Below are 138,187 nucleotides of genomic sequence, written 5' to 3'. Positions count from 1 at the left end.
CTTGCTGGGCAGGAATGACCTTTAGATGGCAGGTGATGTATACCTGCAAGTGACAGCAGCTATGACAAGACAGTTCTGGGGGCTCTGAGTGGGTGGGCAACTGTTATAGCTCAGCAAGTTAAACTGCTACCTGGGATGCCGGCTTCCCATAGTCAAGGTGGCTGGGTTCAGTCCCCGTGATGCTGTTTAGCATCCAGCTTCGTGTTAATGCATACTCTGGCAGGCAGTGCCACTCACACAGAAGACCTGGAAGAAGTTACTGGTCCCTGGCCTAAGCTTGGCCCAGCCCTGGTTGGTGCATGCATTTGTGGAAGTGAGCCAGCAGATGGATGATCTCTTGCTACGCATTTTCAAATTTAAGATTTGAAAAAACTCATCTCTACTGGCTCATTCCTCAAGCAATCACCATAGCCCCTAGTTGGGGAGAGCAAAGCCAAGAGAACCAGACAAGCAATGAGGCATGCCCATGCGAGGTGGCGGGAAGCCAGTTACTTGAGCCATCACTGCTGTCTCACAGGGTCAGCATTAGCAGCAAGCTGGAATCAGAAACCGAGCTAAAGATCAAACCCAAGCATTTGGATGTGGGGACCCTGAAGTCTAAACCGTTAGGCCAAAAGTTCATCCCTGCCAGGCCTTCAGCCAGGCCATGCTCATTCATGGACCCTTTACAAGCTGCAGAAATGTGGGAAAGCTCTATTAGAAGGTGGGGAGGGAGGGGAAGAGGGTGACAGGTGTTGTGGTACAGTGGTTAAGTTGGCTCTTGGGATGCTCCCATCCCATATTGCCATGCCTGGTTCAACTCCTAGCCTCTCAGCTTTCCAGTCTAGCTTCCTGGTAACACGTACCCAGAGAAGGCAGTCCAAGAACCTGGAGGCCTGCCAACCACGTGGGATACCTGCGTGGAATCTGCAGCCAGGTCGATGTCCCAGCTATTACCACTGGCATTTGGGGAGTGGGCCAGGGAGATGGAAGATTTCTGGCAGCTAATGCTAAAGTAGGAAGATTTCAGAGTATAATTCACCCAAAATGACTAAAAGTAACCAGTCTGATTCTATGCCCGTTTGTTATTTCCACCCTGAATTCATAAAGCTAGAGGGACTACACACTGCCAAGTCCCCTTACATGCACCCCCCCCCGGTACCTAAATAGGGTCAAGGCCAGTTTGCCACAAGCAGCTTCCACTGGGCTGTGATGGCTGCTACCTGCCTCCTTGACAAGTTTCTCCCTGGAGGACATAGCCACAGGCTGTCCATGGTTTTCAGCTAACAGAGGGGGAGGACCTAGGACTCTTGGACACCCAGAGGCCTTTGGAGTTCGACTCCTCGGGAGCTTCCATTTCAGCCAGGGGCTTCACCTTGCTGGCGGTTTCCACCAGCAAGGTTCCCTGTGCTCTGTTTCTCATGGGCACAGGTCCCCATCTGGCCTATCTCCAGCGTCATCTGTCTACAACAAGCCCTGGCTGGTGCCTTGGCTTGGACCTCGCCCCAGCCTCCGGGTTAGCCTCCTCATGGAACACTGTTAGGTTAGGTATTACTACAGGAGCTCCACCAGGGGGTGGATTTAATTGCTCTGCAAACCTGCCCAAGCCAAGGGCGAGGACCTCCATCCAGGTCTCCTGAACGAGTGACAATCTGATTTCCCCAGGCACGTTAGCCAAGAGCTGATCATATCTAGGTCTTGATTCAGCTCTCATATGGGATGCTGGTATTACAGGCAGTGGATGAACTTGCTGTTTTACAATGCTGGCTCCACCTCTCAATTGAGACAGTCACCTGGAAGTTCAGAAGGCGTCTGATGCCTTCCTAAGATGTACTAGGATGGTGTAAGATTGTGATCTAGTGAAATGCTAACAGAACTCAAGGGAGGTGTTCCTGAAAGCTTTCACAGCACGTGTTTGGAGAGCTTTGTATAAGTGTGGGCAACAGGAGAATCCAGGACCCACTCAGCACGGCAAACACTGTAGCACATCACCTTCCCAGGTGACTGGCCAGCGCTGAAAACCCTTCAATACTCACTTCCTATCTGTTCTGCTAAACTTCACAGGCCCCACTCCCATCAAGACAGCTTGTTCATAAATGCCACCCGATTTTCTCCACACTTGGAGTTGTCAGCGTGACCTTCTGTGCCTCTCATCCCTTCCCTGCTCAGGCCCGGAGCACTCCTTCTATCCCTCCTGGTTCTGTAGCTTGGCAATAATCGAGCATTAAGTAATCTGGCAGCTTGGACAAGGTCCAAACTTCCCCTAAACCCCTGTGGGTCAAGCCCAGCGGCAACTTCCATCTGCAGGTGAAGCTGGCTTCTGGGATCAACCGACTACATTGCCCACACCTGCCAGAGCTGTCAACTCCATTCAACCCAGTATCCTTTGGGGTTCAGACCCTGCTGGCCTTGGCAGAGACTAGGTCACCAGACTTAGTCATTACACCTGCATCTTGAGCCATCACCTCAATTTCCTGTACTCAGGTTCTCCCGGGTTTCCCGATTTCTAGGATCCCTTCCTCCCCTTTTCCTATACAGGTCTTCTACCTGCCTCCTCTGAGAAAAGGCAGGTGCAATACAGAATCTGAAGACCTTGTAGCAAGTACTGATCTGCTTGGCAAGTTCATCAAGTGGCTGCGACAGTGACAGCCGTTGACAACATGCTTCTGGTGAGAGCTATGAATGCCAGCAGGTTACTAAGCCCGACCCAAAGTCCAGCCTGCGCCCAAGCTATCAAAGCAAAGATTTACCGTGTGTCTGGAGTCGTTGGCAAAGTGGAACACGGCCACTGTGAACTGCAGGGTGTCCGGCTTGGATCTGGGGGCCTTGAACTTGGAAGAGCCATCATAGAGCCCGTCCACCAGACAGCTTGGTAAGAGAACAAGGTTGAGGAGGCTGTTAGAAAGCATGGGAAGAAGGCAGGGACAGGGAATGCCAGCCCCAAGAAGCAGCCCCGCTGCCCTCACCCATGGAAGTCCACGATGGTGTGAGATGGGGAAGCGCTGTGGTCAGGCGTGGGTGTGGCCACACAGTGGTCCACCAAGAGCAGCAGGGCCGGGTGGCCACCGGTGTGCACATCGGCCTGCAGGTGGGCCACATCTCCCAGGTGGAAGGTGGGAGAAGTCTTCTCTGCCCTCCAGTTGTCTGAGAGGCAAGGCCCAGGATGAGAGGAATAGCTCAATGGCATCCCCATCCCCACCCCCAGGGAAAGCCCCACCCGCATCCAACTCCAGCTCACCCTCCATGAGGCGCAGAGAGAAGACCAGCCTCTCTTCCGAGAGCACGGTGGTCCGGAAGGGCACCCAGGTGGGCTGGATGGCCCGGCTACTCACGTTACCTTGCCTGGGTGAGGAGAGGAATATAGCTGCCCCAGAGCCTGCCCATCCAGGCCCATGTGCTGATTCTCAGTCTCCCAACTGGCAGCCCCACAGACACCCCACCCAGGCCTGAGCTAGCCCCTCAACTTCCGCACCTGAGCAACCCATGGCTATGACATTGGCAGATGGAGGCCTCCAAGACTGGAAACCTCCCTTCTTAATGCCAACCTCTGACCCTTCAACTTGAGCCCAGTTGGTAAGTCCAGAGCAGCAAGGCCCTGCCTGGACTGCAACCCCCTCCCCCTCAACCTCTCGGAATTCTCTAGTCGGGGGCAGGGGTCAAGGCTAAGGAAGTCCGTTGGAGAGAACACAGAGGGGCTGCTCATCTTGGAAAGCCAGTGAGAGAACTTGAGCCTGTCCCAGAGATGGGGGAGTCCCTGGCCCATGGAAGTGGGTCCAGATGGCTGCAGCTGTCCAAACCCCTGACCCAAGGTCAGCGGGCAGGGGGCTGCTTCTCCTGGTGATGCACTCAATAAGGTACTGATAAGTTTCGAGAGGCCTCGCCTGGGCCAGGGCCAGGACTTCAGGCAGAGCTACACTGGAGCATGGGGGTGGGGAAAGGGTGTCAGGAGGGACTGCTTCAGTACCAGGAGGGCTTTGCCCCCTGACCAGTGTGGGCTGGCTGAACTTCCCCTCTTGAGTCCCCAGTCCTGTGTGGTCAGACCCCTAATTCTTCCAGCTCCTGCTAGCCAACCTCCTAGATCCCTGCTGCCTCCACTTGCCCCTCTGTCTCCCATATTAGCTCCCAGATGAGCGACCCCTTGGAGGAAAGTGCTATTCTCACCTGTCCTATGGCTTCTTCAGGGCAGGGTAACCAATGAGGTCTGACCTCAAATACTTATTCATCTCAGCTAGGCCCCTGGAGCCTGCCTGCCCCACTTGCTTGACTGCCCCAGACGGCCCCGGATGTGTAGCCCACATAACTGTCAGGTAGCTGTGTGTGGGATTTCAGCCCCTCCCAGGAGCCACCATCATCATCTAACACTCCCCCACCAGTCATGCAGAGTCCACAGGCATATACTTCACACTGGTCAGGGACAGGGTAAAGCAAGGCCTTACATCAAGAACAGCTTACAGGCCCAAGTTGGATTAGGTGGTGGAAGTTGCCAGAGCACAGCTGGGCTCCAAGGAGGGACACCTGTGCCCCAGATGCATTTCCACAACTAATAGATTCAGTAGCATTCTCCCGTTCCCCTATCCACCTGGAGCAGAGGCCAAGAGCCCCAGCCGCAAGCCCTTCCGTTCTATCTGCTCACAGCCCTGATGCAAGCGGCCATGTCAAGGCCTCAGCACCAGGGTTGGGGCTGGCTGGCTGCCAGTCTGGCCAGCCTTCACTAACCTGGGGTAGCGGCACTCGATGGGGACCTCAGCACGGTTGGTCCTTAGGATGGACAGATTTCCCATGGGCCGGGGGTTGTGGAGCAGGAACGTGCTGTACACTAGGGCGTCATCAGTCATCTGAAGGGAAAGGGAGGAACAAGGCATCCTGGGGTGTCATGCAACACTGGAGGGGGCCTTAAGGACAGTCAGGTGTGTTGGGTAAGGTGGAAAGTTCAGAGACAGGTGTGGTCTTTGCAACATAAAGGTACTTGCCTGAGGTCTGGATCCTCCCCACGCCACCGGAACACACCCCCGTCCCCTGGGCAGCAGCCACAGTATCACGAACTTGAATTTCCTGCTCCGCTGTCCCTATTCATCGCCTCTTGCCTTATTGGCACACTGACATCACAGGAAGGGACGCGGGAGACAGGTGTTGCTGTGGCAGTGGGCATCTTCCAGGTGGTCTATGCCAGACGGGGAGCAGCACCTGGGGTCCCTACCCTCAGCCTGCAGCCCTCAGCCTGCCTCGGGGAGCCTCTGGCAGAAGGGGAAGGGTTTCAGGTTAAGGTTTGAAAAGCATTAGGTCCTACAAGGGCCATGATTTGGTGTCTTCATCGTCTGGTCAAGAGGCACAGCCCAGGGAGTAAGTGGTTGCTGGGCTCAGCTCTGTTTTGATGTCACCTGGAGCTGCAGGAGAGCCCTACCCGCCACCCTGACCCCAGGCCTGGCTTCCGCACTCATTTGGTTTCGGTAACCAGGTGCGGCCTGGGCATTACAATCTCCCCAAGCCTCCTTCCCCTCCACACTGGCTACGAGTTTTTACATTCCTCCAACAGATGGGAGTCTTAAGTTTCCAGGAGCTGAGGAGGAAGACATGTCTGGACTTCACCTGACCTACATGAATCCACAACCGCAGTCTGGCAACTGACTGCTGCCACTTTCCCAGTGTACCACCTGTCCACCCAAACCAGGGACACTCCCAACCCTCAAGCCTCACCTGCACGCTATTGCCACATTCATGCAGCCCAACCTCAAACTTGACCACAGCATCCATGCCCGCAGAGGCCAGGGGCTCACAGCCCGCAGGGCCCAGGCTGAGGTCAGATGCTTGGATGAGCTTCCTGGTGCCAAATAGGTCCTTGCTGACGGTGACCACGAGCTGGGCCTCCCGACACTCTACCACCACAGGGGACTCCAAGGATGAGGGTGGGTGGGTTGTACCATGCAGGAACCACAGCGGCTGTGGGTAGCACAGCTTCACACATCCCCAGAGCAGGAAGCAGAGGACAAGCCTATAGCTCAGCCCCATGGTGTTGTAGGAGTGGTGGGCAGGGCGGCCGAGGTCAAACCTTCTTATACCTCTGGGGGAGGGCGCGCACCTGTCTCCCTTCCCCAGCAACCTGGGGATGGGCTGGGGGAAGGGGGTACTTCTTGCAGACTGATTGGTCCCAAGCAGGGGGCATTGGAGACACCTGGGAGCTCTCAGCATCTTGCCACAAACCCATGGAGTGGGAATGACCCAAGTGATTCACATGCACAACCCACCACTGCTCCCCCCCACTCATCCAGCCCCAAGCTAGGCTGGTCTGTGGAGAATTATGGGAGATTGGATTCAAGTGGGAGGTGAGGAGAATGACCAGGCTCAATTGGACGCATTTTCCCCTCTGGTTCAAATTTCTTGTGGTCATTCCTTAAGGGTCATATTCAAAACTTTTTTTTACCTGTCCCCCTTGCGATTAGTAGACTTTTAAAAAACATTAATTTGTTTTCATTGGAAAGGCAAATCAGATTTATGAAGAACAGCCAGAGAGAAAGATTTTCTGTCTACTGGTTCACTCCCCAAGTAACCACAACAGGAGCCTCTTCTGGGTCTCCCACAGGGTCTAGGGTCCCAAGGCTCTGGGCCGTCCTCTACTGCTCTTCCAGAGCATAAGCAGGGAGTTTGAAGAGAAGTGGAGTAGCTGCGATACTAACTGATACCTATATGGGATCCCGGCACATACAAGGCAAGGATTTAGCCATTGAGCCATGATGCTGGGCCCCTATTATTCTTTTTTAAATTTGGTCAGGTGGAAATCCCTAGCTCTTTCCATCCACTGGTTTCCTATCCAAAGACCCACAGTGTTCAAGGCTGGGCCCGGCTGAAGCTGGGAGAACAGAATGCCATGAGATCTGCCCTGTCCCAGCGGCAGGGACCCATGTGCTCCCACTGCCACCTGCTTTCCAGGGTGGACTTTAGCAGGAGGAAGAACTGGAAACCAAGCCAGAGCTTGATCCCAGATGATCTGTCAAAGGCTGTAGGAGATCCACACAGAGGCCTGAACTGCTGCCTGATGATGCCCAGCCGTAGCTTATCTTCCACTCCATTTTCCATAAACTTTTTTTTTTTCAGTTTTTTTATCTTTTAAGATTTTTATTTATTTTTATTGCAAAGTCAAATATACAGAGAGGAGGAGAGATAGAGAGGAAGATGAGTCCGATGAGTCACTCCCCAAGTGGCCACAATGGCCAGAGCCGTGCTGATCCGAAGCTAGGAGCCTGGAGCTTCATCTGGGTCTCCCACGTGGGGGTGTAGAGTCCCAAGGCTTTGGGCCGTCCTTGACTGCTTTCCCAGACTGCAAGTAGGGAGCTGGATGGGAAGTGGGGCTGCAGGATTAGAACCGATGTCCATATGGGACCCCAGGGCATACAAGGCAAGGACTTTAGACACTAGGCCATTGTGCCGGACACTTCCACAATTTTTTGAGTCACCTTCCTACTTAGGCAAATCCTCATGACACCCTTGATTTAAACTGATGCCTTCCATTCCCGTTTGGCTACCCATGGTCATGTTAACATGAACACTGACTTTAGCTTTTTTTCTTTAAGGTTTATTTATTTTTATTAGAAAATCAGATTTACAGAGTGAAGGAGATACACAGAAAGGTCTGCCATTCACTGGTTCACTCCCCAAGTGGCTGCAATGGCCTGAGCTGAGCCGATCTGAAGCCAGGAGCTTCTTTTGGGTCTCCAACACAGGTGCAGGGTTCCAAGGCTTTGGGCTGTCCTTGACTGCTCTCCCAGGCCACAAGCAGGGAGCTGGATGGGAAGTGGAGTAGCCGGGATTAGAACTGGCACCTATGTGGGATCACGATGGATGCAGGGTGAGGATTTAGTCACTAGGTTATTTCACAGGGCTGAACTTTAGCTTTTAGCACACAGGTTTCCATTTAAGGACTCTTGGCAGTAACTTTCATTGAGCCCATCTGAAGCTCGAATTGCTCAATGTATAGGCTTCAACAGATGTCAGAGTGGGGGCCAATCCATTCAAGTGGAGGCAGCTGCTGTGATAAAGGAGCCTTTTAAAGGGTCTACTTGGGGGAATCAGGTTCAACTGGTTAATCCTCCACCTGCAATCACAGGCAACCTGTATGGGTGCCAGTTCATGTCCCGACTACTCTACATCCCAGTTGGCTATCTGTTTATAGCCTGGGAAAGCAGCAGAGGATGGTCCAAAGCCTTGGGACTCTGTACCACCATGGGAGACCCAGAAGAAGCTCCTGGCTTCAAATTAGCCCAGCACTGGACACTGTGGCTGCTTGTGGAGTGAACCAACAGATGGAAGATCCCTCTTGCTCTCTCTCCACTTCATAAAAAAAATCTGCCTTTTCTTTTTTTTTTAAGATTTATTTTGATTGGAAAGGCAGATATACAGAGAAGAGAGACAGAGAGGAAGGTCTTCCGTCCGATAATTCACTCCCCAAGTGAGCGCAACGGCCGATACTATGCCGATCCAAAGCCAGGAGCCTCTTCCGGGTCTCCCATGTGGGTGCAGGGTCCCAAAGCCTTGGGCCGTCCTCGACTGCTTTCCCGGGCCACAGGCAGGGAGCTGGATGGGAAGCGGGGCTGCCAGGATTAGAACCGGCGCCCATATGGGATCCCGGGCGTGCAAGGCGAGGACCTTAACCACTGCGCCATCGCGCCGGGCCCAAAAAATCTGCCTTTTCTATAAAAATAACTAAATAATAATAATAAAAAAAGTTACTGGCTGAGTCTGGGGAGCACCCCTAGAGCACCTAGCTGCAGAAACGCCAAGGCCCCTGGCAACATGCAATAGTGCAGGTGGCTAGAGCAGGAGGGCAGAGAGAGGTCAGGATCCTAAAGGTGCCAGGCAACCAGGTGGGACAGAGCAGGCTGTAGCAGGGTATGAAGTAGGTGCGTGATCCAGCCAGTTCTGGTTGGGAAGGTGGGTCTGAGATGAGAGGCGGGAGTATACTGCAGGAGTCCTATCAACAGGAAAGGGATTAGACAAGTGTTGCCTCCTTCAGCCCTGGGCAGGTGGGTGGGGGGAAAATACACAGACCAGTGCTGTTCGATGCCTAGGAGCTGGAGCGTGCATTCACTGGCAAGTATTTGCTTCTGGAGCAATGGAACCATGCATTGCAAGCTACTCAATATTCCCCTAGAATTTGCTGTGAATACTCTGGTTCATTTTGTGCCAAACAAATAAAGGGAAGGGAAAGACGGATATCAGGCTGGTGGAACAGGGGCAAGGGCAGACAGCAGAGAACCTGGTGAGAGCCCAGATTCAGAGCCCGCTGGAGGAGGTCAGAGTTGCCCTCCCTCAGAGACTTTGGAAGAAAAAACAGGAAGACGTCAGTGAGCATGGGTGTGAGAATCTGGGAGTCTGTGCGCATGCATCTGCGGTGGGGAGTGTGCATCCCCCTCTGTGTGAGAGAATACTAACAACTTCCACCAGGGAGAGCACAGATCTAGCACCTGCCCAGTCTAAATTCCAGTGGTTGGGCCCAGCAGCGTGGCCTAGTGGCTAAAGTCCTCGCTTTGAACACGAGCCAGGATCCCATATGGTCATCAGTTCTAATCCCGGCAGCTCCACTTCCCGTGCAGCTCCCTGCTTGTGGTCTGGGAAAGCAGTTGAGGAAGGTCCAATGCTTTGGGATCCTGCACCCTAATGGGAGACCTGGAGGAAGTTCCTGGCTCCTGGGTTTGAATCGGCACAGCACTGGCCGTTGCAGTCACTTGAGGAGTGAATCATCGGACGGATTTTCCTCTCTATATCTCCTGCTCTCTGTATATGACTTTGTAATCAAAAATAAATAAATGTTTCAAAAATAAATAAATTTGGGCCCAGCGCAGTGGCACAGTGGTTAAGGTCCTTGCCTTGCACGCCCGGGATCTCATATGGGCACCGGTTCTAATCCCGGCAGCCCCGCTTCCCTTCCAGCTCCCTGCCTGTGGCCCGGGAAAGCAGTCGAGGACGGCCCAAGGCTTTGGGACCCTGCACCCACGTGGGAGACCCGGAAGAGGCTCCTGGCTTTGGATCGGCATAGTATCGGCCATTGTGCTCACTTGGGGAGTGAATCATTGGATGGAAGATCTTCCTCTCTATCTCTCTTCTCTGTATATCCGCCTTTCCAATAAAAAATAATAAAAATAAATCTTAAAAAAAATAATAAATAAATAAATTAATTCCAGGTGTTGCATTTTCCTAAGATGTGCTGTTGCCCCCTGGTGGCCTTAAGGCACCATGCATGCTGAAATCAGCATTTCCCTTACAATTTCCTAAAACACAAATCTCTTTTTGTCTTCTTCCTTCCTTTTTCTTCCTTCTGCACTTCCTTCTTTCCTTCTTTCCTCCCCCCTATTTTTTAATTTTCCTCTTTAAGATTTATTTATTTATTTATTTATGGCCTGGCATGATGGCTAAAGGGCTAAGTCCTGACTTCGCAAGTGCCAGGATTCCCATATGGGCACCAGTTCATGTCCTGGCTGCTCCACTTCCCATCCAGCTCCCTGCTTGTGGCCTGGGAAAGCAGTCAAGCATGGCCCAAAGCCTTGGGACCCTGCACCCTGCATGGGAGACCCTGAAGAGTCTCCTGGCTTTGGATCAGCTCATCTCCATTTCTCTATCTCTCATTCTTTCTGTAAATCTGCCTTTCTCAAAAAAAAAAAATATTTTTTTTAAAAAAAGGATTTACTTATTTATTTGAAAGAGTTGACGAGAGTGAGATCTTCCCCAAGTGGCCACAAATGGCCAGGACTGGACCAAGCTGAATCCAGGAGGTAGGAACTCCATCCTAGTCACCCACATAAGTACAGGAGCCTAAGGACCTGAGCCATCCTCTGCTACTTTCCCAGGCCATTGGCAGAAAGCTAGACCGGAACTGGAGCAGGCCAGAACTTAACTTGGCGCTGCAAGTAGAGGCTTTGCCTGCTACACCGTTTTATATTTTTTATTTTCAATTATTTTTTTTTAAAGATTTATTTAAAAGGCAGCGAGCAGAGACAGAGATCCGTTCAGATCTCCCTCATGGGTGGCAGGGACTCTTGTGCCTGGACCATCTCCCACTGTGCTCTCCTAGGTGCATTAGCAGCGAACTGAATTGGAAGTGGAGGAGCTGGGATGTAAAGCAGTTTTTCCCATACGGACTGCTGGCAAAGCAAACACCAGGTTCACCTATGGACGGTACTGCTTCCCCCAATGGGTGGCCTCAGAAATGCTGTGTCAACTACTGGCTCACGATACCACTGTAGTCACGGCTTCAAAGCTGACGTCAGCACAAGTGGGGTAACCTCAGGATGCCTCCCCGTGTGAAAGGGTGGGGAGAACTCCAAGCCACTTTTAAGGGATCCCGGTCAAAGCTTATATCCTGATTCTGATGGTGTTGGGACCTCAGTCAAGCAATGTGAAAAGGGGTGTCATGTTAAATGCCTGAAATGAAGACTAGAGCTCAACTCCACTTGGATCCTGATGTGGCTCCTGCGCCCCGGGGTTCCACCCAGGACAGCCCACGCTCCCCACCTGGGATCTGGGATGGGAGCCACAGGCTGGGCCAGGTGGTAACGTTGTATCAATGTTTCCGTTTCTGAATTTGAAAATGGCACTGAGGCTTGTTGTGGGCTCCTTGCGCTCCCACAGCGTGTACCGAGGACGAGTGGCATGACATCCATGGTCTCGAAGGAGACATGTCTATTCTCATGGGATCTCCCTTAGGAGCCATGGGCCCCCGCCCATCCTGGAGGGCCACATCTGTGGATTCAACTGACGAAGGATGGAAAATCTTTTTGTTTTAAATGTTTGCATTTGTGGGTTCGACATTACGGTACCATTGGGTTAAAGACAGCTGAGGGTGGGAGAGGAGAAAACTGAATTAGGAGGAAGACTGGGGGACAGTAGGAAAGCAGGCCCCAATGGCATCTAAGGCACAGGGCAGAGCCTCTACTCTACCTCCCACTCTGAGAGTTTGAGCTTCCTTGCAAAGCACACACACCCGCTTGAATGCAGCCACAAGCCACAGAAAAAAAAACCACCTGAAGCTCACTTGTTGTCACTCCCGATTTCGAAAGCCCCCACGGGAGGACAATGTCAGCAGTTCCCCCACTGAATGGGGTGGTGAAAGCCCACCCACGTGGGGAGACCATCCCAGACACTTTACCTCCTGCTCTCCACATTCCCAAACATCTCCCACCTCCCTTAGCTGAAATATGGCTTAGGACACCAGGGGCTGAATAAGGGCCAGCAAAACTCTGGGAGGCAAAGAAGGGGTGGAGCCCTGTTCAGGTCATCCGGAAACCTGAGTCCCTGGAGAAGGCAGAGGAGGCGAAGGCGCTGCCTGGCCCTGCCCGTCCCGCCTCCCTCTCCCCTGTCCCGCCCCCTCCCACACCACCCTCTTCCCCCTCTTCCAGCTCGTACTCTTGCTCTGGGGCGCCCCCCATCACTGGGACTGGTTCAGGCCGTGCAGGCCACCTCCACTCTCCCCTCACCTCCCTCTGCCCCAGGGGTCGGGCGGGGACAGGCTGGGGCCAGCAGCCAGCTCCATGGACAAGGTCTCTGATTTTGTTTACTCCACAGCAACCTCGGAGAGAAAAGAAGCCGAACCGGTGCTGATTCGCCTTTGGAGGACCCTTCTGTGGTCTAAGTTTCCGAGGACAGAAAAGGGGACTCAACTGTGCCCCAAGTGCGGGAGGAGGGCCAGGCCAAGTCCGGAACATTCCCCCAGGTAGGATTCCTTCGCTCTGGCGGACGCATGCGTGGGTGCATTGCGTGTGCATGTGTGTGTGTGTGCACTGTGTCTGCATGTGTACATGTGGCACAAATTTCTTATCCATCAGACGGGGGTCCCTGCTGCTTGATGCCTTCTGTGATTCTGCAGCCTGAAATATCCAGCAGACACTGCCTAGGTCCACACTCGGCGCCAGGGGCTATCACAGAACAACCTCTGGCTGCTACCCTGCGGGGAGGGAGGAGGAGTCCATCCCCATCATCATGGCTTCCACCACTTTAGCCTAGCAACAACAAGACCTAAGCAGATCCCACAGCCGTTCCTACAGATGAAAACAGTGAGCGTGGTTGAGGCAAGGTTGTGAGGCTGGTCCGGTGCTGGTGGTAGTGGGCGTTGATGCTGCATTACACTGTCTGCCTGCCCCTGGGTGACAGGTGCATTTACAAAGAGCAGAGAGGGATCCCCCCCCCCCCACAACAGCCTTGAGGAGCCCCAGTCACTGAGGACTGGGAGGGAAAGAGCCACATCCTGCCCCTGGTACTCAAGGTGGGAAGCAGGAGCAGGTGAGGGGGAAGGGGGCTGAGGGTGCCCCCACATCCCTGCTTCATGTGGTCTCTGAAAACTTGGGGTCAGCAGGTGACAGGGTTAAGAGGTCCTTCTTTCATGCTCCTGGGTTGGGTGGCAGGGATTGAGTTGGAGTAGGGGGCGGGGCGCTCCCCCAGCATCCCTGGAAACACACAGGGTGGTGGCTGATGTCGCTGGGGTGGGAGACAGCGGCCCAGCCAAGATAAGAGGTGATTGGCCCCAAGGAGGCCAAGAGGCAGGGGACAGCCCAGGTAACTATAGCTCTCCCCACCCCCTGCCCCTGGCCCAGCCAAGATGGCGTTGTGGCACTCCCCTCCCTGCAGGCTTCAAACCCCATTTCCCAGATGTCTCCCCAGCCCAGGACAAAAGCTGATTATTCCTCTGGGGGCTGAACTGGGTCCCACATGAATGGGTGTTGAAAACCCCGTGTCCACAAGCAGATAGGTTTTCATGTTCTTCCCAAGCGGACTGAATGCCAGGGCAGAGGGAGAGTCAGGGCAAGCCAGGGGGTGAGAGGCAAGGGGGAGATCCTTCTGAAAAGGGTACCGCATTCCAGGCACCTTGTACTCCAATGTACCCCCACGTGGAACCACCGTGTCCACCGCCAGCCTCCATCTGGGTGGCCACCAGGGGTCAGGTGCCTCTCCCTCTCTCCCCCAAAAGCGCATGGCACCTGGGTTCTGCCAGTGCAGCTGCTCAGATAGTTTTCGTGTTTGTCCTTCTTTATCCCCCTCTTTACCTGGACTCATCTGCCCCCGCAGCCTCCCAGCCAACCTGCCCATCATCCACCCAACTCGGTGTCACCGGCCACATGCCTGCATGGAGTAAGCGAGCAGTGGAGCTCCTAGGTGTTGACTCCACGATGGGAAGAATTTATTCCTTTATTTGGGGAATTAGAATCACAGAGAGAGAAGGAAATCTTCCACCTACTGGTTCACTCCCCCAGATGATCACATCGGCCAGAGTTGAACCAGGTCGAAAGTAGGAACTTCATCCGGGTCTTCCATGTAGGTACAAGAGCCCAAGGTCTTGAGCCATCCTACACTGCTTTTTTTCCCCTGGCCATTAGCAGGGAGCTGGATTGGAAGTGGAGCAATCGGGACTTGAACCAAAGCCCATATGGGATGCTGGTGTCACAGTGCCAGCCCTGATTTCTTTTCAGTGAACTGATTTCGTGTCTTCTGACTTAAGTTCATTTGAAAGAAAATGTTTCTGTGGAAGAGGGGAGAATTTCAAAAATTCCATGACAATGAGTGTTGGGGAAAAAAAAGGCTATGTGTGAATTTCAAACATTTACGGTACCCAAATAAAGACCTTTTGGAAGGACAACGCTGCCCCTGTCTGTCTGTCTATCAATCTTCTCATCTATCTATTTATTAAAAGGTATCTATATTATCTATTTATTAAAAGGTAAAAGTAGAAAGACTGATATCCTACCCACTGCTTCATTCTTCAGAGACTCTAGGTCCAGGAACCAGGACCTCCATCTGGGTTTTCCATGGGAGTGGGAGGAGTCCAGTGACTTAAACCCTGTCCACGGCCTCCCAGGATCTGCAATCCGCAGGAAGCTGAAGTCAGGAGCCAGAGCCAGAAAGGAGACCCAGGACATGTGGTTGTCTCAGCTCACATCTTAGCTACTAGGCTACATGCCGGCTTCTAAATAAATGTGACTTTAGATTTTATCTTTCCAAGAAATTTTGAAGTCCCCTCATATTGCACTGGAAATCTGAGGCAGACATGGTGGCAGAGCAGGTCAAACTGCCACTGGTAATACAGGAGTCCGTGTCAGAGCAACAACTGGAGTCCTGGCTGCTCTGCTTCTGACCTGGCTCCCTGCTAATGTAACTCAGAGAGAGTCATGGAAGACTCGAGTGCTTGGGGATCAGGATGGAATTCCTAGTTCCTGGCTTTGGCCCGGCCCACCTTACTGGCCACTGTGCCTGCTTGGAGAATGAACCAGTGGATATAAAATGGTTCTTTCCTCTCTCTCTCTGGCCCTCTTCTTCCCCCTCCTTCTCGCCTTCCCACCTCTCTCTCTCACCCTTGCCTTTCAAATCAATCAATAGATAAATCACCAGGTAAACAGAAGCCAGTGGTACAAAAGGTCAAGCTGCTATCTGAGGTACAAACATCTAATATGGACCCTGGTTCGAGTCCCAGCTGCTCTACTTCCAATCTAGCTCTGTGCTAATGTACATGGGCAAAGCAGCAGATGATGGTCCAAGCATTTGTGTCCCTGCTACCCTCATGGTAAACCTGGAAGAACCTCCTGGCTTCAGGCTCTCGCCTGGCGCAACCCTGGCTGTTACAACCACCTAGGAAGTAAATCAGCAGATGGAAGATCTGTTTCTATATATAACTCTGTCTTTCAAATTAACAACAACCAAAGATCCATGACAAACAAAATGAAAGATAAATTGATTTAGGTGCAAGCACATTTACTAAAACAAGAGTCTCAGGGCCCGGCGCAAGTCCTTGCCGTGAACAAGCTGGGATCCTATGTGGGTGCCAGTTCTAATCCTGGTGGCCCTGCTTCCCATCCAGGTTCTTGCCTAAGGCCTGGGAAAGCAATTGAGCACAGCCCAAGCCTTGAGACCCTGCACCTGCATGGGAGACCTGGAGGAAGTTCCAGGCTCCTGGCTTCGGATTGGCTCAGCTTCAGCTGTTGTGGTCACTTGGGGAGTGAATCATTGAATGAAAGATCTTCCTCTTTGTCTCTCCTCTCTATATAGCTGACTTTGCAATACAAATAATCTTATAAAAATGAAAAGCAAAAAGTGTCAAAAATAACCTTAATTTAAAAGAAAGAAGGAAGGAAGGGAGGGAGGGAGGAAAGAAGGAAGAAAGAAAGATAACAGCTACCTAGAGCTCCTTAAAAACTACTCAGGCCTCCTTGACACCAACACTCCTGGCCCTATACCTTCAAATAGTCCTAACTCCCTTGGGCATCTGAATGCCAAACCCAAGTGGCGTTGTACCTGCGGCCCGCTCCCCTGAGGCAGACAGTAGCAGCAGAACCCACTGTATATTCCAGATGTCCTGGCTGTGACCTCTCCCCGTGCCCCTGATGGGATCATCTGAAAGGCCTCTGGGACGCCGGGTGCACAGACACACACAGACGCGGATGGGACCCCAGCCAAACCAGCCAAGCCCACTGAGCTTGCCACCGGTGCGGAGGCCGGGTGATGGGGCCACCGTTCCTTCATCCTTTCCCCCGGCTCTGTCCTTCCTTCTGCTTCTGCCCCTGGGTGAGTGCTCGCCTTACTTCTACTCCCTGCTACTTGGTTATAACATTATGGTGGGAGGTGGGATGTCAAGGCACTGGCCTTCAGTCTTCGTTCTTTCCAGCTCCTGATAGCACGGACACAAGCAAAGAGTTGGGGCAACAAAGGGCTTGGAACCAGAAATGAGAGCTGAAATGGACCCTAAGAGTGGGCAGTTAGGGCATACTGGAAATAGGCAAGCAGGGCCAGGTGCTGGTCAGCAGCTGTGGGAAAAGCTGTCTGTAGAAAAGACAGACCAGACAACCTGGGGACTGCTCTAGACCAGGAGTTGCCAACCCTAACCCCAACCTGCAGTCCTGGGTGGTAGTCCCAGTCAAGGATTGGAACCCATCACCTGCTGCCTCCCAGGGTGCACATGAACAGGAAGCTGGAATGGAGAACGAAGCAGCACTGTCACCCAGGCATGGGCAGACACGGAAATCCCAAATGATGTCAGCCACCGCACCTCCCCCCCCCCACACACACACACATACCAGGCGGATAATGGAAAAGATTCGGGGCAGGAGGGAGGACACAGGAGGCCAGTGAGGCCGACGGGGACCAGAACTGATGGTGCTTTGGCAAAGAAGGAAGGGGGTGTTGCTGAGGACCATGGGGATGGCTGTGTTGCCGGGACCAAGGTAGAGGGGAGCTTACATTCTTTCTGGCTCTGTTTCAGCCGCTGCCCTGCAGCCCACACCACTGACCTTCCCAGGTAAGTGCCTCCCCCTAGATACACAGACAAGACCTTGGGGGGTAGTGGGTGCAAGGCAGCCCCTCTGGCGATCTCAGATGCCTCCCCCGCTGCTGGGGGTGGGGGAGCTTGCCAGAGTTGTGCCCTCCCCACTCCCCCCTTCCCCCTGTGCCACAGAAGGGTCCCACGGACTTTAACAATCACAAGCACAACCCTCTTGGCAGAGCTGAGGCTGGTGGGCGGCCCCAGCCGGTGCCAGGGTCGCCTGGAGGTCCTACATGGCGGCTCCTGGGGCAGCGTGTGCGACGATGACTGGGATGTGGTGGACGCCAACGTGGTGTGTCGTCAGCTGGGCTGCGGCTTGGCCCTGCCGGTGCCGGGGCCGCTGGCCTTTGGCCAGGGCCAGGGCCCCATCCTGCTAGACAACGTGGACTGCCGCGGCCAGGAGGCGGCACTGAGCGAGTGCGGCAGCCGGGGCTGGGGCATCCACAACTGCTTCCACTATGAGGATGTGGCGGTCCTGTGTGATGGTGAGCCGCTGATGCAGGGGTGTTGGGGGAGGTAGGCAGGGCTGTGAGCTAGATCAGGGGAGGGACTGTCCAGGAGCCAGGCTGCATTTCCCAATAGTCCCCAAGGGGGTGAACAAAGAGAGCGAACATGTGAGGGTGGAGGACGGACACATCCCCACCTCCACCCCGTGTTTTCTCTTACATCCTTATTTCCTTCCCAGAATTCTTGCCTTCCCGTTCCACCATAATGAGGAAAATGTTAACCAGCCCAGCGCCACCCATCACTTCGCAGAACTGGAGAGGTAAGTAGGGGTGCAGCCGGGAGGAGGTGGGGACCAGGACCAAGCAAGGTCCTAGTAGAGGTGAATGGCACAGCCTTCTCTAGTGGGGAGTAGGGTTGGAGATGCAGGCAGGCACTAGAATGAGGGGATGGCCTGAGGAGGCAGGGGTGGGAGGAGTAGGGGATGGAGTCAGCAGGGATCCTATCAGATCCACCAGAAAAGGCTTCCTGAGGAAGGGTCCTGCAAGGTTTCCATGAGTTAGTTGGGAGATGGCTTTAAGCCAGCCCCCCCCCCCACCTCGCCTCTCCCTCCCGGGACCCTAAGCCTGCCCAGGGCCTCCTGGGCGGAGGAATTAGAGAACCTGCAGGTGCACCTTGATAATGCATGTGAAAGGGCTCAGCCCCGCCTATCCCGCTCCCCAGGTGAGGGCAGCCTGCGCCTGGTGGGTGGCTCGAGGTCGTGCGAGGGCCGCGTGGAAATACTGCACGCCGGCTTGTGGGGCACTGTGTGCGACGACGACTGGGGGCTATCGGACGCCACCGTGGTCTGCCGCCAGCTGGGCTGCGGGGAGGCCTTGGCCGCCACCACCAACGCCTTCTTCGGCTACGGCACGGGGCACATCCTCCTGGACAACGTGCACTGCGAAGGCAGCGAGACCCGCCTGGCAACCTGTTCCAGCCTCGGCTGGGGAGTGCACAACTGCGGCCATCACGAGGACGCGGGAGTGTTCTGCGCAGGTGCTGTCTCCAGGGACCAGGAGAGGCGGGCCACCGGGGGCGTGGTCAGAGGAGGGCGGGGCTGGATCGGCGGGGCGGGGCCTGGACGTGGGTGTGGCCATGGTGTTGGGGCGTGGTCATGGATGGGGCGTGGTCTTGCGAGGGCAAGGCCTAGGTGGGCGTGGCCCTGTCCTGATTCTAAGGGAGCCCTAGTGAGGTAGACCGGTCTGTTTGTTCCCCTGGAAGCTCTCCTGGGACAGAAAGATGTTACTGTTAATATCACAGTAGTGCTCCCTGGGGTACACGTCATAGCTATCCAGCAATATTGCCATATGGTCCCACCAATACTCCTCTAAGCATGCTTCCAGAATTTTCCAGCAATTTCCACGCACACCTCATGGACTATTTAAAAAAAAACAATGCTCTAGAATTGGCCCGGAGATAATCTATTTATAGCAGATCTGCCTAGCAGCACAGGCTGCTTTTCCAGTTCTACTGTTTTTTTAAAGAAGATTTATTTACTTGAAGAGCAGAGTGTTGGGGGGAGGGAGACAAAAATCTTTCATTGACTGGTTCATTCCCCAAATGAACCAGCCCCAATGGTCAGTGCTGAGCTGGGCTTGGGGCCGAGAGCCTGGAACTCCATCTGGCTCTCCCATGTGGGCGGTAGGGATCCTGGGTGTGTGGGCTGCTGTTTTTCCCCAGGGTGCTTTAGCAGGGCGCTGGTGCACAAGTGGGGCAGCTGGGATTTGAACAGGCACTCAGATGGGATGTGGGTGTCCCAGGCCCCTGGGCCCCACTCCTAAACAGCCTGCTCCCTTCTCTTCTGCTCCAGTCCCGGGTCCTCCGACGCTCACACCGCTGCCACCCTCGGCCATCGGAGACTGGGCCTGGGCCACAGAGTTACCAGGTAAAGAGCCGGGTGGTTCAGGGTGGCATCTTAACAGCACCAGGGTGGCTGGGACTGGGAGCTGCTTCTGCAGTGAAGGATTGGGGGGACAGTCCCCCAAATGTATGGGCCATGGGCAAGAGGCAGGTGAGCCCACAGAACAAAGGTGGAGGCTAGCACAGTTCGGGTACACGGTAGGCATCCCCGGGGTCCTGCCCGGCACCCCTCAAATGCTAATGAGCTGCCTGTCTCCGCAGCTGCAAGGGGTGGCACGCAACCTGGGTGGACAGCACTGCTGACCACTACTACCTGGTCAGCAGGTAAAAAAAGTAAGTAGCAGTGCCCCCCGATTCCCGCGGGGCAGGGAGGGTGGGGGGGCTCTCGTCGGGGAGCCGTTCGCCCCAGTGCAGCCCCTCTGGCCGGCCTGTGCGCCCCACAGGTGGGAGGCTGCGGTTGGTGGGAGGCCCGAATCCATGCCGCGGCCGAGTGGAAGTGCTGTACGCCGGGGGTTGGGGCACCGTGTGCGACGATGACTGGGACTTCGCGGATGCGCGCGTGGCTTGCCGTGAGGCGGGCTGCGGACCCGCGCTGGGCGCCACGGGCCTCGGTCACTTCGGCTATGGTCGCGGTCCCGTGCTGCTGGACAACGTGGGTTGCATGGGGACCGAGGCCCGCCTGAGCGACTGCTTCCACCTGGGCTGGGGCCAGCACAACTGCGGCCACCACGAGGACGCCGGCGCGCTCTGCGCAGGTAAGGCCGCCGGCGCGTGGCCGGCGGGGAAGCGCGCACCGCGGCGGGGACGGGGCCGGGGCTGTGCGCAGGCGCGCAGGGCGCCACGGGCGGCGCGGGGCCGCGAATCTGCCGCACCGCAGTGGGGGCGGGGCCTTGCGTCAACCCGCACTACGGCGTGGGGAGGGGCAGGGTGGTGTCTGAGCGACGGGCGGGGCCGTACGTACGTGCGCTGTGGCGTCGGCCGGGCGTAGGCGCGCACTGCGACACAAGCGGGGCGGGGCCCTGAGCGATGGGCGGGGCCGTCCGTTGGCGCGCACTGCGGAGTGGGCGGGGCTTGCCTCAATGTGCTTTGCGGCCTGGGCGGGGCGGGATGCGTCGTGGAGCGCGCTGCGCCGCGGGCGGGACCTCCGTAAATGCGCACTGCGGAGTGGGCGGGGCAGGGTGGGGTCGTTCGGGGCCTGGGCGGAGCCAGGCCTCCCGCGGGTCGGTGCGCTCTGCGCCTGCGTGTACGCCGCAGGGATGGGGCGGGAAGGGCGCGTTCTCGGCTTGGGGAGACAGGGCGGGGTCCGGGCCCGGGCGTGGGACGAGGGGCTGGTGGTCGATGCAGTCCCTCAGCCCTCCAAGGGCGAGGTGTCCTCACCTCTGTTGGGGGCCAACATCTGCGGGAAGGTGCTGTGTGGAGTCGGGGAGGATGGTCGTAAAAATCCTGCTTAAATTCACCCTCATCTGGCGTCTCCTTCCCCCACAGTCCTGGCCGTAGAAGATTCAATATATAAAACCTCATTTCCATCTTGGGTCCCCCCACCCCTTGAGTCAGGAAAGCACAGCCCCATTTCCGAGCCATGGGCCTGGGATCAAGCTTGATGCGTTTCTTCCGTTCCCTGGAATGGAGCTCCCCCGGTTTAGGAAGGTGGGTGTGCAGGCGACCTTGGCCTAACTACTGTTGGTATTCTGTCCTCACTGAGCTAGGCCCAGAGGAGCTGGTCCAGCAGGAGGAGGCTGAGACCACGCGGGCTCCCACTCCTCGACCCAGGGATGGTAAGTGCCCAGGTCGGCATCCCCCAACCCCTTCCAAGGTGAGGTTCAAGCTTCAAGGGTGGGTGAAGCGCCCAGTAGCCCAGTGCAGAGGTCACCCACCAGCAGGTGCTTGCACCCTAGCTCTGCTCTACCCACAAGAGCCTGAAGGCAGTCCTTGTCTCCGCCCCATCACCGCAGGACACTTTCGCCTCGTCGGTGGAGCCCACCGGTGCGAGGGGCGTGTGGAACTCTACCTAGGGCAGCGTTGGGGCACCGTGTGTGACGACGCGTGGGATCTGCGGGCAGCCAACGTCCTGTGTCTCCAGCTGGGTTGCGGCCAAGCCCTGGGAGCCCCCGGCGAGGCCCACTTTGGCCAGGGCCGAGGCCCCATCCTCCTGGACAACGTCAAGTGCCGCGGTGATGAGAGCACTCTGCTGCTCTGCTCCCACATCCGCTGGGATGCCCACAACTGTGACCACAGCGAGGACGCCAGTGTCCTGTGCCTGCCGCCATGAGCCCCCCACCACTCTGCAGACCACCCCGCCCCTTGATACCCCATCCCTCCATTCCCTCCACCCCCACTTCTGCCACGGAGCCCCTGCTCGACCTGGGAGACAGAGCCTGCCCAGAAAGGTTGGGTGGGGTGGTCCTGGCTACTGGACCCCAGCCGGTCATCAACTCTTGTGGGTCCTATCCTGCCGTGTTTGGCTGGGCCACGACTACATGACGGGTAGGGAGATCAACCTAAACTGTCTTAGGTGGAACACCTCTTCACAACGACCTTGACCCATGCCTTCTCTGACCTGGAGCCAGAAGGCCCAGGGGCTCCTGGACACAAACAGGGCATCTCTGCTTCCTGTCATCCTGCTTAATTCCCACTTTCACCCCACCCCCCCACCCCTCCAGAAGAGGGAAGGCGAGAGGAGCTGCTAGCTCTCCCCTTAGTCTCCCAGGGTCTGCAGAAGGAGCTGGGCCTTTGCTCAGCCCTCCAAAGGCCTGGACCCCCATGGTGCTCGGCTGGACCAGGGGCTGGGAGGGGCCAATGCAGGGACAGGGGCCCCTCCCTGCTGCCGTGGGAACCAGCATCTCTGATATATGCTGCCCCCACCACAGAGCCCCCACTTTGGGAAGGGAGGCCCTGTAGCCACCCCCTCATAGGTGCCAAGTGAATAAAGCACTGTCCCCCATCTGTTCATGGTAAGGCGGAGTTGGAGCACTGGCACATTCTTTTTTTTTTAAAAAAAAGATTTATTTATTTTTGTTGGAAAGACACATTTACAGAGAGGAGAGACAGATCTTCCAGCTGCTGATTCATTCCCCAAATGGCAGCAATGGCCAGAGCTGAGCCAAAGACTGGGACCATCCTCTCCACTGCTCTCCCAGGTCATAAGGAAGTTAGCTGGATCAGAAGTGAAGCAGCCAAGACTCAAATTGGCACCCATATACTGAGGTGCTGGCACCAAAAATGGAGGCTTATTTTACTGCTACACCACAGCACTGGCCTCTCTCTCTCTCTCTTTTTTTTTTTTTTACATATACAGAATCCTAGATCAAAAAAGGAAGGGAGCGAGGGAGAACAAACTTCCATGGTGGGCTAGGGGGCAGGAGGCAGGGGAAGACCTCACAGATTGACCAGTGTCTGCTCAGCCCTGGTCCCCAAGGGTAGAAGAATACTGTGCTCTTTCAGCACCCCACCATCACCACCGGGGTGGGGGGTGGGGGTTGGAGGGCCAATGCATGATTTGCTGGCATCTACTGTCTAGGGTCACAGAGTTCTCTGAGTCCCCACTGTAGCATTAGAAGAATGCTGCAGAACTGCAGAACAAGTAATCTAGCTGCTCCATGGTCTCCCTTACACACACACACACACATACACACTTCTCAGTGTGTCTCTCCTTTGCACAGCTCCCCACTCCTGGACTCTACATGGCCCTCCCTAAACAAAGGCACCTCAGGAGCAGGTGTTGGGCACAGTGAGAGTTCCAGCTGCACTTGCAGCCCCAGCCTCTGGCAAATACCCACTCTGGGGGGCAGCTGGGGTGATCACTCCAGTGCTTGAGGTCCATACCAAGTGTTCACCGATAAATGAGTGAGCTGGAGTGGGCTCCTCGTTTCGGCTTAGTTCAGCCTTGGCTTAGGGTGGGGGAGGGACATAAGGAGATGGGGACCTCTCCTGTGTCTTTTAACCACTCCCCAGTCACAGGGACCAGGAGCTTCCCCAAAAGGCCAAATCAGCTGGTGCCACTTCCCAGCTCCAACCTCTTCTGTGACTCCCCAGTGGTCTCCTTGATCTTGGCTCCCTGGATAAGGTTCTGTGCGCTCTGGCTGTGCCCTTGCTGCCAGGGTTAGGCCACACCGAGCTGCTTTCGGTTCCTCCAATATCTGGGCTTGCTTCCCACGGGGGTGGAGGACACACTGCCCACAGGATCTGTCTGCCTAAAATAGGCATTCCCCCCCTCCCTCTGCCCTCCTGCCTTGTAGCCAGCTCTCCCCTTAGCCTGAAACCCCAGCTATCATTGTGTCTGGGAATCCCTCCCTGACACCCACTCCTAGACTGGACTGGGAGTCTCCATCTTACCCGAGCTCCCTCACCTGCTGGTGACCACGCCTCTCAGACCAGGCTAGCCCAGGGTGAAGGGGGGTAGGGGGAGAGTCTTTCAAAGCCGAGCCCCCCCCCCCCCGCCTCACACACAGAGTAGATGCTTCAACAGTACTCACCAAATGAAAGGAGGGCACTCATAAATATTCCTGGAGCACCTGTGTGCTTGACCAATCCCTGTTGCTGGGCTCTGGAGCAAGAGGAGATATAGAGCAAGTTCCTATATACATGGCTCGGATAGGGGAAATGGGGCATGGGTATCTGTCCTACCATGGCTGATTAGGGCACCCCCATCCCTTACAGGATTGCTGATTTTACCTCCTGGCTGCACTCCAGGGCTCGAGCTTCCTGCTAACTCAGATCATGGGAGGAAGAGAATTCAGTCACTGCCTCCCACAAGGGTGGGATGCACTTCCTGGCTCCCCGGGTTTGGCCTGGCCCCACTACTGTGTTTGAAGAGTAAACCAGCAGAGGGGAAGCTCTCTAGCTGTCTTCTACATAAATAGAATTTCAAGCAAGGAGCCCAATGACAAACCACAGAACAAACAGATAACACAGGTGAGACAGCATGACCTAATGATTAAGCCACAGAGAAAGCGGAGTTGGGGTAGACAGAGCAGCTGGGCAACAGCCTCTCGGGAGGTAAGGTTTGAGCTGGGCCTAAGCTGGCTGTGAATGTTTTAGCTAGGAGAAAGTTCGAGAAGAACCATTCCAGATCCTTTCATGGGGACAGAGCCTGGCTAGCAAAGGAGCAGAGAGAACTGACTGGAACAAAGGGGAATGGCAAAGAGGTAACCCAGAGGAGCTGTGATTGCCACCCAATCTGGGGTTTCTAGGTCAAAGGCAGGAGTTTTATTTTTTAAAGACTTACTTCTATGAAAAGCAGAGTGACAAGAGATCTTGTATCCACTACTTCATTACCCAAATGGCCATCACAGGCAGGACTGGGCCAAACCAAAGCCAGGAGCTTGGAATTGCATGAAGTCTTCCTTGTGGATGAAAGGGCCCAATGGCTTGGGCCATCCTCTGCTATCTTCCCAGGTATATTATTAGCAGGGAGCTGGATCAGAAGTGGAGTAGCCGGGACATGAAGCAGTGCCCATATAGGATATGCTGGTGCTTGGAGGTGGAGAATTAGCCAGTTGAGCCAACGCACCCACCCCTTCACCCACGTGGTAATTCACCAGTTTATCCACTCATTTGTCGGTGAATACTTGGTATATTAAGTCAGCATTTCCTTATCACAACAAAATTACCTGGGGGCTTGGTTTTGGAGGCTCAAGTCCAAGACCACATGGTCCCATAGGTTTGGAATCTGATGAAGATGGCAGCTAGCCGAGTGAACAAGAGAAGAAAAAGGGGAGAAGGTGGCTGGGCCCACTGGGAAATTTTATAATCAACTTTATGCAGTCCCTAATGACCAAGGGACTCCCTGCCAGGCCCACCTCCCACACAATCTTAATTGAATTCAGCCCCCATCCTCTGAGTACCATTAATTTAGCACATTTGGGGTTTAGCATAACTTCAGGATGCAGGAGTTTGGGAGCCAAATCACACCACAGCGTTTGATGCAGAACTTCCTAGCCATCCCACTAACAGCTCCTAGCCTATGGCCTGGCGGTGCAAACTCATCTCACACTTTTCTAGCCCATTCCCCAACACACAGGAAGGGCGGGGGGGGGGGCGGAACAGGCAAACTCCCATTCCAGGGGTAACCGGCCTGAATGGGGCTGGTCTGGATCCCGCAACTGGAATTCCCATCCAAGGCCAAAACTCTTTCTCCTCCCCAGCCCCCCAACTGTCTCTTATCTCCCCAGAGGTGAGAACTGTTAACTTCTCTACACTGAAAGGGTGGGACGTGTGTTTTATCTGGGGGGCACCCAGATAGACTAGATGATCACATTTGGCCACTCCACCTCAGTCAACAAAAGCCCCGGCCCAGCCCTCTGGACCGCTAGGGGAGGAGACAGCATAGCGCTGGACGTGCAAGACACGGCCGTTCAAGGCCCAAGCCTGGTCACTCCTTCCCGCTGAGTCATGGCCTCGGCGCTGGGAGGCCGGGAAACGAGGAAGAACAAGTGGGGCCTGCTCCGTGCGTGACCACATCCCCGGAAAGCCCCGCCCCCAGCTCCGCAGAGGCTTCCTGATTGGAGAGCGACGCAGCCAATCACGGAAACCCGTAGGGTGCGGGTGGGGCGGGGTCAAGGGCGACGGAGACGCGCCCTCTTCCCGGCAGAAAGGCCTCTGGTCCCGCCGCGCCCCTGGGAAGGGTCCTGGGATGGGGCCGCCGGCCTGGCCGGGCAGGTCTGCTGGCCCTTGGGTGCATCGGCTGGCGGCTACCGCGGGGACAGGAAAGAAAGGCGAATGAGGGCTCTCACGGAGGCGTCCATTTCTAGTCTGTGCATTCATTCGCAGCTTGCCAAGAGCTTTTCCCCTCTCGGTCCTATAGGGCAAGATGAACCCGAGGGAGGCTTGTTCGACAATGTGAAACGAATGATCTGGAAGCCGTTTATCCCCACTGGCAGATAGGTGCGCTGAAACTAACACAGCCAGCTAGCTATATGGAGGCACCCAGGACTTTTTTTTTTTAAGGAAACAGATTTTTTTTTTTTAAGATGTATTTATTTTCACTGCAAAGTCAGATATACGGAGAGGAGGAGAAACAGAGGAAGATCGTCCATCCGATCATTCACTCCCCAAGTGACCACAACAACTGGAGCTGAGCCAATCTGAAACCAGGAGCCAGGAACCGCTTCCAGGTCTCCTATGCAGGTGCAGGATCCTAAGGCTTTGGGCCATCCTCATCTGCTTTCCCAAGCCACAGGCAGGGAGCTGGATGGGAAGCAGGGCTGCTGGGATTAGAACCGGTGCCCATATGGATCCCAGTGCGTTCAAGACAAAGACTTTAGCTGCTAGGCCACTGCACCAGTCCCAGGAAACAGATTTATTCAAAAGAGAAAATTCCCAACCACTGGTTCTCTCCCTGCCAATGCCCACAACAGCTGGCCACTGGATGAGGCTGAAGTTGGAGCCAGGAGCTCACATGGAACCCATCAGGTGCAGGGTGGGGACTCTAACCCAGGGGTGCTGTTGCTGCTGTATATATTGCAGGCTAGAGCCATCTAGGCGGGCCTACCTCCAGAGGTAGGCTCCCGGAGCTATTGTCTTCCTGCCTAGTCCCCGGCCCTGTAGCCCACCACTGCCCAGCCTCTGCCTCAGCTGTTTCTCCTCTTCCTTTCTGCAAACAGTTTTGGCAGCTTCTCTTCCTTTCCAGCACCCTTGCAACCAACAGGTGTGAAGAGGCCAGTGTGGGGTGGGGCAGGTCAAGGGGCCTGCTGTAGTCCCAGCGGGTTTAGTCCAGCCAGCATACTGACGAGTGGTTGCACTGAGCTGGCCAGGGTGCCTCAAGGGTGTTAGTGAAATGTTTGGGGAAAATGCAGGAAGAGCAGTGCTGTGGTGTTATCAATTAAGCCTCCGTCTGTGTGGGATTGAGTGAGTCCTGGCTGTTCAACTTCCCATTCAGCTCCCTGGGAACATGGCCCAAGTGCCAGGGCTCCTGCACCCACATGGGAGATCTGAAAGAGGCTCCTGACCCAGCCCTGGCTGTTGCAGACATCTGGGGAGTGAACCAGAAGGTGAAAGGTTTCTCTTTCTTCCTCCATCAGGAGTCAAGATCTGGAGTACCTGCTCTCTGTCCTTCTCAATGTAAAAAGGCCTTTCAAAAAAACAAAACAAAAAAATTTTTTTAAAGAGGAGAGAACCAGGGCTGGGCGTGGTAGCCTAGTGATTAAAATCCTTGTCTTGCATCTACCAGGGTCCTATTTGGGTGCCTGTTCTAATCCTGGCTCCATTCCCATCCGGCTCCTTGTTTGTGGTCTGGTAAAGTAGTTGAGGATGGCCCAAAGCCTTGGGACCCTGCCTCCACGTGGAAACCCAGAAGAAGCTCCTGGCTCCTGGGTTCGCATTGGTTCATCTCTGGCCATGGCAGCTACTTGGGGAATGAACCAGCGGAGTCAGAAAACAGAGAGGAGGAGACACAGAGAGAAAGATCTTATGTCCACTGATTTACTCCTTAAGTGGCCGCAAACATCTGAAGCCTTAAAACAGTCCCCTCTTTGGGATTCCTTGTCGTGCCTTATGGAACCCAGCCCAGTCGCAGGTGAGCCGAGTTTTGTGATTCCACTGGATGCTTCCTAGTCATGAGCTTCAGGCTGTCTGACAATGACTGGCCTGATAGTGACAGAGGGTCTCTCAGTGTGACCCAACCCAAATGACACCAGCTAGATGGCTGAGGGGGTGGGTGAGGGAGAGAAGCCAGTTGCAACCCAGGTTCCAAGTCTGCCCATCATTCAGGGGTGCTGGTGGTGGCGAGTTGGGCAGGTCACTCCCTTCTCAGGGCATCATCAGCCTCTGCACCTGCCACGCAGAAATAACAGATCCAGGGCCCGGCGCGGTGGCACAAGTGGTTAAGGTCCTCGCCTTGCACGCCCGGGATCCCATATGGGCGCCGGTTCTAGTCCTGGCAGCCCCGCTTCCCTTCCAGCTCCCTGCCTGTGGCCTGGGAAAGCAGATGAGGACCGCCCAAAGCTTTGGGACCCTGCACCCGCGTGGGAGACCCGGAAGAGGCTCCTGGCTTTGGATTGGCATAGCATCGGCCGTTGTGCTCACTTAGGGAGTGAATCATTGAACGGAAGATCTTCCTCTCTGTCTCTCCTCTCTGTATATCTGACTTTCCAATAATAAAAATAAATCTTTAAAAAAAAAAAAAGAAAAGAAATAACAGATCCTGCCAGGTCACAAAGAAATGGGGCAAGGCCCTGGTAAGAGTGGACACGTGTAGAAACATCCTTGAAGATGCCCAAATACTGTGCAGTTGGGAGGCAATGGTGAAGTCCATCAGGTGTCACCTTTGCCCCCAAGGATTTAATTAATGAATGAAAAATATTTTATTTATTTTTATTGGAAAGTGATATACAAAGAGGAGGAGAGACAGAGAGGAAGATTTTCTGTCTGTTGATTCACTCCCCAAGTGGCCACAATGGCCAGAGCTGAACCAATCTGCAGCCAGGAACCTCTTCCAGGTCTCCCGCACAGGCCACAAGCAGGGAGCCAGATGGGAAGCTGGGCTACTGGGACACAAACCAGCATCCGGATCCCATATGGGATCCTGGCATGTACAAAGTGAGGAATTTTGCCACTAGGCTACCGTGCTGGGCCCCCAAAATAAGTCTTTTTGAAAAGGTAACAAATATCTCCTTTCTACATGATTCTACTCACCAGCTATTTCATTACAGTGACAGAATAAAAATGGGCAAAGATTCACCTAAAACAGCCCCTTCCATGCCCTGTTGTGGTCTTTGGGAATGAATGGCCTTCCTGGGCTGGGACTGTGTGCTGTGCGTTGCTGAGGCTGCCTGGTCCCGAAGCAGCCATCCATCCTGCGCTGACTGGGTGCAGCCCAGCTGCTTCCTGGGCACTCAGCCAGCCTGCTAAGCACCACCTCTCCCTGTCTGTGTCTTTAACAGTTCGTCTTCCCGTTGGCCCCTGTGTCAGGGCCTCACTACTCTCCCTCTCTCTCTAGCTCTAGGTCTCCACACTGGACCTCTGCTTCTCTGTCATTGTCAACTGCTATCCTTCCCATCCAGCTCCCTGCTAATGTGTCTGTCTGCCTGATGGTACCAGGACCACCCCCTTCCTCAACCGCATGCTGTGTCCTTCCACATTTAGGCCCAAATTGCTGGGTCTTGGGTGTACTTCTCCCCCTTCCCCAACTTGGCCTCTTCCTGGGGGATTCCGGCAGCGCCTGGGCCCAGCATCCTCTACTGGGACCAGTAAGGGTGCACCTGCTCACATCTGAGCCTCTACCCGCCCCCCATCACAACAGCTCTGCCTTCCCTAGAGTTGGGGAGACCACAACATGCCACAGATCCTGTGGTACATCGACTTGACTGTTGCCCTTTGCTCAAGGTCCCCCAAAGCCTACAGCTTCTGACAGCCCCTCTCTACTTGCTTTCCTACCTGGCTCGTCCCTGGTCGGTCCCTGCATCAACTGCTTTATTTCTTCACTTGGGTTCTGGACTGTCCAGAGCCCTTGTCACAAATGACCTCGGCCTCCTGCTCTGGAGGGCAGGGGCCCCACATTCTGACCTTACCAGCTTCCCACCCAGCACTGCTGAGCATACTGTATAGGGCAGGAAGGGGAGGGTCCCTCTGCCAGCCCCTGGTCTCCAGGCTTAGCCAGAAGGTCCTGGAATACCAGGTCCTTCCTTGGCTCTTGCTTCCTCAAGGCAGAAGCCACCGCCGACGGGCAGCCGGTTCTGTGGCCTCCCCTCCCCCTCCCTCGGGTGACTCAGCAGATGACTTCAGCCTTTAATGCTCGGGGAAACAGCTTCCCAGGAGCCTCCCCGCCATCGCTGAGGGCTGGCTCTGACTCAGAAGTCTGGCCCAGCCCCTTCCATCTCAGTGAATCCTCCTCCAAGTGCTCCTTACTAGTCTGTTCTCAAACCCCACCCCACCCCACCCCACCCCTGCCCCCAGCCCCTAACCCTCTCACCTCCCCTCCTCTCTCTGAGCTCTCCCCATTGGAGCCATCCCTGATGAACCCCTCTGGTTGTGAGGGAACCTGTCTTCTCCTCTATTCGCCTCTTCTCTACCCACTGCTAACATTGATCTCCTTCCCCCAACCATTGCGCCTGTCACAGTCAGCCAAGATACCCTAAGTGACGAATCACCTTCCCTTCTGTTCTTATGTGACTTTTCTGCAGGACCTATGGCCAGTCTGGAGGTGGAGCACCATGGGCCACATCTTGCTGTGGTCCCTGGGACACATGGAACCCCCTGATCCCTGCCACCACTTGCCCTCCCCTGCCCCATGCCTCCATGGTCGTTGGCTTGTCCTTACTGTCTTCTCCACATCTTCATTTTCTGTTGCTGTAACAGAACAATTGATAAATGGAGGAGGAGCTGGTGTGGCCTAGTGACTGGGACGCTGCCTAGGATGCAGGTATCCCACTGGAGTGCCTAGATTTGAGTCCCTTCTCTGGCTCCTGACTCCAGCTCCCTATGAATACAGACCTCCTGAAGGCAGGGGGCGACAGCTCCATTGCTGGGGCCTCTTCCACCTGTGAGAGAAGGAGACCTGCGTGGAGTTCCTGGCTTCCAGCTTTGTCCTGACCCAGCCCGGGGTTGTTGCAAGCCTTTGAGGGAAGTGAAGCAGCACCTGGAAGATCTCTATCTGTCTCTCTACTTCTCAAACATGTTTTTTTAAAAAAACATTTCTTTATCAAAAAGAGGTTTATTTGGCTCATGGTTATCTAAGGGCGTGGCACTGGGATCTGCTCAGCTCCTGCTGAGGGCTCCACACAGCTTCAGTTCACGGCAGGAAGCAGGAGAAACAGACATGTGCAAAAAATACAGCTGCGCGTGGGCTGGTGTTTGACATACAGGTTAAGTCTCTTCTGCAACACCGGCATCCTATATGGGCAATGATTCAAGTCCAGCTGTTCCACTTTCTTTTTCCTTTTTTTTTTTTTTAAGATTTATTTATTTTTGAGCCCAGTATGATAGCATAGCGGACATAAGTCCTCACTTTGAATGCGCCCATGCAGAATCCCGGCACGCAAGGTAAAGATTTAAGCCATCAGGCTACCGCACCAGGCCTGCTGCTTCACTTTCACTCCATCTCCCTACAAATGGTGTGAGAAAACAGCAGAGGATGGCCTGAGTTCTTGGGACCCTGCACACATAGCAGACCCAGAAGAAGCTCCAGGCTCCTGGCTTTGGACTAGCCTAGCCCTGGCAGTTGCAGTCATTTGGCAAGAAAAACAACGGATGGAAGATCTGTTTCTCTCTATGTCTCTCCTCTCTCTGTAACTCTGCCTTTCAAATAAAAATAACTAATGAAAAAAAAATTCACATTTTTGCTATAACCCAAATGCCTTCCACTGGGCCCCACCTCCCAGTACTGTTCCATTGAGAAATTAATTGGATGGGCTGTCTAGGAGACCCATCCAAACCATCACCATTGCCCACTGGGACCATAGCTATCGTTTTTCTTTTTTTAAGACTCTTGGAGCCTGGTGCGGTAGCCTAATGGCTAAAATTTTCACCTTGCATGCACCAGAAACCCATAGGAGTGCCAGTTCCTGTCCTGGTAATCTTGTTCCCTACTTGTGGCCTGGGAAAGCAGTAGAGGACGGTCCAAAGCCTTGGGATCCTGCACCCACATGAAGACCTGAACGAAGCTCCTTACTCCTGACTTTGGGTTGGCTCGGCTCTGGCTGTTTCAGCTACTTGGGAAGTGAGCCAGCAGATGGAAGATATTTCTCTCTGTCTTTCCTTCTCTTTGTAAATCTGACTTTCCAATAAAATTTTAAAAATAAATATTATAAAAAAATATGTCATGGTTACAGACTCTTTTTTCTTTAAGATTTATAATTCACCCAAGGGGCTTGCTTTGAGTAGGTGGGTCTCTCATTCACCAAAGAGGGACAAAGAAACAGAAGAGAATCCCCTGGTTTAATGTTAATTTGACCAAGCATTGATGAATCCAGATTTTCAGAGCTCTCCTTGCTATCCAAGGCTCTGAGCCTGGCCGGATGGGCTGCCCAGTGCACCCTCCAACCTTTCCAATAGGATCTTGAGTCTGACTCACCCTCCACTCCCAGGCCACACCCCTTCTTGCCCTAGGAGTAAGCAGGTTACTCATTTCCTCCCTCTTTCCCCTCCTACCCTGTCTACCTTTCCTCTGTATCTTTCTGTAGGTCAGGTTACAAATAAACCCAGTTGTGGGGGACTGTATTGTGGCATATCAGACTAAACCTCTACCTGCAATGCTATCCCCATGTGGCACAGATTTAAGTCCCAGCTTCTCCGTCTCCCATCCAGCTCCCATTCATGCACCTGGAAAAGCAATGGAAGATGGTCCAAGTACATGGACTCTTGCACCTACCTGGGAGACTTGAAAGAAGTTCCTGGGGTCCTGCAGCATGGCCTAGCGGCTAAAGTCCTTGCCTTGAATGCACCGGGATCCCATATGGGCACCGGTTCTAATCCCAGCAGCTCCACTTCCATCCTGCCCTGGCGCCCATACCCCATATAGGCACTGGTTTGTATCTTAGCCACTCCACTTCCCATCCTGTTCCCGGCTTGTGGCCTAGGAAAGCAGAGAGGACGGCCCAGTTGGAACCTTTCACCCACATGGGAGACCTGGAAGAAGCTCCTAGCTCCAGACTTTGGATCAGCTCAGCTTCAGTCTTTGTGGCCATTTGGGGAACAAAGCAATGGATGAAAGATCTTTCTGTATCTCCTCTTTATAAATCTGCTTTTCCAAAGAAAATAAATAAATCTTCCAAAAAAAAGAAAGAAAGAAAAAAAGAAAAGAAAGGGAAAGAAAAGAAAGAAAAAGAAAAGGAAATTGTCCCCTAAGGATGTTGGCAGGAGGAGGAGACATATGCACCCTGTTTCCTACCCAGCACGCTGCTTCCCTCCCTTGGTGAGCTGAGGCAGGTTGCTTAGCCTTGTCAGGCCTCGGATTTTGCACCTGCCATGGCTTAGACATGTACCCACAATTGCACATGTTTGGTTCATCATCCCCAGGTTCCTGCGGTAACGATATTTAGTGATCAGAATCTACTCTCTGGGCCTGGTGCAATAGTGTAATGGTTAAAGTCCTCACCTTAAATGCGCCGGTTCTAATCCCAGCTGCTCCACTTCCCATCCAGCTCCCTGCTTGTGACCTGGGAAAGCAGTCGAGAGCGGCCCAAAGCCTTGGGACCCTGCACCAGCGTGGGAGTCCTGGAAAGAAAGTTCCTGGCTTCTGGCTTCAGGTCGGTGCAGCACCAGCCATTGCGGCCATTTGAGGAGTGAATCATCGAATGGAAGATCTTCCTGTCTGTCTCTCCTCCTCTCTGTACATCTGCCTTTCCAATAAAATGAATAAATCTTTAAAAAACGAAAAAAAGAATCTACTCTCTGCTCATGGAAAATATTCAGGAGTTCACACATTTTGGCCTCACACAGAAAGTGTAGGGCAGAGGTGTGTGCTATTGTGTAGCTAGTTAAGCATTGGCCTGCAGTGTCAGCATTCCATATATGTGCCAGTTTGAGTCCCGGTTGCTCCACTCTCCATCTGCTAATACAGCAGAAAATCAGTGGAGAATGGTGCACATGTTTGTGCCTATGTATCCATAGCAAGGGGAGGGGTCACCTGGAGGAGGCTCCTAGCTCCTGGCTCCAAATCCATCCAGTTCTAGCCATTGCAGCCATTTGGACAGCAAACTAGCAGACAGAAGATCTCTCTTTCAAATAAAAATAAATATTAGAAGAAAAAAAAAAAACAGACAGAAAAGGCTATTGGGGAGAAGGGCAAGCCTTGTAGAATGAGGAATTTTGGGGAGAAAGGACTAGGGGACATTGAAGGTGGACCCTAGGAAGTGGCAAAACGCCCGTGGCTGGAAGCGATCAGCCATGGGCGACAGCAAAGCGATAGGTGCTGTGCCAGGGCCACCCCTCCTGGACAAGTTCTTAAGCAGTTCCTTCTAGTTCACCAACACCCTGGTTCATCAAGCACCAGGACCAGGAAGGCAGCTGGCTGCCTTGGCCAGCGAGATGACAATGTAGGCCCAAGACTACTGCAATATCGCTGCTGCTTGCCAAAGGACTGTTTGCTGGGTGTTTTGTGCCTCTGCTGGACCGCAGGTTGTGAGCAGACTGTTCGTGCGGGGCACCAGCGCCTGCCCCTGCGGCATCCTGGGCTGCTGGCCTCCTGCTGCGTCAGCACCGGTGTTCCTATTATGAGACCAAGTGGGATTTGTGCTCTGTGAGCATTAGTGCCGGGCTGACGCGGCAGAACAGCCAACATCACAGGATGCCAGCTCTCCCGATCCCCTCCTGCAGTGTTTGAAAGGCTTCATGGTCCCAGCGCTTCCTTTTCAGGCAGCCCAGTTCAGTCAGCTTCCTTCAGAGTAGACAGATAGTTAAACAGGAAAGAGACAGCTTCATCCAGGGGTTCACGCTCCAAATGGCCACAATGACCGAAGCTGAGCCAGTCTGAAGCCAGGAGCTTCTTCCAGCTCTCCCAAATGGATGCAGGGTCCTAGGCCTTGAAACATCCTTCAGTGTTTCCCCAGGCATATTAGTGGGGAGCTGGATGAGAAGTGAAGCAGTCAGGACTCAAACTCGCACCCATATGGGATGCTGACACTGCAGGTGGAGGCTTAATTGCCATGCCACAACACCAGTTCCATGTGAGGATGGCCTTTTGAGGTCACCTGGGTCAGCCACAGGTGACCCTCCAGAGAGCTTTGCAAACTCCCAGGGTGTCTGATCCCACTGCTGGGTCTACGTTAAGCCTGAGCTTCTATTCCAGATCGGAGGAGGGGGAAATACCTCCGCTCAGCATCTTCCAGGAGCTACTGGCCAGTTTAGTTCCTGCCCCCTGATTCCCATGCCATCACTGGAAAACTAGAGGGGATGGATCAATCACTTTGTTCACATGCAAAACAATAGCAACAACAACAACAACAAAACACTTTAAATTAGGGCTTGGTCCAATCAATGGGTCAATTGGCTAATCCTCTGCCTGCAAGAGTTGGTATCCCATATGGATGCTTGCTCATGTTTCAGCCCTTCCACATCCATCCAACTCCCTCATTATGGCCTGGGAAAGTGGCAGAGAATGCGCCAAGTCTTTGGGCCCTTGCACACCCATGGGAGATCAGAAGAAACTCCTGGCTTCTGGCTCCTGGCTTTAGATTGGTTCATCTCTGGCTGTTGTGGCCACTTGGGGAGTGAACCAGTGGATGGAAGATTTTTCTCTGTCTCTCCTTCTCTCTTAAATCTTCCTTTCCAATAAAAAGAAATCATTAAAAATTACAAAAACAAGATAGAATATGTATTTCTGTATGTATGTAATTGGGAGGCTGGGTTTCCCAGGATATGCCCTGAATTCCAGTGGGAGGGAGGAAGACAAATCGGAAGCGGGGTGCACTTGGTGATGCACAAGACAAGGAGGAGGCAGATGTGCCCTGAGAAAGACCTTTCACTGGGGAGGGTAGGACAACATGGGGACAGGAGGCTCCATATGTTGACACCACCTGCCTCTGAGGCCCAGAAAGAGGTATTGTGACTTGGCCAAGATTGCCCAGCAATGTCAAGTGCACAGTCAGGGTTTCCACTCCTGGGTTCTGCCTCTAGGCACACTCTAATTAGGACCGAGGAACCTCCTCCAGTTCAAACATGCAGGTGTAGGGTCCCAAGGCTTTGGGACCACAGGCCACGGGCAGGGAGCTGGATGGGAAGCAGGGCTGATGGGATTGGAACCAGTGCTCATATGGGATGTTGGTGCTTGCAGACAGAGAGTTAGCCAATTAAGCCATCATCTGGAGTATATCACCTTCGCTTTTTGCGCCTGTCATGTTCTCTGCTTTTATTGCAAACCTGGACTGGGACAGCATGGGGCACTGGGTGGGAGGACAGAGTGGGGTGAGGAGAGGGGCGTTCTGCATGGGACATGGCTAGGAACAGTGTTAGCCAGCTTCCGCAGATGCTGCTTCTATGCTAATCAAGGAGCGCTCCAGCCACAGGAGGAGCCAGAGTCAGGGCTGATTTATGACTGGTGGGTCATCAACGTCCCCCAGCTGGCTGATTGGCCAGCTCAGGCAGAGGAAGCACCTTTTTTTTTTTTTAAGATTCATTTATTATTATTGGAAAGTCAGATATACAGAGAAGAGGATAAAGAGGAAGATCTTCCATCTGCTAATTCACTCCCAGAGTGGTTGTCATGGCCAGAGCTGAGCCAAACAGAAGCCAGGAGCCTGGCGCTTCTTCAAGGTTTCCCTGTGGGTACAGGGTCCCAAGGCTTTGGGCTGTCTTCAATTGTTTTCCCAGGTCACAATCAGGGAGCTTGATGGGAAGCAGGGCCATTGGAATTAGAACCGGTTATCCATATGGGATCCTGGCACATGCAAAGCAAGGACTTTAGCCACTAGGCTACTGCACTGGCCCCCAGAGGAAGCATCTTAAGGGTTCATGTCCTTCATCACTGGCGAACACGAATGGGTTGCCTGGTATGTCGGGTTGGTTCCCAAAGGGCAAAGCCCCCTTTTCCTGAGCAGGTGGAACCAGCACCTGTGCTACTAGAAGTTCCTCAAGGACCCACGGCCCCCATCTGCACAGCTAAAAGGGGCCTTGGCTTTCCTAAGAACAGGCGGAGGAATCTAGCGCTGAGTCATCGCAGCTGGCGGGGGTGCTCAGAGCTCATGGGTAGCAGGTTTCATTTCTGAAGTTGGGAAGATGGAAACAGAGAGAGAGGGAGAGATAGAGATAGATAGAAAGAGAGAGAGAGAGAAGAGAGGATGGGGGCTGGGTAAGGACGCCTGAGGGCTTCCTTTACTCTGCTTCCTGCTCCAGGTTTGCTGCAGCTCGGGTCATGCCCTAACACCTCTGAAACATAAGGGGCCACTGGAAGCCAGAAGTCTTTAAATTTACAAAGGGAAGTGGAGGCAGGGAGGGCCAGATCTCCCCTGCTAGCTTCCTGTACGGGGACACAGCGGATGCCTGGGGGCATCTTTGTATCAGCTTTACTTTTCCCAAACACATTTGGCCTGAGCTGTTCTCCAACATTCCCCGCCCCCCCATCCCTCAAGTGCATTCAAGGGGCATGGGGGAAGGAACTGAAGTCGAGATGGCCAGAGAAAAAGCCAGGATTCCGCATCTGGGGCCTGATTCACGGACACATCCGATCCATATGTGTGGTAAGCTGAGTGGCCTCTGGGAGTGGCCCGTTTCTCACGGAGCAGCCGGACACTGGGGCCGAGTGTGGTCCTAGAGGAGGAAAGGGAGCGAAGAATGACACTGTCAAGCGACAGAAGGAAGTGGGAGAGTTTATATTCAGCAGCAGGGTTGCATTTGGCTTGGCAACATGGTTAAGGAGAGGCCAGGCCAGATCCTGTGCTGGAGGAGGAGAAAAAGGAGAACTATCTGTTGCCTTGGTCCCCTCACTCAGCCCCATCTCCTGCTGGCAGTTTTTGCCTGCATCCATTCTGAAATCCTGCAAGCTTTTAATGGCTGGGATTGAGAGATTGCCCTGGGGGAGCTTTTTCAGAGTCTCTCAGACATTTTAAGTTCCATGAGGACAGGTTCCTCTAGTATTTAGCACAGTCTGGAATATTCTCTCACAGGAAACTCATTTTAGGTTCTCTTATACACACTTCCTGTCCCTCCCTTTATTTTTCTACTTTTTTTTTTCTTCCTAACATGCACAAGCCACACGGAAGCATAGGACCCCAGAATGTGTCCGCCTTAGCTCAGGAGGTTCGGCTTAGGTGGTGGAGGTGATGGTGGTGGTGGTGGGGTGTGGGGAAGAGTGGCCCAGGACCAGGCACCAGGCTGAGGCATGGCTCTGGGTAATGAGCCTGAAATCTTGAGCAGCCTCCATAGGAGGTCCACCCCGTTTTTTGGAGGGTAACCAGCGTGCCCAGCAGGCGTTTTCTCTTTCTATATGCCGGCGCCCCCCTTGTCAGAACCTCAAGGTGGCGTGCAGAAGGGGAGGCGACCACCCTCGGCACATTCAGCCATCCCCCTACATTCAGCCATCACGCCCCCTCATTTCTCCCTCCTGGGTCCTGTCCACCCCCTAACCGCCCGTTCTGCTTAAAAACAGGGTCTAGGCTGAGGCCCTGCCCCTCCCATCGTAAGGATGTGGGGCGAGGCCGTGAATCAGCACTTGCTCAGACATGAGGCCGCCCTCATCCCCGCCAGGGGTCCCCCGTGTCTGCTCGGTGAGAAGCCCCCCATCCTTCCTCCTCCCTGGCGTGCGCTCTACGCACACTGGGAGATGTAGTCTTGACCGTCCTTTTGTCTTCGGTCTCTTCAACACCTTGGCGCGCCGCACTAGGAACTACAACTCCCAGGAGCCCACGCGCCTGAGCCTCGACCTGCCGGGGGTGGGAGGCGTCTGAGGTGGGGGCAGGGGAGTCTGAAGAAGCTCAGGCAAAGAAGTCGGGGTGCAGTGGGAAAAAAAAAAAAAGAAAAGGTGGGTGGTGGGTGGGTAGTGCTGCAGGGGCACAGGAGAAGGCGGAAGCGGGCCGAGTAGGGGTTCGGTAGCTCGCGCCGCTCCAGTGTCCGGGCGGGGCCTGGGCGGGGCGAGTGGGCGGGGCGGCGTGCGTCACGCGGCGTGGGCGGGGCCGCAGGGGGTTGTCCGCCCGCGGCACGCACAGCAGCCGCAGCCGCCTCGCGCCCGGTCGCACGGTCGCAGCTCGTGCCGTCTCCTCCTCCTCCTCCTTGTCCTCGCCGCCTCGGCCGCCCCAGCCTCGGGCTTCGTGGGTCGGTACCTTCCGGCACACGAGTTCCAGCCGTAGCCGCTCCCCTCTCTCCGTCCTTCCAAAGCCCTTCAGGCCACTCCGGTCTCCTCCTGACCCAGCCCCGCGAAGATGGTGGACCGCGAGCAACTGGTGCAGAAAGCCCGGCTGGCCGAGCAGGCGGAGCGCTACGACGACATGGCCGCGGCCATGAAGAACGTGAGTGTCTCCTCCCCTCCCCCCACGCTTCCCAGTCCCTCTCGGGGACGAGGTCCTTGGGCGGGGAAGGCCCCGGCGAGCCCGCCTGGCCGTCGGCGAGTGCAGGGGAGGGTGCCGCCCCGTGTCGGGGCTCCCCGAGCTTGGGGAAAGGGGCGTCCTGGTGGCGGCGGGGGGGACCCCCGGGTGGTGACGCGGCCGAGGCGCTGGCACTGGGCGGGGTCGCGCGGGGCTGGTTTGGGGAGCCGGGACTATGGGGCGGGGGTCGGGGGGCGTCTGGGGGTTCTCTCCTTCCTCCGGGGGTGCGGGGTGCCGTGCGCATCCTTTGTGCCCCATTTCCCCCTCTCCCCAGCCTGCCAGCCAGGCGTGGGGGCGGGGGACCGCATGGATGCGGTTCCTCTTTTTTTTTTTCCCTGGTGTCTGGGCGGCGCCTTTTCCATTTACTCGGCAGGTCTCCCCCGTTTTCCAAGCACCCTCACCCCCCATCCTCGAGCTGCTTCCAGGTTGCCTTCTCCCCACCAGCACACACACACACACCCTGCCCGGCCAGAACCTTTAGAATCTCCCGGGGTGGGGTGCGGGTGTGGGATGGCTCGTGGTGCAAAATCGAAACCTCGCGGCTCACGTTTTTTCTTAACAAAAGGCTGTTCTTTCTCCATCCTCCCCCGATCTCGTCTGCTGGTTTTTAAGGAAAGGGGAGCTGCGGGTGGGGATTTGGGTGGTGAGGGGGAGACACTTTCGTCTGCTTGCGTTTCCATTGATTGTTCTCAATCTGTCATCTCTCATTCCTCTCCCCACCTCCCCCCCCACACACAAAAAAATGTTCTTGGCAGTGAAAAGGGTAGGTATTGCCCTTAAAATAAAGGTGGTGGATTTAGCGGACTGGGGTCCCATTTGTGACGACTAGCAGTTTCTTTTTCCACCCTCAGGCTCGGTTCTTAAAATTTCTGTAAGTTGAGTGGGGAGGGAGAAATATATATGTATATACATACGCTCCGATCCGATATTGCAAACAAAGCGGTGGTGGGAGGCAGTATCCAGTCATTCCAGAAGATTCTGCATTTGTCATATTGCAGAGCGCCTAGCCTGCCTGGGTGGAGGCAGGGAGGGGTTGTTTTAAAGGGGAAAAGGTCTTTTTTTTTTTTTTTTTTAGCAAAGGTTTTTTTTTTTGTTTGTGTGTGTGAGCCACATTGGAGGTTAGGTTTTGGTGACTTTTAATGCCTCCTCGGGCAGTTGTCGCATTTTATCTGGGCTGCACCATTTTGTCCCGGGGTGGGGGCGGGGGCACCACCTTGCCCTCTAATGGGTTGGTGACCAGTTTGCTATCCCGGGAGGGGGATAAGACTTAATACGATTTAATGAAACGTGGGGGAAAAAAATGATTGAGGTCTTCTACCGTCTTTATGATTTCACTGCTTGTCTTATGTAACAAAGGCTTTACCATGCGTCTCTTCGGGTTGCTGCAGGGTGTACCTCACGGTTAAATCTTTAGAAGTAGACCTTGTGAGGATCCCAGTCATTCTTGGATACCTGGGCTGGTGCACCGAAGAAGACAAAGCTGGTGCGTTCATTCTGATTTACGCCGGCTACATGTGTATTAACTCAAAAAATTAAAAAAAAAAATTATGTTACTGAAGAAGAGAATTAGTTTTGAAATGTGGAAATGCTGCTCTGTTACTACATCACCATGGTTTTCATGTCGAATTTGCACTTGTCATCCATAAGCAATATTGGAAATACCTTCCGTTGGTGTTCTTTGGACTTCTAATTTTTTTCCCCCATATTTCTAGTTTTGCAGGAGAGTGAGTGACCTCGCACCTAGATCCATAGCAACCCAGTGATGTCACGCACAATGACACAGTGGCTGCAATGCACCTCAGGGCTGGGAGGAGTGTGCACTTGGCCGTGGGCCCAGGGAGTGCAGAAAGTGGCCGGGGAGCACTTGGCCTTCCAGCACCCAAGGGCTGGCCCAGAAAAGGCCAGGTTCCCTTTTTCGCTTGAACGTGCAAATCCCATGACCTCTGGGGAGACCTTCACCCTCGTCTCTTGTCGTGCTTCTACCATTTAGAAGATCATTTAGCATTTATTTTTTTAAAAATTATGACGTGGTCCCAGCACAGGGGTGGGATGGATGGGATGGAACTTAGATTTATTGCAAATAATCGACAGCTTTTAAGCAAAAACCTTAACCAATTAGTGCTTTCTGTTGGACTGTTTTCAGGAGCTATTAAGGAATTGGGGGCCCTTCACAGAGGGTTGGAGAAGTTTCTCTGCTCAGACCCCATGACAGAGCAGAGAGGAAAAAACCATTCCTTTAAAAAAAAAAAAATCAAGATTTTTGTTTTTGTCCCCAAAGCTGTCTTTGTTAACTGAGGAAATAGGTTCACCTCTGACCTTCATTTTCCTCATCTGTGAAATGGGTCAATACCCACTTGAAAAGGTTGCCAGGAGGGTTACATAATACATGAAGCAGCTGCCCCTTTCCTTCCCAAGTTTATCCAAAGTCATCCTGGAGAACTTGGGGAAGCATGAAGAAAAACCTCAGTTCTATACCACAACCCAAATGAGTCTCCTAATGCTGAAATTTTAATGAGAAAGGGAGTAGAATTTGAGTTTTGTGAAATTATCCCATGGGTTGAGTTGTATGCAGAATAGTTCAAAATGTTTGAGGAAAATAGAATGAAACGATGTGTGATGACAAAAATTTGACATTTGTGTCTAGATTTTTATTTTACAATGTCCATTTAAATTTGTGAAAGTATTTATTTATTGTGGTACCAAGATAGATAGCCTGGTCATGCCATTTTCCATGGTCTTGGTTTAAAACATTATTTTTTAAACATTTTGGGTGGACCATGTGATACGTACCGCTAGCGTCTGGGGTCCATGTGTTTGAGAGAAGCCCTTAGTGTAGTGAGAAGGCAAGAGGAAGGTGAGGTCTCCGAGGATGTGGGTGAGCCCCTGGGGTTTCCTCTGGGAGACACCGCGTCGGCAGCACCCCCACTCCCCAAGTCTCACATTGCATGGTTTCACTCACCCTCAACCAGTGATAAGTACTAGATGGAAAATTCCAGCAATACACTCTTTATCACTTTGAACGTTTATTGGAGTCTATCATAATTGCTGTTTTATTATTCATCTCTTCCTGTGCCTCATATTTAAACTTGATCAGGAGGGTGTAGAGAGGTCAGTGGTTGTGAGATTTCAGACCATCTGAGCTTCCAGCATCCACTGGGGTCTTGAGGTGTCCCTCTCCACCTTCCCCCTCACCCCTCGCGAGGAAGAGGGACCACCAGGCTTTGGCTTCACGTAGCTCCTCGGGAAGTCAGTCTTCTAAGTAGGGTGGGAGGGAGGGGTAGGAGCAGAGTTTCTGACCTAGTCATTGCCTTAGATTCCCAGACTAGACAGCAGTAACCTGGAGGGGTTTGTCCAGCGGAGCAAGAGGCTGGCCTGATTATTCTAGACCTTTCAAGTCTTCCTGGGAGAATCGGCTCTTTTGAAGAGTCCATTTTTCCGGCCAGCTTTGTCAGGATGCCGGATCAATAACCATTATCACTAATGCATGCGGGACCCCACCCGTCCTGGTGTGGTGGCATCTGGCGAAGCAGCCCTGATCGGAGGTCACATGGCTGGGAGGGAGAGGGGTACAGACGGCCTCCTGCTTTGTCTGCCTTGGGTCACTTGGACAGGCAATGGGGTCTTGATAGTTCATTTTAAAAAAAATCCCCTCTGCATCTTTTGAAATAAGTTGGTGCTGGGTGAGTGTACAGCCCTCTGGATTAATTGCATGTCCTGGGTATAGGTTGTCCTATCCAGCACGTGGGGGACCACTTGATTTATTTATTAAGCCACATGCTAAATTATTGAGAGGAATAGAGGAAATACCTTTGTTCTTGTTGGGAGAGAAGTCGCATCACATAAAATTTCTGCATGTCCGATGGAGCGATATTGAGGATGTCCACCCACTGTGCTCATGTGCCCAGCTCAAGAAAGGCGTGGGTCTGGCCTGGGAGGCATGAGGAGAGCAGTGCCACGACTGGAGCCGTGACAGCCCTGTCTCCCCCTTGTTTTCTAGCCGCTAAGCCTTTGCAGTGCCCATCTGAAGAAAGGCCTCCGCTCAGGCTAGATTTTGATTATATTTTCCATTTTCAAAAAAAAAAATAGAGCGTTCACCCAAACAATTTTCCTGAAATCTGAGCCGCCTGTTCACAGTGGGGCGTAGTCTGTCACCCTACCTATGTTTGCTCCTTTCGGCTGGCTTTCTTAAGAACTGTGTCCTTGCTGTGGGGGCAGGTCCCCCCTGCAGGAGCTGGCAGCAGCTGCCAGTGTGAACACACACAAGCCAGTGGAGGACGACCATGGCCTTGTGCCTTCTTAACCCCTTGTCCTTCAACCCCTGGAAGAAAAGAATTCTAAAGGAAAAAAAAAAGCATTTGTAGATAGTGGAAAGCACAGTCTTTGCCCTCTTTTCGTAGGTATTTTTGGTGTTTTTGATGTATAGAGAGATAGACGGCTCCCCTCTGCTGGTTCAGTCCCCTGAGTGTCTTAGCAGCCTAGGCCGGGTGAAGCAGCGTCCTGGAACCCAGTGTCCAAGCCTGCACCTGATGCCTTGCAGGGTGTGTCTTAGCAGGAAGCCCCATGAGGAGCAGAGTGGGACCTGAGCCCCGCAGCCCCCCACCTAGGCACTTTACCACGTGGTGCCATGTCTCAGCCTGGGTGTGTCAAACGGCAGCTGAACCACTGTAAGCTGCCCCTGCTGCCTTTTATTTTTGAAGATATACTTACTTAATCTTATTGGAAAAGCAGATAACAGAAGGACAGAGAAATATCTGCGTCCACTGGTTCACTCCCCAAATGGCCACCATGGCCAGAGCTGAGCCTATCAGAGGAGCCAGTAGCTCTTTGGTGTTGGAAAGTCAGACACAGAGAGGAAGATCTTCTCTCTGCTGATTCACTCCCCAAGTGGCTGCAATGGCCCGTACTGAGCCAGTTCGAAACCTGGAGCCTCGAGCCTCCTCTGAGTCTCCCACACGGGTGCAAAGTCCCAAGGTCTCTGCTGCTTTCCCATACTGCAAGCAGGGAGCTAGGTAGGAAGCAGGACGGTGGGATTAGAACCAATTCCCATGTGGAATCCCAGCACATGCAAGGCGAGGACTTTAGTCACTAGGCTATTGTGCCAGGCCCCACCGTAGCTTTTTCCTGGTCTCCCATACAGGTGCAGGGTCCCAAGGAATTTGGCCATCACCCATTGCTTTCCTAAGTCCGGAAGCTGGATGGGAGGTGGAGCTACCAGGAACCATTGCTTGCAGAGAGGATTAGCCAGTTGAGCCATAGTACCACCCCCATCCTTGTTTTTCTTTTCTTTTCTTTTCTTTTTTTTTTTTTTTAAGATTTTATTGGAAGGGCAGACTTTACAGAGAGATGGAGCGATGAATCTCTACGGGTTCACATCCCAAATGGCTCCATTGTCGGGAGCTGAGCTGATCTGGATGAAAACCTGTTGCTTGAAGGTAGAGAATTAGTCAATTGAGCCATTACACAAGGCCCCTCTTTTTCTCGTTTTAAGATTTGTTTGTTGGGGCCTAGTATGATAGCTCAGCGGCTAAAGTCTTTTCCTTGAACGTACCCTATGGACATCGGTTCTAATCCCGGCAGCCCCACTTCCATTCCAGCTCCCTGCTTGTGGCCTGGAAAGGTAGTAGAGGACGGCCCAAAGCCTTGGGACCCTGCACCCACATGGGAGACCCAGAAGAAACTCCAGGTTTTGAATCAGCTCAGCTCCAGCTGTTGCGGCCAGTTAGGGAGTGAACCAACAGGCAGAAAATCTTTTTGTCTCCTCTCTCTCTCTGTAAATCTTCTTTTCAATAAAAATAAATATATCTTTAAAAATTTTGTTTTGTTTGTTTGAAATGCAGAGTAGGGGGAGATCACTTCCCGCTGCTAATTAACTCCCTGAATGTAGAGGAGCATATTCCTGGTCTCCCACGTGGGTGCAAGGCCATGCAGTTGGGCCATCTTGCACTGTTTTTCCAGATATGCTAGCGGAAAGCTAGATGGATAGTGGAGCAGCTGCGACTCCCTGTGGTGCCCGTGTGCGGTGCTAGCCTTACAGGTAGCTCCCCAACCTGCTGTGGCACATCACAAGCCCTAAATAGGTATTTTGCATCTGCTGATTCACTCCTCCAAATGGCTGCAGTGTTTAGCACTGGGCCTGCCTGTCTGGAATTCTCTCTGGGGTCTCCCACATGGGAATAGGGGCCCATGCACCTGGGCCTTCCTCCTCTGCCTTCCCAGGCACATTAGTAGGGAGCTACCTGGACTCATAAGGTGCCTCTCAGAAATGCTGGCATTGCAGATGCCACAGCACCCTCCCCCATCCTGCCGCTGCCCTTTCTAATTATTTCACTGTGGGGGTAGTATACTTGTCTAGGTTAAAGAAGCTACCAAAAGCTGCTGCCCAAAGGCCTTTGTTCTCATGGTAAATTTTTTTTTTTTAGATTTATTTATTTTTATTGACAAGTCAGATATACAGAGAAGAGGAGAGACAGAGATAAAGATCTTGTGTCCCATGATTCACTCCCAAAGTGACTGCAGCGGCTGGTATTACACTGATCAGAAGCTGGGAGCCTGGCAGCGTGGCCTAGTGGCTAAAGTCCTCGCCTTGAACAAGAGCCTGGATCCCATATGGGTGCCAGTTCTAATCCCGGCAGCTCCACTTCCCATCCAGCTCCCTGCTTGTGGCCTGGGAAAGCAGTCGAGGACAGCCCAATGCTTTGGTGGGATCCTGCACCCGCATGGGAGACCTAGAGGAAGTTCCTGGTTACTTGCTTTGGATTAGTACACCCACCAGCCATTGTGCTCACTTGGGGAGTGAATCATCAGATGGAGAATCTTCCTCTCTATCCTCCTCTCTATATATCTGACTTTATAATAAAATAAATAAGTCTTTGAAAACAAAATGCCGGGAGCCAGGAGTTTTTCCTGGTCTCCCACGCAGGTGCATGGTCCCAAGGCTTTGGGCCATCCTCAACTGCTTTCCCAGGCCACAAGCAGGGAGCTGGATGGGAAGTGGAGCTGCCGAGATTAAAACTGGCACCCATATAGGATTTTGGCACGTTCTAGGAAAGGACTTAAACCGCAAGGCCACTGCGCCCTGCCCAAGAAAGTGTTAATTTTAACATAAACAAAGTCCATTTACTTAAAGAGTATAGATTTGTTTTATGTTTCTAAATTGACTTACTTACATGAACTCCTTAGATCTTTCATGCAGTCCCCCAATTACAACAACTGGAGTAGGTGAGGCCCAACAAGGAGTCTGGAGCTGCTTCTGGGGTCTCCCAGGTAGGTTCAGGGGCCCAAGTATAGGTCATCTCCTGCTGATTGGAAGTGACAGCAGCCAGAACTCAAACTGGCGCCCGTATGGGATACTGCTGTCTCAGGCCACAGGTTTACTGCAGCACTGGCCTTGGCTTGTAGAATTTTAATAAGGTATTAAGAAATTCTTGGGCCCGGCGCGATGGCACAGTGTTTAAGGTCCTCCCCTTGCACGCCCAGGATCCCATATAGGCGCCGGTTCTAATCCCGGCGGCCCCACTTCCCATCCAGCTTCCTGCCTGTGGCCCGGGAAAGCAGTCGAGGACCGCCCAAAGCTTTGGGACCCTGCACCCGCGTGGGAGACCCGGAAGAGGCTCCTGGCTTAAGATCCGCATAGCATTGGCCGTTGCGCTCACTTGGGGAGTGAATCATCGGACGGAAGATCTTCCTCTCTGTCTCTCCTCTCTGTATATCTGCCTTTCCAATAAAAATAGAATAAATCTCTAAAAAAAAAAAAAAAAGAAATTCCCAATGAATCATCGATCCTGCTATGCACGGCCTTAGTCTCTCAGCCTTTGGGGAGATCTAAGGGCAGACTTGGTGAGGAGGACCCCAGGCACATGACTTGTGTCGCTGGAGTTGGGTGTCTGAGCTGGGACCGAGATGGTAATGGCAGTGGCCAGCTGAACAACAGGTAGGAACAGGCGCCAAGGATGAGTCCCAGGGTGAGAGTGGCTGCAGTGGAGTAGAGGTACTTGGGAAGGTTTGATGAGATGCTGGGCTCCTTTTAAAGATTTCACTGATTTGGAAGATATGGAAGAAGACACAAAATGCCCTGTCCACTGGTTGACTTCCCAAATGCCTCCAGCTGTAGCCATCACCTGCTGCCTGCTAGGGAAGAAATTTGGCCTTGAGTGGAGAGGAATGGGGACTCGGGTTCAGGAACGGGTTCAGGCTGTGGTGCCAAAAGCCTGCACCCGGTTCTGTTGCTTCAGGGAAGCTCTTGAGTTTCAGGAACTTTGATGTAGCAGAGCTGCCTGGGGTGCTGCTGGCGTGTTAGGGCGGCAAAAATGAGCCTCAACATTTTTTGCGACATTGCTTCTGAACAGACATGCTCCTGGAACCTTCTGAGGTGAAGCAGCAAGTGATCTGTTGGTAGTGGGCAGGCAGTGGCAGGTGGGTATTTTCAGATGGTGCCCACTGTCTGTGGAAACCCTGCAGCTAGCTTTGAGAAACCAGGCAGGCGAGCGTTAGCAAAAAAGGGGAAGAACAGTAGACAGGGACACCTCAGGGCAAGGACACTTAGCGGGCCAGGGGTGGGCAAGTGTTTAGGGAGGGAATTTTCTAGAATATTTTGGAGTTAAGATGCTGTGCTTTTCAAAGGGGACCTGTTTTTGGAATGATGTTATTAATGGGACTGGCCGGAGAAGTCTGAAATGTAGGATTTAGGATGCTAGGAATGAACAGCAAACAGCATTGCAGAGACCCCAAATGAAGGCCCCCCCCCCCCCCCCGCATTGCTATCACCCCTTGCCTTTTCTGCTGCAAGCGGCCTCGGTGACCTCCCATCACTGTTTTGTGTCTCCAGGGGCTGACTAAGTCCTGTGGGTTCATTTCCCAGATTTTTTGTTGCTTTTATTTTGGCTGTTTCCAGCTTTACAGTTATAAACAAAACCATTGTATTACCAGGGCTGTTGCTTTAAGTGCGATATATATATTAAGACTTGGACCCAGGGCCCGGCGCGGTGGCGCAAGTGGTTAAGTCCTCGCCTAGCACGCCCGGGATCCCATGTGGGCGCCGGTTCTAATCCCGGCAGCCCCGCTTCCCTTCCAGCTCCCTGCCTGTGGCCTGGGAAAGCAGTCGAGGACGGCCCAAAGCTTTGGGACCCTGCACCCGCGTGGGAGACCCGGAAGAGGCTCCTGGCTTCGGATCGGCATAGTATCGGCCCGTTGCGCTCACTTGGGGAGTGAATCATCGGACGGAAGATCTTCCTCTCTGTCTCTCCTCTCTGTATATCCGCCTTTCCAATTAAAAAAAAAAAAAAAAAAAAAAGACTTGGACCCAGAAGTAGCCTTGCTGGACAAACATCTAAAAACTTAGAATGATCCTTAAGGTTCTTGGAACCATCCCCAATTTGTTGCGTGTTGTCTCTTGTTTTTGTTTGTTTTTTCTAAGGTCTGCTTTTTTGAGAGGCAGAACAAAAGGGATACAATGAGAGAGAAAGATTGATGAATCCATCTTCCATCCGCTGGTTCGCTCCCTAGATGGCCACAATAGGAAAGGCTGGGCCATGCTGATACTGGGGGCCAGCGGCTTCATCTGGTCCCTCCTGCATGGGTGGCAAGGGCTCAACTCCTTATGCCATCTTCTGCCTTATTGGGAAACTGGATCAGAAGCAAAGCAGCTAGGACTGGAACCATTGCAAGCAATGGCTTTACTCAGTGCTGACTTGACCCCTCCTAGAAGTTTTGAAATACTTGAGTATTGCAAATGTGTGCTTGAAAATTCAGAAGGTGCCCACTGCCTCAAGTGTGAAGCTGTGGAGAGGTCACACAGCTAGCTTGTGTAAGGCAGGACTGTCACTCTGCTTTTTTTTTTTTTAAACTAATGAAGAGTTTCAAACATTAAAAATGAGGAAGAATATAAATACTACAAAAGCCCTTACACATCCAGCTTCCCTGCCCCCCCCCCCATCATCTTGTATACTTTGTGTTAATTACATTTTGAAGAGATGGGTTGTGTTTTTTTTTGTTTCCATTAATTTGAAGGTCAGAGCTTTTCCATCTGCTGGTTTGTTCCCCCAGCTGTCCACAACAGTCGGGGTTGCGTCAGCCTAAACTCCAAAGGAGCTTGAAACTCCATCTGGGTCTCTGTGTGGGTGGCAGGGCTCTCAGCCCTTGAGCCATCATCTGTGTGTATTGGTAAAGAAGACAGGTTAGCGCCCGTGTGGTAGCCTAGTGGCTAAATGCTCACCTTGCATGCGCCCTGGGATTCATATAAGTGCCGGTTCGTGTCCCGGCAGCTCCACTTCCCATCCAGTTCCCTGCTTGTGGCCTGGGAAAGCAGTTGAGGATGGCCCAAAACCTTGGGACCCTGCACCTGTGTGTTGGAGACCTGGAGGAAGTTCCTGGCTCCTTGTTTTGGGTTGGCTTAGCTCCAGCTGTTGTGGTCACTTGGGGAGTGAACCAGCAGACTAAAGATCTTTGTCTTGTATTTTCTCTCTGTTTATCTGCCTTTCCCAATTTAAAAAAAAATTAAACATTTATTTATTTTCATTGCAAAGTCTGATATATATATCATAGAGAGAGAAGAGAAGAGACAGAGGAAGAGCTTCCATGTGCTGATTCATTCCCCAGGTGGCTGCAGCATCCAGAGCTGAGCTGATCTAAAGCCAGGAGCTTTTTCTGGGTCTTCCATGTGGGTGCAGGGTCCCAAAAACTTGGGCCATCCTCGACTGCTTTCCCAGGCCACAAGCAGGGAAGTGGGACAGGCAGGACATGAACTGGCACCCATGTGGGATCCTGCTACAGGCATGGCAAGGACTTTTAAGACACTCAGCTACCACACCAGTCCCGGAAAACAAGTGTTTAAGTCCATCAGAAAAGGAGGTGTAGTGGCTTAAGCTGCTGCGTAGCATCCTGGCTCGCCTGGGATCTCAAGACCTCCTCCCGCTTCCTGCCGACGTGCACCCTGGGAGGCAGCAGGTGATAGTGTGCACATGCTTGGGTCCTTGTCAGTCACGTAGGAGATGCAGATGGAGCTCCTGCAGCCTGTGATGGTGCAGACCTCCAGCAGAGGAGCTGTGTGCCTGCCCTCCCCAGCCATTATCTGTCCTTCTACTTTTCAGATAAATGAACAGCCTGAAAAAGCAGGGCAGGCCTTTGGCGCAGCAGCAGAGCTGCTGAGTGGTTTCTTGCATGCTGTGTCAAATTCCAGCCCTGTCCCGTCAGCGAGGTGGCAGGTGACAGCTCAAACAGTTGGGTCTGTGGCACCCCTGTGGGAGACTCTTCTGGCTTTGGCTTGCCCCAGCCCTGATGGGCATTGGGGGAATGAACCAGTGCCCGGGAAGGGCCCTGTCCTTCCTTTTATACAAATGGTAACTTGCTTTCTGAACATTTGTGGGAGGATGTGTTCTGTAGGAGCCGTGGAGCTCCCCTCCAAAGGCAGAGAAGTCAAAAGAGCACATTGTAGCCCCAGAGGGCATCAGGGGAGCTTTCCTCGGGAAAGGGGAACGGTGGCCGGAGGCAGAAATGTCCAACTGCAGGTTCCATACAGGATGCACCCATGGCTTGCTGTCACTCAGGCTTCCCTAGGGCTGTGTGTGTGTGTGTGTGTGTGTGTGTGTGTGTGATTAGCAGGAAGTCTGTGGATGTTAATGGGGACCGATTCCTCTGAGGCCTTCCGGAGTGTGGGTTTATTCCTTAAGCCAGGGAAGGTCATTTGGGCACGAGAGACACCAGGGGACACCACAGGAAGCAGGGCAATGGGGTCAGAGGGCACGAAGGCAGAGGGAGGGTAAAGGCGGCTATGGCCATCCAGGCTTAAGGGAGGCAGCTTAAAAGAAAAGGGTATCTGGTGGGGTGAGGAGGGCAGGGTGGGTAATGGGCTGTGATCCTGGCTGTGTGTGGGAAGATGCCCCAAGGCGCATCTGGCTTGGTTACGGGTTACTGTGTGGACAGCCTTGGAGAGGTGCTGGTGGTTCCTTGGTGAGTCAGTGAGCAGTGAACAAGGACTAGGCCTGCTGCTGAGCAGGCTGATCTGCCAGCTGGGGATACTCTGCAGAGCCATGCCTGGCGTGGTGGGAAGGCCCCTGCTTCTGCATGCTGCCAGGCAGGATTTATTGTCACAGAAGTGGTGTTCAGAATGAGCAAGAGGCAGTAAGTGGAGAGTGGTCTGAGGAATGCCAACAGGTATGTTTCCAGCACTGGGGAGCAGCCGGGAAAGCCTTTGTCTGCTATGCTGGCATCCTGTAGGGTGCCGCCAGTTTGGGTCCTGGCTGCTCTACTTGGAATCTGGTTCCCTCCTGATGCCCTGAGTAGAGTGGCAGAGGTGGCCCAGGTGCCTGTGTCCCTGCCGCCCATGCGGGAGGCCAGGATGGAGCTCTTGGCTTTCAGCCTATTTATGTCCCGGCAGCTCTCTAAGTGCATAAATGATGACCAAAGTGCGTGTATCACTGCCTAGTCTACCCTGACTGTAGCCATCAACTGTCTCACCTTGTCAGCCTTAATTTTTTTTTTTTTTTGCAAGATTTATGTATTTGTGTGAAAGGCAGAGTTAAGGAGAGAGAGCTTCCATCTGCTGGTTCATTACTGACGCTGAAATCGGCAACCATATGGGATGCTGACTGCTGTGATGACTCAGCGTGCCCAGATGTCCAGATTTCTTTGTAGAACCTTGATTGTGAAGGAAACAAGATGGGATTAAAGACGTGGTTCGTTATACCTGAATTTAGGCTCTGTGTGAAGAGCAGGAGTGGGAGGGGGTTGCAACCCTGTGGAGCCATGAAGGTGGCCCTGACATGAGGAAGGCTTGCAGGTGACACCAGGTCCCAGGTGTGTGCCCTGGGATGCAGGGAGGGCGGGCTTGAAGTGGCTGCTGTCAGGATGCTGTGATGCAGAAAAGAGTAGTTGTGGTAGGATTTCCTTGACTTTTTTACTCCAAGCCGGAGGTGTTGAATCTGTGGGGAAGTAAAAGTCTCCTCCGTTTTCAGGTTTGCTGTGGACAGCAGTGAACATGAGCTCTGGTCCTCCTGCTCTTGTCTGGAGGGGGTGCTGAGGACCACTGAGCCATCTGGGAGCCCTTCGGGGAGGACGGCCCATAGGAGCTGGCGCAGTGCACGGCTCCACAGAGCACTTCACTCTGTCGTGAAGCAGTGTGCGGGCTGGTGAGCTCATCAGACAGTGGGGCCAGCAGCCCACTGCCCGGTGCGTCTACAGGCCCCACATACTGGTAGAGAAGCAGTTTGTAGTAACTTTCGTTGACATTCAATTTGCTTACCACACAATTTTAAGCATATAATTTTTTTTTAGTGGCCCAGACTTGCATAACCGTCACCACAATACACTTTAGAACGTTTTTTTGAAACGATTTATTTTTATTGCCAAGTCAGATACGCAGAGACAGAAGATCTTCCGTCTGATGATTCACTCCCTAAGTGACCGCAACAGCCGGTGTTGCACCAATCCGAAGCCAGGAGCCAGGAACTTCCTCCAGGTCTCCCATGCGGGTGCACGGTCCCAAGGCTTTGGGCCGTCCTCGACTGCTTTCCCAGGCCACAGGCAGGGGGGAGCTGGATGGGAAGTGGAGCTGCCGAGATTTGAACTGGCGCCCATATGGGATCCTGGCATGTGTTCAAGGCAAGGACTTTAGCTGCTAGGCCACCAAGCTGGGCTCGTTTTAGAACAATTTTAAAAGATTTATTTTTATTATTTTTTCATTGGAAAGGCGGATATACAGAGAGGAGAGACAGAGAGGAAGATCTTCCGTCCGATGATTCACTCCCCAAGTGAGCGCAACGGGCCGATACTATGCCAATCCGAAGCCAGGAGCCTCTTCCGGGTCTCCCACGTGGGTGCAGGTTCCCAAAGCTTTGGGTCGTCCTCGACTGCTTTCCTGGGCCACAGGCAGGGAGCTGGAAGGGAAGCGGGGCTGCCGGGATTAGAACCGGCGCCCACATGGGATCCCGGGTGTGCAAGGCGAGGACCTTTAACCACTTGTGCCACCGCGCCGGGCCCTAGAACAATTTTAATGATGTGAAAGAACAAGCTTATTTTGCTGTGCAGCCACACCCTCCCCCTCCCTAGAAAATCAGCCACTTCCCTCCTTAGTCTAACTTTGTGTTTGCATAGATGCATCTCTTTTGGATATTTCTTATAACTCAAGTCATACGGTATGTGGTGGGCTTTGATATGGCAGAGTGGTCCCCAGGGCATCCAGGTGGTGTGTACTAGATGCCGAAGTGGACAGTCCAGGGTTGGGCTAGATACTGCACCGCCTACTCATCACTGCTGTGACTGCTGACACAAGTTGGTGACCGCATGTTAGGTCTAATGCTGCTGTGAACGTTTGTGCACAGGATTTTCAGTTTAGTTTATTCAAAAGGGAGAGGAAAAGTGGTTCTGCATATGCTGGTTTCTTCCCCCAAATGGTTTGCCACAGCTGAACCTGATGCCAGGCCCTCTGGGAGAGGATGCCAGTCTCCCAGGGGGCTGCTGAGCCTGCTGCACCCCAACTTCCTCCCCAGCGTGCGACCTCTTGCATACTCTGTTGTGCTGGGAGTGGAGGTGCTGCGTCCTGCGGTACGGTGATGTCACCTTCAGACGTGGGGCTGCGCTCCTTGGCCTGGGCAAGCTGCCAGGAAGGGCAAGCTGTCCAGCCAAGACAAACTGAGAAAACACTTGAATGGAAAGTGTGTGGAATTTAGACCCAGTAAGTTTAGATACTGCGAAGGAAGGATAAGCTGCCACCTGCTGGTTCACTCCCCACCTGTGGGACTGGGCCGTCCTGATGCTGGGAAGTCAGGAGCTCAAAGAGGGTCTCCCACATGGATGACAGTCCCCAACTGATCAGCAGTCACCACTGTCTCTGAGGAGCGGGCACAGGGATTGGAGTAGTGGAGCGAGAGTCGTGAACAGCCTGGTTGTCTTCTGCTGAAAATTTTCTTTGAAATTCATCTGCATCTTACTTTGCGAAAAGAGACAAAAACTTCATGTGCTGGTCCACTTCTCAAGTTCCCTCAGCAGCCAGGGGCTGGACCAGGCTAGAGCTGGAGCGGGAACTCTGTCGCATAGGTGGCACGGTCCCAAGTACTTGGGCCTCCCAGAGTGTGCCTGGGCAGGAAGCTGGGCCCGATGGCAGAGCCAGTCACTGGATTGCAGGCCAGAGGGACCCCATGGTAGAGTTTTTACAGAATTGTGTGTGGTGGGTGTTTTTTTTTTTTAAGACTTATTTATTTTCACATGAAAGACAAATACATAGAGAGAAAGATCTGTTCACTGGTTCACTCCCCAATAATTGCCACAATGGCCAGAGCTGAGTGGATCCAAAGCCATGGTGCCAACCCCAAAATATATATTTTTTAAAAAGGATTAATTCAAATATCATGTTGAATAAGTCAGCAGTTGTCTTTGATGTTTATGTTCTTGAGTTTTAAGGCTCTTGATCAGCAGAGACAGTTGGAGATGACCTGGTCCTCCCAGGACCTTGGGTGAACTGGTCAACTTTCAGAGAACCTGAAGGGGCAGGCCTTGGGCGGGGGAGCCGTCCTCTGGGTCCTCCCCGGGAGAATGGCTAACAGCCATGTAGGGCCCACTATAAGCAGTCTTTATTTGAAAGGGAGAGACTGAGAGAGTGGTCTTCCACTGCTGTTTCTACTCTGCAGACGGCCACAACCAGGGCTGGGCCAGGCTGGAGCCAAGGAGCAGGACTTGTGTTTGTGTTCCAAGTACGTAGACATCTTCCCGGCCCATTAGGAGGAGGTTGGATTAGAAATGGAGCTGGGCCCAGCACGGTAGCCTAGTGGGTAAAGTTCTCACCTTGCACACATTTGGATTCCATATGGGTGCCGGTTTGTATCCTGGCTGCTCTACCTCCCTTCCAGCTCTCTGCTTATGGCCTAGGAAAGCAGTAGAGGATGGCCCAAGGCCTGGGAGACCCGGAAGAGAGGCTCCTGACTTCACAGTGGCTCAGCTCTGGCCGTTGTTGCCACTTGGGGAGTGAATCAGTGGGCGTAAGGTCTTTCTGTCTCTCCTTCTCTGTATATCTGACTTTCCAATATAAATAAATCTTTAAACGAAGAAGAAATGGGCAACTAGGACTTGAACTTGTGCTCTTCCGAGGTACTAGCAAGCAGCAGCTTAACCCTCTGTGCCACAGTGCAGGTGCTAGCCCCCTCAGGCCACAGAGCTTTTAGAGCTGATGGCTCTTCCCTCTGACTTGGTTCTTCACTGGCAGGAAGTGCCTGGGCACCTTCCAAGTGCGCTCGAGTTACTGTACTAAAGGTGATGGTGGCCTTTTGCAATCCTCATGTTCCAATTTGTGGCAAGTGGATGCCCTGGGCACAAATGCCTTCTGCCGCCTGGGGACCAACCCAGCTCCCCGCAGGAGGAGCCCTGGCCTAGCGGTGTCATGTTGCAGTGAGGTCACTAGAACCTCAAATAGTTCTTGGTTCTTGAAACAGGGACAGCATGATTGAAGGGAAAGGCCAGAACTTGATCCTCGTGGCCTTCAGCTGCAAGGCGGCCTTGGCATCTGTGCAGTTGCTGAGCAGAGCCGGAGTCTCGTCCTGTACCTGCCTTGGGGGCCCTGAGGAGCTGGGCTGGGGAGCTTCTCCCCGGCCATGTGCTAGTGGTGCCTCGTGCTGGAGTCAGGCAGGGGGCAGTCTCTCACCCCAGAGGGCCCTGCGTGCTGGAGAGGAGGCAGGGACAAGAGACCCTTGGTGCAGTCCCTGAGGGCGAGAAGCCTGTGAGTGGGCATGGGGTGGACTCCTGCAGGGTAGGAGTGCACGGAGATGACCAGGGTGTGCTCGGGCAGTGGCACACAGGTCATTCTCACTTGGCACCAGGGGTGGGTTAGGGCTGCACGCAGGGCCCTCTGGGGTGAGAGACTGCCCCCTGCCTGACTCTAGAAGGGCACACACCCTTGGGAGCACCTCTCCTGGACCTCCTCCTGCTCAGACCACATGGGGCACGCCAGCCAGCCAAGGCAGGAAGGGGAGGAGCGGTCCCAGGAAAGCGTGCTGGTGGGGGTTGTTGAGAGAGAGACTAGTGTATGCTGGAGGCTGTGCATTGCAAGCATTAGTAAGCCAGGTGTAGGCAAAGAATGAATTGCAAAAACTGGTTATTTGAGTTTTTTTCTCATCATCTCTAAGCAGCTAGATTATGCTTGACGTAGTGACTGCAACCTGTTTCTCCAAGCTTGCCCCCAGCCCCTTTATAAAAGTGGAATGTAGTTGTAACTAATGCAGCTTGTGGAGAGATGTGGATATCCCAGACACCCCCAGAATAGATCAGGATATCCTTCCGATTATGTTTCCAGTTCTGCACCTGTGCAAAGGCCCACCATCATCATGTCCTTGGGGATATGGGGTCAGTGGGGCTTTTTATTTAAAGGCAGAAGTCCACAGAGAAGGAGAGACAGAATAGTCCATCTGCTGGTTCTCTGCACAAATGACCACAAGGTCTAGAACTGGGCTGATACAAAGCCAGGAGCCAGGTTCTTCTAGGTCTCTTATGTGGGCACAGGAGCCCAGAAACTAAAGCCAGCACCCATATGGGATGCCAGCACGGTAGGCAGAGGCTTAGCCTATTATGCCATAGTGCTGGCCTCAAATAATTTTTTAACTCATTTCTTTTTTAAAATATTTATTTTATTAGGAAGATTTACAGAGAGACAGAAAGGAAGATCCTCCATCCACTGGTTTATTCCCCAACTAGCCACAACAGCCAGAGCTGAGTCAATCTGGAGCCAGGAGCAGCTTCTTCTGAGTCCTCCCATGCAGGTGCAGGGTCCCAAGGCTTTGGGCCAAATAGTGCTGCTTTCCCAGGCCACAGGCAGGGAGCTGGAAGGGAAATGGAGTGGCTGGGATATGAACTGGTGCCCATATGGAATCCTGGCGCATGCAAGGCAAGGACTTCAGCCACAAGGCCCTAAGATAATTTAAGCTTGTTTTGTTTTGTTTTTTTAAATTAGAAAGACAGATCAGATTTATGGAGAGAATACAAAGACCTTTCATGTACTGGTTCACTCTCCAAATGGCCACAGTGGCTGGAGCTGAACCGATCTGAAATGTGGAGCTGCTTCTTGGGGTCTCTCTCTGGGTGCGCATGCCCTTGGGCCATTCTCCTTTGCTTTTCAAAACCACAAGCAGGGAGCTGAAAGAGAAGTAGAGCAGCTGGGACTCAAACCAGTGCCCATATGGGATGTAGTCACCTGCAGGGTGAGATTTTAGTCTTTGAGCCATTACACTAGGCCCTGAAATAAATCTTTAAATATATATATTTAAATATAAAACTTATATTTAAATTTATTTAGATTTATTTATTTAAATTTATTTAGATTTATATATTTATATTTAGATTTATTTAAAAATAAATCTTTAAATATATATAAATATATGTATTTATAAGATTTATATTTATATATATATTTAAAGATTTATTTCAGGGCCTAGTGTAATGGCTCAAAGACTAAAAAATATATATATATATATTTAATAAACCATATATATCTATATATATGGTTTATTTTTCTAAAAAAAAATTATGATATCCTTGCATAGACTCCCTCCTGCCCCATAATACACATTTCCATGATTCTTTTGAAGATCCTGGTGTGTTGCAGTTGATCCACATCAGGAACAGTGAGGAATCGGGGAGGTAGTCCCTGGAACAGGGTGACATCATAGAGGCCGGCCCGCCTGGGACCTTGACTGTGATGAGTGGCAGGAGTGTTCGCCAGGCGGGGCAGAGGATCAGCTGCACGCACGCAGTGTGCTGCTAGAGGACTGATGGCGAGGCTGGGGCAGGAGGGTAGGTTATATGGCTTGCTGGGACTCAGCTGTTGAGTTAGTAAATGAGGCTTAGGCACCACGGGAACTGCAGTGAACCAGAGGGGCGGCGCTGAGTGACCTGGGACAGGCAGGAGCAATAGTGCTGTCCTTTGTGTAAGTGACTGCATGTGGTGGTTGGGCACCTGAAATGTGATGTTGAGGGCTTCATTTATTGTTGGCATTTTGATGAGACGTGCCTGTATTGGAAGTCATCCTCATTCTTGCCAGCCCCTCACTCAGCTCAAAGTGTTTCTCCCTTTTGTGTTCCTAATTGTGTTTTTGCACATGCTCCTATGAGCACCTGATACCTGAGCTGCTAAGATATTGCACTGGGCAGTCCCAGCTCCAGCCCCAGATAGGATCACCTTTCAGAGGCTGTTATGCCCACCGTAGTCTTCACATACAAGCAGAAAAGCCCATGTGAGCATCAGCAGTCAAGTTGAAATTGGTTCAGTGTGTGTTCACCAAGACTGGATGCAACTGTGCAACCTTAGGAGGGAGCCAGCATTCTGTTTCCACAAAAAATTGCCAAGGAATGGAATGTCAGCCATGTATACTTAGAAAATCTGTAGGTATGGTGTGTTTAATGTCATGAGAAATTTGACCCTGTGCACTTCAAATGGGCTTGTTACCTGAGAGCTCAGCTCAACAGCTCGCTAGAACAGCCTGCGGCGGAGACACAAAATCCTTCTCTGGGAGGAAGCTGGGGGGTCCAGGGTCCCCTGGTTGCATGCTTCCCCTTTCGTGCTGCTCATCCACCTGCAGCCCTCCGGCCCCCAGGTTCTCCTGTGCATGTTGGATTGTGAGCAGTGAGGCTGTTAGAGCTGAGGGCATCTCTCCCTAACCACGCTCTCTCCTTGCCCCCCTGCCAGGTCACAGAGCTCAACGAGCCGTTGTCCAATGAAGAACGCAACCTGCTTTCTGTGGCCTACAAGAATGTCGTTGGGGCGCGCCGGTCCTCCTGGCGAGTCATCAGCAGCATTGAGCAGAAGACGTCCGCCGATGGCAATGAGAAGAAGATCGAGATGGTGCGTGCGTACCGTGAGAAGATCGAGAAGGAGCTGGAAGCTGTGTGCCAGGACGTACTGAGCCTGCTCGATAACTACCTGATCAAGAACTGCAGCGAGACCCAGTACGAGAGCAAGGTGTTCTACCTGAAGATGAAAGGGGACTATTACCGCTACCTGGCCGAGGTGGCCACTGGCGAGAAGCGGGCCACCGTGGTGGAGTCCTCGGAGAAGGCCTACAGCGAGGCGCATGAGATCAGCAAGGAGCACATGCAGCCCACGCACCCCATCCGCCTGGGCCTGGCCCTCAACTACTCCGTGTTCTACTACGAGATCCAGAATGCACCCGAGCAGGCGTGCCACCTGGCCAAGACGGCCTTCGACGACGCCATCGCCGAGCTGGACACCCTCAACGAGGACTCCTACAAGGACTCAACCCTCATCATGCAGCTGCTGCGCGACAACCTCACGCTCTGGACGAGCGACCAGCAAGATGACGACGGCGGCGAGGGCAACAATTAAGGCCCCAGGTGGACTCGCAGCGCACGCGGATGCTACTACTGCAGTCTTTATTTTTTTCCCATGAGTTGGGGGTCGGGTGGGGGAGGGAGAGGGAGGGCTAACCTTCCCAGGGAGAAACCCACGACCTGTCCTGTCTTGGATCGCCTCTTTGACATTTTTGCCAAATTACCACTAGTGGAAAGTCAGGCTAGCCGTGCTGGTGTGGGAGGAGCAGCCTCCCACGGGCCCACGGACTGCTCTGTAGATGGATGTGAGTGGAGCTGTCTCTAAGTTAACTTATTTGCTAGGAAGAAGGGTTTAAGACGAAAAGCAAGCCTCAGTGGAGTGGCCCTCACTCAGTAAGTTCTGTGGTTCCAGTAAGGACTTCTCTGTACATACGCTCTTGTCTTAAGTTTCTGGTACTTTCCATCTCATCTCTTTGAGCTGTGTGTGTTTTCAGGGTGTGCTCTACCTACCAGACAGGGAGACGGCCTGAACCCCAAACGCACAGACCCTGAGGAACGTGAGGTGCGTGCCTCCTGACGGTTTAGGCCTCGTTGGTTTTCGGCAGTCTTGGATGAGTTGACAGTATTAACACTAAATCGCAGTTTACAGTATTTCTACATTACAGCCATACGTAACATCAAGCCATCAACTGTGTGTTTTTCTTTGCTAGTTATTTTGGCTTCACATCCTTGTCCTGCCTTCTCCGGGTCGGTTTTGCTGTTTTCTCTGTCTCCCCAAGACTGGCCTGAGGAGAACCAAAGCTACATCAGGCTTGGCAGCAGGTGCTCAGCAGGTGGCTGTGGGAAATTTTTTTGGGGGGGGAGGGGTCCTTCTTTCCTCTTAAGGTAAATCCACCACGCACACAAAAAAATTATTGATCATTTTAATAGAAACATAAAACACCACAAAAATTGAGAAAATTCAGGTCTGTATGTCATTTCTCGTGTTGATTTTTTTTTTTTTCCCGGAGAAGGTCCTGCTTTTGAAGCAGCCACCAACCCACCTCATCCCTCTTCCTCCCTGCTGACGCCATAGGCTCCCTCCGTCTTCCCCACCTGTCCCTGGTGCCTCAGGGCCCACAGCCGGGCCCAGAAAGCTCCGGAGTGAGTTGGTGGGGTGGGGTGTGAAAATTCAGGTGCTAGGAGAACCTGACAGGAGGGGCTCGCTCTGTTCATCTCTGCCTCGTTCGTGTCCGTTCCTCCTACCTGAAAAGCAGGAAGGGAAACCAAGTCATTGCCAGGTGACACAGGCAGGGCTTCGTGATGATCTTTGGGTTTTTTGGTTTGTTTGTTTTTAATTATTATTTTTTGGAAAATAGGATTAAAAGATGAGTTAATTTTGGAGCAAGAGATCTTGAAGACCATGCCTACTGCCTTCTGAAAAAAATTGTGGAAAAATGCATGTTATCTTTTAGTTCCATTTTTTTTCCTTCCCCCCCGGCAAATGTCGACTCGAGTTTTCAGCGGTTTATCACGAAGCATGGCAGTCAGGGGTTCACTTTCTCTCTTGTGCAGTTGCACACATCTTGGAATTGAAGGAAATGGCATTACTCTTTCCAGAACCCTGTTGAGTTAGCTTTAGGCGTGTGTCTGTCTGTACAAACGTGACCTGTTGCATGTGTGTTCAGGTGTGTGTGCGTGTGTTGTGTGTTTGGAAGTCAGTACCCGTGTGAACTCCCGAGCTAGGTAGCGACTCCAGGACTTCCTCTGCTGTGTCAGGCTAGCTCAGATGTGAGCAGCGACGGGGGAAGAGGCTGGCAGGTGGAGCTCACCCGTAGGAGCGTGTTGGCGAGGATACAGGGCACGGAAGAGGAGCGGGCACGCATGTCGTTGGAGCTGTGGGGTCACGTGGGTGGCCCCTGCTCAGCTGGAGTGGAGGGCCCGGGGCTCTGCCCGATCCATCTTCGTGTCCACTGAGCAGTGTCCTTCCTGTAGCATTTAAAAGTGATTTACTGGAATTACAAAACCTACCCTGTTTTTCCTTTCCATTTCAGCTTTGGCTCTGGCTGCTTTTTTAGATTTGCGCGAGAGAAAAACCCTATCCGAGGGCTGGAAAATAAAGGGGATGGGAGACTTGGCATTTAAGCAGCTCAAAAGGTTTCTTTCCTTTTCTTTATTTTTAAAGAAACGCACTTGCCTATGATACCGTCTCTGGTGAAATGAACACTCCTCCATTACTCTCTTGATACGATATTGTGCATGCTAGTGTTGTATTTCTATACAGTAGCTTGAAATTTATTAACTTATACTGTAGGTGTTACGTATTCCTATGACAAAAAAAATTAAGTCTTCAAAAAATTTTTTCTAAGGTTTTTTTTTTATTTAATTTTTTTCCTTTTGGGGGTAAAGTTTGCTCTATCAAATAGTGATCGTAAGCAATTGATCTGTTTTGGTTGTTGCTATAGTGACATGCAGTTCTATATTTTGTTTTCTTTTTCTTTTTTTTTTTTTTTTAAGGGGGGGAGCAAAAGAAACACCAGTGTTAGCTTAATCTCGATGTCTGGTGTTTGTCATGGTGACATTATAGCTATTGCCGTGTCGGGGGCCGCCGCGCGCGCCCCCCGAGTGCGCCTGTGCTTCTTGTCCTGGTCCGCGGTGAACTCTCTTCAAGGTCTAATCAGTGATTTTTTTTCTCCAGCTCCGTGTTTCTCTAAGGAATTCTTTCCCACACGGACCATTCTTAGCAGTTTTCCTCAGTGATGGAATATCATGAATGTGAGTCATTATGTAGCTGTCGTACATTGAGCAAATAAACTTACAGATCTGACGCCCTGTGACGTGCGAGTTTTTCTTTCCATAAGTGGTGCTGTGCCTTTACTCTGGAAGGTTCCGTGGGACCCAAGCGTGCTTTCTCTCTCTTTCTCTCTTCCTCTCCCTGCCCCACCCCTGCCTCCCACGGTGCAGCCAGGGAATGAGGTTGGTGGGGCCACACTGCGTGTGCACGTGGGGAGCTGGGCCGGCGTCGGTGACATTCATGACAAGGGCTGTTTCAGGAGAGCAGACGGACTTTGGCTAAGCTGGAGTCATGGCCCTTCTTGATCTTAAGTTATTATTTTTTTTAATATTAATTGAAAAGGCAGAGTGAAGGATACAGACAGACCTGCTATTCCACAGGTGGCTGCACTGGCTGCGGCTGGAGATGGGGCCGTCTCAATGGGGGGGGTGGCCGTCCTAGGCACCCTGGCAGGGAGCTGGGTTAAAAGCTGAGGTGGTGGGCGGCTATGCTGGCACTCCATGTGTCCCAGCTGTTCCAATTCCGATCCAGCTCCCTGCTAATGCGCCTGCAGAAAACTCCCTAATCCCCCACCCCCCACACACGGGAGACCTGGGTGAAGCTCCTGGCCACTTAGGGAGAATGAGGTAAGACCCAGGACACACTGGTGTGCTGCCCCCTAACCACTGAGTCACCAAGCCTGGGTAGGGATTGTAGGTTTCCTAGTCCAGTGTGTGGTCAGTGAGTTGGCCGGTCTGGTGGCCTGTGTAACCTCTTAGGACAAGATGATGCTTTGCACTGAAAAAGTACTTGTAAGTAAACTGTTGGCTCCTTTTCCTTGGCCAGCAACCTGCCAGTGCCAAAGGTTGCTAGGTCACAGTTTTCCCAGTGTGGGATTCACAAGAAGGTGGCTTTCTGGGTAGGAGCGATGCCAGACTGAGCGCCACCCTGCCCTGTGGGAGCCTGTGCCCGCCCCAGCAGCCCGGGCAAGGCAGTGACACACAGTGGGGAGAGAGACACCTCCTAACCCAGCTGAGAACTTTGGAAATCTCATTTCAGGAATGGTGACACCTTGTGGACAGATGGCTGCAGGCACTTGTGTGAGCTGGTGCACCCCTCAAGACATCCTGTGGCAGCCGTAGGGTGTGGCACCAGAGTGAGTCCTCCCCCAACCCCCGTCACCGGGTCGTGGGCCCTAGCGGGCCACAGCTGTGCAGCCTACAGCAGCTTCGGCTCTTAGCATGCACATTCCTGACGGTGGAGGAATGGCCAACACCTCGTGACAGGAAGCGCAGGTGCTAACCAGGACCAGGTCAAGACAACCAGGCTGCATCTGCTGGGGGCCCTGAGGCTCTTTGGGGAGAAGAGAGAGAACCCAGAAATCCTTCCTGTGCCGCCCTTGTTCCTTCCAGGTCTCTGCCTATTATAGGTGCGGGAATCCGGACACCCGTGGGACTGGAGTTTGCCTGGGGGGGGGAGGTCTCACATGCCACTTCAGTGTCTCCCATATGTCTCAGCTGGATTTCTAACCAGGTTCAAACAGCCTCATTGCATTGGTTCTCAGGATAGAGAGTTAGGTTGATGGGGGCAAGGAGGGGTTGGGTATTGCCAACTCCTGGTACAACTATAGCTACTGTGTCCCGTCCCACCCCTTTCCATGCAGGCCTCCCCTTCCCCACAAAGCACCAGTGTGTCCTGAAATATCAATACAACTGCCAACTGGACCTTCAGGTTCTTTATAATGAAATCATAGTATGCATGCCCACTTTTAATCCCTGCACCTGACAGCGGTGACACAGCTGAGATTTCCCTCCAAGGGCAAGGGTGGGAGCAGGCCTCCAGTCCTTCCCTGAAAAGCTACTGATGGTGAACAGTTCTAAGCTTAGCCCGGCACCAACACCCTGTCATTGTAGCTCCTCTCTGTAGCTTGCCCACACTGTGAACCTGTTTTCGAGGGAATCTTGTTCCTTTGCTTGCCTTGTGTCTTGATCATTTCTGTTGAGTTGGAAGCCAGGACCAAACCTAGCAATGCTGGTATCAAATCGGTAACTAGACACTGGATGGCCATTTGGCATGCTGAGTGTAAAAATGCTGCTTGGGGTCCAGTGTGATAGCGTAGTGGTTAAGGTCCTCTCCTTGCACACCTGGAATCCCATTTGGGCACCGGTTCTAATCCCGGTAGCCCTGCTTTCCATCCAGCTCCCTGCTTGTGGCCTGGGAAAGCAGTCGAGGACGGCCCAAAGCTTTGGGACCCTGCACCTGCTTGGGAGACCCAGAAGAAACTCCTGGCTCCAGGCTTCAGATTGGCTCAGCTCCAGCCATTGTGGCCGCTTGGGGAGTGAATGATTGTGCAGAAGATCTTCCTCTCTGTCTCTCCTCCTCTCTGTATATCTGACTTTGCAATAAAGATAAATAAAATTTTTTTTTGATGCTGCTTGGCATGCGAGTGCCTGGGTTCAAGTCCCAGCTCTTCCTTCTGATCCTGGCTTTAAGGTCAACACAACCTCAGGCGACAGCAGGTGAACAGGCACCTGGGTTCCTTCCTGGGAAGCCCAGTTCACCGTGTCTTGGGCTCCAAACTTGGGCCTGGCCCCACCCTGGCTGTCGGTGCTGTTAGAAGAGCGAACCAGACCACTGACAGATCTCTACTCTGCCTTTAAATAACAGTGTGAAGCAATAAGATAAAGGTGAAAGGAGAGTGAGTGGTTATGAGGGAGTGAATAGCCACTGTGTTTGGTGGGGGGCGAGTCCCCGAAAAAACATTCCATGAAGGAGGTGATGGCATGGGGGGTTGGGAGGTGGACGCTGCGCAGTGTAGACGCAGTACTCGTGCTATTTCTGCCTACTGACATGCCCTGGAGATGGTGGGCCAGTTCCCAAAGCCAGCTGGAGAGCCCTGTTCGTGGTTGTGCAAGCTGACATCTCTGCGGCCTCTGAGCCTCGTCGGAATGTTCTCCAGGAGGAAGCACGATGGCGGCTCCCTAGCCTGCCCTTTCCAGTTAGGGCGTCGGGAAGTTGGGTCCGTCCGAGTAGCAGGTGACCGTGGCCCCATACGGAGGAAGGTTGGAAGGATGGCTGAGGTGGTAAAGCAAGGTGACAGCTGCAGTGCTGGGGCTGGAAGTCGGGCCAGAATTTAAGGACCGTAACAGCTTTTTGGTAGAAAGAGAAATCTTCCAGCTGCTGGTTCAGTACCTAAAAGCCACGGCTGGGCCAGGCCAAAGACAGGAGCCAGGAACTCCGTCTGGGCCTTCCACACGGGGGGGGGGACAGGGCCCCCTGGGTCTTCGTCTGCTGCCTGCGCGCCCCCCAGTGTGCTTTGCCATTTGTAAACTTGGATCCCAAGCTCACTGAATTCCTCTTCAATATGAAACGCCATGCGTAGCTAGGTGGTGTCGGGCACTGAACGTTCAACCTTGGTTTTCCCAACATCCTTGGGCACATACACTCTGACTACTCGCTACCTTCATCCTTTGTTAAGATTTTTACGTGGGCCCAGCACGGTGGCCTAGTGGCTAAAATCCTCACCTTGAACGCCCCGCATATGGGCGCAGGTTCGCGTCCTAGCAGCTGAGGCAGGAGCAGGGTGGCATCCCGCTGCTGGGCCGGGGTGGGGTTAGAGCACCAGCACCTGTCAGTCCCACCACCGGCTGACAGAAGGCTTCCTCCAGGCCCTGGATGGGCGAAGGGGTGTCTTCTGTTTGCACCCTGGCCCTAAGCCTGCAATCCCGCCCTCCATCTCGGGGTAACAAACTGCTGTCCCCCAGCTTTCTGTGGGCTCTGAGCCTTAAAGGCATTCTGCCTTACAAGGTTGGGGGGCTCCCAGACCCATCGCCGACGCCCACCCCCACATGGCCAGCCACAGGCTTCGCAATGCCTCAGGCAAGGGGATCTGCAGCCTGCCTTCCACACGCCCGGCCTAGTCCCGCGGGTCCGGACACGTGGACGCCCCCCCGTCGACCCCCGCCCGCACGACCCCCGAGGCTGGGCGAGAGCCGGGCGCGGCCGCCCGGGCTTCAATGCTCAAGCCCCGCCCCTCGAGGTGTCGGTCACCGCGAGAGCCAATCACAGGTCACTCCGTCCTCGGCTCCGCCAATGGCTGGCCTGTTGCTAGGTGCTCCGGAGGTCTGCCCGCCTCCGCCGCCTCAGGGGCTGGATTCGGGCTCCGCTCGGAGGAAGTCCTTCTGCCTCGCCTCCCTCCGCCTGTCGTCATGCTCCTTGTGCTCTCAGGACCCTCTCGGTGCCTCGAGCGACCTGGTCGGGAGGTCTGACCCCTTGGTGAGAGCGCGGGTGTGGGACGGCTGACTCCTCTGCGTGCCGCCCCCCACGCACCCCTGGATCTGACCAGGTTCCCCGACCGAGCAGCAAAGTAGAGGACAGACCTGCTTGGGGTCCTGCAGCTGCGGGGGGCCAGACCCTAACCCACCTCGCTGTGCAGGTGGGTTAAACCCACCCTGCCTTTAATATTCCTCTCTCCTGGCCTTCAGAGCGGCCAACCAGATTTGAAGCTGGGCAGACCCACAGCCCCTCTGGCCTCCTCTGTGTGGCCTCAGAGTTGGCCGCTTTAATAAGCCACTGATTACTAACCAACAACAATTACCACCTGGCAGCGCAGATGCCACAGGGCAGGGTGGGGACAGGGGTGAGCTGGGGTCTTTCTGGAGACGGGCCGCGGGCAGGGAGGGTGTGTGAACGCAGCGTTGGGGAGGGGGTGTCGTTCTCGAAGAGTTCCTGGCCTGGCAGGAACCCCAGACCTGGGCAGAAATGCCAGCAGTTAGCACCAGGGGGCGCTCGCTCGCTGCCATGAGCCCCGGGAGTCGTGCGGAAGCAGTGTCCTCGGGCATCCTGCAGGGGGCAGTATCGTGCTTGTCTTGCTCCCCTTACACACCCACACCTCGTTCCAGGCCTGACCCAGGTGGGCTCAGATTTCCTGCCTGGATTTAGCACAATCCCTCCAGCCCGGGCTGCCGCCTCTGAGGTGGTAATCCCTCCAAGGGCTACCACCTGTTCCTGGGGGGGCAAGTGGAGTTTTTCCCCAGGGTCACCCGTTCTCCCACCTACCGATCACTGTTTCGGGACTCCAGGACCCCTGCAAGGGATCCCACGGTTCAGCCCCTTTCAGGCTGGGCAAACCTTGCGAAAAGGGTTTCCCAGTGCCAGCCCTAAGACCCCAGACCCTTATTGGTCCTGCATGGAGCCCCCCTGTCTTGCTCCCAAGTGTCCCATTGTTAGGGGGCCTTGGAGGAACCCCAAGCTTCCCCCTGCGGACCCCACCCTGTGCCTATAGACCTGTACAGTCTAGGTGGGACGGGGGGTTGGGGGGTAGAGTGGGAGGCCAGCTTCCTGCCCCTGCGTGTCGCGGCAGCAGCTGCGCTCACTGCTGCCTTGGGTAGGGCGAGGCGGGGCAGGGCTAGGTCCCAGGTCCGTAGGCATATCCGATTGGCAAGTGTCCCGGTTGGGAAGGAAGGGTGGGAGGGGCCGGGCTGTGGGAGGTTTAAATTCATCTGTTTGCCTTGTGAGGATGCAATCATTTTAGCCTAGGAAATAAAGTAACAATGGACAGTTTGGCAGGGGGATAAAAAGTATTCTTGTGACTAAGCCACAGAAATGACACATTCACACTGGAACTCCACTCTGTGTAGAGAGTTTAAGCACAGGTCAGGGGCAGAAAAGCGGCACAGGCTAGGACAGTTTGGGGACTAGAAGCGCCTGGTAAACAAGACCAACAAGCCTGGTCCTGTGTTGCAGATGAAGTTATGCGGGTGATAGCTACACACCCAGGCTTCAGGTCCCCAGGTCCTACTTCCTGTGGGAAGGGCTTTCCCAGGGAGCAAAAAAAAAGGGTATGGGCTGGGGAGGCCTGGCCTGCGCTGCTGTTTGCACAGACAGGGAAGAACAGCTTGTCGGAGCCACACTGTGTCTGTGGTTACGGAACATGCCAGGGAAAATCTATTTTGTGTCTGCATCTGCTTCTCCAGCCCTGGTCCTCCTCTCTGCCCCAGGAGCCAGGAGCTTACCTGGCTGAACACTTGACCTTCCTTTGGCAGCCAGGGAGGCGTTCCCAAACCCTGGGCTTGGACCTGAGACCTGGGCAGCCGCCCTTCTGTTTCCTGCTGAGCCAGGCCCGGGCAAGGCGGGAGTGCTTCCATGTTGCCAGTCCTCCCTGCCTGCATCAAGCAGCTGACAGTGGAGGGAGTGAGTGAGAATGCAGCTCAAACTCGGGAGTTGCCATGAGGCCACCTGGCTGGCTGGGCGGAAGGAAGCAGGGAAAGAAAACCAGTGCTTGGAGGACTCAAGGGCATGCTGTAGACCTCCTCAAAGTCCAGGGCTTCAAGGACCACCCTGACCTGCTGGGAGACCCTGGGCAGGTGCAGTCCACGTAACTTTACAGGAATGCAAGGCCTTGGATCAGGGTTGGGGAAACTCTGGGTCTTGGCCAGGAGGGGGCGCCCTAGACATGACCTAGGCAACTGCTGTCCTGCACCCCATATCTATACACACTCCAGGCCTCAGAGGGGCTTCGTAGAAGGGTTGGCCACCTTCCCGAGAACCACTTCCCCCCTGGCATACAACAGTAGCCTAAATGCCGAGCCCTGGGAGTGTCCCGCAGTGCAGAGGCCAGTGTATACCTGTGGGCGTGGGCAGACGGGGGAAGGTGTAGGGCATCTAGGCAGATTCACCGAGACCTGGCCCCTGCATTGTCCTGCCTGCTCTGTGCCAGGGTGGCTGCCAACAGGCCAGAGGAGCTGGGACACTCAGCTGTATGACCAATCCCTGGCGCTAGTTCTCCTAGGCTCTGTCCGTGGTCCAGGTCCGTGTCCAGGTCTCCCTCATGGGTGTGCAGGGGCTCAAGCTTGGACCATCCTCTGCTGCTTTCCTGGATGTATTAGCGGCAAGCTGGTTCAAGAAGTGGAGGAAGGGGTCTGGCGCGTTGGCCTAGCAGCTAAAGTCCTCACCTTGAACGCACCAGGATCCCATATGGACGCTGGTTTTAATCCCAGTGGCCCTGCTTCCCATCCAGCTCCCTGCTTGTGGCCTGGGAAAGCAGCAGAAAACAGCCAAAAGGCCTTGGGACCCTGCACCCATGTGGGAGGCCCGGAAAAGGCTCCTGGCTCCTGGCCTCTGGCTTCAAAGTAGCGCAGCACTGGCCATTGCGCTCACTTGGGGAGTGAATCATCAGACAGAAGATCTTCCTCTCTGTCTCTCCTCCTCTCTGTATATCTAACTTTCCAATAAAAATAAATAAACCTTTCTTTTTAAAAAAAAAAAAAGTGGAGGAGCCGGGACTGCCTGTTGGATGCTGGCATCACACATGGCCCAGCATGCCCGGATGACGAGACCTGGAAGCAATTTGCCTCTTAGCAGCCAAGGCCACAGTCTGCCCAGGCTGGCTCGCTGAGAGCTCGGTCACAGGCTGGGTGGGGAACCACGGACAAGGAATGGGTGACATGACAGATGGAGAGGTTCTTCTGCTGCCCCACCTGCACTCTGTGACCCTGCCCTGTCCTGGGGGGCCACGTTAGCCCCCGCCCGGCCCATGCCTCACACACCTGTCTCCCCTGGGAGCTTTTCTGCAGCAGGGATCTGGCCTGGTCCCCTAGCCAAACCTGTCAATGGGAGTCCGCTCATCACACAGGCTGCATGTGTGTGCTTCCCAGCCCTTGCTCAACTATCCAAGAGAAAATACCCCCTCAACATGTCCTCTGAGGCCAGTCCCCTTCCTCCAGGTGGCCAAGGCAGGACTAGTGGGCACCAACCATTGTAACTTTCTAGGGCATTCCAGTCCTTTCACCTGTGCCCCTAGGCGGGGCTCGGGACCTCCAACACTTCTAGGGACTGGCCCTGGACCACTGCAGGCTGTTGACCCTTACCTGTTCTAGACCATGGGCCCGAGATGCCCCCCTCCGACACACACACTGGGCAGCTCTCCCCATCTAGGGCTGCCCCCTGGGTCTCCAGAGCAGCCCTAGGCAGCAGGCTCTCAGCTGCAGCCCTGGCATCCCGCCCCCACCTCCCCAAGGGTGTCCCTTCCTGCCCCCTCCAGGACCTTATCTGGCAAGTCTCAGTCTTTGAGACCTGCTGTTCCCAGCTGTCAAGCAGCAGTAACTGTAGCTCTTCCCGGAGGATTACCCTGTAAGGGCACCCCAGGGCAGATTTGCTGAACACACCCAGACAGCCGTGGGGCCTGCCCTGCCCACCCCCACCAGGCCTGGTCAGCTCTGGACAGAGCCAGGGGCGAGAGCCAAAGGCCTGACTGTCCAGGTCCTGGGTGCTGGGAGCGTGGGAGTGTCTCCCAGGAGAAGGGTGGCCGGTTGAGGGGGTTGGACTGGAGACAGAAGGGCAGCCAGTGGTGGCAGCCGCACCGTGAGCTGCCAGCCAGGCACACACAGGATCCCTGTGGGCCATTTTCATTAACACGGGAGCTGGCGGGGGAGGGTGGTGATAGGTTGGTGGTGTGTGTGTGTGTTCCACACCCTTCATGATCGTGGTGGTGGTGTGTGTGTTGTGTTCCACACCCTTCCCAGTCTCTCCCAGCAGCAGTCCTGGGAAAATAAGGCTGTGGGTGTGACAGATCTTGCCAGGGAACTGCCACACCCCCAACTTCCTGGGAGACCTTGAAGGTGGCCAGACTAGCTCCCTCTTTGGACCTAGGCAGAGGCTGGGGGAGGGGGAGGCGATGGTCGTTTCTACCTGGGCCAGTTCAGCCAAAGTCCCTGCATGTCACCACCCCTGGCTCGTGGGCACCTGGCTCCAAGGGCAGGGCAGCCACCCATCCTCCTCCAAGGGGCTGTCTGGGTTGGCTCAGAATCACCTGAAATTGTTACCCGTCCATGGAGGACAACCAAACACTGAAGCTGAAGACACTCTCAGCTGGCCCAAAGCTCCCCAGCCCGAGGGGGTGCTGGCCACAGCTGTTCCAGGTGCAGCTGGACTCCCATACCTGGCCTGGAAATGTTAACCGGTTACAACCACTCCCTTCCTCTCGGCAGACAAAGGGACCCAAAGGGACAGCTACACCTGAGCCACCCCCTTCCTGGACCCAGCACGCCCCTGAGCCGCAGCGACGCCACGTGACGCTCTCCCCCAAACACCAGCATCTGAGGCAGGAGCAAGAAGCTGCTTTCAACTTTATTTGCAAAAAAAAACCCCAAGCAAAACCAGAAGGTAACAGTATCAAAAAAGCATACAAGTGGGTGCGGGGAAGGGCTGGGGTGATGCCCAGGAAGTTTCTACAAGTTTCTACTGGGACGCCGGCGGCTCGGACTTGCCGGCCTGCGGGCCTCCGAGCTGGGCGCGGGCCTCGAAGGTGACCGGGATGGTGATCTCAGCTGACTGCGTGGCCGGCTTGGGCAGCGGGGCCTCCACGGTGAGCGTGCCCTCAGGCGACAGCGAGGATGAGACCAGGGTGGGGTCCACACCAGAGGGCAGCCTGGACAGGTCGGGAGAGGAAAAAAAAAAAAAAAAAAAAAGGCAGCAAGGAGTTAACATGGTGAGGTGCAGGTAGTGGGGGAGGGGCATGGGGCGGACACTCCACGCAAGGTCACCCCTTCCAGACACACACAAAGTGGGACCAGGACTTACGTGTACTTCCGGGTGAAACAGCGGGAGATGTAGCCGTGCTCGTCTTGTCTCTCTTCGTGCTTGCCTGCGGGGGTGGGGGGGGGGTGAAGGCGAACAGAGAAAAGCTCAGAGGCCGGGAGGGGAAAAAGAGAGGATTTCTCCCACCACCTCGGCCTGCTCAGTGAAGATACAGACGAGAGAGAACTCTTTAGGAAGTGTGGTGGGGCGTCTGAGTGTCCGGGACCCTCAGAAACTTCTGGAAAGTTCCAGTCTGCGCTTTGGGAGCGGGAGGGAGTCGTGCGCACAAGCGCACACTGAGCGGCGCACACGCCCCCGAGGCCGCGGTGCCCGAGCGGGGCTGGGGAAGTGGACAGACGGCTCCCGGAAGGCGCTGCTTCCTTGGGGTTGAGGAGGTGGGTACGGGGCTCTGCTGGACACCGAGGGGGGCACGAAGGTCCCACAAAGCCGAGAAGGCACCTGCGGCCGCGGCCCGGGGCGGGACGCACGGGAAAGCTCCGGCTTTCTGGTTTCCAACTGTCCATGCCGGCCGGGAGAAGCCCGGGGAGGTGGCAGGGTGGCCGGAATAGGGGGGACACGTCTCACTTACCGGTAATCTCCACCACGCCGTCCTTGGTCTTGACCGTCAGCTCCTCGGGGGCGAAGTGGTTGACGTCCAGGGCGACGCGCCAGCGGTCAGCAGTGTGCCGGATCTCGGAGACGCCGCTGCTGAGCTGCCGGCTGAGCGCACGGCTGTAGGCGGGCGCGGCCACGGCGGGGACCTCGGCGGCGGGCAGCGGGCGCACGTAGCCCGGCCAGCCGCTGCCGCCGAACCACTGCGCCCACTCCTCGGGCAGCCGCGCCAGCCCGAAAGCCTGGTCGAAGAGGCGGCTGTGTGCCGGGTACCAGTCGCGGAACGGGTCCCAGCTCGGGCTGCGCAGGAGCGAGAAGGGCACGCGGCGCTCAGTCATGCTGGCGGAGCTGTGTGCTGAGTTGCGTCCGGGTTGAGGGTGCAGAGCGGTGTCGTACTCCGGGGGGCTCCCCTCGGCTCTTTTATGGGCCTCCAGCCGGGTATTTTTAGCAGGCGGTGCCTCAGGTCTCTATTAATGGCCAGGATCAGCTGGGGGCCGCTCCGCCCCCTGAATTCCTCCCCCAGAGAGGCGAGGTGGGGCGGGGCGGGGAAGGTTCTGCCCACATCTGGAACCTTCTCTTGTTTGGGAAGACAAATGCGTGGAGCCGCAGCCGCCGCCCCCGCCCCGGCCGGTGGGGGTGTTGAGGGCTGGAGCAGTGCCCTGGGCAGGGCCCTGAAGCCTGGGCAGTCAAGCACAGTAGGCCGTAGGGCAGGTTGGAAGTGGCAGGGCCAGGAATTAGGGAGCTGGGAGGAACCCCCGTGGAGGGGGCGCTCCCCAGAAATCTTCTGGGGTCCCAAGGTGTGTGAGCCCCCTCTCGTCCCCATCACCCCCGCGTTCTTCCCATAAGCTGCAGAGCTTGTGTCCCTAAACCCACCCATAAGGCTGCCAGGGCCTCACTCTCCCCATCCGGAAAATGGGAGCTGGCCAGGAAAGTGTTTTACGTAATGGAGTTAGCTGGGAATGCGATGACTTCATGCCAGGGAAGATTTGGCCTCGGGCCTAAGCCAGGTCGCTCTTGTTTGGCTGTTGTCATCTACCTGGAACAGAGGGACAAGGAGGTGGAGCTTGTGGGGTTTCCCCCTCTGCCAAGCCCCAAAGCACCCCCATCCCCAACCTTGTGCCAGGATGCGAGGGGTCCTGAGGCAGGTGTTGGTCTTAGCTCTCCAGTGTATCTGTTCTCTTTGAAACCCTGGCTGGGGACCTGCGCTGTGGCTTAAAAGGCGAATCCACCACCTTCAAGCGCTGGCATCTCATCTGGGCACCTGTTCAGGTCCTGGTTGATCCACTTCCCATCCCAGCTCCCTGCTTGTGGCCTGGGAGAGCAGTAGAGAAGGTGGCCCAAAGCCTTGGGACCAAGCACCCACGTGGGAGACTCAGAGGCTCTTGGCTTCAACTCAGCTTTGACCACTGTGGCCATTTGGTGAGTGAACCAGCAGATGGGAAATCTTTCCCTCTTTGTCTCACCTCTCTGGTCTCACAACCCTGGTTGGCTGGCTGGGAAACCACAGTGGGACAGGCGTGGGGGAAAGGCAGGGCCCTTCTTGGTGGGCCTCAGTTTCCCCTTCTGCCACGGGTCACCTTGGCTATTTAAGTAGCGGAGCTCACCTGTGGGCCTGCTCCATCTACCCCCACCTCACCGCCCACCTCACCCCCCACCTCACCCCCCACCTCACCTCACCCCAGGATCTTGCAGTAACCTAACCTTGCATATCTCTCTCCTGTCCTTCCTGCCTTCCTCTCCCCTCCGCCCCAGTGCAGGTCGGGAACAGGAAACTCATGCCCAGTCTCCCCTAAAACACCCCCCCCCAACCAGCCAGCATCCACCCCCTGCCTTGCTGCCCTGCTCCCCCTCCCAGCCACAACCAGGTGCTGCTGCCCAGACCCCCAACCCCTGCCCGGGGTCTCCCACTCCCTAGGCCGAGCTGAGGAAGCAGGAAGGCCCCTCCCTTCTCTGAGTTCCTCTTTCTTCCTTTCTCCCGCTCGAAGATTCACTCGTTTGAAAAGCAGAAAGAGAAGCAGGCAAGTGAGAAATCATTCGCCTGCTGATTCATTTCCCTAGATGGCCTCACCAGCTAGGCCTAAGCCAGGTCTCCTACAGGGGGCAGGGGCCGAGGTCCTTGGGCCACCATCTGTACCCTTCCCAGGTGGGAGAGCAGGCTGCTGAATAAGAAGCAGAGCAGCTAAGACTTGAACTGACGCCCTAGTATAGGATGCCGGCACAGCAAGCACTGGCTTAGCGTGCTGCGCCTTAATGCCTACAAATGTACGCATTACGTCTTCCTCGCCCACCTGCTCCCCATCGGGCACAAGCTGGGGCTTGGCCATGGCCGTGAAGTTACCCACAAAAAGGCTACTTTGGGGACGCAAGGGGTGGGGAGGCAGTGAAACAGGGCTTCCTGAAGCCCCGGACCCTTTGCTGGCCAGCACAGCCAGCCCTATAAAGTTGGGGTGAGATCAGAAGCCAGGCAAAGTTCTCACCCGTCCCTGCCTGCCCAACAGGGCCCAGTCCAGGGTGCCACACCCTGGAACCAGCTGTCAGGTGTGCTCAGGAGTGCCTTCAGGCGTGGGCCTGCCCAGTCCAGCCACGCTTGCTAATGGTGGTAGCAGCTGACTGCCTGTCTGCTTTGGAGACAAAAGCTTTCTTCATCTTCATCACTGCCTTCATCTCCCCGAAAGCCAGGGCTGGAGTGGGGGGAGGGGGGAGAGCATCCTCCTCACTGCCCCAGCTGAGAGATATTGGGTAACCAAGGGCCCAGTGCCCCATGGGACTCGCTTGGTCATGCAGAGCTCACCCTGCCCATCACAGGGTGGAGGGGACGCAGGAGTTGGGGAGCAGGGTTGGTGCAGGGAGAAACTGGGTTTTGGGGTCACGCAGGGCTGGGCCTGTATCTGAGCCTCCCTCTCCGTGAGCTCATGCTTTGACCTCTGCAAACGGGGTTAACCATGCAGCTGGCTCGGCTCACTCAGAGCTGTGGTCCGTGTCCAGCCAGGGACTGGGCGTGGCAGGTGCCTGGGGCTCAGGCATGCTGGCTGGCGTTCAGAGGGTCATTTTGTTTTTTCTGTAAGATTTGTTTATTTTTATTGCTAAGGCAGATTTACAGAGAGAAGGAGAGACAGAAAGATCTTCATCTGCTGGTTCACTCCCCAAGTGGTCACAGTGGCCAGAGCTGAACTGATTCAAAGCCAAGAGCTTCTTCTGGGTCTCCTACATGGGCGCAGGGTCCCAAGGCCCGGGCCATCCCTTCTATTGCTTTCCCAGGCCACAGGCAAGGAGCTGGGATGGGAAGTGTAACAGCCAGGGCATGAACTGGCCTCCATATGGGATACTGGTGGGTTAGCCAGTTGAACCAATGCACTGCTCCCTGCCCCCACCCCCCCAGGGTCTTTAATTGTGGATTGGGAGACCTAGAATCAAGCCACGGGGGACGTGAAAGCCTCTTCTCAGAGGTCTGGCCTCTCGCTTCTCTATCCAACACAGGGATGAACCGGGCTGGCTGGCTGGGGCTGCACTGCCCACCCAATAACCAGGCTGGGCAAGGGGTGCCATGGTGTGTTGGTTCACACGTTCCTGGCTGGCTCCAGCACCCCGGCCCTGAGTGGTTTTTTTGTTTTGTTTTGTTTCCCTTGGGATAGATAGAACAACTCTAAGCCCCTAGAGATTTTCCAGAAACAGTGGGGGTGGGGGCAGAAAGAACAGGACATAGCCCCATCCCTCCCCTTCCTCCACTTCCTGGCCCCTGCAGGGTTTGGGCAATCTCATGTGGATGGAGCCCCCATTCTATCCCCCTTAGTCCTCAGTTCGAGGGACACTCTAGCAGAGTAAAGACCACAGCCACACCTCCACCGCACACCGTCCCAGCCACGGGAGTCAGCCCCTCCCTCTCGCTGGCCAGACCTCAGAGAAAATGCTGGAGTCTTCCAGGCCGTTGCCTGGGCTCCCGGGAGAGGCCTGCCAGCTGACGGATTCCACCAGCTTTACTGAGACCCAGGATTGGAGTGCGTGGGGGTGGGGACATAAGGGATTTCTGGAAAGATCTAGACTTTGCGATTTGTCTCGTAAGAGAACTCTGCAGCCTGCCCCACTGCATGCCTTTGGTTCTGGCTGGTCTCCAGGGTCTCCCTGCACCACTGAAGGGGGGGTGGCCCATCCTCTCTCTGCCAGCCCCACCCCACCAGGTCGTCCAGCAGAGCCCCCTGGGGGGCGGGGGAGCTGGGTACCTCAGGCCTCTGTGACCTTGGCTGGAGCCCAGCACTGTGACTCATTCTCTTGATCTGTACAGTGAGACGGTCGGACTGGATGTTCTCGAAGTCTCCTTCCAGTGAATCAAGTTTCTCTCCCGTGCCGCCCCTCCCCCAGCCCCTTGGTCAGCGGCTCCTTCACGATCTCCATGCTGTGTGTGCGTGGACCAGGGGCACACCTCAAAGTCCATGGAAAACAAAGATGTTTGTTTTGATTCAAAAAAATTTTTTTGACATCCCAGAATATTATTTCCTTAATATACATCTTCTGTAAACTTAAAAAAAAAAAAGAATTATTTGCTTATTTATTTGAAAGGCAGAGTTACGGAAGCAGAGAGAGACCATCCGTGCCCTGGTTCACACCTCAAATGGCTGAAACAGCCAGAGCTGGGCCGAACCAAAGCTGTGAGTCAGGAGTTTCTTCTGAGTCTCCCATGTGAGTGCAGGGGCCCAAACACTTGGATTATCTTCCGCTGCTTTTCCAAGAGCTTTCACAGAGAGCTGGATGGGAAGTAGAACAGCTGGGACTTGAACCTGCGCCCCTGTGGATGCTGGCAGTACCTGCTACGCCACAGTACCAACCTCTTCCACAAACTTTTTAAAGACCTCTTTTGTATGGGGTATGGTGGCAGCACTTCTTTGGCCATATTTCATTAGGTTGTTTTCCTTTAGAATTTTTAAAAAATGTATGTATTTTTATTGGACAGGCAGATATACAGAGAGGAGCAGAGACAGAGAGGAAGATCTTCCATCCGATGGTTTACTCCTTAAGTGGCTGCAACAGCTGGAGCTGAGCCGATCCAAAGCCAGGAGCCAGGAGCTTCTTCCAGGTCTCCCACATGGGTGCAGGGTCCCAAGGCTTTGGGCCGTCCTCCACTGCTTTCCCAGGCCACAGGCAGGGAGCTGGATGGGAAGCAGGGCTGCTAGGATTAGAACCAGCGCCCGTATGGGATCCTGGTGCGTTCAAGGCGTGGACTTTAGCCAGTAGGCTACTGTGCTGGGCCCTAGAAATTTTTTGTTTAAGATTTACTATTTTCATTGGAGAGGCAGATTTAAAAAGAGAAGAGACAGAGACAAAAATCTTTCAGCTGTTGGTTCACTCTCCCTAGTGGCCACAATAGCCAGAGCTGAGCTGATCTGAAGCTTCTTCCAGGTCTCCCATGCGGGTACAGGATCCCAAGACCCCAGGCCATGCTCCACTGCTTTCCCAGGCCACAAGCAGGGAGCTGGATGGGAAGTGGATCAGCCCGGACACAAAGCAGCACCCACAGGGTATCCCAGCACATGCAAGGCAAGAACTCCAGCCACTAGGTCGCCACCCTGGGCCCATGTTAATCATTTTCTAACTTCTGACCCCTAAGCCCTCTGGCCTTGGACTGAACCCAAACATCTCCCCTTTACTAAAGCCTACTGCAGCTCTGTCTGCACTGCCAGCTCGTGATGGTCTGGGATACAATCTCACCAGGCTTGATCAGTGCCCCCAAACTGTTTCTTCCTTAAAAGTTGAGGTTGATTGAGGAGGACAAGACACCACCCCCAGGCTGAACTATGGCGGGCGGCTCCTCTCTGTGGGCCCTGCTAAGCCTGGTGTGACTTAAGGGCTTTGCTCAAATTCCAGGATGGTGAGGAAAAGCTGTGGGTAGGGCCGCAGATCTGCAGGAGATAGCACGTTCCTGTCCTGTGATGGATGTGGGTCCCCCATCCCTACAAAGAGCACCCTAGAAAGCATGTAACTTGTGCTGCGGGTGGGAGCCCTGGGGGTTGGGGGTCCCTGAGAAGGTTTACATGTGTAAGGTGGGGCCCAGGGAAGGGCAGGTGCTGGGTAACAGAGCCACTGCGCTGAATTCTTGAGCTGAGTCAGGCTTCCAGAAACATCCCGAAGAGGCAGGGCACGCGTGCTCCCAGGCAGGAACGCGCACACTGGGCGTGTCCTCTGGCTAACTGCCCTGGGACTGAGGCTGCAGGAAACCAACTAGGGAGAAAGGGGAAGGAAAATGCAGCCAGGCGGATGCGAAAGCCCTGTCCCGCCTCCCATCGCGCCCAGGAGAGGACCCCAAGACCAGACAGATGAGCAGGTCGCAGGCAGGCGGGGGGGGGGGGGGGCCTGATGGGGAAACGGCCCGGCTGGGGTCCTGGGGAAGGACGGGGAAGAAGCGGGCTTAGGGCTTCCACGCTGGGATGAGTGGGCCTATCCCTGCCCCGAGGGACAGAGCCCCACTGGCTCCTCGCTTCTCTGTCGCCCTCTCGTGTCTGCCTCACGCCAGCGCCGTCTCAGGCTTCCCCCTGCCGACCACGCAGGATGTGGAAGCCGCAGGTGTCCCAGGGAAGGCAGTGGAAGAAGTCGCAAGTATTGGGCGAGGGGGGCCTGCCACCCCTGTGGGAGACCTGGATGGAGTGCCTGACTCCTGGCATCGGCTTAACCCAGAATTGACTGTTGTGGGCCAACTGAGGAGTGAAGATCTCTCTTCCTGTCTCTCCTGCTCATTCTGCCTTTCAAATAAATGTACAGCTCCCCTCCCAGAGGGGGGTGGGGAAAGGTCTTTCTGCCCAGCTATATTGCTCTACCTTTGAGATTAATAAATCTTAGCGATGGAGAGTGTGGCCCAAGAACAGGTTCCTAGATGAATCCAGATATGTGAGCAGCTGAAGGCTCTGCAGAATGAGGAGGGAAGTGAGCAGGGCAGGGCAGCTGGCCCTGGGCTCCCTGCACCGGGGTCGTGGGACTCTGGCCAAGGGAGTGGTGGACTCCGAGGGCGGGCAGCGCAGCAGGCAGGGTCCATCCTGCACATGGCAGGAGAAAGACCAGATTGGCATTTCAAGAGCCGGTGGGAGGACTTGGATAGGGCAAGATGGAGGTGGGTGGGACCAGGGGGCTGAGGTGGGTGGGTGGACACAGTACTGGGACAGCCTAAGTGGGAGGGGTGGAAAGCGGCACGAGGGCTGAAGGAAGGGAAGCAGCAGGCCCCAAGGCCGGTGCAGGCACCCTGTGACTCAGACTGAAGTTTATGCTCATCTTTGGTTGTGGAAGAACAGATCACTTGGCTAAATCCTCACCTGGTAAATGCCAAGATCCCATGTAGGCACTCGTTCATGTCCCAGATGCTCCACTTCCCACCCAGCTCCCCGCTTGTGGCCTGGGAAAGCAGTAGAGAAGGTGACCCAAAGCCTTGGGACCCTGCACCCATGTGGGAGACCAAGTGGAAGTTCCTGTTCCCTGGCTTTTTGTAAATCTGATCTGCCTTTTCAATAAAAAGAAATACATTTTAAAGATTTATTTATTTTTATTGGAAAGTCAGATATACAGAGAGAAGAGACAGAGGAAGATCTTCTGTCCAGTGATTCACTCCCCAAGTGACCGCAACAACCAGTTCTGCACTGATCCAAAACCAGTAACCAGGAGCTTCTTCCAGGTCTCCCACGCGGGTGCAGGGTCCCAGGGCTTTGGGCCGTCCTCCACTGCTTTCCCAGGCCACAAGCAGGGAGCTGGATGGAAAGTGGGACTGCTGGGACTAGAACCAGCGCCCACGTGGGATCCTGGCACGTGTTCAAGGCGAAGATTTTAGCCGCTAGGCCACCGTACTGCCCCACTATGTGTGTTTTTAAGTGCTTGATTATGTAGAACACAGTGTGAGATTCCCCGGCCCTGTGCTCTTCAGCTCCAGTGTCCACAGTAGCCAGGGCGGGGCCGGGTCAGGGACCAGGAACTCAGTCCAGGGCTTCCAAGCAGTGGCAGGGACCCAGTGACTAGCATAGTGTCCCCCTAACTTTTTAACAATTTCCCTCATTGTATTTCTTCCCCTTAGAGATAAACAGACACGTGGCCCTCCTCCTCTTGCCTCTTCTTTTTTTCTCCCTTCTAGAATGAATTTTAAGGCTTGTTTTGACTCAGATTTCCTTGGAAAACCTGAAGAAGGCCACAAACTCTCACCCCACAGTTTGGCCTGTCACCTTGGGCTAGAAACCTCTCAAGTCCATGAGAACCCATGGGTGAAGAGGGTTAAGGAGTAGGTTCTGGGGCATAAATAAATCTTTTTTAAAAATGGGCCTGGTGCAGTAGTCTAGTGGCTAAAGTTTTCACCTTGCACATGCCAGGCTCCCATATGGGTGCCCGTTCATGTCTCAGATGCTCCACTTCCCATCCAGCTTCCTGCTTGTGGCCTGGGAAAGCAGTAGAGAAGCTGACTCAAAGTCTTGGACCCTGAACCTGTGTGGGAGACCTGGAAGAAGCTCCTGGCTCCTGACTGGCTCAGCTCCACTCGGGAAGTGAACCAGCAGATGGAGGATCTTTGTCTCTCCTTCTCTCTGTATATGTTTTTCCAATAAAAATAAATACATCTTTAGAAAAAAAAAATCAAAACATACTGTAGGAGTGGTCGTTACATAAAAAAGGAAGCCCACCACTCTAGATCCCCTTTTTTGGACCACCCAGCTGGGCTGGGCAGAGCGCAGGCTTGCTGAATTGTGCTCTCCTCAAGCCGAAGGCCCGTTCCTGTGGCCCTCCTCAGCCCACCCCCACATGCGAAGGCCCAGCAGATGTGCAGGCTCCAGCCTCTTTGGCCACAGCCAGGAGGTCTCAGCTTGTTGATTTCCCTCCCCAAGTGAGCCAGGAAGTGAGTGTGGGTAGGACACTAGCTCCTGGTGGGGTGGAAAGGGAAGACCCCCCCCTTGATCTTCTCCCTTGGGGTCTTCCTCATTCATCAGCAGGAAGGACATCCCACCCTCATCCCAGGACTTTCCAGGTGCCCACAATCAGAGGCGCTGTCTCACCCCCTGCCACCAGGGCACCAAGAGTTTTATTGGAATCCAATCTTGTGTCCGCACTGCGGAAGAAAGAGGGGAAATGGAGAGAGGAGAAGCCCCCGCCAGACCCCAGAATCCCTCCCTCCCCCGACCGGCCTGGGGCATCGTGCCCCTGCCCCTTGTACTGAAGGAAGACTTTGTGAGATCCCTGAGGGCAGCAAGGAGGAGGCTGGGAGCCGGCAGAGGAGGACTGGAACTGCTACTTCCTCCCCTGACCAGAGCTTCAGCCTGAGGCCCCCAGAGCCATGTGGGCCCTCTCTGCTCCACTCTGGGGCTCCTTGGCCACCGGTCACCGGGGTCACCAGTCGGTCAGGCCTCTGTGCTGTCCTGGGGCTGGGACACACAGACCTGGTCCCTGTGCCTGAACACTCATCGTGTGAGCCGGCAGCTCCCCTTATGTCCATCCCCCTCCTCTTCCATGTCCTGGTCTGTACTCCATTTGGTCTCAGGATCTGATGCAGCTGTGGCCCGTCCCTCCCCACCACCCCTTCCCTACCTCTCATCATGCAGGTGGCCTGGCTGCTGTGGCCTTGGCCCAGGGCACTTGGCGAGGGCTGCCCTGGACATGTGGGACCCAGAGTGAGCCTCCTCTCCTGGGGCTCTCGGGACTTTGGGACTACCCAGTCTGGGTAGGGCTAGGGCCAGCCACCAACCCTGAGCTGGGTCCTCCCACAGCCAGCTCAGCAGGTGCCTGGAGGAAGGGGCATACAGTTCCATTCCTGTCTAGCTTATATCTTGGTTGCTGTTTCCAATGAGAGGAAAAAGCCCCTCCCCCTCCACTCAGTTCTGGCACCTTTTTGAGGTGTCTCTGAGCTGAGGTGAAGTGACACAGCAGGCTGTGGTATCCGCAGCCTGATGAGCTGGCATCAAGCGGGAAGTGGACGGTGGCCCAGGGTGGCCCGTGTTCGCACGGCTCTTTGTTCCCTGGTCATGTGGTGTACGGGCAGCAGGTAGGGTGGGATCCTCCTCAAGTGCCCGCTGGGCACATCTATTCTCCAGGTCTTCCCTGGCCCTGCCTGCCCGCGCTGGCCCCAGGATCTCTTTGTAAGCAGTGAGGGTGTGGGGAGGAAATGCAAGCCCCCTTCAGGTCCTGGGGGCATGGCCTTCTCTCCCGTCTCCTCTCCCACCCATGCTGGGTCTCCATGTACTCAGAAACCCCCACCCTCCGAGCTGCTGCGGCTGTGGTAGCTGGGACTGGGGGTTCGGGAGGGGCTGCGTGTGCGGCTGCGGGTCCGGCTGCGGCTGCTGTAGCTCCCGTGGCTGTGGCCTGGGCTGGGGCTGCGGCTGCGGCTGGAGTAGTCGCTGCTCAGGCAGCTGGAGGAAGAGGAGGGGCTGGGCCGGTAATAGGGGATGGGACGCTTGCGGGCACTGCCAGGAAGAAAAAACAGATTACGGGCTAGCTCTGTTCACACGGGTCCCAAGTCCCCATCTGTCTGAGCAGCGGCCAGGGCTTCCTGCCTCAATTCCCCCGGATTCCCCAGCCTCAGACATGACCCCTTCCCAAGGGTATCTGGCAGGTACAGCTGTCACCTGCTACCTCCACATGGGACTTAATGTTTCTTGTTCCCTGCCTACAGGGACAGGAGCCCTGGTTTTGCCAGAGCAGAGCCCCCACCCCCCCCCCCCGCCCCAAGTTCAGAAATCGCTGAATGAGTGCCCTGGTTCAGATACGGGTGGGCTGGGCATCCATTAAGCCTGATGCGGGCGCTCCTACTCCCCCATGCAGTCACAAAGGGTTGGGCTTTCCAAAGGGATGACAGGGGAGACCCTGGCTGCTGCTGCCCACGCCCCCAGGCTTTGCCAGCGTTGGTTGGCACTACTAATCCCTTCGCCTCACTCAGCCACCTCCCACTGGCCCGGAGTTAGTGAAGGCTATGACCCCGAGAAAAGAGAGTGGTTAAGGGGCCACTGTGGCCGAGTTAATGCTGAGGAAGAAAACAGACGTGGTTAGTGGGGGAGGAGGAGGCAGCCTGGGATGGGTGGAGGGTTGGGGGGAAGCTGTGTTGGGTGGTGGTGTATGTTTGTGTCTGGCTGTTTGAGGACCCCCACCCCAGTGCCTACGGGTGTGGTGTGCAATCTGTGGGGAGATGTTCTTGTCTTGGTAGTCTAGCCCCCACCTCACAGGAGCTTGGAAAGGGCAGTGCCCATGCCAGGGTCATTGAAAGCTGCGGGTGACTGGTAAAAAGCCGACCATGGCCTCACCTGGAGTTCCCGGCCCAGACATCACCCTCCCCTCTGCACACCCACACAATGTATCCATCAGAGGGGCTGCTACAAAACCAGCCAACTCCTCTAGGGCAGGGGTCCCCCCCTCCGTGGGAGGGGCTGGTTCTCCCAGAGACCCCTGGGCTGTGCCCCCTCCTCCAGTGTCCCCAGGGTGGCTGGGAGGTTAGTGAGAAGAGTGGGAGGCAGACAGAGAGAGGGCTGACCAGAGCCAGACCAGCTCACACGGGCATCTCCCAGGCCGCCTGCGGGGAGGGGGTCCACCTGGGCCCCAGGCTGGCCACAGGCCACTCGGCAGGCGGGACCTTGAGACGAAGGAGAGAAGGAGATGTCAATGGTCGTGGGGGTGGAGAGAAGGCTGCCGAGGACCTTCTGGAGCTGGGCTCAGAGCCACCTCGGGGCTTCTCTGCACAACAGCCAGGCGCAGAGCACAGCCTCTCACCGTGGGAGGTGTCCGGGTTCCTGTGCGCCCAACCTGCCCACACTGGACCCTCACCTACTCCCGCCCCCACGACAGGGGCGGTCCGTGCGGCAGAGGCGGACCTAACCCCGCCACCACCACCACCAGCAGCCTCCCCTGCCACCTCCCACCCCCCTGTACCTGGTGATGCGCCGCGGCTCCATGAAGCTGGGCGAGTCCCGGCGCCGCTTGCGGATAGGCGAGTAGCTGCGGGAGCGGCGCCGGGCGCGTGCGGCCTCGGCCTCAGCGTGCCGCGCCCGGGCCTCGCCGTCCTTTTCCCTGGTTTGCGGAGGAGGAAAGGCACAGTCCACTGTGAGCCACGCGGCTCGATGGCCGTCCGGTATCCACAACACCGCAGGGCCCCTCGACCACTACCCAGACGGCCCCGCACTCACCGGCCCGTGGCCTTCTTGGGCGAAGGCGAGCGGCTGGGACTCCGCGCCCTCTTCTCGGCCGAGCGCGAGCGGGACTTGGATGGCGAGCGGCTCGAACTCCACGAACGCGGGTGCGGGCCGGGGCTGCGGGACGAACTCTTGGCTTCGGGGGCGCCGCGCCGGCCGTGCGCGCCGGGGGATGACGAGTTGCTGACTGGCCGGGCTCGCGGGGGCCGCTCCTTCGTCCTGCGGGAGAGGATGCGGCCACAGGGCTGGGGACTCAGCGGCAGGGTCCCCAAGGTAGGCTGGCTCTAAGGGGGCAAAGAGGGCAGAGCCCAGCCTGTGCGTCTCTGGGGCGAGGGATCCAGGAGGCGAACGCGCTCCGAGAAGTTGACAGGAGTAGGGGTTAGTGTGGCCGGGAGGAACTTAGAGGGCAAGCTGGAATCAGTGGTGGTTTGGTAGGGGGTTGCGCAGAGGCCTGTGGAGGGGAGCTCGTGTGCAGAGGGCCATCCGTGGAGGAGCGCGACAGTCAGCGGGGCGACAGCATCCTGTGCGGGGAGGAGCGCAGGGCTGGGGCGGAGCCACTCACCGTTTCCCGTGTCCACCGTGACCTCGCTCAGAGCCGGGCTCGGGTCCGGGGCCCTGGGCGCCGCCACCACCACCGTCGCCGCCGCCGGAGTCGCTGCTGGAGCGGGCCCTGCTGAGCGAGCGCGACGAGGCCCGGGGCGGCGCGGGCCGGGCGCGCCGGCGACCCCTGCGACGGGGCGCGGACGCCGAGGACCGGGAGCGCCTCCGTCTCCGTCGCCGCCGCCGCCTCCGGGCCGGCCCGGCGGCCGCGCGGCCCCCGCGACCCTGCGACGACGGCGCGGAGCGCGGGCTCGGGCTGTCCTTCCCCCGCGAGGGCGGCGTGGACACGGCGGCCGCCGCCTTGTCTCGGGCCCTGGGCGAGGGCGAGCTGGGCTTCTGACGGAGAGAGAGGCAGAGGGGGCATGGAGGGATGGAGGGAGACGGGGGACGGGAGGAGACAGAGACAGGCGCGCACGGAGAGACAGGAAGGGGACAGGCAGAGAGAGAGACAGAGAGGCGGAGGGCGGGTGGGAGGGGGGAGAGAGGGAGAGAGGGCTTTCACCGGGCCCGGGTCGGGGGGGTCACCGGTCCCGGAGCATCGCACACACGGTCCCCGCGCCTGCCCTGCCTCTACCTCTCCTGAGTGCCCACCTCTGGCCTCAACAGGGCAGCTCATGCAAGGTTCTCGGCATGCAAAACACAAGGGGAACGGAGCAGTAGGGGGAGAGGGAGAGATGGGGGGGGGTTCCAGGACGAGCACCGGGGCTGGTATTGCTCCCCCACTCCGAGTGTGGGGCAGACGACCCCCGACCCCCGGCAAAGAGGTAAAAGAGGGTGGCGCCGGGGAGGCCCGGCCAGGGCCAGCCCACCAAGCCAGGGGGACACCCCCTCCCCACAGCGCTTGGGGTGGGGAGGGGTCATTTGGGAGGGGGATGGAGGGGAAATCACACAGCACACAGATGGGGCAGGGCTGGGTGGGGGCGCAGGGGGAACTTAACTCAAAACTGAACCGAAGAAAGGGAGGGGAAAAAAACATTAAAAAAAAAAAACACAACGAAAAAATAATAATCCACAAATGTCATTAGATACCAAAATCAAAACCAATGTCTTAACTCCTGAGGGACCTGAGGTTTCCCTGTTTAATATTTTCCTGTGTTTTTCCGGCCCCTGCAGAGAGCTGCGAAGCTGTCAGTAGTAGTACCCGACTGTCTTTCTGTTTCTCTCTTTGCTTTTTCTTTTTTCTTTTTTTTTTTTTTAAGTTCTGATTTTTTTTTTAAGTCCCTCTTGGTTAACGTCCACTTACCAATTAAGTGGCACTTCCTCCTTTAGTAGGTAAGGTGTGTAAGAGAAGGGAAAAGTGTGGTAGCATAAGTTCATCATTAGATTCACAAAAAAATGCAAGAGAGATAGAGAGAGAGAGAGAGAAACGCAACCACCCCACTCTTGGCCTAAGGGGAGGCCATTGCCACCTCCAGAACAAGGGACTGGCAGTGCCCAGGGGGGACGGGTCATGGGCGGGCACCTCAGGGCGGGGTGGGTGGTGACCTGGGAGAAAGATGGCAAATGCTTTTTTTTTCCTCCTTTTTTTTTTTTCAATGCAAAGGCAGACGCAAGGATGGGGGCAACACAAGGGGCACATTGGTTTAGTTGGAAAGGTGTTGGCTGGGAACCAGGAATCTGTGAACCTGCCGTTAACTGATCAAGTGCCCTTGGCCACTCCACTTACCCCCTCCACCAAGCAAGAGAGGGCTGGCTTTTGCCTCCAGGGAGAACTGTGCCTCCTGGACACCCCTCCCAGTCCAACGGCTCCTTCCCTGCACAGCACTGACCCCTCCTTTCCCAGGCAGGGAGGAGGGGTGGCTTGCATCTGTCTGTAGGTCATGCCTGGCCCCCTCATCTTCACCAAGTCTATCTGTGGTCAGCTTCAGCTGTGTCCATGACCTCAGTAAACCACTTTACAACTTGCCAAGGAGGAGGCTGGGGAGTCCCAGCAACAGGATAGGGGTAGGGCTCAGGGCAGCCTCTTGCAAGGAGGAGCCTGCATTCCCCAGCCCTGTCCTGGGTGCTTTTTTGCAACCCTCCAGAGGATCTGATTGTGGAGGGGGAGAGCCAGGAAGTCAGTCCAATTGGTGCACAGCTGGTGGATGGACAGCTGTAAGAGCCAATGAGCATCAGCCACAGAGGGCGAACCCAGCTGCCCACAGCCAGTGGGGGCTGCATCTGGGTTGGGGGCAAAGGTATTGACAGTGGGCAGAGTGGCTACAGTAAAGTGCCTCTCCGAGCACCTCTCATTTTCTTGACCACTGCCATGGCCCCTCTTCTAGGATGGCAGCTCCACACCACAAGGCGCTCCCCTGCCACCCAGCCCCGGGTGCCAGGCCCCAGCCCTGGGCTCACTCTCTCACTCAGCATCCTTTCCCCTTAATAGGAGGCAAAAGAGAAAGAAAGCCATAGGGAATCTCAAATAGGCAGTGTCTCTTCTATGCTTGAGGTTGGCAACAAGTATTAGTGAGCAGACATAAGAAACAGGAAGGGTACTTGGGAGCCCACACACATAATACCTCCCCAAAATCCTGGCGAGGCTGGGGCTCCCCCATTCAAGAGAGTATCAAGCAAGTGGGCTGAGTACCACACCTGGAAGCCAGGGCCTGGACATGGAGCCTGGCTACAACCCAGACTGCTGACTTAGGGGAGGGACATGGTGTTCCCAAAGCATGGCAGAGCCCAGTGGACTTCCCCAGGCCTTGGCCTGGCATGTTGGGAAGGGCAGAGTGGTGGGGAAAAATAGGGGGGCTCTGGGTCAGATGGCTGCCCACCGCTCTCAGTGAGGCCCCTCAGACCCAAGCCCCTCCCCGACCCCGGCCATGGCTTCTCCCCAGTGGCCAATTGCCTGCTTCTCTCCTGGGATATCTTGACCCCTGAACTCTGCCCTGCCCTCACTTTCTTCTCTCCTCCAAGCCTACTGTTCTGCTACAGTCCAAGAAGATGTTCACTGGCAAGTCCTGGCAAGGCTGAGAACTCCGTGGCATCCACCCTGACCTTGTGGGAGGGACCTCACTCCGGTGAGGAAGGAGCTTAGTCTGCCTGTTGTTGAAATCCGGGTGCATGCCGTCTGTCCTGGAGGGGCCTCTGGAGGTGCCAGAGCAGAGCTGGGACATGTAGGCAGCCCCTCCAGGAAGCTACTCCTGCATGCATTGTCGCTCCCCTTCTCCATGCAGCCCTCCTTCTCAGGGGCCTGCCCAATGAGTGGCCTCTGGCCCCTCTGCCCTTCGAGGTTCAAGGTCAGCCCTCCCCTGGCTGGGAGACCCACCTTGTGTTGCTACTTCCAGGAAGTAGCTGTAAGGATGAGGCCTTGTCTCTGGGACCTTCCGTATGGGGCTGGGGGTTACCAGTCCCAGGACCCAGGGCTGGCTTGGCCCCCTAGCTAATTGTATCTTCTAGATCATTCCACCCTGAGGGACCTGCCCCCCATGAAGCTGCTCACACCCTGAAGACAGAAGGGTGTTCAAGGTTTTGAGGCAGTCAAAGTCTAGTGTTGGGACAGCCCAGAGAATCAGTGGTGCATGTTATCCCAATTGTTTCTGTCCATGAGGCCCTCAAACTGCAGTGTCCCCTGCTGGCCAGATCAGGCCCCACCATGAACCCTCACCTGCTGTAAGCCCTGCAGCTCCCAGCTGAAACACTGCCCAGTGGTGAGGCCATGAGGCCCAGCATAGCTGCCCCATCCCACTGCGGCTCACTGCCCGTGTGGGCCCTGAAGGCCAGGGTGTGACCTGAATCCCTGGGCTGCCAGGTGTGAGGGCGAAAGACTTAGCCTCTGCAGTTAGCACCAAATGGGCTCCGCCGCAGTGGATTGATCCGCTCTTGAAGGGGACACAGACTTGCGATGCTACACCACACAGAGATGCATCGGACAGCAAAATGAAGGGGTTGGGGGAAGAAGCAGGAAGGGGGACTGAGGCAGGTGGAGGGGTGAGAAGATGGAGCAGAAAAGCTGTCAGGTGACAGAGGGGAGGGAGTCCAGAAAACCAAAGGGGACAGACCAGGAAACACAGCTGTGTAGCTCATTTAGAGAAAGTGTGAGATACAAATGAGTCATCACTGAAAGAAAAGAAGGGAAGGGAGGAGGGTAAACCAACCAGAGCAAGGCTGAGAGAGAATCACATTTAAACCAAGCAGAGTGGCGGGCTTGTCTGGAGAAGGGCAATGCGCACAGCTGAGCCGGTACCTACCTTCTCGTGGTCAGGGGCAGGAGTGCAAAAACAGAAAAGAAAGAAGGTCTCTGCGTGGGGTAGGCATGGGGGAGGGGCATGGGGCAGCTGATGGGCAGCCAGGGTGTTGGGGTCTGGTCTTGGTCTAGTCCCGGTCCCATTCTTTTTGCTTTTTAAAAGTGACCACTTAGGATTAAAAAAAAAAAAAAAAACTCCCATAGGCAAGCTTTCCTGAACTCTGTTGTATATCAGATGACCCGGGAAAGCATGCAGAAAGCAGTGGATGGAAGTGGCACTGCAGAGGGCGCTGGCATCACGGGGAGAGAGATGAAGGACAGAAAGCAACAGGGAGCGAGGGAGCAGGAGGAGGAAGACAGAGCGATGCCAGGAGGAGACGTGGGCATGGAGAGGCAGGAAGGGTGAGAAGGTGGACCCAGAGAGAGAGAGAGGAGAGAAGCCAGTCAATAAGACTGGTGGGAGTGGACAGATGGGGGTGGTGCATTTAAAAGGGAAGGTAACCACAGTTTCGATTCAGAGTGGGACCTACACCATTTCCTCCCACCACTGGTGCCTACATAACAAAACACTATCCTGCTCACCCTGGGAGACAGCAGCTGGCCCTGCCCACTCTAACATTATCTGGGGGGTACAAGCTGGGGAGCCCTGGAAGAGCCAGGCCTAGGGAGCATTGTAGCTCTCATAAAGGTCACCCTAAGCTGCCTGTTAGGTGATGGATTTCGGGCAGAAGGGCAGACTTTGGAACAATTGTGTTCTATATTAGGGTGCCTGGGCTGCTGGTCCGCTCTGCTCCAATTCCAAGTTCCTGCTAAAGGGCATGTTACAACAGGAGGGAGGCTGGGGTGGAGTCCCCTGATCTTGGCATTAGGTGGGTCCAACCCCACACCATGAGCCCCTAGATCCCTCCCGGCCCTTCTCTGGGCCTCCGTGTCCATCCCAACTATGAGGGCTGTGTTGCCAGAGCAGCTGGGGGGTTGCCTGCATTCCCCCATCTCTCTTTGGGTGTGAGTAGCTAAAGAAGCCGGACAGCAGTCACAAACATCTGAGCTGGGGGGAGGTTTCCTCTTCTGTCTAGTGCTCTCTCTACAACAGGGCTGGGGTCTGCTTTTGAATCCACTTCTAAGATGCTGTGTGACCTTGAGCTAGTCTCTGACCCTCTCTGATGTGAGCCATCCCTTGTGTGAGCATCCTGGGAAGCCAATTGGCCGAGGAGGCTGCCTGTCCATCTCTGTCCCCTGCAGGGCTGGCCATGTCAACTTCAGAAGCGCCCCCTGCCCCGCCGCCATCTCCCTTTTTTCTCCCTGGATCTCCCAGTGTCTGTGAAGGTAAAAGTTGAGAAGATCTCCCCAGGGATGACAGCTGGGGAGTGCTTTATTTCATGTTACCTTCCCTTTTAAATTTCCATTATGAAAGAACGCAGAAAAGTTGTCTAGAGATTATATGTCTAGGAGTCATGTTCACTGGAGATTGAAAAGCCACCTGGGGGACACACACACACACACAGGCAAAATTTTAGAACCACAAAGAAGATAGGAAAACCAAACCAAACCAGAAGGAAAATCCCAAACAAACCCAGAGACTTGGCATTTCTGTACATTACAAAAGGGGGGAAAAAAACCAACAAGAAATACAAACAAAATAAAGCAACCAGAAAATGCACAGGAATTGTCCCCCACCCTCTTCTTTGCCAGCTAAACAAGAAATGGAATTGTGATATTACCACTTTTCGAGTAGGAGGCTAAAAAACAAACAAAAACACAGACGGGGTTAAAAAAAGCGAGTGCTTCCTTTTCTTAAAAAAAAGAAAAAAAAGGTGGTATCTGAAAATACCCTGTCCCCAGTACTTTTTCCCCAAAGATGTTTGTTGTTAATTCTTCAAGGTAAAGTTGCAGACACTTGGATGGTGGCTCACCTCCATGCACCTGACAAGGGGCTCACTTTGCCCCCCACCCCCCGACAGGCTTCTTGGGCCCAGAGGGGACCTGGGTGTGGATTGCTAAGTCCCCACCTTGCAGGGTCCAAAAGGAACTGCCAGGACGGAGTGGGGCCTGGGCTGCCTGTCCTGTGACTGGGGCCACAAGTGCACCTTGGGAGTGCCACGGGAGATAGGTGAGGATGGGTTGTAAGCCAAGACTGCTGTCTCCCCTAGGACATGGTGATGGTGGTGGGGCGTCTTCTCAGGGATGGATGTAATCAGCAGGTGCCCAGTCGGGAAGGGAAGGGAGGGTAAGAGGTGGCAAGCAGGCCCAGGCTTCCATGGCCCTGGGAAGGAGGCAGGAGGTAGAGTCCCTGGGGTTAAGAAGGCCTCAAAGACTCTTGCCTGCTTGGGGAGGCCAAGGCAGGAGCAGGTGAGGCTTGCAGCTGATTGGAGGGGCGTTGTGCTTGGGGTACCGTCAGGTTTTGCACTTTCCCTGCAGGGGGGGCGGGGCTGGCGGGGAGGGGGGGCCTGTCTCTGCCAAGGCCACCCTCAGCATGCCCTCTCCAGCTCTGTGCCAGCCTCCCCGCTTAGTCCAGCTACCCACCTCCGGCAGCCAGCTGCCACCTACGCAGCTGTGTGGTTAAAGGTCCTTGGATAGAAACAAACCCTAACAACAAGCTTTTGGGGTCAGCTGTCTGGACTTTCTTCCTTGCGAGTGAGGGGTGTTTGAGAAAAGAAAAGAGTGAAAGGAAACAGCCAAAACTCAAAACGAACTGACCGACACGTACATGTTTGCTGCCGAGACCTGGGGTCGCAGAGGGGCAGGGAGCAGCGGCTCTCCCACTCCTGGCTGCGGCTTCTTTGGGGTTGGGGGGAGGCGCTTCATCGGCCTCCTCTCCCCAGGCGGTTCCCCAGTCCCCCATGCACACCCAGTAACCTCCCTCACCAGCACTGTAGCGCGCCCCTCGGAGGGGCCTCAATCCTGCTGCGTGCAAGGGACAGACAAAAGGGCATGGGGAGAGAACCCCAACCTGTTTTGACACCCGCCCACCCTCCAGTGCCAGCTGCCACAATCACCAGCCTGCCTGAAGACTCCCCCCACGGGAGTGGGGGCCCTTGCTGGAGCGTAGGCAGTGACCAGCCTTTTTTCGGGGGGGGGGTGGGGGAGAGGGCGGTGAGGCGTCTCCAAGGGAGTGAGTGTCCCTTGGAATGGGCAGCTTAGGGAACTCCTGTTCCCAGTAAAGAACAACGACTCTTACAAACGCAGCTCTGTGGTAGTAGGTGGAGCCCAAGTCGGGAAGGGGCCGGCTGTGAGAGGGGGAGGGACGGGATGGGCCCCAGGAGCGGCCCGAGACTGGGTGGAGGGGGTGGATCCTGTGTCTGGCTGGAATCCTACTCCTGATTGTGACCCCTAGCAACGCTCGCTAAGCTCCAGGGTGGCCCAAGCCCGCTGGCCGCACCACCCCTCCGCCGCACACACACCTCGCCCCGCCTCCAGCGCCCGGTGGCACGCAGCAAACCCGCATCCCCTGCGCTCCGGTGCCAGGACGTTCCCCTCCTGGGCCAGGCAGCAGGGGAGGCGCAGCGGGGTGACGCCAGGCGGGCAGCGCAATCGAGGCACCCCGAGAGAGACCGGCTCGCCGACCCCGGCCCTCGGCCTCCCCTCTTACCCTCCCAGAGCCCGGCCACCCCCACCCCGGCACGGCACGGCGCGGGAACCCCGGGCACCGAGAAGCGTACGTACATCGGGCGGGCTGCGCGCCGGGCCCGGGCGGCCGCCGTGCGCCGCACTCCGCTGCCTGCCGCCGCCGTTCTGTTGGGGCGACCCCCATCCGCTGCCGCCCGACGGGGAAGCCGACCGGCTCGCGCTGGACCGCTGGCTGCCGGTCTTCCGCCCGTCATCTCGGTGCTTGGGGCTCAGTCTGGGAGGACGGAGATGGAGATTGAGGGGTGGGAGAGCCGACGAGGGACGACCCTCAGTCTGCAGGCTCCGGGGGTGGGGGGACAGCCGCACCCACCCACCCACCCCCGACCCCACTGAGTCGGCCCCCGTACTGCGGGCTGCTCTGTCTGCAGATGAAAGCAAGCCTTGGAGTCAGGCCTACCTGCTGGGTGACCTGGAACCGCTGTACTGGGAGGACACTGAGGGGCTACGCGAGCTGCCGCTGCTGTGTCGGTGGCACCTCCGGTTCGGAGACTCTGCGTGAGGCCTGTAAGAGGTGGGGAGGGGAAGCCACTTGCAACCAGGGTCACCCTCCGTAGAAAATAGCCCTGTCCACCCCGTCTGCCCGCAGACAGAACCTAAAGAAGGTTGGTGCTGCAGAGTTTGAAAAAGGTTCCCGTGTTCTCCCGTCAGGCCTGACCTCACCACACCAAAGCAGATGCCCCGATTTTAGCATGAATGTGGGGAGGGTCCAGCTTGACAGGAGCCCTGGCTTGGAGGCAGGGGGGAGGCCAGGCTGAGGAGCTGAGCTGGCTCTGTCTGCCAGCTGCCTGCCTGGGCAAGGGGCATTCCCAGAACTCTTGGGAGGGTCAGGTGTCGTGACCCTAAGGGCCAGGCTCACAATGAGAGCACAGCAGGTGTGTGGGACAGAGGGAAATGGGGCTGGAGTGTTGGGGCGGAACTCACCTCTTCCTATCTTTGTTCTTTTCTTTTCTTTTGCTCTTGGGGCTTCGAGATCTGCGGGGAACAAAGGCATAACCAGCGTGGTGTGGGGGTGTGGTCTGGCCAGAGCAGGACCTGTACTCTGGGCCACCTTCCTGGACATGGTCGCTACCTTGCTCTACCTGATTTCTCCCTTCTCCAAGCCCCAGCTGGCTGTCACCTCCTGCTTGCCTCTGGCAGGTGCTGCTGCCTTCAGAGGAGCCATGGGTGTGGTCCAAGCTCCTGAGTGGCAGCGCTGGGGGCATGTCCTCCTAGCACTCCCAATTATGCCTCCCGCCTGGGGTTCAGCCCAAGTCAGCTCCCCAGGGGTTCAGGGAGCAAGTACTCCACCTCCTGGTGCAATCTTTCTGCTTTCTGGTGATGCTGGGCCACTGTCTCCTCCACAAGCCTGCCACCCATCAGCTCTGTGGGGCAGACACCCCCAGCCCCCTCCCACCTGCAGATTAGGCCTGTGAGACCTTGCCCCATCCTCCCTCTCACCCATGTTCAGCGATGCTTGTGGTGCTCAGAGACCCCAAAGTGAGTGAACCCCAAAATTGTGCACTAGAGGGAGGGGGAGTCCAGCCTGAAGCTGGTCTAACCCCGGGCTCACTCCTGGGGAGCTGGCTGGAGGGTCTGTGCCAGCTGGCGGTAGCCACGAGGGGGCAGCAGGCCTCCACAGGTCTGGGAAATAGGGGTGGCCCCAGGATCCGGCGTTTCTGTAGACTCCTCCCCTATCTGATGCCTGGTACTGGGCCAGTTCTCACGGTCGGGGAGGCAGATCGGGAGGTGGAATGGGGCTAGGGACCCCCCCCCCCCCACCCCAGGGCTGCTGGGAAGGGTCTGGTCCTGAATGCCAACCTTGGGATGGACGCTCCCACCCTAACTTTCCCAGTTGCTGTCTGCTCCTCCCAGGTTCCCCAGCCTCAGCCTGGGTTCCTGACTCCTCCCCTCTCCCATTCATCCTTGTGGGCTCCTAATCCTTACTAGGTGGAGGCCAGCCCCATGGCCAGATGGGTGGTGAGGGTTGGCACCTGATCTGATCGCCACCCTCAAAACTCCACCTCTTGCTGGAGCCCACCCTGTCTCCTACCCACACATTCAATCTGTTGCTTCTTAGTGGATGCTGCCTGGTACCCGAACCTGCAATGTTGTCTGAAGTTATTGGGGTCTCCCCTCCGTGGAAGCTGGCCCTCTGTCGAGCCCCTTAGAAGCAGGGATGCGTCCTCCCACTCCTTTCTCAGTACTGCTTCCCCTTCCCATCCCCCATCACAGCCTGGCGAGGACGGGTTGGGGGTTGCCTTGGTCCACAGCCGGTGCCCACAGCCCCCCTCACCTGTGCCTCCTCCTCCTCCGGGACCCAGAATCGGACCTGCAGGGCGACACAGGAGCACTCATGAGCTTGCCTGGGGCGGCCTGGGGAGACCCCGTCCATGGGCACTGTCCTGCTCCAGGCCCTATGGCAGTCATGGCAGACAGGGTACCTGTCACGGCGGTGTTTCTTGACACTCTTCTTCTTCTTGCGCAGGGGTGAGGAGCTCCCACAGCTGCGGACATGGTGAGGGTCCCCAGTGAGCCGGCGTGGGGAGAGCAGGGCAGGGGACCCCAAGGCTGTCCCAGTGCTCAGGACTGGTGCGGTGGTCCCCATGGGGTGTTGGCAAGGTAGCAGTGGAAAGAATCCTGGCTGTCACCCTGAGGTGCCACCCCTTCTACCTCAGGGATAGGGTCTCGCCTACCCTCAGACACACCCACCGCTGGCCCGGCCCTGCTCACGCATGACACTGACCTGCACACCGACCCTGGTCTCCGTTTTTTGCTGAAGGCAGGTGCCAGTGAGGAAGACAGACAGACAAGTGGGCAGGGTTAGTTGAAACCCCCGTCCCTGCCAGGCCCCAGGGTTTGGGGTTCGGGACATAGAAATGGGACTGGAGATCACAGATTGATTAGGCTCTGCTAAACCTGGGGACCCCTTCTGAGACTTGGTCCCTGGGCCCAGTTATCTCAATGCAGGGAGGGGGCTTGGTGAAGGGGAGAGGTTGAAAAGGGGGAAGACACTTGTGGCATCAGAAGAGGGTTCAGAAGGGAAGGGGGTCTGTCCATCGTCTGGCGCCCTCCCCCTTCCTCCCAGCCCCAGCGCACCAGGCCCTCACCGGCTTCTCCGGTGGCCACCTTTCTTCTTCTTTTTCTTCTTGGGAGGGGGCGACGCCGAGCTGCTGGACCAGTGTTTGGTCCTAGACGACGACAAGAGGCAGGGACGGGGGTTGAGGGGGGTCCCGTGCCGCGCCCCTGCCGCCCCCGCCCGCCACCGCTGACCTGTAGCCCCGGTGTCCGCGGTAGCAGGCAGCCGGGCAGCCGCAGTCCACTGGGTCGTCGTCCTCGTCAAAAGGCGGGTACTCGAGGCCGGGCTCGGCGCCCTCGGCCAGCCGCGGGGTTTCCGCCGCGCTGCCGGGGGACACGGACGGACGCTCAGCACCCACACCCGTGGTCCCTGCGGGTGACCTTGGCCTGGCCTGGGAGGGCTGGGGGTGGGGCGGGGCCTTGGGGAGAGGTTACCTCTGACCTCTACCCTTGGAGGACCAGAGGAGATGCCTGGTGACTTAAAGGGGTGCTTCCCCACACACAAGTCCCCAGTCTCTAAGAAAAAGCAAAGCCGCTTGGGTGGGTGGGTGACGCAAATCCATCCCCCATGAAGGGCCCCGCCCCTCCGAGTCCCCACCTCCCAGGGTCCCGGCCCCTGAGCCCCTTAGCTTGATGAGCAGACGTCCTCCCACCTGTCAGAGCCCCCCTCCCTGAGGTCTGCCCTGCCTCTCCCTGCCCACAGACCATTCATTCCCTCTCTGAAATATTCCTTGCCCCTCCTCCTTCCCCTCTGCAGGCCGGCCTCGTCCTCATCCCTCTCTGTGCTCTGCTGCCTCCCCAGCTGCCCGACTACCTTGCATGACTCTTAAGTAGGCAGAGGGGCCCAGGGACTGGGGACCGCAGTCCCCTACCCCTGCCCGCATGCTCCAGCTACACCCTGTCACGGAGGTTCACCTCTTAGTGCAGCTGCCTTTTCCTCCAAGCCCCTAGGCTTAAGGCAACAGCCAAAGCTTGCAAGACCCAGGAAAGCCCTGGCCGGTAACTCTCGTGGTTCCTGAATTCCTGACAACTCTGGTGGGGTGGCAGGGCTCTTGGGACACTCTGAGGTCTCCCAGGGTGTTGTGGCTTGAAGGGACCCTGGAGGAGGCCCAGGTCTAGGTGTCCTGGCTGGAACTCCTTCCCTCCCGGACACTGCCCCTCCCACATCATGGCCTCAGCCCCGAGGGGCCAGCGAGGCTGGCAAAGCAGGGTGCAAAGCCCGCATTGACTTTTCAAGGGGCAGTTGCACCCCAATGTACCCGGAAAGAGCAAGGGAGGCAGCAGAGCACATCCTTTGTGGGTTGCAGGAGTGAAGAGAGAGGGACTCCTGGCCCCCACATTCCAACTCCCCCACATCCCTCCCTGCACACATTTCTGCTCCTCCTCCAGATACCCTGGGTGGGGTGGGGTGTGGGGTCCTAGCTCCTGTCTCTGAAATGTGCAACTCCCCTAACCCGTCCTTCTACTCCCAACCTCCTCCCCTAGGGCCATCACTCCCTTCCTACAAAGCTCCAGACACATAGAGGCCTCACCCCACCTCCCACCAACAGACACCAGACACCCCTTCCCTGCCCCAAGGGGCTGTGTGAGCCTGATGGAATGGGGGGGGGGGTGGAGAGGGACAGGTCCTTGGCAAGGTGAAAGCACCGCCTTTGTGGGGTACCTGCTGGGGGTCCTTGCTGCAGCCATCCCCTCCTGCCTCCTTGCTGCCCCAACCCCCAGCCTGCTGGAGCCTGTGGGCGGCAGCCCTGGGAACCCCTTTCCTGGCTCCCTTTGCTCCAGGCTTGGCAGAGGCATCTTGTTGGCTTCCAGTACCTGGCTCCACTCATCTACTCGGTGGGATCCACCATTCTGGCTTTTTCCTGTCCTTTCTCTCAGCTGATGCTATCAATAAGAACAGAGTTCTACGCTGCCGAGAGTTCGCTGCAGTGCTGGTCTTGTGGGTTAAGCTGCTGTCAGCGACACATAGGAGTACCATTAAGTCCTGGCTGCTCCGCTTCCCATCCAGCTCCCTGCTAATGTGCATGGGAAAACAGCAGAAGGTGGCCCAAATCCTTGAGTCCCTGCCACTCATATAAGAAACGTGGATGGAATTCCAGGCTCCCAGCTGCCATCCGGCTGTTGCAGCCATTTCGGAAAATGAAGCAACAGATGGAAGATCTCTCTACTTCTCTCTCTAACTCTGCTTTTCAAGTATTTTTTTTTAAAGAGCTCCCTGCAGTCCACATGCCGTCCACAGCTACTGCTTGATTGAGAGAGACTGCTCCTGCTCCAATTTATAGATGAGACAGCTGAGAGGTCCAGAGAGGGAAAGGGAGAGCCCCCGTGGCATTGGGCTCTCTGAGGAAAGCAGAGAAATTCTGTGTAATGGGCTTTGGGAACAGGACAGCCCTTGAATTTACTTACTGAGGAGTTCAGTGGTCTCCGCCCTGCTGGACGGCCATTGCTGTGGGTGTGGCGTGCCCAGCTCTGAGCTATCTCATGCTTTGTGCCCTTCCATTCCTACTGCTTCCGTAGCTGAGTCCCTAGGCTGACCACGGGAGGTGCAGACCAGGTTGGCTGCAGAAATTCCAAAGGGCAGAGCCGTGTCACGGTGGAATGTGGAACACAGCAGAGCATGTGTGAGGGACCAGTCACTGTGGCTGGGGCTCCAACCTGGGTGTGGGCTGGCTGGTGCAGGCTGGTCCTCATGCCAGCTGGTTTTTGCTAATTAGCGGGTTCTGTTTCCCATTAGCCTGGAGCATCATGGCCACTTGACAGATGAATGAGTCCAGATAGAAAAGGGAGGGGATGTGCACCAGGGGTCAGCTCTCATTGCTTGTTCATGGGGCCAACATGTCAGGCGGGCTGGGGGCTGGGGACCAAGGCAGTGGGGGTTGAGATGGAGATGGATAGGGCGTGGAGCCTTCCCTTTGGCTCCTTACAGGGCAGGCTGGAGTTTGTTGTGCATAAACACAACAATATTAGAGTGACTCTCTTCCATACATTTTATTATACTAGATGACTATGAGACCCATCCTTCTTTTTATTATTATTATTGGAAAATCAGATATACAGAGAGGAGGAAAAACAGAGAGGAAGATCGCCTGCCCCCTGATTGACTCCCCAGGTGGCTGCAATGGCCTGAGCTGAGCAAATCTGAAGCCAGGAGCCTCTTCCAGGTCTCCCATGTGGGTACAGGGTCCCAAGGCTTTGGGCTGTTCTCAACTGCTTTCCCAGACCACAAACAGGGAGCTGGATAGGAAACAGGGCTGCTGGGATTAGAACCAGTACCCATATGAGATCCCAGCATGTACTAGGCAAGGACTTTAGCCTTTAGGCTACTGCATCAGGCCCCAAAACTATCATTCTTAAAACAAAGAATGTTGAAGGCGTCTGTGAGAAGGAGAGGAAAAGTGTGTCTCCTGAAAGGAGATGAGCTTACTTTTATCCCAGGACTTTTGGAGGCGGCCTTGGCTGGTGGGTAGATTGAATCTGTGTGGAAGGGGACCTGGGTGTTTCAGGCTTGGTGTCAGCAAAGATGGGAAGTGAGAGTGTGTGGACCACGGATGGCAGGTGCATGCAAAGGAAGCTGAGAGTGGGTGGCCAGACTGGGGCTAGGGTGCAGGAAGCCCTGGGTGCCAGGCAGAGGAGGCAGCCTGTAGGATCTGCGTCTGTGGCCAAAGAGACTCAGCATCCAGTTGGTCCCCAGTTGTCCAACTCCAATGTCCCTGGAACCAGCGGGCACTTAGCACACCTCTGATTGACCTGGAGTTTCACCCAATAGGTCCGTCTTCCAAATGGAGAAAGTTCCTAAACACCTGATCACATTGTGCCTTCTCCCCCGAAGTCACCACTTGACCCATGTGTGGGGTCACATCTACGCTGTCGCAGGTTAAATGCCATTAAACTGCAGGAGAGACTGTCACGAGAGGCTGTCACTCAAGCCAGTAAATTGACCTTGAGGAGAAGGATGGTCAGACCCCTGGGGACTAAAAGCTGTGGGACTGAGCCTGTCCCTGCTGGGAAGGTGAGGATCATCCAGACCCTGCAGACCCTGCAGACGCTCTGACCTGGACCTGGCTTTGTCATTTTACTCCAAGAGGGCGTTGCATTTCTGCATGCCTCGACATTCAGTCTAGGATGGGTGTCAGGGAGAGGAAGATGGTGATCAAGAGGCAAACACCACAGGGTCTGCCAGGTGGTCAGAGGGATCCACAGGCTCTGAAGGGACTGCGGCGATCAGTACAGGGGATTGAGCTGGCCAGACAGAAAGGACTAAGTCAAGGCCAGTGGAGCAGTTGCCATTGCTGCGTGAATTTGGTGGTGCGATCGTCTAGCAGAGGTGTGCATGGGCTGTGTGCTTGCTGTGACTCACACTCGTTGTCATGTTTAATCTCCTAAAACTCCTATGAGGCAGGTACTAATATCCTCATTGTATATCCTATTGCATATTCAGAGATCCAGAGAAGTCAAAGGCCTGTGCAAGTCACCCGTTGGGAGCCACAGTCTGGGCGATGATCCTTGAACTCAGGAAGTTTGGATGGGATGAAGGTATGTAACTCCAGAGCCTACACGCTCCCTCCATTACCCCCATGCTAGGATGTGGAGAAGACTTGGTCAGATTTCAAGGTCACAGGAATTGAAACAACCCACCTGTCACCAGCCCTCCCATCACCGCTGTCCTGCCCCTTGATACGTCAAGCCAAGATGTTCTTGGGTTCAGCACCGAGGACGCCCCCCCCCCCACCCCCAGCCAGCACGAACATGGCAGGATCATCCATCCTTGAGCTTGCCGCAGTCACATGGGGAGGACTATTTTCACACTATTTTAGGCTGCCCAGGCTAGAAGAAGCCTCTGGTTCCACCCTCTCAGTAGGAAACCATGTGTCTCCATCTCTTTCCCCACTGCACATGCGCAGGGCGTTGAGAACTATGTCATTCAGGAGGCTGTACTGTTTCTTCCTCCAGGGAGTAGGGAATGGGTGCCCCCTTCACATCTGCCCCCCCACCCCCGCAACATCCCCAGCACCAAGATGGGCAGATGGCACAGACATTCCGATGAAGGCACTAGAGCCTCACCACAGCATGCTTCCCCACGGGTCCTGGTCCCTGAATTTGTCACTCACTCAAAAGTCAAGAGCATTGGGAAAGGTCTGGGATCCACCCACTGCCAACGGAGTCCCAGCTGGGAGGGGACAGATGTGATGTTCTGGAGGGATGAGGAAGGGGAGTTGTAGGGGAGAGACATGAGGATGTGGTAGGGGACCCAGGATGGGGACCCTCAGCTCTGGCAAGTGTCAGGGGAAGGGGAGTCAGGAGTGGCCAGAGAGCCAACGGCTTAGTTGGAGAAGGTGAGGAATGCTCCCCCTGCACCCTCTGTCCCCACCGACGGTCTGGGGTAGTCTATTCTGATGGGATTGCTTGCCCCAGAGTGACTGCAGCAGGAAAGCCACGCTCTGCCCAGCTGTGGGTTTGGGTCTGTCAGTTAAGACCAATGGGGCCTCTGCCTGCTTCCCAAGCAGGTGTGGTGTGTGTGGAGATAAGATCAGCTGAGGGTGCTATTGCAGCCAGAGTAGCATAGGGGTACTGGGGCAGGTGGGAAAGGCTAAGGATGGCAAAGGGGGGGTCTACTCGGAAGGATGTTCAGAAGTGTACCCAACATGCTCTGCCTGGCCCATGTGGGGCCTGACCAACCCTCCTGCCACACACAGAGGTTTGCTTGGTCCTGGGTATTTGGTGTATCTCCATTGCTCAGGGACTGAGCTAGTGCCCACGGGAGCTCCCCTGCCCCACAGAGTCGCCATGATCTCCACAGAGCCCATGCCCTCCACCTGCCCAGCCTTTGGCCTTGGTTTGGGCGTATGGGTGCCAACTTCCCTGAGCCATGTCTACAGCTAGAGATGCCCTGAGCCCAGAGGAATCCACTGGAGAGGCGTACATAGTCAGGCAGAACATCCCCAAGGCTTCCTGATACCTGATGTGCAGCCCGAGCCCCCTGGCCAAGATCAAGGATGCCCCCATGCCCCTTCCTGAGCCATAGAAAGAGCCTGAGACACAGCAGTCCTCAAAGCTCCTGCCTTGTATCCTGGACCACGTCAGGAGTTCCCGCCTTCTCTTCCTCACCCCCTGAGCTAAACCCCATACCCACCCCACGTAGGTGTACACTCACATATGTCCTCCAGGCCGGTCATCCCTCGTGAGCACCCCCTCCTTCTCCATCAGCATCTGCCGGAAGGTCCCAACCTTCTGCCGGATCTCCTCCTCGGAGTACCTGGTGGGGCAAGGGTGGAGGGCACATACAGGCTTCCGGAGGGCTCTGGCCAGGCTCTGGTCCCCTCCTGCCCCCCACCTCCACCAAACCCAGCCCAGTAGGCCACACTCCAGGTTGCAGTAACTTATCCAAGATCACAGGACCAAGCCAGGTCCTTGGCATCAAGGCTATTCCAGGTCTGCCCATTATGCAGATGAAACAAATAAGTGATTAAAAAAAAAAGATACATTAATGGATGTGGTAAGAGATGTGGGGTGGTAATGTGGATGCTGTGCTGCAGCTTCCCTCTCTCAGTCAGTCTTGTCTTGGACCACGGCCTTGGGAGTCCGCCTTGCATCCCTACCTCCAGGCAGCTGGCCTGGGGTTCCAGTGCCAGAGCCCCCGATCCTGTCTGCTACCAGCTCTCCCTTCTCTGAGCCACATCCCAAGCCAGGGACTAGAGTGTAGAATTATCTGTCTTCATCCATGAGCCCACACGCTGAGGTCTGTCACTACCAGCCAGTGCCCTGGCCTTCCAGCCCAGCTGGTACCCACCCTGCAACCACACTGTCCCCATGCCCATAGCTCCTTGTTCTGTGCCTCCTACAGAGCAGGTATCTAGCAGCTGTTATTGAATTAATCTTTTTTTTTTTTTGAATTTTTTTTTGGATGAGTCTTAGAATCCATCTCCCCCCCTTCCCTGGTCTGCAGGTCATTGTCCTGGACACTGGACTCAGCAGCAGAAAAGCAAGGGGGTCCTAGTTTGTCCCTGCTTATCACTGTACTTGTCCACACAGCAGGCCAACCTTCTGTGCTCAGCCTGTCCATGAAAATGGGACACAGTGCCTTCCTCCTCGCCCTCCACTTCTCCACTTCTTTCCCTCTACTCCTCCAGGAAGATTCAGCCAAACAGCATTCCTTTCCCAGAGCCTTAGCGACAGGGACCAGGGACGCAGCCTCTACAGGATGAATGAACTTGCCGGTTGATCCTGAGGGGACAATCGTGGCTCAGCACCAAGTCCTGACTCACTGTATGCTTACGGCAGGACAGTCTCCTCCCGGCCAGCCTCCATGCTGTGCTGTGTGTGTTTCCACGGCAACTGGTGCCCATCTGGGTTCCCGGCAGGTGGTTCATGCTCTGCTGATTATCTGAGAACTCATCTATATCCTGTGCTGGCCCGGAGGTCCCAGAGGGCCAGGGGACTTGTCCGGTTTGTTGTGGCATCCACAGTGCCTGGCACCATGCCTTGACACCTCGGGGCATCCAAAATGCCTTGGAAAATGAGTGGCTGGTGATGGAGCAGCACTGGAGAGTTGGGAGCTGAGGGCAAGGGAAAGAAACCCCAGCTCTGGGATCCGGTGGGTGTGAGGAGCAGCTGGTGATGCCAGAACAGGGGAGGGGCACTACCAATGGAAGAGACATGACCCCCTAAGATCACATAGTGAGGAGAACAGCTAGGACTTGGCAAGTGATTGGATTACAATGCAGGTTGGATGAGGGGTGCCCCATACCAGGCATCCCTGGAGCCCAGCTAGGTCTTAGAAGTACAGATTTGAGGTCCTATGTAGCTCCACATGGAGGGCTGGGGCCTGACTTGGGGGTACAGGGTCTTTCCTTGCAGCCTCTGATCCCCACGTGACTTGAGCCACCCTGTAATGCAGCCTTCACCCAGTTCTTCTCCAAGCCCGGAACCTTCTCCAAAACCCTGGGCCGTGGCTCATCCCCTTCCCCACCCCGGGCAGTGCAGGAGGAAGGACTGGTGGCACAAGCTCAGAACAGTGGAGGCAGAGGAAAAGGGCTCCTAGCTCACCTGCTCCTTGGGAACCTGGCTCAATCACTGTCACCCATGCAGGGAGAAACCCACATGGGCCCTTTGGGGGAGGGACAGAGAGGCTGGCTGGGCTGGAGCAGGGTGCTCTGGGTCTGGCAGGGGTGGGGAAGACCTAGGCCAAGGACAAATCCGGGGCAAATCACCAACTACATGGTGGCGGAGGGGATTGCAGGCCAGGGTCCAAGTTCCCCTGGTTGGGAGTCAATGGAGGAAGGGCAGCCTGGGAGATTGGGGTAAGCCTGTGTGCAGCAGGGCCTAGGTCCCTCCTTGTAACTCTGTAGTTTGAGGTTCTGTGACCCACTCATCTCCACCCCAGGGGACTCAGGAAGTCTCAAGTGTTACCACATAGCCAGTCCTCGCAGCTGTTGCTCCACCCGGCCAGGGATGTGTGGGGGCGGAAGGAGGGGACAGGGCATGATAAAGGAGCCAGCAATTAAAGCCTGGGACCCCCTACTTTCTAGCGCCATAATCTTGGCATGTCACACACTTCCCCCAGCCTCAGCATCTGCATCTGTGAAATGGGAGCCTGCTGTGAGAACTAGACCACCTTGCGTGGCACCTGGCGTGGAGCAGGTGCACGGTTAACGTAGCTATTGAGGCTAACTCTCCCCAGAGAAGTGGGCAGGGTGGGTTCTGTCACCCCAGGATCCCTGCCTTGACTCTCACCAGTTCTGGGGGTCCCAGGGAAGTGCCTGTCACCTGATGAGCAAACAGGACAGGAAAAGGGAGGACTGGTCCATCACTCCTAAGAAGAGGGGTGCACAGCCCGAGGGCTGGGAGCTGGTCCCATTCCCTACTGATGACCACAGGTTACATGTGTGGTGCCCAATCCCCATTGGGCACCCCTCCTTTTTTTCTTCCTGCACATCAAACCCTCCCCCTCTCTCTGTGGGGAGCCTCTGCCACGGGTCCACCAGGTCCTGATTAAGCCAAGCAGCCCGCCAAGATGTGGCACTCACTTCCCAGTGGCCTTCAGTTGGTGATGGTCCCTGGGTGAGGCTCGTGGGCTCCTATACAGCCTGCAGAGCCCGCTTAAGTGTCCCCTCCTCTGGCAGCCCTTCCCTCCAGAGCCCCACCCTCCCATCCTGTCCTGTGCCCAGGACTCTCTGTTCTAGGGCTGAGGTGGTTGCTAGCACGTGGCTTTCCATTCTGAGCTGATGGGTGGGGAGTGTGAGCCTATGACCACAGGAAGCTCCTCCGGCTTAGGTCTAGGGTTAGAGCTTGGGCAGAGCTGGCTTTTGCCATCAGCTTCCAGACAGAATAAACTAATCCTGGAATGAAAGGTGGGCTGGTCTGGCTGGTTCCGCCCTCCGCAACCTCCTCCCTCCCCCACTTCCGCTCACCCTTGCTCCTCCATCATCTCCTGCAGCTCCATGCACTTGAGCTCCACACGCCGCTTGCGTTCGTGGTCCAGGATCTCACGATGCGCCCGCTTGACCAGGCCCGGCTCCGCGGCGCGCAGCTCCTCGTCGGCTCGCGGCCAAGCCCCCGAGGAGGCGCCGGGCTGCGGGAAGCCGTTGGCGGCGTCGGGCGGGGACGGCATACCTGATGCTCCGTTGTTCACGGTGGAGGACATGACGCCTGGTCCCCGTAGCCGCCGGTCTCAGCCGGCCGCCCTGTAAGAACAAACACAGACACCGGGGCGGATGGTCACTTCTCAGCCACCTGCTAAACCCTCCCTGTACAGGTTAATCCTGGAGATTTAAAGGCCCCTCATGGCGCTAATCGGCTTCCCCTCAGCTAGTGGAGCCGGCAGGTTTGCACCTCTGGGTCACACCCCCAGGCCTGAGCAGGGTCGGAGCTGGACCTTTCCCATCTGTGAGCCTCCCCAGGCCCTGGCTTGGAGCTGTCATCTTCAGGATCCCAGGGACCACGGAGAACAACCTTATGGACAGGAAGGCAGCCCCCCGCCCCCCGCAGCTCCCGCTGGCGTCGTGGCTCACACATTGCGAGCTATGATTCCTGGAATCTATTTTACTCTTTTAAGAAATTATTTTTGGGGTGGTGTAACGGCTTGGCACCTGCAGAGCTGACATCCCATATGGGCATCAGTTTAAGTCCTAGCTGTTCCATTTCCCATCTAGCTCCCTGCTAATGCACCTGGAAAAGCAATGGAGGATGGTCCAAGTCCTTGGAACACTGCACTCATGTGGGAAGCCTGGAAGAAACTCCTGGCTCCTGGCTTTGGTCTGGCCCATCCAGCTATTGCAGCCATCTGAGGAATGAACTAGCAAATTGAAGATTCTGTCACTCTGCCTTTTAAATAAATAAATAGCCCACATACATCTCAATCTCTGTCCAGTGGGCAGCCTTGCAGAGATGCCGGTGATGGCAGGGGTGGGGTGCTGGGAAGGGGGCTGGTTCACACTCAGCTCCATCTTCCACCCCCTGCCGGCAGGTGCACTCGATCTGGCTAATGTCTCCAAAGTCAGTGTTCCAGGCAGGGGTCTCCCCCAGTCAAACCCACCAATCTGTCCCCTCCTGGGTTCTGGAAGCAGTGCTCCTGAGGGTGTGTTCCAAGGAGACTGGTCTCCCAGGCAGCCTGAACCTCCTGCAGGCTTGGGGGTGTGGGGTGGGGGTCAGTGTGACATGGAGGTGAGTGGCTTTGACATGGAGCCAATCCATATGCACACACACACATACAATACACACATATATAATACACACATGCAACACAAAATACATACACATACACACAACTCACACACATGTGCACACATACACACTCTTCAGGACCTGTGTCTGCACAGAGGGGCAGCACCTCCTAAGCTATTTTCATTTCCTTTCTCCAAGGTTCTTCCGGTTGCTAAGCAACAGAAAGGCCTCATTCCCAGGGAGTAGGACTAAGAGAGAGGGCAGGAGAGAGGAGGGAGGAAGACAGGAGGGGACCAGGCATGCTCAGACCTCCTGGATGGGGGCCTGGTCTGCATCTGCAGCCTACCACACTTTCTCCTGCACTAGCCTCTGGGTGTGGGATGGGGGCTCAGGGCCACCAAGAGGCACAAGAGGCCAGAATGACAAGAGGTGACAGGTGGTGACAACAGAAGCTCCTTTCGTTTTTTCCTTTCTCGAGAGTCTCAGGTTCCTGGGCTCTTCTGCTTGCTGTGTGACCCTGCGGCTGTAACCATCCCTCTCTGAGCTTCCCACGGCCTCCTGGGCCCAGAAGCATCATGACCCATAACCCCTCAACACAGGGAGAGACCAAAGCCAACCTTCCAGCCACCAGCCTTCCCTCTACAAACTTGGATGTCCCTTGTCCCTGTCCCTCGCCAGCCCTGCACCCTGCTGCCAGCTGCTTTCTCTGGATTCCTTGCAAGCATCACTACTCCCTGTGTCCAAAACAGAACCTTGGGGCCCTGGGTCCTGCCCTGGCCACACAGCATTGGCTCCTGGGCAACCCCCTCCACATGTCGGACCCTCCAGCCAGGGACAGGGGCACCCCAGCCCTCTTTCTCCACTATCATCTGATTCCGCCCTTCTTCAAAGCAGGGCTCTTTTGTACCCTCCTTTGGCCCCCTCCCCTGCTGCCACCTGAATCCAAGTCCCAGCATGGGATCCCACCTGGCCTCCGCAGCCTCTCCTTCCCCATTGGCTACTTGTCATGTCAATCCAAGAGCACCTGGTATGCTTTGTGCCCTGGATCACAGCCTCCCATTGACCTGGATCACAGCTTCCTGTGGACCTGGCTAGCTCCGCCCACTGCTCTCCTGAATCCTGTCCCCAGGAGGGAGGTCCCTGCCACCTGACTCCTGCAGTACTTGGAGGAGTCACACTGCCTGCAGGCCTTCCCTCACCCACTCACCCATTCTGCCTGGCACCACACTCTCACTGTCCCCTGCCCATTGTCATTGCATTTTCCAGGCTGGTGTCCCATGGGTTCTTAACTCCCAGTACCAGCTATGTGCCTAGCAGGTGTGGTGCCCAGCATGCACATGGTTAGAAAGTCAGAGACAGGGTGAGAAGAAGTGGATTTGAGGGTGGCCCCTCCACTGTCTCACACCCTCCCTGCTTGATGCAGCCCCTCCTGCAACCCACAGGAACTCCACATCCAGAGAGAAGTCCAACGCCATTCTCAGTTACCACTGAGAACAACTGCTCTGGCAGCACACACTGCTGGACGTGCATGTGACACCTAGGAAACTCAGTGTATTGGTGAACAGCATCATCCTGAAGGAGAAGCACAGGTCTTCCAGAGCCAAATCTACTCCATTTGGGTCATTAATTTCACATACCACCAGCTTTAGTTACGGCTATCCCGGAACCCTGTTTTGTCCCTTCTAGTCCAATCCCATTGGGGACATCAGTTCTCAAAACCAGCCCCTTCCTGGGGACTGGAGTTCCCTTTCCCTGCTCCTCTAAGCAACAGGAGGACTTCAACTTATCTTTCAGGGCCCAGAAGTCACCTACTCCAGGAAGCAGGAGTCACTCCTTCTCACAGGACATTCAGAGTTCGAGGCCCCAGTTGGCATTCTAGAGTGGTGAGCTCTCGGTGGGATGAGATCTTACCCTGCTCCACCTTCAGGCTCCTCTGAGCCCTGGAGCAAGCAATGTTGGGGCTGCTCTGGGCCAGGGAAGGGAGAGGGCCAAAGCTCCAGCGAGAGCCCTTGGAGCCACCCTACCAGCCTTCCCTCTAACCTACTGCAGTCTAAAATTCAGCCCCAGCACTCCAACCACCATGCCCCCCAGCAAGTCTCTCTACAGCCCCAGGAGGCGGTGAGGCTGCCTGGCTGCCGAGCAGTCATCTTTGCAGAACTGACTGAGGAAAATGGGATGAAGGCAGGGGCTGGTAGATGCCGTCTGAATGTGGCTAGGACACACAGGATTGTCTACCCATTTCACTTTGCACCTTGCAGACACACAGATAGAGAGAAATCCTCCATCTGCTGGTTTGCTCCCCAAATGCCTGCAAGGACCAGGGCTGGGCCAGGCTGAAGCCAGGAGCCTGGAATGCTGTCCAGGTCTCCCACATGGGTGGCAGGGGCCTAAACACTTAGGCCATCTTCTGCTGCCTTCCCAGGTGCATTAGCAGGAAGTTGGATGGGAAGTGGAGCAGCCAGGACTAGAACTGGCATTCCAATGTGGGTTGCCAGTATCCTAAGTGGCAACTCCCCTACTCTGCCCCATTTTATCTTTTATGAGCTCATTGCTAGAGTTCAGAAAGAAAGATGACCTTGTGTGTGTTTGGCGGGGGGGGGGGGGGGGCAATAATATTCCTGCAGTTCTGATTGGTTGATTGATGAACCCATCGTCCTGAAGAGGGGAACAGTGGGGCCATGCTATGCTAGACCCAGATGTTTAACGGAGCACGGGGCCCTGTCCTCACCCATGTCTGATCCATACATTCATGACCGACAGGGGATGGAGCATTTGTAGCCTGATGAGCAGACTCACTGGGGATCCGCAATCAGACCCAGGACTTGCAGGCAGAAAGAGTTGGGAAGGGGGCGTGGGACAGCGAGTCTGAAACCAACTTCCTAAAAGGGGAGTGGAGTCTATGTAGTGGAGAGCAGTATTTTTAGAACAGATTTTGGCTTTTTTGCCATCACAGACTAAGCACGAGTTGAGATCCTGGTGTGGTTGCTGGAAGTGTGTGCTATCTTGAGCAGACAAAAGCAAATATAAGAACACACAGGCAGCTGGAATCCTCCCCTTTAAATAGCAGAAGGAAGAGGAGGACTTAGGGCAAGCGTAGCTGAATCTGCTGAGAAGTGTATGCTGGTTGGGCCAGCATGGCTGATCCCAATACAGAATACCCAGTTCCATGGGAAACTGAATTTCTTATTTGGGACGTACTTCAACTCTCCCCATATTATTCCTTGCTGATCACGATGGTTCCATCCCTGTTATCTACAAGGGAGACCCAGGAGAGAGTGCCCAACTCTGGACTTCAGTCCCTCCCAGCCTGGGCCACTATCTGAGGAATGACCCAGAAGATGGGTGCTTGCTCTGAGTCTCTACCTCAAAAAAAAAAAGTAAATAAAAAGGTAAAATAAATAAATAAACTAACCAAACACACAGATCACTGGATTCCACCCCCAGCTCCTGGCATAGGGCCTGAGAATTTGCATTTCGAGTAAGTTCCTGTGGGACCTGGAGGCTGTGGGTCCCTGGAGCATACTCAGCAGGAAGCAGCAGCTGCTGCAACCCGTCTTCGGGGAAGGATTGTTGGGTTGATTAGATTCAGATGCTTTAAAAAGCCAAGAAGTTTGTCCTGCTAGGATGAGTGCACTTCTTATCCCGGGAGTTGGCTGAACAGGCGGCGGACACTGCATCACTCATTCACTCAACAAACACTCATCTGGCATCTTATGTGGGCCGTTCCCTGGTAGAGGCTGGTGGCTTGCAGGTGAGGCCCCTCTCCTGGTCCTGCGGTCCTGTGGTAGCTCTTTAGTGCAACGCAGAATGTGGGATGCATGTGCCTTTGGGAAGGGCAGGAGGAGATGGTGACAGAGTGGGTGAGACCTGGCCCAGATTCAAGAAGAAAATGGGTCCATTTGGCAAGACTTGGGGTTGGGACTGTGCTTGGCTGACCAGGTAGAGGAGGAACTTGGAAGGGAAACTGGGTGTGTGTTGAGCGTGAAGGGCTGACGGGGGTTCAGCAGGCAGGTGTGATGTATGGAGACGCATCCCTGACCCCAGCTTGTTGTTCCATAGATGCTTTGGCATACGTTGGGAGCACAGTTGCAAATGGGAGAAGCCCTTTCTCTCTTGCTGATTAACCGGAACCCTGATCAAATCCCTCCTGATTAGCTGAGAGACGGAGAACCGTATTCCTCCCCATTTCCCCGATCATATTTCCCACCAGGGGACAAAGAGGATGTTGGACTCCAAGACCTCATTGGTTCTTTCCTACTGACTTTGATGCCCACCAACAAACCTGTCGTCCACCCCCTCCCACACACACCGCCATTGGAGCCAGCAGCCAGAGCTACCACCTCTCCCGCAGTTCAGCTGAGGCTGTCCCTAGCCCTGGATCAAGTCCCCAGCCCTGGATCAAGTCCCAAGAGCAAGCCTGGGTGTGGAGCCTAGCAAGCTCGCGCAGAGACAGGAAGTTTTGGTGCCTGCCCACAGGGGAGCCTTCCCTTTGCCACCAGCCAGGAAGTGTTCAAGGGTCAAGGGATCTGCTTTTGAAGCCTCATCCCCTGGTGCTTGGTCTTGCCTCCTTCCTACAGGCACAAGCCAGTGTCTCCTGAGCAGGCCACAAACAGCACAGGAACCTGCTGGAGTCGCTGAAGGTGCAACTGCCCATCTGCCCTGCATGGTGTAGTCGGTTCTAGCAACTCTGCTGTTGACAGACACCTAATGAGGTCATCACCACCTTGGGGCCTCCAGGGTGTCAGGAGTGTCCTGACCAGGTCTGAATGAAAGAGAGCAAGCTTGGTGAGCCAGAGAAGGGTCATAGGAGGTGGCTTGGTCCTCCCCTGGGAGTCCCTCATTCAAGGTGGGGAGACAGAGCTATGAGCTCAATAACCTTGGGCACAAAATTTCAATACTCTGTCTGTGCCTTGGTGGTCTGGTCTGTCCAAAGGAACCAACCCTCCTCATAGGTATATGTTGCAAATTCCAAAGCAGGTGGAATGTCACCCCCAGTGCCCTGCGTACTGAATAGCACTGGTGGTCATCATTATCTGTCATGCTTTGGATGTGGTGCCCTCAAGGAAGCGCTAGACACCCGAGGAGAGGCCCTTGCTTATGAGACTGGCTGGTTACCAAGTCTGGGCAGAATCGGGTGTGTATGTGTGTGTGGGGGGGTCCATTATCACATTGCTGGAAAGTACATGAAGCCCAGAGCCCACAGGTGGCTGAGTGGGGGCAGGAGGCATGTGGAGGGAAGAGGCCAGACTAGAGGTGAACAGCATTCAGAGACTCCACTGGGAAGACCTGGGCCCATCCTCCCTAGCGTCCCCTTGCAGGCCTCAGCCAGTTCTTCCCCCTTCCCCACCTCAGCCCTCCACTCTCCAACACCACGGTCAGCACCCGCACCACCCACCCAAGGACCACCTTTGTATTCATGGGGTGATTCTCTCTGACACACACCCCCATCCCAGGTCTGGCAGCTCCCATTCGCCCCATTATTGCGGAGGGCAGCTCCTTGCCCCGCCTCCCCAGGGCAAGAAGACAGGTACAGCTTTCCATCACTTTCAGCGGATTCTCCATCTGTGATCTCATAACAAGCACTTTCCTAAAGCCACTCCTTTTGTGCCCCCTGCCCTCAGCATCCCTGCCTGGTGCTGGGGATGCCCACCAGAAACCAGGGAGGGTCTGCCAATGTCTGCCTTGGGCAGGGAGGGCTCTGAGATGATGGAGGAGATGGAGCCCAGGGTGGGGAGTGGGTGGCAATGTGCATCCTGAATTTCCTGGAGGAAGATTGCTTTTGACCTTGTCCCAAATGCGACAGAACTGACAACCCTGCCTGAAGTGGAACTAGGCTTTGGTGACAGTAAGTGTGGACAGCTGTGTTTGCCAGGTGTCCCCAGGAAGCTGGAGGCAAGAATCCCACCCTCACCCCTGCTCCCTGTAGTGGCCTGAGAATGGAGGCCAGGCTGCACCCTGACATTTGCAGGTCCCCTGGCTGGGTACTCTACTGTCCACCTCTCACTCCCTACACCTCCAGCCAGGGAACCCAAGCATGGGGAGGCGGTGCCACAGGGGCACACATGAGCTGGACACTCCCTTGTGATCTCTGCCCATGTGGGGTGGGGGGTAACCTACAGAGTCAGGGCCACAGCCACAGGACCATCATAAATCTGCTTTTCCAACAACAAAAAAATAAATAAATAAGTATTTTCTTTTAAAAAAAAGAAGCAGCAGATAGCAGTGGGGAATCACAGTATTTGTGTGCAGGAAGGAGCTCAGCCAAGAGGACTTCCTGGAGGAGGCATCTTGAACCACAAGTCAGGGTGGGCAGGGCACAGAAGGTGAGGAAGGGTGTCCTGGCAGAGTGGGGAGGCTTGAAGAAGGGGAGAGGAGAGAGCAGAGGCTTGGCTATGGCTGTACCCGGAGGTCCAGGAGGGGAGCCAAGGCTGGGCCACCAAGGGGTGTGGTCGGCTTTGCATTTTGGGAAGGGGCTCTGCTGATGCCCAGAGGAGGATCAGATCTAAAGACTGGCACATCCTGCAGGAACCAGAACACTCCACCCCCACCCCATGCACCTGCCCTCAGACCTCCCACTGTGGACTCCAGTTTCCTCATCACTGAAATGGGAGGAGCACAAAAATTCCCTCACAGGGGGGTGGGGGTGGTGAGCAGCAGTGCTGGGTGCACAGTGAGTCTCCACCACCACTGTGGGCAGCAGCTGGACCACCCAGAAATACCCACCTGGGGGCCGGGACCGCCATTTGGGGCCACAGGCAAAATGCCACTTAGAGCCCTCACATGCCATCAGAGCACTTGGGTTCAAATCGTGGCTCATGTTCCCAACCGGACTTCCAGCTAATGCACACTCCAGGATGGGGTTGGGGGGCCGGTGATGGGTCAAGTCCTGGGGCCCCTGACACCCACGTGGGAGATGCTGATGCAGTCCCAGGCTCCTTGGCTTTAGCCTGACCATGCGCTCTATTCCTCCATTCTGTTGTGGGGGTAATAGTAGAGTGAGGCAGCAGATAAAGATATCTCTCTCCGTGCCTTTTAAAGAAATAGATAAAAGTGTAACATACATACAAGACCAGCAGCGATTCGTGGTAAAAAGGACGGGCTGGGGGGTGGGTAAGTGACTGCACCAAATCTGTGCAAACCTGTGAAGAGCTCCAGTGATTCTCGGGGGCAGCTGGCAGAAGCAGGGAGAGAAGGAGGGAGGGAGCAGGAGAGCCGGGGAGAGAGCAGGCTTCCTCCCCAGCCTCCAGGGAAGCAACTCTCGGCAGGAGCTGGCGGCTGTTTGTTACCCAACCCTGGAGCAGCCGCCCCGGGGAGGGAGGCGTCGCTGCAGAGTGCAGCCCTTTCAATTATTCAGCAGCTGGAGCCTCCAGGCACCCCTGTGGGAGCCCCCAGGGCTGGTGCTGGCCAGCCTGGAGGGGGGGCGTTGTAGTGAAGCCCAGAGCAGGCCCCTTAAAAAAAAAAAAAAGCAGGCTGCCCTGAGGGGGCAAGGGGTGCAGTGCAGGCCCCTCTCCGTGGAGGCTGGGGTGAGCTCCATATTAGGTTCTATGAAATCTGTGCAGCCCCAGGTACTAGCCCAGGCCATTTCACATCCGTTCATCCCAGACAAGACCAATCAAGCCAAGCATCAACTCCTCCATGAAGCCTTCCCTGGTTTTCTTGGGTAGACACTCTGCTGTGATGATGGCTTCTTGGCCAGGACAGTGGTGGGATGGGCCCCCCTCATTGTGACCCTAGTTTCTAGTCCAGTTTTGCCTCTGAACAACCAGGAGGGACCTGTTCACAGAGGCTTCTGGTTCACAGTCCCCAGGGCCCCTGTCCCCTGCTGGCTTGGATTTAGGCTTGGAGAGACAGCAAGGCCACAGCTGGGACTCATAAGACAGGCAGGTGAGACCGACACTGGCCACAAGCATCCAGGACAAGGCCACCCAGAGCCTGGCTGGAAGTGAGTCAAGAAAAGCCCAGGGAATTCTGGGTGACATGCAGTTCAGCAGGATGGATAGAGCTGGATCCCAGACCTGCAAGGACCGAAATAGCGGAGATGACAAAGAAGTGGTACAACAAAGGACCCCCTGCCCCACTTGGCCCGCCAGGCTGCTCATTGGCCCCAGGAGCCTGACTGAACAGGCAAAGACCCAGCTCAGAAGCTGCAGCTGTGTGAGCAGCTGGGACAAGGCTAGGAGGGGTTTGGAGTCCCAGGCAGTGCATGGTGGGACTGAGAGGAGTCCCAAGTCAGGTGTAGGTGTTCCCTGCCCTGGCTTGACCCTAGGAGCTACCAGCAGGAAGGGTACATATAGGACAGACAGCTGGGGGGGTGACAAGACAAGTCAGGGGTGGGTGGCTGTCTCCATCCCTCACTCCGCTACCCACACAATCTCATTATGGAAAATTCCCTCTATTGACTCAGTTCTCATCAGGCGGCAGCCCTGGGCATCCCCCCCAGGTTCCTGCTGGGCTGGCTGAGATCAAAGGGAGGCCAGGCTGGGGGCTTGCAGCATCCGCCTGCCTCGCCCATCGATCCAGATGCGGCCTTTTGTTGCTAAGCAACAGCCTCCAGTCTCTCCTGGTCCTTCCCTCCCACCCCCGCCAGGGGCTGCAGGATCCAGCAGGAAAGAGGGAAGGAGAGAAAGAGAAAGGGAGAAAGAGAGAGACCCCACTCATCCCCTGTATCTTCCCTTACCCAGTTAGAGATCAGCCACCAAGTTGGGAGTCCCATCCCTTTCCAGAAAAGCACTTCCTGTCCCCATTGGGGTGGGGAGCTGGACCCTCCCTCCCCGCAGAAGGAGCCTTTTTTCTGCCCTCCCATTGGCGTGCATCAGTGGCACGCCCTGGGCAGCCCACCGCTCCCCTGCTCCACGTGTGAGTGTGTGCATGAGCGTGTGTGCACGTGCCCCTGCTCCTTCCAGGGGACCCCTTCAGAAGCTGAGATCCAGGAAAGGGGGCGGGAGGGGGGGAAGGGAGGGCCTCTGACATCTTGGCCCAGTTTGAGAGTGAGTGGGTGATGGGTGCCCCTGTCCCTCCCTCATCTTGCTTCCCACTCCACCCCACCCTCGCCCCACCAAAAAAAGAAAAAAAAAACACCAAAAAAAACCCACCTAAAACAAACAAACAAATAAATAAATAAATAAAACCACTCCAGCAGCTGCCTCCCCAACACTCAGCCACTGTTTTGCGTGCTGTGAAATAGGTAGCCAAGAGGACTGTGGATCGGAGGGGCTGCAACGGACTCTAGAATGCAAATCTGATCATGTTATCACAGCTTAATATTTTGCATATTTTATCAGCCCTAAACTGCTTCTCTCTCTCTCTCCTGGACGTATGCACTCCGGCTCAGCAGTTGTTATGATGTGACCTACTTACAGCTGTAAGGTGTCTCTCCCCTCTGAGGTCTGCTAGGCCCTTGGGAACATGGGAAGTTTCTTCTCACTTCTCCCCCTGGTCCCTGTTAAACATTTTTCTTTTTTTCTTTTTTAATGCAGTTGGGAAGACATGAAGCACCTGCCCAGGTGTGAAAGGTCCGTGCTGACCGCTGGGAGGTGTGTGTGTGGGTCCCTGGGCACCAGTCCTGCCTTGGGTACCACTTGCTTAGCGTGATGTTCCACAGCCCAGAGGGGGGACAGCTCCTCTGTGACTCCTCTGTCCAGCGCCAACACACACACAACTCTGAGAGCCACAGCTTCGCAGGGTCCTTGACAAATGGTTCCCAATTAATGTCAATTAATCGGATTCACCTCAATAGTTAATTAAGCAGTTAATGAAGAACATCATTGACGGTAACCCAGCTCTCTTGGACTGTGGGTGAGGAGCAGATGTGACAGGGTATGGTGTATGCTGGGGGGAGGCTCCTGGTTCTAGGAAGGGGTGAATCTCCTGCGAGCAGCTCTAGGTCTCCATCCTGCTCACCCTTGAGCCCTAGAATCTCCATCAGGATGTCTGATTCCTCCACTCCAGCTCCCAGCCCTGACTGGAGCCCTGGGTGGTGGGGAGTAGCCCAGGCTTGGCATGGTAGAGGAGGGGAGAGACCTGACATGAAGCACCCCCTCAGCTGTCACAGTCATGGGCACCCCTGGGAGAGACCTGTCACCCTTTAATCCACCCTACACGTGGGAGACCCAGCACCCTTTCCACACCAGGGACTCACAGCCATGACCACACAGGGTCCCTGCCTGCCACAAGCAGCCAGTCTGGGGGTATCACAGAGCAGGGCGGTCTTCCCACATGGCTCTATCCCTTCTGAGCTGGGTGACAGGTGTGCCAGGGTTGGCCTCCCTATGCAGCTGGCATGCCCGGCCCATGGAAATGCCAAGTGAGTTGGCAGGTAAGCAACTAGGTGGGGTGCAGTATAGGTAGGGCCAAGGGAAAAGTGGCTCCAGGTATCTGGGGAGAAGGCAGAAGGAGAGACATGGCTGGGAGGACAGTGTCCAAGAAGAGCCCCGTGGAGTTGAAGGAGCCTAAAGCAGAGGGAGCAAGTGCATTCCAGACAAAGGACACCTCAGGGCCAAAGGACTGCCAGGGTGCAGGGGGCGGGGAGGGGAGCAAGGGAGGCCAGCACCCCCTGAGGACTCCCCACCAATCCCCTCCCCCAGCTCCTGGCAATCTGCTTATCACAGACTGTTCTAGAACTGTGGAGGCAGGCTTTCTCTGCCCCTGGGGTTCTGGGTTGTCCCGGGTTGGACCAAATTAAGCTGCAGGTGGGCAGGCTCAGGCCATGTGACCATGGTGAGTCCCCCTGTCCTCTCCCATCTGTCCACACCCGCCCTTGGATGTGACCTTGCTAAGCCAGCACTGGTCTTCATGGGAGAAAGGTCAGATTGCCTCATCTAGACTCACCAAGACTGGGGCACCCCTTCTCCCCCAACTGACACCATGAGGCAACCCTGTCCAGACAAGCCCTCCAACGCTCCCATCCAGCCCCTACCCTCCAGCCACATCCTTCCTCAAAGTCTGCCCTCTTTCCTGCTCCATCTCATCTCTGCTGCCCTCCCAGCGTGTCCAGCAGGCCAGCAGCCCTGCCCTCTTCCCCAGGGTCCCGCAGCTCTTGGCTTCTCCCATTTCATCCATCAACTATCTAGAAACATGCCCCTGCCCCCATCTTGTTCCTCTCCTTTCTCCAGTGCCCTTTCTCCGGGGGCTTTCGGACTGACCCTGAACACGGATGGTACTGAGCAAATGTTGGGGAGAGCGGTGAATGAATGAGTGAGTGAATGAATGAAGGACCACCTCCTTTTCTGACGTAAAAGGAGCCGGGGACTGAGAAAGAATTTTAGAGGCAAAAAAAAGAGAGAAATGTTTCAGGGAAGATAAAAGCCTGGGTCACAGGACTAAGTAACACAGGGCATCCAGCAGCACAGGGGACAAGGCGCAGGCCCTGCTAGGTGTGCCAGCTCCAAAGGTCCCCTGAGTGGCTCAGCTGCTCTGCCAATTTGAACGAAGCCTACTCCTCCAAACTGGCAGCTTGCTCTCTGCCTAGTTGTAAGGGCTGTGCTGCCTGTGGGGCAAGGGTATGAAGGGGAAGGCTGCCCACCTCTCATTCTGCCCACAGGCTTGCTCCCTGAAGCCCGCACACTCTCCCAGACCCCATTGGCTAGAGCCGCTCCCCACCCCCGTCACTCTGCAACTTGCAGTGGGCACGGGTTTCCCCTGTGGGCACACCTGGCCGTTTCATGACACCCATCCTGGGACACCCATCACTTCCCAAAGAAACTCCTGGCTCTTCATGATGCTTGGCAAGTTTCTTCCATGGCCCAGCCCAGCTTACCACAGCCCCTAAGGAATCCACACAGGACACCCCACCCCCTTCTTGTCCCTGCCCACTCCGCTCTCAGGCATCTCTCTGAAGCCGCCTCTGGCAGTCCCCATCACTGATGCCAGGCCTCAGGGTCACTGCCATCAGTCCCCCATGGCTTGCCTTCCACGCAAAGTCAGGGTCAGTATCAGATTCACCCCCTGTGGTGTCCAGGGCTCAGCCTGTATCCAGAAGGTCAAAGGCTTTCGCAAATTATGATGGCAAGAGTGTCGCCTCCTCACACAGGGACTGCTGTCTCTCGGGAGCGCAGGACTGGACTTTATCCTCCGAGGTTCGTTTCTTTCTCTTTCTTTCTTTCTTTCTTTCTCTTTCTTTCTTCCTTCCTTCCTTCCTTTTTTTTTTTTAAAGATTTATTTTATTTTTATTGGAAAGGCAGATATACAGAGAGAAGAGACGGAGAGGAAGATCTTCCGTCCAATGATTCACTCCCCAAGCGGCCGCAACAGCTGGAGCTGAGCCAATCCGAAGCCAGGAGCCTCCTCCGGGCCTCCCACACCGGTGCAGGGTCCCAAAGCTTTGGGCCACAGGCAGGGAGCTGGAAGGGAAGCGGGGCTGCCGGGATTAGAACCGGCGCCCATATGGGATCCCGGGCGTGCAAGGCGAGGACCTTAACCACTACGCCATCACGCCGGGCTCTCTTCCTTTCTTTCTTTCAAAAAAATATTTATTTGGGTCCAGCACAATAGCGTAGCGGTTGAAGTCCTCGCCTTCAATGTGAGGGATCCCATATGGGCGCCGGTTCTAATCCTGGCAGCTCCACTTCCCATCCAGCTCCCTGCTTGTGGCCTGGGAAAGCAGTCCATGATGGCCCAAAGCCTTGGGACCCTGCACCCACGTGGGAGACCTGGAGGAGGTTCCTGGCTCCTGGCTTCGGATCAGCACAGCACCAGCCGTTGCGCTCACTTGGGGAGTGAATCATCAGACGGAAGATCTTCCTCTCTGTATATCTTCATTTCCAATAAAAATAAATAATTCTTTAAAAGATTTATTTATTTGAAAGGCAGAGCAACAGAGGCAGAAGGGAGAGAGAGGTCTTCCATCTGCTGATTCACCCCCCAGACACACACACCAATGTCTACAATAGCCAAGTCTGGGCCAGACCAAAGCCAGGAGCCAGGAGCTCCATCCTGGTCTCCCACATGGGAAGCAGGGGCCCAAGGCTTTGGGCCATCTTCTGCTGTTTTCCCAGGCATATTACTAGGAAGCTGGATTGAAAATGGATCAGCTGGGACTTGAACCAGCACTTTGATATGGGATGTTGGTGTTGCAAGTGGCAGCTTAACTTAGTGTGCCATGGCATTGGCCCTCCTGAGTGCTTTTAAAACTCAAGTCATGACTGGTGCAGTGGCTCAACTGGCTAATTCTCCATCTTGCAGCCCCTGTATCCCATATGGGCACACTGGGTTGTATCTAGGCTGTTCCATGTCTGATTCAGCTCCGTGCTAATGTGCTTAGGAAAGCTTAAGGATGGCCCAAAGCCTTGGGACCCTGCACCCACGTGGGAGACCCAGAAGAAACTCCTGGCTCCTGGCTTCGGATCAGCTCAGCTCTGGCTGTTGTGGCCACTTAAGGGAGTGAACCAATGGATGGAAGATCTTTCTCTCTCCCTCTCTCTCAAAACCTGCCTTTCCAAAATAAATAAATGAATCTTAAACAACACCTGAAATCTGGCTTCTCACTTTCCAGAAAGGTAAGACCCTCTGCCCCTCCTCTCCCTGCTCACTGTCGTCCCTAGCAAAGGTTACACTGGGCAAGACAGCCATGTGCCCCAGGGGAAGCCCATAGCCAGCAGCACTCAATGAGACATCCAGAAGAGGGGTTCCAGGGCAGGTGCCTGCTGCAGCTCTTGCCATTTCCCTGCGAGGCATGTCCCACCATACCCAACCTTTCCGTGCTCATCAAAAAAACATGCTGCCTGGGGCTGGCACTGTGCCACAGTGGGTTGTGCCACTTGGCACTCTCTTATTCTCCCAAGTAATTGCCTTTTTTAAGTGTATTTTTTTTCCAGGGCTGATATTGTGGTAGAGTAGGTGAAGTCACCATTTACAAAGCTACCATCCTATACGGGAATGCCAGTGGGAGCCCTGGCTGCTCCACTTCCCCATCCAGCTCCCTGCTAATGCACCTGAGAAAGTAGCAGGTAATGACCCATCCATGTGGGAGACCCAGACGGAGTCCCTGTTTCCTGGTTTCAGCCTGGCGCAGTCCTGACTGTGTGACCCTGTGGGTCAGGTGGACTGGGGTGTGTGAAAGGGAGAGTGAATTCTCAGAAGATCCCTCTTGGACTTTTGACCTTTCAAATCAATCACTCTTTCTAAACAAAGTTTATTTTGGTGCAAGAAAATTTTGGAGTCTAGGTACATTTTTCCCCCCTTAATACATACTTTCCTGGAACTTTCTGAAGACTTTGCTCCCACAGTGAATCTCTAAAAATGTCCCCAAACGCACTTCATTTTACTCCTATTTTGCATGAACTTTCAGAAGCACCCCTCCCAACCCCACCCTATTCTGCCTAAACTGCCACCCAGCCTTTCTCTTTGCCCCTGGGCATCTGCATGTCTTAAGGAAGACAGCTGTTCTTCAAAATCAAAGGAATTCATTGTCAGACTTGGCTTTTACCCGTCAGCACCCTGGGGGAGTTTAGGGGAGTGGAGGTGGAAGAGATGGAGGGGGCCCCAAGACCACAGCCCTCCACCTGAGGAAGCTGCCTTGCTCCCAACCCAACCCTGCTGCTGAGTCTGGGGAACTGGGCCTGCCCCCCCCCCGCCCCGATTCCACCCGCCCTGGAGCCCCAAGAGGCCCTGGCAGGATGCTGAGGGAACTGTCTGGCAGCTTCAGCTGGCACAGCAGCCCTCTGCAGTAGGCAGGAGGCCAGGGCGGGGGCGGCAGGAGGCTGAGGCCAGGCTGGCCGCCCAGGGAAGCAGCCCCGCAGCAGACAGGGCGGCTGCTGGCTAAAAGGGGGCTGCCTCTTGGGAGCAGATGAGGGTGGGGGTTGCTCTGGGGGTCACGGCACACGTGGCCAGGGAGGCGTCTTTCCTATCTCCAGAAGTCAGTCTGTGCAGCTCACAGCAGGGGGTGGGATGGGGAGCAGGCAAGAACCACTTCCTGGATGCTATGGGAGCAATGGGGCTAGAGTCTCAGCAAGTGCACAGTCCCATGGGGTCTGAGGCTGGGTGCACAGGCCCCTGTCTGTTCTCCCCTCTCTGAACTCACTTCACTTGCCAATCCCCCCCCAACCTCCTCCAACTCCTCCCTCCATGGGGCCCCCTGTCCCCCAGACTACCCCTGAGCTCTTATGGTCCTCAGCCCTTCCCTCCCATTGAGCTAAGATGTTGGGATGGAGATTTCCCTTCTCCGTTTCTCTCTGCACCCACCCCTGCCTGGACCGCTGGCCACTTTGCTCCAAGCCTCCAGGGACCTGGCCTTCTCTCCTCATAGCACAGCCACATCATACCTTCCCCTCTCCCACCCAGACTCCCAGATATAGAGCTGTCCATCCACACCCCTGCAGCTCCCCTGTGTCTGTGCAGGGGTGGGATGTCCTGGTGGCCTCCTGGACCCCGATATCTCTCTAGTCACAGGGAGTTTGAGGCCTCTTCAGTCAGGTGGTGAACGACTGGGCTTTTAGAAGCCTGTAGATAGGCTCTTGAGTCTGGAGAGGGAGGGACAGGTGGACTTGGCTCTAATCAATAAATCAAACCCAGAGATACAGGAGGCAACTGGGGTGACACCCTGTGTTGATCTGTAGAGCAGACAGGTCTGAACACTGCCAGGGAACTCAAGGTCACCTAATGAAGCCTGAGACCCAGACCCAGACAGAGGCAGGGACATGTTCAAGGTCACCTAAGAGGAGATAAGAGCAAAGCTGGGGCCAGAAGGAAGGGTGCTGGACTATTGTCCTAGAGGCCCCACCACCCAGCTGCCTAGCCCCTTCTACTCCTCAGCGGCCTGGCTGATCACCCCTTGGGAGAGCTGCAGAACTGGGGACAAAACTGGGGAGCCCCGCAGAGCCCCAAGACCAGGGGCTTGGGCTGCTCTGTGAACTGAACTTTGGTGGCACTTTGGTGGGAGGGAGACAGCGGCAACCTTCAGCTCCAGACTGAAGTTGGAGTGAGGTTACTTATGGGAAGAGGGCAGGCCTGTGTGCAGGGATGCTGAGGGTGTGGCTGGGAATTGGGGAGATAGCCAGTGGCGATGTGGGGGACTTTTCCAACTTCCTTTCCAGTGTTCCGTGCTGGCTGTAGAGTGAGACAAACTGTGACCACATCCCCAGGGTGGTGCGGGAGCAGAGTCAGCAGAGGTGGCTGACCCTGGTTGTGCTAGCAGCTGCCAGTGACCACTGGACAGCTCAGCAAGTGAGGGCCTCTGCACATGGAAGGAGACAGGCAGGCCCAGCTGGTAGTTAGCAGGGGGTGCGGCGGCCAGCAGATGGGCCTGCCAGACCCAGGCTCTAACCTCCCCCGCTGTTCCAGGCCTTTGGCAGTCAGGACATTGATGGCGGGGAATGGGGGTAGGAATGATGGTGGTGAGGGTGCCCGGCTGGCTAGGTTAAAGCACATTCCATCCTCATATCTGCCAATGACCTCACCTGGACAGCCCGGGGTGCTCCCACCTGTGAAGCTGGCATCATGGAATCAAGACACGGGTGCCTCACCGCACCCTGCCAGGAGAGGGTGAGCCAAGTGACTTCATGACCTTGGCAAAGTCACTTAAGCCTCGTCTCCCAGCTGGGAAATGGGGACAGAGATGGCCTTGCCAGGGTAGCTACTGAGGGAGACACTATAGCAAATCAGACAGGAGCCCTGGGCCCAGCATGGAAGCCTGGCGCACACTGTTCTCACACCAGCAACTCTCTCTTCTCTGCAGAGAGAAGCAAGCTTCCAACCCTACTCGCTGGTTCTGCCTGAAGCCACTCTCACAAATCCCTATTTACTAACACTCAACCAGCGTCTTACCGCTCACACGTAGGTGCCCATTCGCTAATTACCCGGATGGCTTCTTGCAACAGCGTGGTGCTTGTGGCTAGCTGTGTTACCGGCTGGAGGGTACAGCACTCTAAGAGGTTGAGCAGCTCCCCAAAATACCGGTCAACCTGTATTTGACCCCACTTCTCTCTGACGCCCAACCCACCCACCTCCACTTCTCTCCCAGTCGCTGCTTGAGTCATCCCTCCAGGATTCCCCCTCCTCCAGCCTGCACCAAGAGAGTGGGATGGGGCATCAAGTCAAGCAAGAGAAAGCTGCTGCCATGTGGGAACCATGGGCTCCATCCTATTCCTGGCTGAGGCTGTGACCTTAATATGCCCCCACCCCATGAGACCTGGACGCTGTCCAGCTGCTGTATGCTCCCATCAGGGCACCCACCTTTCTCCTTGATGTAGGACAAAAGGCCAGCCCAGGCCCCCCTCATTCCAGCAATGGGCCAGTGAACGAGCCAGCAGGGACATCTCTGGGGAGCGGGAAGTTACAGCTGGATTGGATGGGGGTGAGGGCTTTTCCTGTCTACCCCCCTCCCATCCATCCTCACTGTGGATCTGCTGCCAACTGAAGGGATTGCAGGAGGCACTGCACAGTCCAGGCAGAGCCCTGGCAGGGAGGGGGAGGACCATGCCAGCTGCAGGCTGTTTCTGTCCCCACCTTTTCTCTTTGCCCAGAATTTGCCCACCCCCCATCTCTGGGGATGGAGGGCCCGCAGGCCTGCTCTGAGGTCTAGAAACTCCAGGGGGTCCAGAGAGCCCCTCCCTCAAACTACGGATGGCGCTCTACCCATCTGTGGCCCTCATCCTCTGCCATCCTGTGTGAGACCCAGTTTTCCTTGTCAGCTCCTGCCTCCTCATCCTCCTCCCACCCCCAGCCAGGGGGCATCAGGGCATCCAAGAAAGGGGTTAGACTATGTCCTCTAGGCAGACACCCCCTGCTGGACACAGGCTCAGCGCCGAGAGACCAGCATTTCCACAGGGGTCCGTGGTCCCTGCACGCTCTCTCTTCTCCCTGGGGAGTGGGTCCTTCCTTCTCATTAGCCAGGAGGACACCTGGCCTGGGCCTGGGAGGTCTCCCAGCTCCCCTTCTGGAGCAGGCCGTGGTCGCTTTATGCCCAGGGGATTCCTGCCTATGATCTCGCATGAATCTCACTATATCCCATCCCTCCCCATGAAACCAACAACGACCCTTTATCCCTATTTCCCAGCGTTTACCGCACCGGGGACAGACAATCCAAGCAGCCCCCCACCCCACTGCACCCAGCACCCAGTCTCTGCTCCAGGGTCTGCAGGGCCCCCGGGCAGCCCAGCCCCAGCCCTTCAAGGGTTCTCACCTCCTCGCCGATCGCCGCGCTCTGCCGACCGCTGGAGCCGGGTCCTCCGGCCCCTGTCTGGTTCCTCAGCTCGGCTCGGCTGGGCTCGGGGGGGCAGCTCGGGGGGGCCCGGTGGCCCGCGCCCTCCGTCTCCCCGCAGGTGCCGCCGCCGCCTGCTGAAATGCTGGACAGCGCACCACCATGGAGGAGGCCGCCCGCCGGCCAGAGCGGCTCGAGGTTCGGCCTGTGCACGCAGCGCCCTCTGCAGGCGTGGAGGGCCGCCCGCCCCGAAGGCCAAGGACGCAGCTGTACCGGGAAAGGACTCTGTCCACGTCCTTGTGGGCGGGGCCAGGCCAATTCTGGGAGGCGCCTGGGGGCAGGGCGGGGGGTCATTGATTTGGCTTTAGGAGCGGCCCTCGGTATGCAGAGTCCTCGCCAGGACACTATCCGCGCAAGCAGGTGCCGAAGGGGGCGCTGGGGCCCACATAGGGGAAGTTCCTAGGATGCCCTTGTCATCATAGGCCAGGCCGAGGGGGGCAGGAGGCTGACTCCCATTGGGGAGTGAGTCAGGCGGCAGGATTTGGACCTTCCCTGTTTGCTGGGTTAGGAATCCGAGGTCTAGAATTCCCATCTCCTCCCCGGGTTTATTCTCTTCCTGAACTTGACAGCTGGTCTCACTTTAGTGAGCAAGCCAAATGAGTGGGGGAATAGGGGACCTGGAGGCCTTTCTCTAGCGGATGTTAAGGAGGAGTAGGGAGGGGGCCTTGCTTCAAACCCACTAGCAGTGTCCCTGTAGTGGCCTCCATAGAGAGGGGTCAGGGCACTGTTAGAAAATGTCCAAGCAGGGCCTGGCATGGTGGCCTAGCGGCTTCATCTGAAAGGTGAATACACACACACACACACATACACACACACAATCTTCTACCCACCAGTTCCTGTAACAGCCAGGATTGGGCCAGCAGTTGAGGACAGCTGAGGCTGAAGCCAGGAGCCAGGGGAGCTTCTTCCAGGGTCCCCCCACATGGGTACTGGGGCCCAAGCACTTAGGCCATCCTCCGCTGCTTTCTCAGGCACATTAGCAGGGAGCTGGATCAGAAGTGAAGCAGCCAGGACTCCAACTGGTGCCCATAGGGGATGGGTAGATACTCCTAGAAGTAGGGATGCGGGGCAGCTCCTTTCAGGCCTTTGTGTTGAATGACAGGGGCTCAAGCACTTGGACCACTTTCTGATGTTCTTCCCAGGTCAGCAGCAGGAAGTTGAATGGGAAGTGGGGCAGCCAGGATATGAACCAGCAGCCACATGAGATGCCAGCTCCACAGGGTAGAGGATTAGCTTGCTGTGCCACTGCAGTGGTCCCATCCTTTAATTAAAAAAAAAAAAAAAAGAAGGTTATTAATTTGAAAGGCAGAGACAGGAGACAGGCAGAGAGATCTTCCTGCTGGTGGTTCACTTTCTCCACTAAGAGCTGGGGCTGGGCAACGCCAAAGTCAGGAACCTAGAACTCCATGCATATGGGTGACTGAGAGACGGCCCCTTGAGCCATCACCTGCTGCCTCCTAGGCTGTGCCAGAAGCAGAGGGTCCCAAATGGGGTCCTCACTGCTGAGCCAAGCACCTGCTCTGCTCTTATCACTGGATGCAGCAGTGGCTGAGTTCACTGTATTTACAACAGAGTTTCCCCACGCCTCGTCAAAGGTACCAAGCTATACCCTACCTCTTGAGGGGAGCTGATCAAGCAATTGGTGGCTGCTGTGGCTTGAGCGTGTTTCCCCTCCGCCAGTGGCACACCCACACTGCCCTCTGCCCTGCGTGCCTCCTGGTCCTGTCACCTTGGGCTCACCTGCCACCTGCCAGCCCACCCCTGCCTTCTGCTGCCTCCTCACAGCTGCACACTATGCCTTGGGTGGAGACACATGGGCATGTCATGGGAGGCTGCCTCAGCAGAAGGCATCGCGGTGAGACAGGAGGGAGGTGGGTCAAGGTGTCTAAAGTGTCCTCTGGAGCATTCTGGGAGGGAGGTTCTCCTGGTAGGGCGTGTCTCGATGTGGCCCCAAAGAGTGGGAAAGAGGAGTGGGATAGGGAGCTGAGATCTGCTGCTTGCCAGGAGCACGGGCTAATGCGTCCCTGGGCTTCAGTTTTCTTGGCTATAAAATGGGACTAATGATACCTGCCTCTTTGGTGCCATTATAAAAAAAGAAGGAAAAAAAAAAGATAGCCAGAGGGAGAGAGCAAGGAGACCCCAACAACCAGAACTCCCACCTAATGGTTCACCCCCCAGATGTAGGAAGCTGGAGTCCAGGACTGAACCCAAATTCTCCGTTGCTGGACGCTGGTGTGCAGGCCACCCCTCCGACGCCATTAACCTAATGAAAGAACCAGCACCGCCCCCAGGTCCCGCCCCTTAACTCTGGGCCCCACCCACACCCACCAGGGCTTTGTCTGCCACCTGCCTCCTTCCGCCCTCCTCTCTGTTTCCCAAGTTCCCCATCAGAGACCAGTCTCCTGCTGGGTACAGAGCACTAGAGGTGGTGAGGGCAATGGGAACCAGCTGCTCCTCTCTCTCTCTCTCTGTCTTTTCTGCACCTCTTCCCCTAGCCTTTGCCTGGGTGTCTTCTCCCTTGCTGGTACCCAGTTCTCTCTCTCTCTGCCTGCAGAGCCTGGGAAATTGAGGAGTCCCTTGTGGCAGACAAGCAGGGCTGACCTTGAAGCAGATCATTAATAAAAAATGAGCAGAAGTGACAGCCTCCCCGCCCCCTGCTCCCCTCCCCTGTCCTACCCAACCTCTCTCTTTCTCTCTTCCCCCCTCCTTCCCTTGGAAGCTGAGCTGGAAGAAGCCAGGGCTTTGAGACAGGCCAGCCCTCTGCCCTCCACCCTCTGCCCTCCTCTGGGGTCTTCTGAAGTGTACAGGGCAAGGGTTTGGAAGATGCAGAAATTACGACTGTATCAGGTGCTGGAGGCTGTGAATGGAACGACTCCCCCTCTCTGATCTTCCACTATCCTAGGGGCCCAGCCCCCCTACCCCCCGACTCAAGGACTCAAACCCACCACAGCCCCAGGTCCATTTTCAGTGTTGGCCCTGGAGTGAGAGTGGCAGGCATCTTTGAGAACGGTCGTGTCCCATCCTACAGACAAGAACACTGAGGGAGTGTATTGAGGCGTAGCAGCAGGCAGTCACCGCCTCCAATCCCGACATTCCGTAATACAGCGCTGATTGGAGTCCCGATTGCTCTGCTTCTCATCTAGCTCCTTGCCAACACACCCAGGAAGGCAGCAGAAGATGGCCCTGAGTACTTAGGGTCCTGACACTCACAGGGGAGATCCAGATGGAGCTGGGTTCCTGGCTGTTGCAGCCCTTGGCCAGTGAACCAGGAAATGATATGGGTCACTGTCTCTCTGTTGTTCTGCCTTTCAAATGAATCAGTCTTAAACAAGCACTGAGGACTGGAATAGCTCAGGACTTGCACACAGTTATCTGGGCAATGACTTGAGCCAGGATCTATAGGATCAAAAGCCAGCTTGTCCCTGAGCCGCAGGCTTCAGTTTTGTGTGCCATCTTCCCTCCCTCTCTTCCCTGGAGTGGGCGACCCGGGCCCTTCCCTTCACCTCACTAAGCTGGGAGCCCCCTGGCCCAGCAGCAGGACACGTATAGACATAGAACCATACGGTGCATTCTCATCAATGCAAGGCAAAGATCACCAGGGGACTACATCTCCCAGCATCCCCTGTACACACAGAGCTGAAGCACGTGACCCCTTCTCACCAATGCCTTGTGAACAGAGGCACCCGCCTCCCGGAAATGGTGTCCACGTCCCCATCCCCGCAGTGTTTTCCCCAAGGATTCTGAAGATTTCAGGGCCCGAGATGGAAGGCGGCCAAGTCCTTGAAGTACATGTGGAGGGAGCTGCGCGCCGTCAGGAGCTTAAGGCTGTGGTAAATAGTGCGGAGCGAGGAGCCCCCGCGGCGTGGCGGGTTATGGCGGCTGGTGGCTCGCACAGTCCCCACGTACACGCTCACCCAGACTTATTGTTGGACCGGAGACACGTCCAGGCCGACGTCCTCTCCCGGCTCGGGGCTGCAGCTGGGGAACACAGGCCGGAGGACAGGTGGCCCCCCGTCCCAGCTTCCTTCCCAACCCCCCGTGGCTCAGGCGGGTGTCCTGGGAGAGGGGTGACCGCGCGGCAGGGGCACTTGACCAAGCAGTTATGACACCCCCACTTCCCGCGTCGAGGGATCCTTGGGTTCCAACTCCCTGTTATCATGAGTCCATGGAGACCACAGGTGATGGTGCCCAGCGCGTGGGGCCTTGTCACCCATGTGGGAGGCCCGAGCTACAAGCCTGGCCCAGCCCTGGCTGTTGTGGCCATTTGGGGAGTGAATCAGCAGAGGGAAGATCTTCAAATAAAGAATTCAGTAAATAAAGAGGAAGAGCAGAGAACGGCACATGGGCTGAGAACAGGGGAGATGTGAGGGAGTGGACAGACCCGCTCCCTGGTCCCGTAGCTGTGGTCTGGGATGTACCTGCTAACTTTCCTGGGCAGCTCCGACCCACCCACGTTCCCTGTGCCACCCACCATGGGCCCTGACTGTGTGCAGGGTCCCTGAGCAGGTGCAGAGGGACAGGGGACCCTCTTCCCCTTGAGGTCTGGAACCCGCACAGGAGTCCGTGTCCCTGCCGGGGGCAGGGCAGGCAGGGGTGGCTGTAAAGGATGTGACCCGGTCAGTGTCCTCTCCAGCGTCCGGCATGCAGCAGGACAGAGGCAGTGTGTGTCCACACAGGACACTCATACCGTCTGAGGTGTGTTGTACCTGCATGCCTACCCACAGTCACACGTGTGCCCCTTTCCGCACCCTCCACACCCCTTGAAGTGCTGTGTCCACACACCTCAGCATTTGTACACAAACACACACACATATATATCTCCCCTGTATCGACACACCCTTTGACCTCTGGAGACCCCATTCACTGTAGCCACACTGTTCTACAAAACGCACATTCACACTTCTGCACAAACATGAGCGTCCACATGTCCCCATGTATACCGTCACCCTTGAGGAGTTGGGTTGGGGGGGGGGTGTCCTGCCAGGATTCCATGCTGGATCCAGAGCTGCGGTAGCCCAAGTTGGGAGTGGGTCACTGGAGGGTCGCTTATTCCACCTCCTCCAAGAGGACTTCCCTGGTTGTCCAGAGGTTTTAAGAAGCTCTCCTCCCTCTACTGTAGCATCCCCTGCCCTCTGCCTTAAACCAAGGAGGAACTTGTCCCTGTGGGGCCCTGGCTAGAAAAGCCTTGAGCCCTGATGGCAGGCAGTGCAGTGAGCTGGGGCAGCAGGACCAGCTGCAGAAGGGAGCCCCAGGGCCCAGGACAGCTTCCTGCCCACTCAGGCTGCACCATGCTGGGGAGAGCGTGGACAGCTCAGGACTGGCCAGTGGAGGGCTGGGGCGCCCACATCAGGCCCGAGTGTGTATGTGAAAGTGCTGTAGATTCAGCGCACTGACAAGCCTCCTGGCTGCTTGTGCTGTCTGAGTTAGAGGCCGGTGGAGACGAGGCCCCTGCCTGCCCAGGCCCACGGGGGGGCAACGTGGCATGTTCCTGATAGATTTGCCAACCACCCATGAAATGATAATATCAGCCAGTTGTAACAAAGATGTGCAGAGACTTTTTAAAAAATTTTATGGGAAAGGCAAATTTTTTTAAAGATTTATTTTTATTGGAAAGTAAGATATACAGAGAAGAGGAGAGACAGAGAGGAAGATCTTCCGTCCGATGATTCACTCCCCAAGTGAGCGCAACGGCTGGTGCTGCACCGATCTGAAGCCAGGAGCCAGGAGCTTCCTCCAGGTCTCCCACATGGGTGCAGAGTCCCAAAGCTTTGAGCCGTCCTTGACTGCTTTCCCAGGCCACAAGCAGGGAGCTGAATGGGAAGCAGGGCTGCCAGGATTAGAACCAGCGCCCGTATGGGATCCTGGTACATTCAAGGTCAGGACTTTAGCCACTAGGCTACCATACCGGGCCCCAAAGAGGTACAGAGACTTTAATGAGATTCGCTCTCGGGGCCCCCTCTCTGCACCCAAGGAAGGAGAGCGAGGTGTGCAGAGAAGGCAGGCAGAATGGTGTGGTGAGGGTTTTATATCTCTTTTGATGTGGGTGCTGTCACAGACTTTGCATGAACCCTAATAAGGTAAATGTTGGCTTAGGCTCATCATTGGCTGACTGGAACCCTGGTAGTCCAATGACGATGACGTATCTGGCTCCCGTGGCCTTTTCCGGTTCCGGGCTGAGGCTGGAGGGACGTGTTGGGTCTGAAATAAGCCCTGACCCTCTGCTGCACCTGCGGCAGCCATCCGGTCCCTGCTGGCCTTGCCCGCTCTGCTCCCTGGAGCCCCAGTGTGTGTTTGTCTCCAACAAGGGACCACATGAGGACAGTCACCACTTACTGAGCACTGGCCATGTGCCATGTGCTTTTTGCGAGGCTGATGACTGGCGCCAGGGCTCCAAGAGAGAGTAGGGGATCGATGGACCCCACAGAAGGAGAGGAATGAGGCGACCTCATGTTCCAGGGCCATTTCCTTCTGGCAGGTTCTGCTGCACTGGTGTGTGAGTGGGGGATGGTTTATAGTTACATGCACAGTGTAGCCAAGGGTCCTTCATAATGGAACTTGGGGAATTCTCCTTCTCGCTGCACGATACCACTCCATGAGTGCCCCCTGTGTGCTGACTTAACTAGAACTCTCTTTGAATCTGCTCCCCTTTGGGGGGGGCACCTGTTAAGGGTGAAGAAGCCATTTGGGACATCCCGGATCATGGGACCTGGATTAGTGTCCTAGCTGTGCATCCCCGAGAGGCAGCAGGTGACAGCTGCGGTCCTTGGGTCCCTAAGTGCCCCGCCCCTCTATGGGAGACCTGGGTGGAGGTCCTGACTCGGGGCATTTGGAGAGTGAACCAGATGTGGCAGGCCTCTGGATCTCGATTTTCCAAATACCATGAAAGTAAATTACAAATAAATCTATTCTGTCTATGGCCATACCACCCTGAACGTGCCTGATCTTGTCTGATCTTGGAAGCTAAGCAGGGTGGGCCTGGTTAGTATATGGATGGGAGACAGATAAATCTGTTCTGATCAGGACTGAGCCCGACTCTGAACAGAGCTGCCTAGAGCGTGGAAGGCAGAGAGAGAGAGAGAGAGGAGACAGAGACAGACATTGCACCTGCTGTTTCGCTTCCCAGAGGGCTGCAGCAGACAGGCTGGAACCCCATCCGCATCTCATCTCCTGTGTGGGTGGCGAGGACCCAAACACTTGGGCTGTCTACTGCTGCTTTGCCAGGTGCAGTAGCAGGGAGCTGAGACAGCAATGGCGTAGGGAATGCCAGCATCTTGGGTGACAGCTTAACTTGCTGTCGCACAATGGTGGCCCCAGATGCTGGTCTGTCAAGGGATGTGCCCTTGTGGAGGCTTGCACCAGACCTGGCCTCTGCCTCCTGGCTAAGACTCTCCAGCCCCATGGACAAGTGTCCCCTCTCCCAGCCTCACCTCCTTGCCCCGCAGGGTAGCCCATTTCACCAGGAGCTGCTATGGCTGCCCTGGCCTGGCTCTGAGACCCAGGGCTGGCAGCAGCAGCCCTGCCACTTTCCCACCTGAATGCCCCTCCTGGGAGGCCTCCTGTGAGATGCAGGATGGAAGGTTCTGGAAAAGGACTGGTGCTAGGATTTCTTCCAAATGGAAAGCAATAGATGCTTGGAAGGTCAACTCTGTCCCCCTTCCCCCCCACCCCCACCCCATGCCGTGGTATCTATCCCGAGTTAGAGCCTTTTCCCAGCCCAGCCCAGTCCAGCTCAGCCTGGACATGGATTACAGCCACCAAAGCTTACAGGATCTGCCCCTCTCCCCATGCATAACCCACACTGCATCCACGCGTACAACATACGCAAACACATCTCTCTCTCTCTCTCTTTCTCTCTCTCTCTCTCTCTCTCTCTCTCTCTCTCGCGCCCGCGCTCTCTCTCACACACACACACACACATAGAGTCGCCACCCTGCCCCTGAAAGGGAGCTCTTCAAAGCCCCCTGCCTGCCTCCACCCGACCCCAGCGGCCTGGGCTCCTGGCCAGCAGAGTTAAAGTGATTACTGGCCTGGATCCACAGGCAGCAGCCACCTCACCCACCAGGAGTTGCTGGGAGGGACTAGGGCACAGGAGTTATTTTTAGAAGTGAGGTAGAACGGGAGGCTCTGGGAGGAGGGGCTTCACAAACTGGGCAGGGGACTCAGGTGGTGGGGTGGTCAACTAGGACTGCCTGGGGCGGGAATGTCTCCTGTGAGGGCCTGGGGACATCCTGGGGCTCCCAGGAGGGAAGGAGGGAGCTGAACTCCCTCCATCATGACCATCCCTGCTGGGCCTGAGGCCGGCAGGCCACACACCCCAAGCCTGGTCCCTGAGCAGCTGCAGGGGAGAACAGGAAATGGCTCTAACAGGGGCAGAAGGCTTGGTTCTCGCTGATAGCCCTCCCCCACACACATACAGATACACACACGTAAACTATACCTACAGGCACACACACACACACATCCAGGGTGGTTCTGTGGTCAGCCCCTGAGGACCACCAGGCAGAGACACCAGCCAGACTCACCAGCTGCCCCTGGCCCGGGGTCAGCTCCTCCCCCCCCCCCACTTTCTTTTAGCGTGGGATCAGAAAAATCCGAGGATTCTGTTTGCTGGAGACAGAAGCCAGGGGTGGTTGGAGGCAGGGCGTCTCAGAGGGTCTGTCCAGTGGTGGCTGCCCAAGAGCAGCCCTGAGCCCCCTGGGCTGCCAACCATATGGCACCTTGTTGAAAGTGGAAATGACTTTCCTGGCAAACTGCCCCTTGTTCAAATCCGAGCCCCACCCCCACTGTGTGGCCTCTGACTGACAGGTCCCTTACTCTGGGCAGCAGCTACCTGGATGGGAGAGTGGGGGTGCTCCTTGGATTTCCCCTCCCTGCCCCCGCGGGGGTAGGTTGTGATGTGGATGAGGAGGACACCTGCTGGGCTGTTGTGGTTCCCTGTGGCTGCTGTCCAAGCCAGTAACCTTGAGCTTAGTAGCTCCTGCCACCGTGAGGTGACAGTGTGGGCCGCCTGGGGGCCCCTGGGCGCATTCAGAAGCCGGAGTGTCGCAGCGCTGGCCGCTCACGAGGGCTGTCCTGGAGCATTCTCAAGGGTGCTTCAGAAAGCTGGTGGAAACATGGCGTGAAAAGGCAACGTTCCTTTCTATTGAAAAAATAAAGATTCGTGATCCACCTTTTTTTTTTTTGTAACACAGATTTTCCATGAACTTTCTGAAGACCCCTCCTATACATGGATTTTAATTGTTTTGTGCCAAAATAAATTTGTTCCTTTTTTTTTTTTTTTTTTAAAAAAAAAGATACTTGAAGTGCAAAGCATCAGAGAGAGAGAGAAGAGTGTGGGGAGAGAAAGAACAAACTTCTATCTGCTGGTTTTCCCCCCAAATGGCTGCAACAGCCAGGGTTGGGCCAAGCTGAAGCCCGGAGCCAGAAACTCCATCAGGATCTCCCACATGGGTGCAGGTGCCCAAGTACCTGGGTCACCGTCCAGTGTTTTCCCAGGCACATTAATAGGGAGTGGATCAGCAGTGGAGCAGCCAGGGCTAGAACTGGTATCCCTATGGAATGCCAGCATTGCAGGCAGTGGTTTTCCCTGCTGTGTCACAGCACCAGCCTCTCTGTGAACATTCTGCTGTCCTCTTGTCTCCTTCCTTGTGTGTTCAGCTTCTAGAAACTGCCTGTTCTACTCCCCCCCCCACCCTCTCAGCTCTGACACCACCCTCTGTCTTTGGTCTGTTTCACTTTTCATCTGAATATCTCGCCCCCGGCCCCCACCCAGCCTGCCCTAGTGATGACATTGGGCCCACTTGTGTAATCTAGGATAATCTCCCCATCTTGAGATCTCTAACCAAGTCTCTGTCATAAAATCCCGGTGACCAGAGAACATCACGCATCCCCTGACTCCAGGGATTAGCCTGTGGACATTGTGTGTGTGTGTGTGTGTGTGTGTGTGTGTGTGTGTGTGTGTGTGTGTCCCAGCCATCACTCCATTCCACCTCCTGCAAGAGGGTCCAGGGAGGTCACGAGTAGTCAGTGAACGTGAGAGGATAGAAAGCACCCAGTACCTGGTCCCAGAGGGGAGACACAGCTCCCACATGGACAGGGGCCCTGGCGGCTGTTGGGGAAGTTGACCCTCTGCTCAGCGTAAAGCATCGCCAGCAAGAAGAGGGTCTTGAGCTGTGACAGCTGCTCTCTGGGGCACAGCCCTGGACAGCTTGCGAAAGGCTGGCCGTGGGCTTGGAGTAGGAGCAGAGACAGGCTCGTAAGTGGGGAGGGCTGGTCTCAGCTCTTACAGGTGCATCTAAGTGCATTCAGGCCCCGGGGGGGGGGTCTTCCCATCACACCCATCCCAACTGACCAGTACATGACAGGTTGAAGCTGGGAATCCCCCTGTACCCCCAAGAAGAGTGAGGAACCCCCCCCCATTGGACAGCCAGGGCCCTAGTCCTGTGCTGTTCCTGTGAGCTAACCCCCTCTTCCTCCCACTGTTATAAATATCTGCCACATATGTGATTCAGCCTAAGCCCAAACATGGAGTGTATGCTGAACTGCAAGGCAAGCTTTTACAGGTACACGTTGAACTTGAAAAAACTGCTTTATTTTTATTCCCTTGAGAAGCAAAGCAACAGAGAGCTTCCATCCACTGGTTCTCTGCCCAGGTGCCTAGTAGTGGCGAGGGTCCAAGAGTTGGGGTCTGGTCTCTCATGTGGGGGGACAGAGACCCATCCTGGTACTTGGGACTGTCACCTGTGGCTTCCCAGGTATCGGCAGGCTGAGTTGGTGGGGACGTGGGACTGGGATGGGACATGTGCATCTCACGTGGTGCCTTCACTGATGGAACGGATGCTTGCCCCTACAACGTTCGCTTCACAAGCAGTGCTCATTCTGACCCCTGTGTCAGGAAGGATCGATTGTAGAATATCTAATCACACAATGTGCATTGCTTCTCGGGGTGGCTGTGGCAGAGAACCGTGCACGGAGGGCCTTGAAAAGCAGAAAGGTGTGTCCTGCAAGTGTGAAGCCACCATCCTAGCATGGCTGGTGCCTCCTGCATCCCCTACTGGGGAGCCTGCCCTGTGTCACCCTCTCTGGCTTCTGCGGGTCTACAGCCATCTTGGCCATTGCTAGGCTGGTGCACCCAGCACCCCACCTATGCCTCATCCTGCTGCACACACCCAATTTTTTAAAAAAATTATTTTTATCAGAAAGTCAGATTTACAGAGAGGAGGAGAGACAAAGAGGAAGATCTGTCTGTTGATTCTATCCACTCGTTCATTCCCCAGGTAGCCACAGCTGCCAGAGCCGAACTGATCCAAAGCCTGGAGCCAGGAGTTTCCTCTGGGTCTCCTGTCGGGGGTGCAGGGGCTCAAGGCTTTAGGCTATCCTCTACTGCTTTCTCAGGCCACAAGCAGGGAGCTGGATGGAAAGTGGAGCAGCTGGGATATTAACTGTGTCTGTGTGGGATCTTGGAACCTGCAAGGCAAGGGCTTTAGCCACTGGGCTACTGCGTTTGACCTGCACCCTGTTTCTTTTTTTACGATACTGTCACTGTGTTAAGGCCTTCCCCACTCCAGTCTTTTCTAATTGGGGAGGCAGATAGAGAACAGTCATAGTGCCACCTGCTGGCTCACTCCCCACACACCCATAACAGCCGTGGACCAGGTTCAAGCTGGGGACCAGGACTGCTTGGGCCAGCCCTGGCTTCGGCGGAAGTTAGCAAGAAGCTGGTGTCAGGAGCTCTTCTGTAGAAGGGGTACTGGCCCATTGGGGGGCATTAGTGAACCCCAGACATGCTTGGGCATTGGCCACCTGGTTGGGAAACCCCAAGCTGCCAGGGATTACTCCTTTGGCATGGGCAGTAGTGGGTGGTGTACTTGGGGTCCATAGAGAGGGGCCAGAAACTGGGATCCAGCAGCTGTTGAATTTTTGGTTCTCCCTCACCAGATCAGCGTCCTAGTGATGTGGTTAGCCAGCCAAGCACCAACCTGCTTCAGGTTGCACCTGCACAGGGTGACCTTAGGCCTTGTGAGGAACTCCTGCAACCCGGAGAGGAGGAGGATGGCTGTTTGGGCTTGGTGGCTCTGGCTGCTGTCGGGTGCACCCCAAGCAGTGAGCCCAGGAGCAGGCAAATGCGAGGGTGTGGGTTGGGCAGTAGGGGTCCCAGGTCCCCTGGCTGGAGGGAGCTGTCATTCTGCTGTCTTCCCCATCCTGGGGTCACCCCCTTCTTGAGACCACCTTGGCTAGCAATGACCCATCTTTGCTGTACTTCAGAGAGCCCCAGAGCCAGGAGCACCCCATGGTTCACGGTTACCCCACCTCTTGGGCACTGCCAGTAGGGGGTTTTCCTAGACCTATTCCCTCAAGCCCACCCTAGCCCCGTACACCAAGGCAAATCTGGCAGCCAGTTTTTACAGCCCTCCCTGGATTCACACCCACCCTTGTTTTCCCCCTTCTACGGGGGTAGCTGTCGCCTGCCCCGCCTGGCATGAGCAGAACAGGCGGAGTGGGAGCCGGATTTGGCTCTGGAAAGCTAATCCGCACTGCATGCCCTTGAACTAGCCAGGGCTGGGAGCCAACCATGTTGCTGCAGCCTCTAGCTCCCCCTCCAGGCCACATAGGGAACTGAAGTGTGAACCGCAGTGGCCAAGTCCCTCCTATTGGAGGTCAGTCATTCTAGCTTAAGCTGGTTCACTTCATCTGCCCTGGCAGAGGATCCCCATGAGCAGGCAGCACGGCTTACACGCGGAATGGCTCCTTTGACCTCAACTGTGTCCCCATGGACACCCCTGCCTCCACTCCAGCTGCCTCTTCTGCTCTCAGGAACAAAGGGCTCAGGGGCCTTGTGTAGGTCACTGACATCACCTGGGCAGGCTAGGGTGTATTAGCTCACGTGGAGGGGGTGGGAGCCCTGCCAGAAGCCTGCAGGCAGGACCACAGTCCAGTGTGTGGCCTGGCAAGGTAGATGACGGGCGCTTGGAAGCCAGACCCCGATGAGCTCCACTGTAGTGGCAACT

At 55.5% G+C, this 138,187-nt stretch overlaps 5 protein-coding genes across 5 annotated transcripts in view; 2 read left to right on the top strand and 3 right to left on the bottom strand.

The window, feature by feature from the left end:
• Positions 1-5,985, bottom strand: part of LOC121151946 (zona pellucida sperm-binding protein 3-like) — a 6,758-nt gene extending 773 nt beyond the window's left edge. The window contains exons 1-6 of the mRNA XM_040973808.1: positions 5,674-5,985; positions 4,696-4,814; positions 3,218-3,321; positions 2,946-3,123; positions 2,730-2,847; positions 1-43 (exon numbers count right to left, since the gene is read on the bottom strand). The exon at positions 1-43 is cut by the window's left edge and continues 49 nt beyond it. Coding sequence (XP_040829742.1) covers positions 1-43; positions 2,730-2,847; positions 2,946-3,123; positions 3,218-3,321; positions 4,696-4,814; positions 5,674-5,985 — 874 coding nt within the window. The remainder of the gene's footprint in view (positions 44-2,729; positions 2,848-2,945; positions 3,124-3,217; positions 3,322-4,695; positions 4,815-5,673) is intronic.
• Positions 5,986-16,388: 10,403 nt separating this feature from the next.
• Positions 16,389-21,901, top strand: LOC121151841 (scavenger receptor cysteine-rich domain-containing group B protein-like). Its single transcript, XM_040973694.1, has 10 exons — positions 16,389-16,512; positions 17,207-17,242; positions 17,446-17,751; positions 17,952-18,032; positions 18,434-18,748; positions 19,563-19,649; positions 19,907-19,945; positions 20,056-20,367; positions 21,319-21,387; positions 21,565-21,901. The coding sequence occupies exons 1-10, from the start codon at positions 16,389-16,391 to the stop codon at positions 21,879-21,881; spliced, it is 1,686 nt and encodes a 561-aa protein (XP_040829628.1). The 3' UTR covers positions 21,882-21,901.
• A 17,228-nt stretch (positions 21,902-39,129) lies between these two features.
• On the top strand, positions 39,130-62,623 carry LOC121151450 (14-3-3 protein gamma). The gene is made up of 2 exons (XM_040972832.1): positions 39,130-39,483; positions 59,216-62,623. The coding sequence occupies exons 1-2, from the start codon at positions 39,397-39,399 to the stop codon at positions 59,870-59,872; spliced, it is 744 nt and encodes a 247-aa protein (XP_040828766.1). The 5' UTR covers positions 39,130-39,396; the 3' UTR covers positions 59,873-62,623.
• A 9,058-nt stretch (positions 62,624-71,681) lies between these two features.
• LOC121151945 (heat shock protein beta-1) lies at positions 71,682-73,518 on the bottom strand. The gene is made up of 3 exons (XM_040973807.1): positions 72,735-73,518; positions 72,149-72,212; positions 71,682-71,996 (listed from the first exon to the last, which is right to left on the bottom strand). The coding sequence occupies exons 1-3, from the start codon at positions 73,093-73,095 to the stop codon at positions 71,807-71,809; spliced, it is 615 nt and encodes a 204-aa protein (XP_040829741.1). The 5' UTR covers positions 73,096-73,518; the 3' UTR covers positions 71,682-71,806.
• Positions 73,519-82,943: 9,425 nt separating this feature from the next.
• LOC121151944 (serine/arginine repetitive matrix protein 3-like) lies at positions 82,944-105,968 on the bottom strand. The gene is made up of 14 exons (XM_040973806.1): positions 105,736-105,968; positions 102,480-102,581; positions 96,524-96,652; positions 96,361-96,441; positions 95,997-96,026; positions 95,695-95,757; positions 95,547-95,582; positions 94,196-94,246; positions 93,672-93,776; positions 93,311-93,488; positions 85,442-85,815; positions 84,874-85,098; positions 84,620-84,757; positions 82,944-83,163 (listed from the first exon to the last, which is right to left on the bottom strand). The coding sequence occupies exons 1-14, from the start codon at positions 105,966-105,968 to the stop codon at positions 82,944-82,946; spliced, it is 1,965 nt and encodes a 654-aa protein (XP_040829740.1).
• Positions 105,969-138,187: the final 32,219 nt, after the last annotated feature.

The sequence above is a fragment of the Ochotona curzoniae genome, unplaced genomic scaffold, assembly GCF_017591425.1.
Source record: "Ochotona curzoniae isolate NIBS_2020 unplaced genomic scaffold, NIBS_Ocur_1.0 contig_2321, whole genome shotgun sequence".
NCBI classification, from domain to species: Eukaryota; Metazoa; Chordata; class Mammalia; order Lagomorpha; family Ochotonidae; genus Ochotona; species Ochotona curzoniae.
Note: the sequence above shows the minus strand (reverse complement) of the source record. Positions and strands in the feature narration are given on the sequence as shown.

Excerpts from the sequence above, each read along its gene's own strand:
- LOC121151841 (XM_040973694.1), top strand. The coding sequence starts at position 16,389 with ATGGGACCCCAGCCAAACCAGCCAAGCCCACTGAGCTTGCCACCGGTG. Across the intron at positions 18,033-18,433 it reads CACTTCGCAGAACTGGAGAG|GTGAGGGCAGCCTGCGCCTG; the intron begins GTAAGTAGGGGT and ends CCCGCTCCCCAG. Across the intron at positions 18,749-19,562 it reads CGCGGGAGTGTTCTGCGCAG|TCCCGGGTCCTCCGACGCTC; the intron begins GTGCTGTCTCCA and ends CTTCTGCTCCAG.
- LOC121151450 (XM_040972832.1), top strand. The coding sequence starts at position 39,397 with ATGGTGGACCGCGAGCAACTGGTGCAGAAAGCCCGGCTGGCCGAGCAG. Across the intron at positions 39,484-59,215 it reads TGGCCGCGGCCATGAAGAAC|GTCACAGAGCTCAACGAGCC; the intron begins GTGAGTGTCTCC and ends CCCCCCTGCCAG.
- LOC121151945 (XM_040973807.1), bottom strand. The coding sequence starts at position 73,095 with ATGACTGAGCGCCGCGTGCCCTTCTCGCTCCTGCGCAGCCCGAGCTGG. Across the intron at positions 72,213-72,734 it reads CGGCGTGGTGGAGATTACCG|GCAAGCACGAAGAGAGACAA; the intron begins GTAAGTGAGACG and ends CCACCCCCGCAG. Across the intron at positions 71,997-72,148 it reads TGTTTCACCCGGAAGTACAC|GCTGCCCTCTGGTGTGGACC; the intron begins GTAAGTCCTGGT and ends CGACCTGTCCAG.
- LOC121151944 (XM_040973806.1), bottom strand. The coding sequence starts at position 105,968 with ATGTCCTCCACCGTGAACAACGGAGCATCAGGTATGCCGTCCCCGCCC. Across the intron at positions 102,582-105,735 it reads GAGATGATGGAGGAGCAAGG|GTACTCCGAGGAGGAGATCC; the intron begins GTGAGCGGAAGT and ends TTGCCCCACCAG. Across the intron at positions 95,758-95,996 it reads AGACCAGGGTCGGTGTGCAG|CTGTGGGAGCTCCTCACCCC; the intron begins GTCAGTGTCATG and ends CCATGTCCGCAG.